Raw genomic sequence first — 117,131 nt, forward strand, 5'->3', positions numbered from 1 at the left:
CACCGAGGGCTCCAGGACTCTCTCCTCCTTTACCCCGTCTGCTCGGGTCATAGAGAACCTGCTCCGTGCCCACCTGCCATTACAGAGCCGCATGGATGCTGCAGCCAGCGCCCCAGGAGGCAGGACCGGTGAGAGCTGGCTCTGAGACCCCAGGCCGCTGTGGTGGCGCCCCAGGCACCCCCACACTGGAGGCAAGCCCAGGTGATTTTTTTAAAGATGTATTTATTTATTTATACATGCACTGGGTGGAGTCAGAAGCGCGGGAGGGTGAGAGAACTCACCAGAGCCAGAGCGGGGAGCAGAGCAGGCAGAAGGCCCGAAGGACACTGCTGAGGGGAGCAGCGGGCGGCAGGAGGGGTCTGCGCGCCAGGTGGGACCCTCGTCGGTGGCCGGGGAGCAGCCGGGGATCGAACCGGCGCTGCAGAGGCTACGGGCAGCTTCGCAGCCCAGTGCTCAACCGCTGCGCCACCAGGGGAGGCCCAAGCCCAGGTGATTTTATGCCAATAAATGTGAGAACTAAGACAAAAGAGAGCACACCTCGAAAAACACACCGTCCTGGCTGCCATGCAAGGAGAGCCCCCCGCCCCCAGGGATGGGTGGGGACCCCGACTCTTCACTGAGCAAGGAGCTGAGAGCAACGCACAGCTGGGGCCGGCCTCTCCCTCCGCCAGCCCTCTCTGGCCATGGCTGCCTTGGGTGACATGTGACCGGCTGACCAGGCCGTCCTTTCGTGGGGAATGGCTGAGGAAGGCTGGTCTGGGCTCTCATGGATGCCCTGAGGCCCAGGGCTGAGCTCCCTGGTGGCTGGATAGAGAAGTCTCCTGAGGTCTTTCAGGGACTCTCTGGAGAACCCCAAAGTTTGGGATCAAAGAGCGTCCATGAACATTTCCATGGGGATGCCCGTGAAGACGCCAGTGGGGAGGCTCAGCTGGGCCCGGACGGGGTGTGGACATGCCCCACGAGGGATCACACGGGACTCCACGGCCTCGGGGCAGTGTCTGCTCTGGCCACCCTGGGCACCGGACAATTAGGGGGTGTCCCCAGCCAGCTCCAGGGGGGCCAGATGCTACAGTGACGCAGGCCTGTCTCGCCGCCCCCAGCTGAGCAGCCCTCGCTGCTGCGCGTGACATGCTCGTCCCTCGCCGTCTAAGGACAGGGACGGACGCCCCTCAGAGGATGGTGAGGACGGCGGGTGCCCACCGGGCAAGCGGGCCCCCCCGGGCCTCCTACGCCCCCGTCACAGGCCATGCCCGCCCTGCCCGCCTCCCCTCTGCAGACCCCCCCCCCCCCGCCGCCGTTCTCCTGCTGTGTGTGAACACCCCCCCCCCCTCCGCCCAGGAGCAGGACGGGCCTTTGAGACGTGAGCCTGCGCCCTTTGTTTGTTGACAAATCAAGCGTCTTCCCTTCTCCTCAAACTGTTTGCTTTTGTTGGCGGAGGGAAACTGAGGCCACGATCCCTGTCAGCTGGGCCCCCGCCTGGGAGCTGGGCGCCACCCCTGCCCCAGCCCCAACCCTGACCCCCAGCAGCTGGAGCCGCCACAGCCGGGCCAGGGCCTACCAGCCAGGCTATCAGAGCGGCGGGCACCGGCGGCCTGACCCTCATGAGGGCTGGAGGGGGGGACGCCCTCTGTCCAGGGGGTGGAGGGGGAGTCCGGCAGCTGCTGGGGCTTCTCCGGGAACTCCCAGGTCCTCCTCGGGAGAGGCTCCGCTCCCCGCTGCCTCCACCTCCCAGGAGAGGGAAATGCATGGAAGCTGCAGCCATGGCGTCAGGGGTGAGCCCGGCCTGGCCCCAGGCCCGCGCCTTCGCCTTCCCCGTTGGCAAGGGAGCATCCAGGCCCGCCCCCCCGACACTTGGGAGAGGGCCCATGAGTCTCTCTCCCTTTGGGGCGCCCTTGGCGTGGAGGCACGGCGAGTGGGAACGGGGAGACGCGTGGTGTTCTGCTTGGGGCTTGCAGTTTGCTGTTTGTTTCTGGAAGCGGGGGTTTGGGAGGCCCCTCGGGGAACACGAGCTGGGGTCGACCTGTATCTATGAACCGAACCGTGTCTAGGAAGCAGCCCCCATGCTGCGTCCCTGCAGGAGCCCGGGGCCACTGCTGTGGGGCTGCAGAAAGCCAGCACCGCCCCACGCTGTCCCGTCGCTGTCCTTCCCGGAAGGCTGACCCTGAAGTCCAGTGTGTCCAGGAGCCTGGCTGAGGCGCCCCAGGGTCACCCTGACTGTCGGGCGGCGGCTGGACGGCTGGAGGCCTCGGCTGCTGCAGGGACAGGGCGGGCCAGGCCTCTCCTCCCCGGGCGCACGGTCCCTTTCTCTCCTCACTTGCCACAAATGTCTTTTCGGGTCTGACCTTTGTGCCCGTCCAAGGAATTCAGGCAAGTATCTGGACTCAGGTCTTGGAGGATTTGAAAATTTGGTATTTTCTGCTTTTTGTGTGTTTAGTCAGACAACGAACTCAGTATCCACCCGTCACTGTGAAGGTTGGCCGTGCGGTGACTGAAGAGAGCGTTCTCCACTTGAGGGGGGCCTGTTTCGCCCCCTCGCCGTCCGCTGGCCTCTTCTCCTGATCACACTCTGCACTTGAGACTTCTGGGATCAGGCTCGTTGGTTTTGCCAAAATTACTTTGGATTTTCGAGTCAGCTGTGAAGGGAGCTTGATGGTTGGTTGGAAAAAATTTCTAAGCTGCTGATTGGCCAGAAAAAATAGAGGTTTCTTTAAAAATCTAAGTTTTTCATTAAAAGTAATCAATGTAGTAAGCAAAAGTCTGTATGGCAGGCTTCCGTGAACAACATTCCGAACCTCTCCTCGCGGCCCGGAGGCGGCGTCTCTGCTTTCCCGGGACCAGGCCTCAGCTGTGAGGTCAAACAGAAACCAGGCCTTTGGGGGCAGTTTGAATTTTCCATGCTTCTCTTGAAAATTATTCCAGTCTTGGGCGCTGGAGGTTTTAAAATTACTAAAATGGGATATTTATCCAGCATGGAAGGGTATTAGCTTCCACCTCGTACTGGCATCCTCCTTGATGGAAAAGTGTGTGGGAGGGAAACTTGGGTGGGTTTATCAAACTTAGAAAACTTAAGTTGTTTGAGGAATTGGTCCATTTCTGTCTTGAAAAGGGATATAGTTCTGGTGAAACCGCCCACCCGCTCAAAATCTCTTCTAGGAATTAAAGGGAAAATGTGGTCTTAGAAAACTGATAGGGAATTTTCTGCCCTACGTTCTTTAGAAACTGAGGGGTGTTCTTAGAAATATAAACTTGAAAAACGGTTCCTTCCCTGAAGGAGTCAGTTAAAAAGGAGTCATTAAAAATTGAATAATTGTTCTCAGTGTTGTCACAGATATTGGTAAAATAACAATTTCTCAAAATTAGTGCAAATGACAAAATGCTAAATGAAAGTGACCTCTGTGTCTGTGTCTTTGCCTTTGTGTCTTTTGTCTCTGGAGGGTTGCTGTGTTAGAATTATTATGAATGGCACCTATATAAATTCTAATAGAGGAAAACCAAATTTTGAGATCATGATCTAGAATTTTTGGTAAACAAATCTAGTTCAGAATGTAAAGATTTAATTAAAGCATGCATGCCTTCAATTTATAATGTTGGGTGTTAGCATTTTTATTGTATGTTTAAATGTGTTTCATTTGGAAAAGAAGCTCCGGGTAGTCAGGAAGAGCAACTGATATGGTCTGTGTTAAGAGATAAATGTGATTTTGTTTATACCTAAATTTCTTTTGATAAAGTTCTTTTCTCAAGATCTTTTTAAAATTTATTTATACAAGCACTGGGTACAGTGAGAAGCACAGGAGGGTGAGAGGATTCACCAGAGCCAGAGCGGGGAGCAGAGCAGGCAGACTGACGAAATACACTGCTGAGGGGAGCAGCGGGCGGCAGGAGAGGTCTGTGCGCCATGTGGGACCCTCACCCGGTGGCTGGGGATCAAACCGGCACTGCAGAGGCTGCGGGCAGCTTTGCAGGCCAGCGCTCAACCGCTGCGCCACCAGGAGAGGCCTGATAAAGTTCTTTTCTAAAAAGACTAATCCACTATCTCTTTCCTTAGAGAAGTAACTTTGTTCCCCAGGTAATCACCTTAATTGGCTTTTTCCTTCCCTGTACCTGCCCAAAAATTCAATGGCATTAAAGCCATGTGGAGGGGTGACTTGAGGCTCTCACATGCATACAGGAAATGTGTATGGTGTAGTTTGCCTAAAAAGAACCCTGGTGTATGAAATTGTTTCATGTGTAACTCTGTAATTTGAATTTCCAATCCTAAGAAAAGTGAAAGGTATAGTTGGTATCTCTATCTTAAATCTGTTCTTTTTATCATTATTTAAATGGTCGTGTATTTGTCCTATAACACTAAGCAGCTACTGAGTTTAATAATGAAAATTTGTTGATTGCTTAATGAGCTTTTGGGCTTACTTTTTTGCTTCTTATTGTAAGAAAACAAAAACTTAGTACCATCTCACCTGAAAAAATTACAGTGTGTGCTTATGTGTGGGTTATCCAGCACAGAGGAATGCTAGCATAATAGCTCTTACGGTGTCTAACAATCTAAAAATTAAAAGCTAGGATGTCATAGCTGAATGCAAATAAAGTGAGGTGTGTTAAGGAGTGTATTTGAAATGGATATGCTGAAGGTCTTGGGGAAAATTTTGCATCAAAATAAAATAAATGGTATAAAAATAGGAAGGCAAAAGAAATTGTTGAAGGTCTGAGAAAACATGTTCTCGAGTGACTTGCTGTAGAAATATTTAAGTTTAATAGCAGTCGTGTTCTTCTGTAAAACCAAACTTTAATTTTTTTTTCATCCGCAGTAAAAACTCAAGTATTCTTAAACTGCTTTCACTCGTTTTTGATGACAAATTAAGGACTGTTTAGGTAATCTAAAATCTTGGTTCTCTTTTACCCTCAGGCTTGATTAACAGAAAAAAATTCAGCCCTGTCAGCATTGTTGAGCACTGTAAACATAGATCCACCTTTAAAAACCTTTAGTTGTCACTCTGGGTAATTTTGTGTTGTGTTATAGAAATCTGTATATTTTTATTAACCCTGTAACAAAACTTTCTTGAACTCAAATTTCAGAAATAGTAGTGTTTGATCAGTAAAAACATATGAGATGTCTTAAAAGAACTCTTAATAGGGCCCCCCTGGTGGCTCAGCGGTTGAGCGCTGGGCTGCGAAGCTGCCCGCAGCCTCTGCAGCGCCGGTTCGATCCCCGGCTGCTCCCCGGCCACCGGAGGAGGGTCCCGCATGGCGCGCAGACCTCTCCTGCCGCCCGCTGCTCCCCTCAGCAGTGTGCTTCGGTCCTTCTGCCTGCTCTGCTCCCCGCTCTGGCTCTGGTGAATCCTCTCACCCTCCCGCGCTTCTGACTGTACCCAGTGCATGTATAAATAAATAAATAAATCTTAAAAAAAAAAAAAGAACTCTAAATAAAGAGTTTTCCTTGTAGAAAATGTTAAAACACAATCTAGACCAATCTAGAGATGTTAAACTTCATAGAAAAAGTATTGTCATTGAGGAAAAGAAAGGCAGAGCTTTTCAACATATATATAAATTGATAAAAAGTGTTTTAAAATATATGAGATTTTTAAAACCTAGTATATGCTGGTATAATACTATTGGTCAATTCCAATTATTCTCAAATATGTGTGTGTGTGTCACAAAATTGAGCAAACATCCTTGTCTTTTGCTTTATACTATCATTTCAGGTATGGACATTTTCAAGTTTTTGTTATTTCTAAAGGTTACCTGCTGAACCTTGTCTTCAAAAAAAAAATCACAAAAAGTGACTGATAGTGTAGATGTGTTTTGAAACTAAAAAGGACTATCAGCCTATAGAAAAATTGGCTTTATAAAAATTACCAACAGAAGATCAAGACTTACTACATGGGACAAGTACACTGAGGAGAACTTGTTATAATATTGAAAAACTTTTTAAAAAATTGGTTTTTAATGTTTTGTTTTTTAATCTCCGGAAAATTTGTCTTTAAACTGGGCTGTGATCTTAGCAGTGAATTTGCATCTTTTCATGAGCAAACTGGAACATTGGCTTTTTCTCCTTTCTCATCCCAAGATATTTGTAGGCAGTATTGGTACTTCTCCGGACATGTCTATCTCGGCCTAATCTCCACGGGGAATTTTATTTATTTCTCCTTGAACTAGAAAATTGGAAGCTTGTTTTGTTACAAGGCTTTATTGAAATTCTTTAGCTTGATCTGAGCCAAGACGAGCCAAGCCGAGATGGGCCGTCACCTTGCTCAGCGGGTTCCGAAGGCCTCCACGGAAGGGGAGGCCGCTTGTCCCTGCTGGCAGGGCTGGAACAGCCCTGGGGAGAGCCTGGGGACCTCAAGAAGACGAAATCTCAGGTGCAGTCAGGTCAGACCGTGGCCTGGATTCTGGCGCCCGCGGCCTGGGCGTGGACACGCTTCCAGGCCTGTGGAGCTTTCAGCAAAGCCGACCTTCTGCTTGGTCATTCTGACCTGGGAGTTTGTGCGAATATCGGTAAAGTTGCTTAAAAGTAGGGTTAGTTCACTATTTTACAGAATTAGGATGAGGGGAGAGAAAAATTAGGTCTCGGAAACTTTTATGTTAGCCCCGGGCCTCCTCGGGGAGGGCGGCTCCCCAGCGCCGCCATCCGAGGAAGGGCAAGTCGTGTGCACCCGCGGCTGCCACCCCACCCCAGGGCCTCGACATCGTGCTGGGAACCGTGGCGCCAGCAAGCGCAGGCCATCCACAGGGGCCCCCCGACCGCCCCTCCTCGGGAAGAGCCCGAAGGCGGCCCCGCGCTCCCGCAGAGACGGAGGTCGCAGCCGCGCGGGCGTGGACGCGGTGACACGGCCGGTCTCGCCGCCCCAGCTGAGCAGCCCTCGCTGCTGCGCGTGACACGCTCGTCCCTCGCCGTCTAGGGACAGGGACGGACGCCCCTCAGAGGACGGTCAGGACGGCGGGTGCCCACCGGGCAAGTGGGCCCCCCCGGGCCTCCTACGCCCCGTCACAGGCCATGCCCGCCCTGCCCGCCTCCCCTCTGCAGACCCCCCCCCCTGCCGTTCTCCTGCTGTGTGTGAACCCCCTGCCCCAGCCCCTGTCCAGGAGCAGGACGGGCCATTCAGACGCGAGCCCGCGCCCTCCTGTTTGCCGGCAAATCAAAGCACCTTCCTCCTCCTCAGACTGCTCCCCTGGGCAAGGGAAGCTGAGGCCGGTTCCGTAGCACAAGGACCCCCTCTCCGAGCCCAACACCTCCAAAAATGACGTGGACCTCACCTGGAGGACAGCTGAAGCGCGTGTTTCGGGAAAGCAGCTTCAGGGGGCCGCGCAGCAGCTCCGCAAGGTTTTCCCGCCCAGAAGCCCCAGCCAGGGGTCAGCGCTGCCCCGCCAGGCAAGGGAGTGTTTGTGAAAGGCAGGAAGGTGGGGGGTGGGTATCTTGAAGGTCTCCGGAGGCTTTAGGAGCTGGGAACGCGTGGGAGGGGGTACGGGCCTGGGAGGGGGTACGGGCCTGGGAGGGGGTCCGGGCCTGGGAGGGGGTACGGGCCTGGGCGAGCCTACAAGGAAAAGCTCTGTGCAGTCCCTGGACTTGCTGTGAGAGTTTACGCTGGTTTCCCGGGTGTTGAAGTGTGGCTTTTAGTCTACAGAAAGGATGGACGTGCCCCACAGCCGCCTCTACCGGCTCGCTAGCTGGATGCTTAGGTAATCCGGGTGTCCTGGTGACCTTCTCCCCCCAGACTTGGTTAATCAAGAATCCAATCCTGTCGGCAATACTGAGCCTGTCAAAGAAATTCAGATCTACTAAAAAATCTTGTCACTCTGGGTCATTAAGTGCTTTATAGAAATCAGTAAGTTTACTGATCCTATTACGGCGTCCCTGGTGGTGTAATTCTAGACGAGCTGGGCAGTGCGGGTGTGCTCAGCCTCCCCTGGAGCACTGTGTGGGAAGACGGGGCACCTGCTCAGGCAGGTGGGGCTGGGGGGGGTGTTACAACATGGAAGATTCAGCTCCTCCTGCTGACCCCTGGGGGACAGCTATCTTGAAGCCCCCTTCACAGCAGCAGGGACCATGGAATCACCTGCCCTTCTCTCCCCCTGGACAGGGCCAGGAGGAGGCCAGTCAGGCCAACGAGGAGGACACGAAGGGAAGGCCGGGGAGGCCCAGTGATACCAGCAGCTGCCCCGGCCAACCCGGCCCCTCATGCTCACCCCAGGAGCCCTCAGGTTGCTCAAGGCTGCCTCCACAGCCAGCAGCAGGATCCCAGGGCCGACCCCTCCGGACATCGGGCACAGGCACAGGACAGGGACAGTCCCGCTCTCCAGACAGCTTGTCCTCCCGTCTGGCCAGCATAGGCCGGCCCCTCCCTGTTCTTGGGGACATTGGCCCGGCGCCCAGAGTTCCTGCTGGTCGGTCAGGCCAGGGTCCTGCAGGGCCCTTCACCAAGGGCTAAAGTTCTGGTCTGAGTGGCACACCGGGGCCCAGGGTCTGCTGAAAACAGCGGGCGGATAATGGAGGTAATGTGCTTTGACCAGGGGAACAACGGAGCCCCCAGGCAATAGCCCCTGGTCACCCCACCCCCACCCCCCTCCTCCATGCACACCCCCCATGCCCTTGCTCACCTTTGTCCCTGATGCTAAAAGCACAACCAGCCTGTGGACTGTGATGTCTCCCACTCCCACCCACTGGCCAGGCTGCCGCCCCCATGTGACACCCACAGGTGTGAGATCGGGGGTGAGCATACAGAGAAAGGGACGCGGAGTGTGTTCACGCAGGGAGCAAGGGGAAGGGGGAGGTGAGAGAACAGGAGATTCATCCACGGAGCAGAGACCAGGCCCCAGCGAAGCCACACCTGGCGGGGGAGACTGGGCCGCCTGGCAGAGGGCGGCTGGGAGCTGGGGCTGCACACGTGGAGGACAAGGGGGTGGAGAGACCCGAGCACTGGGGCCGGAGCGGCACATGTGGCCAGGAGCTAGAGGCCGCTGCAGCCCACACCCTGGCCTTCAAGTCCCTCTGCGCTACCCTCAGTCCCGGGGCAGCCCCTGCTCAGGATGCCAGGGGTGCGCCTGGGGTCTTCTGGCCCAGTGCTGTGGGAGTCCACGGTGCAGGGTGGGGGCCTGGCTGTCAGGGGCACTGCCCAGCCCGCAAGCCCCCCCACTCCACTGCGGCCTGGGGGTGTCCTCCAGCAGCTCGTCCTCACCCACTAACACTCGGTTCCTCTCAATAAGCTGGTTGGCGGTTCCCCCGGGTGACACTTCACGGGGGAGCGCGGCTTGATGGGCCTTTCTGCCCTGTGAACCCTCGTGCCCGCCTGCCAGGAGGCAGCAGAACTGAGGGGGAAGGGGCCTCTCCCTCCCCCACGTCTGCAGGCCCAGAGCCTGCCTCTCAGCTCAGCCTGGCACCCCGGCCCCTCCAAAACAGAAGGCTGTCGGTCCCCGGGGCCTTTTTTGGGGTTCCAGGACTGTGCATGTCCCTGGCCCCCAGCCCTGTCCCCCAGTCCAGGGGCCGCCTCGCCCTGGCCTCCCACTGAGCGGGCGCGGTGGGGGCGCGGGGCGCAGGAGCAGCCCCCAGAAGAGGAGCCGCTGCTTGGGACAGAGGAGAAGAGGCAGCCCCGGGGCAGCGAGGCAGGGTCGGGGCCTCGCCCACCCTCAGGAACACTTGGGGCGAGGCCCAGGCGGGCACAGAGGAAGGTTTCCGAGACGGGCGGAGAGACCAGCGCCTTCCCGCAGCACCCCTGAGGCCGGGGAGTCGGGGTCAGGCAGGGCCACGCCACGGGCCGTGGGCGCTGCGGTCGTCCCGCCCGGAGGGGTGGCCCACAGAGCAGCGGAGCCTGGGGTTCTTCAGGACGCGCCTCCCAGGCAGCCCCTCCAGAACCCGGGGGCTAGGAAGACGCGCACACCTGCTGAGCCCCTTTGCGCCCCAGGCCCCCTCCCTCCCCCTTCCCCCCCCTCCCCTCCATCCCCCCTGCCCCTCTCCCTCCCCCTGTCCCTCTCCCTCCCCCTTCCCCTTCCTCTCCCTTCCCCTCCCTCCCCCTTCCCAGCCCCCAGAGCCCCTCAGACCGACCCCCCAGTTCCCAGGCCCCCCCTGGGCCTGCTTCCCAGGCCGCTCCTCTCTCCAGCCCCGGGGGTTTGCGGCAGCCCCCAACCTCCCTCTCTCCCTTTGGGGTTGGCGCAGCTCCTCAGGGCACCCGCAGGGCGGTCTGCGTCACCCCACCCCGGGGGGGGGGCGGCCAGCGCATCGGGCTACAGAGCGCCCCCCCAAGCGCGCCCCCCGCCCCCGCGCGCCGCCCCCGACACCCCTCCCCCAGCGGCGGGGCGGGGGCAGTGGGACCAGGCGGCCCCCCCGCCCGCTTGTAGGTCAAGCTTCGCGTCCCGCGGTCGCCAGGCAACCGGCAGCGTCCAGGCGCAGCCAACCGACCCTGGGACCCTGGGCGCCGGCAGTGAGGGCGCGGCGCACCATGGACCTGGTCATCACGCAGGAGCTGGCCCGCGCCGAGAGCCAGCACGGTGGGCCGGCGACCCCGGGGCCACCCCGCGGGCCTGGGCGCCCCCCCCCCAGACCCAGCGCCCCGTCCTGCTCCTGAAACCCGGGAGACCCCCAGCCGCACGCCCCCCCCAGGCCAGCACGGGCAGCGTCTGCCCCAGCCCCAGGCTTCTCTGTGTAGCCCCCTCAGGCCACCCTCCTGCTCCCGGGCACCTGGGGGCTGTTTCCCTGCTGACGCCCACCCCGCTGGTGCCCACAGACGAGGCCGCCCTGAGGAGGGCCTACCAGCTGATCAAGGCGGCCAACCTGGGCAAGTCGGAGCTGGACCCGGTGGAGAGCTTCAGCCCCGACCTGTTCGTCCTGTGCGCGGAGCAGGCGCTGAAGGTGCTGGGGGGCCGGTCCTGCTGGGCCCCCGGGGGGCCTGCCCGGCCTGGGGGGGGCTCATCGCTCAGGGCTCCGCCTGCAGGTGGGACAGCCCCAGGTGTGCGAGGACTGCATCCAGATGTACTTCAAGGTGAAGGGACCCGTCACCCAGTTTCTGGGCCGAGCACACTTGTGCCGGGCCCAGCTGTGCGCCCCCAAGTCCACGGATGACCTGGTGAGCAGCTCTGCCCTCCCGGGCCAGGCGCAGCCTGTCCAGCCCGGATTCCTGGGTCCTCCCCAAACCCCATTCTGGGAGGCAGGGGGGTGGCAGCGCCGCCTGGCAGGGGTGCTATTTGGCTTTGCCCCAGGAGGTGCTGGCAGCTCCACACTCAGCTGGTCCTGCGCTCTGGCGCTGCCTGCCAGGACGGCTTCTGGGCGCCGCCAGGGGAGTGGGGACCTCGCCCCTTCCCAAGGCCGGGGCAGGGCCCCTGGGCAGGGCTCCTTGACGGGTCCTTCTCAGCACCCCTGTCCGCTGTCGCAGGAGCAATTCGAGAACTGTGTGACCCAGTACATGAAGGCCATCAGCTTCGCCAAAGGAGAGCCCAGGTGGGTGGGGGGCAGGCAGGGCGGCCTCTGACCCTTACAGGCTGGCCACTGCCCGGGCCCTGCCTGCCCAGGCGGTGTCCATCTGTCGTGCCAGGAAGGGCCCAGAGCAGGTTTTCTATGATGGGAGCAGACGGGCACAGGCGAGTCCTGGAGCCCCGGTGCTTTCTCAGGCTTTTGTTGAGCTTCTGCATGTGGTGCAGCAACCAGGTCCACGGCCGGCAGGCAGGGGCAGGGGCTCCGGGAGGCTGGCAGACCCCCAAGCCCGCAGCAAGTCTTCACTCTGGGCTTCTCTGGCCTTCTCTCCCCTGCCTCTGCTTCCCTTGGCCAGTACCTCTGCACTCCAGCCAAGGCCCACCGAGGTAAAGGACGCAACTCACAGCGTGACAGCTGCAGGCCCCATCAGGCAGGCCAATCCTAATGGCCGAGGGCAAAAAAGCCCGAAAATCATTTACCCTGCACCGCCCCACTTGCGACCTCTCTGCGGTGGGTGCCGGGTTTGCAGGGGTGCGGCCCTCTGACCCTGTCTGGCCGCGGCCCCACAGTGGTGCGCCTCGGGCTGGAGGGGGGGCGGCCGAAACTCCAGGAGCGTCAAAAACCTCATCACAACGAGCCGTAGCAACGCGACCCCCGATGCAGGAGCTCACCCTTGAAGGGGGCTGGTGCAGGCCAGGCTCCCTGCTTCCCCAGCCCCCGCTTGCCATGCCCGTGTGGGCGCCCCACCCAGGCCCGTCTCAGTGGGGACAGGCGGGGGGGCCATAGTGGGATTCTGGGGAGACCGGGCCTGAAGCTGTGGAGCTGGAGAGGAGGGTGGGCCGAAGCTGGGCTCTGAGGGCACCGGCGGATGGCCTGGCAGTCAGCGCGGCGGGCGGTCAGGGAGTCTGGGCGCCAGCAGGGAGAGGAAGCCTGGGCAGCGGGGCAGGCTGGGCTCCCTGGGGCCCCGGGCCTGCCTTTTCCTGGAAGTCTGGGGTGGAGAGAGCACCGCCAGAGAGGCCGTGCCTGAGTCCTTCCCCACACCTCCTCCGGGGTACCCCCAGCTAGGGACCTGCTCCCCCTGGCCATATGGGTGCCTCGGTCAGGGCACTGGGACGGGGCCACCTGGCCTGCAGCCCCGCCCCCACCCTGCAGCCCTGCTCTCCTGCGAGGTCAGGTGAACGCCACCTCCAGGAAGCCCTCCCAGCCTCTCCCACCCGCCCCGTCTGTCTTTCTCTCAGAAGCTGGAGGCCAGGCCTGTGCCGTCCTTTCGCGGGCAGCTGACTGTTTTGGGGACAGCGCCCTCTGTGGCCGGCCAGTGGGCTGGGGCTGGGCTGGGGCCGCCAGGGACTCACAGCTGGTCCCAGTTGAGGCAGGAGCCTGCAGGCGGCCTGGGGGCCTGTCCGTGCCCAGCGGTGGCCCTGCCCGTGCCCGGCGGTGGCCCTGCCGGTGCCCAGCGGTGGCCTGCCCGCGCCCAGCGGTGGCCCTGCCGGCGCCCAGCGGTGGCCCTGCCGGTGCCCAGCGGTGCCTGCCGCGCCCAGCGGTGGCCCTGCCGGCGCCCAGCGGTGGCCCTGCCGGCGCCCAGCGGTGGCCCTGCCGGTGCCCAGCGGTGGCCCTGCCCGCGCCCAGCGGTGGCCCTGCCGGCGCCCAGCGGTGGCCCTGCCCGCGCCCAGCGGTGGCCCTGCCGGCGCCCAGCGGTGGCCCTGCCGGCGCCCAGCGGTGGCCCAGCCGGTGCCCAGCGGTGGCCCTGCCCGCGCCCAGCGGTGGCCCTGCCCGCAGGTACCACTTCCTGGTGTTCAACGCGTCGGTGCTGTACTGGGAGATGGCGCGGCCCTTCCTCAAGCCCGGGTGCCGGCACCACCTGATCCCCAGCCTGTGCCACGTGGTGGCCGCGCTGGGCCACACGGAGGAGGAGGACAGGCTGTGGCGCGCCGAGCTGATGCTGTGAGCCCCGCCGCATCTACTATCTCTTTATAAAAAACACAAAGCTAAATGGGTGACAGCAGGCCCCGGGCAGGCCCCGGGCCCCTTCCCCAGCAGCCGGGCGGGTGCACGGAGGGCGCTGGGGCTGCTGGACGCTGGGGGGCCGCCCACCTGCTGGGAGGGGGGGGAGGTGGGGTGGGGGTGGGGTGGGGGTGGGGTGGGGTGGGGTGGGGGTGGGGGTGGGGGGTCGGGTCCTCCTGCCCAGGGCCTGGGGCGGGCGGGCGGGCGGGGCGCCCGGCCAGGGCCCGGCTCAGCCCCTGCTCCGCCCAGCGAGCTGCTGGAGTGCTACCTGGAGGCCGGGCGGCGCGAGGACGCGGCCAAGCTGTGCGCCTCGGCGGCCCCGTTCATCAGGGCCAGCGCGCCGCAGAAGTTCCGGCAGCTCTTCGCCGCCATGGTGAGGCGCGGCCTGCCCTGCCCGAGGGCCGCGAGGACATGGTCGAGGACGGCCGGGCGGGCGGGCGGGCGGGCGGCGGGGCCCGGGGACGCGGACAGCGCAGACGCCGGCTGCGCCCCGGCTCCCACCCGCGGATTCAGCCCCGGGGACCCCCAGGTGCGGCACGAGCTGGCGGACGCGCAGCAGCTGGACGCGGAGCGGCGCGCGGGGCTCGGCCTGTCCGCCACCTTCCACATCAGCGCCCTCAAGGCGTAGGCGGGCCTTGGGGGGGCGGGGCCGGGCGGCGGGAGGGAGGGGCTGGGGGGCCGCGGGTGGGGGGCGGGAAGCCTGGGGCGGCCGGGCCCCTGTGCCCGCGGGGGTCCCTCCGGCGGCGAGGCGAGCGGCGCCCTGGGCAGGCGGTCAGCGGGGTGTGGCCCGTCCCCTGCGCCCTCCGGCCGCCAATGTCTGGCTTAATTCTAGAAAATTGGACAAAAATGAATGCCCGGAAGACGTGGACAGGACGCTGCAGAAAACCTACAGGCAGCTGGGCTACTACGACCACCGGCGCTTCCCCGCCATCCGGGAGGAGAAGTACGCGCCCCCCCCACCCCGCGCCCCCCGCGCCCCCCCAGCGCCCCCACCCCGCAGCGCCCGCGCCCCCCAGCGCCCAGCCCCAGCCCCTGCCTAGCGCCCTGAGGGGCCCTGGTCCTCTCCCACTGCCAGCCCTGGGGGAGCCGCAGCAGGTGGGGGACACAGCCCCCACCCCAGGGCCCCTCTGTGGGCGGCTCCCCAACCGACCCAGGACCCGGGCCGCCAACGTCCTCATGGCTGCTCCTGCCCCCAGAACGCAGCTGCTCTTTGAACTGGCCCACCTGGCGCTGGTCCTGAAGCACGGGCGGTGGCCGCCGACTGCCTCTCGGACCTGAAGCAAATGGACAGCAGCGTAGGTGGCTGGAGGAGCCGGAGGGCGGAGGGGACAGGGCCACACCCCGCTGGCTGCCTGCCGCACCAGCTGCCCACAGGCCGCGGGGACCCTCCAGCCCCGGGGCAGCCCCCGGGCAGCCCCAGGCCCAGCGCTGGCTCCCCCTCCCGCAGCCCCCCGTCCCCAGGGCCTGGCCGAGTGGGGGACACACGGGGGTGGGGCATGCTGGAGGGAGGGCAGGCGTCCGCATAGCAGGGCCCTCGTCCCTCAGACACGAGCCTGTGCCCAGCCGAGAACATCCAGCGGCCATGAGCCCACCAGGCCAGGTACCCCGGCCGGTCAGCAGGGCTGGCAAGGGCCTCTGCGCACAGTGCCCTGCGGGCCAGGCGGACCTCAGTCCCAGCATGCCACGTGTGGGCCTCTCCAGGGCCTGGGGCCCCGGGGCAGCGCCCCAAACAGGTCATAACAGAGCCCAACGCCTGGGGCTGCCCAGGGCCTCTACTGACCGGGATGGCAAAGCCGGACACCAGGGACACTTGCGAGCAGCCGCTGCGGTGGGGCCAGGAGGGTCTTTGAACATCTCGAGCACAAAACAGTGGGCACGCCACAGCGAACACTGGCCAGCGGGAGCTGACAGACCCACGGAGCAGCAGGCAGGACTGGCCCAGCTGGGGCAGACTCAGCAGATGCCCCTCAGGAGCAGGGGTGGAGGAGGCTGGAGGCCAGGCCGAGCTGAGGATACACAGGACAGCGCATGGCCGGGACAGCAGGAGCCAGGGGTCAGCGTCCCCACACAGGCCGAGGGCACCCTAAACTGCGCTCAGGAAACATGCTGTTCATGGCCGAGGTGCAGTGGCCCTCCAGGCCAGGGGACCGAGGGGTCACAAGGAGCTGGGGTGCGGGACTGGTCAGCACAGGTGCTCTGGCCGGTGCATTTCAGCCTCCTCACTCCAGGGGCCACTGACAGCCTGGCCCAGAAATCCCCTGTGGCCAGGCGCCCACTCCTGCAGTGTGACCTGCTGGCCCAGCGGCCCGCTGGGATTCACGGCAGCAGCCCAGCCTGACCACCAGGGGCCAGTGCTGCAGAGGCGGACTGGCCACGGCCAGCAGGAGCGGTGGCCACAGCGTCTGGAAGCCCCGCCGTCACCCTTTGTTCTTCAGTGTGGGGTGAAGGGACAGCCCCGTGGCGTAGTCTGCTGCCCCTCCAGAGCCTCCCCACACCAGCACCGGGAAGAGGAGGCCCCCTAGGTGGCCAGAGACCCGCGCCCACCAATGCAGCAGCTTTCCCCGCTTAAGAATACAAGCGCCCGCAGCCTGCTCGCAGAAACCCGCGGCCTCCGCAAACAGCTCCAGTTTCTCTCCTCTGCTGTCTCATCTGTGATTTCTGCCCCTTGGGTGTCCTGGGGGCGAGAGCTGCACTGCTGAGGCGGGCACCGTGTGCGAGTCCCTCTCCATGTGCCCGCAGGACCCGGGGCAGCTGATCGAGATCGAGTGCCTGGAGTGCGAGCTGGAAGCCTCCGGCCTCGAGGGCAGGATCAAGACCTACGCCCGAGGGGCGGTGGAGGTGAGCCTGGTGCCCGGGTCTGCCGTGCTTCAGGGGCGGGGCAAGGTCAGGGGGCGGGGCAAGGCCAGCTCGCTACCTGGTGCCGGCCCCACCACACCAGGGTCCTCCGCTGGCTGGCCACAGCCCCTCAGGGCAGTGTCGGTGTGGGCGGGCCTCACAGGCCAGAGACCCTGGGGGTCCGGGAAGGGCCGGTGGATGAGTATCCCCATGCGGTGCTCCCACTCTCTCCCTTGCCTGTAGCCATGGGGCTGCCTAAAGGCCAATGCCGCCTGCCAGGGCGGGGCAGCTGGCGGGGAGGAGCTGCCCGGGGCAGTGGCAGAGTCACAGCCCGGTGGGGCCTGGCCCTGAACTGGCCCCACTGCATGGAGTGACCAGCCAGGGCCCCAGATGTGGGGTGAGCTGGCCGGCGCCTTCAGCGGGGCCTGTGTCCACAGGCCCAGCTGCACATCATCCAGAGGCTGGCCGCGGCGCTGGAGCGGGCCGTGCGGCTGGGCAGCACGCGGGCACTGCACGTGGTGTGCGCCGCTCAGTGGAACCTCTGCCTGCCGCTGCTACAGCACAACCTGCGGCACCACCTGCGCAGGCCGCTCGCCAGCATCGCCGAGGTCCTGGAGAAGGTGGACAGGTGTGTCAGCCTCGGCCAGGGTCCCGAGGGCCTGGGGCATCCTCCTGAATGGGGCGCAGGCTGCGGAGCCCCTGTGCTAGGACAAGGCCACAAGCGCCCACAGGTCATGCACCTGCACCTGCATCTTTAATGGGTGGGTGTGGTGTGTGCTCAGAAGGCCGGCCCAGCAGGGGAGGGTGCTGTTGTAGGGGCTGTGAGGCCTGCAGGGTCCCCGAGAGCCCCTGAAGCTGACCTGCCACAGCCAGGCAGAGGGGGCACCTGGGTGGCAGGCTGGCCGAGGCCCTGGACACGGCTGCTGGGAGGCCTGGCCGCTGACCAGGGCAGCTCTGCTGTTCGTGAGCACAGATGGATCCAGTGAGAGGCCATGAGGGAGGCTGGTGGCGAGGCGGGCTGGAAGGGCTGGAGACAGGGCTGTCATGAGGAAGGCCCGCGGGGGCTTGATGGGCATCTAGTGGGATGTGACCGGCGGGGAGACTGAGGGCCTGGTGCCCAGTGAGTGCCCCTGCCCGTGAGAGCTGGGTCCTTCTGTTCACCGAGGGTGGGTTTACTGCGGCTAGGGCCTGGCTGGACGGGCTACTGGTGGGGAAGGTTTTGGGGCATGGCAGTCTCCACCCCCCCCCCCGCATCCAGCAGATGCAGCAGCAGAGCCAGCAGGGACCGTGGCCACGGGGTGGGGCGTGGGAAGAGCCTGGGTGGCAGACCCTGTCTTTGGGTGTCACAGGGCAGCAAGGAGGTCGGGACTGCTGGCAGCTGGGCTCTCTGGCTGAGCGCGCTGCCTGGCCTCGGGGCCGGGCCGCAGCACCCGCCTCTCACCAGGGCCCCCCTGCAGCCTCATGGTCCTGCTGCGCTGCCAAGTACACATGGAGCTGGCCGAGCTGGACGAGGACGAGGACCGCCTGGAGCCCGCCATGGTGCACCTGCAGAAGGCCCTGCGGCTGGACAGCCTGGGGCTCCACAGGGAGACGCTGCTCATGGCGCTCAACCGGCTGCACCTGTGCACCGCGCTCTACCAGACCCCCGAGCACCCCGAGGACAGGGCCGTGCTGGCCATTGAGCAGGTGGGCACCTGGCTGGGCCGGCGGGGCGGGGCTGGGCTTCTGTGTGGGGCCAGTGCCCGGCCTCACGGCGCCCGCGCAGGCCAAGAAGGCCATGCCCAAGGACAGCGTGCGGAAGAAGCGGGCCCTGCTGGTGAACGCCGGCCTGGCGCTGGCCCCCGACACCTTCCAGATCGTGCTGGACAGCGAGAACGAGGCCAAAGGTCAGCGCCCCGCCCTCCCGCCCCCATCCCGAGGCGGGTCACCCGCAGGGGCTGCCCGGGCTGGCCGGCGGCCGCTCACCCGGCTCCTCTCCGCGGGTCCTCGAGCGCGGGCGCCGTCCTGGTGGGGCCGGTGGGGGCCGCCCTCGCCTGGAGGTGACTCCGGGGAGACCCCGTCCAGGTCTGGGGTCCCTCCCTGGTGCCGTGGGGAGCACCGCGTCCCCCATGACCCTGTGCAGGGCCCAGGGACAGCCGAGGCCCGCGCCCACCCTGCCTTCCGCTGCGGGCCGCCGGGTGTCGGGGACCGCGGTGGGGCGCGCTCTGCGGGAGGGCGGAGGGCCTGGCCAGACGCTGGCCGGGATGTGGGGGTGCGGGGGGGGGCTGGGCGTGTGGCCCGGCCTGTCCTCTCGGGGGGTGCAGGATGGCGCCTCTCGCCCGCGCCCAGCAGGCCCTCGGCGCGGGGCAGCAGGGACAGGCCCTGGTGGGTGGGGAGCCGCCGGGCAGGGAGGTGAGGGCCCCCATGGCCGGGCCCCCAGGGGCACGCGGCCCCCCTACCCCGTGGAGAGGGGCGCGGACGGGCCGGGCCCTCGCAGCCAGGCAGGCGCAGCCCCCGCGCCGGAGCCCTGAGTGGGCCCCTGGCTTCCCGCGCCAGTGTCCACGGGGAAGCACGGGGGGCGGTTCAGCCACCTGTTCGCGAAGGCGCGGCACCACACCGTGTGCGTGGAGAAGGCGGCGGGCCACCTGAGGCGCCTGGGGGCCAGGAACCAGCAGGAGAGGTGGGTGGGCCCGCCGCCCTCCGGCCCCGCCCCCGGCCCCGCCCCGCCCCGCCCTCCGGCCCCGCCCCTCCGGCCCCGCCCGCCCCGCCCCTTCGGCCCCCCCCCCCCGCCCCATGCCCGCCCTGGCCCCGCCCGCCCTGGCTCCGCCCCGCCCACCCCGTGCCCTCCCTGGCCCCCGCACTCCCGGCCACGCCCCTCCCTGGCCACGTCTGCCCCTTCTGGCCGCGCCTCTCCCGCTCCGTGCCCCTCCAGGCCCCGCCCCTCCAGGCCCGCCCCTCCCGCTCCGTTCCCTCCCTGGCACCGCCCCGGCCACGCCCCTCCCCGGCCACACCCACCCCTCGCCCCGCCCCGCCCCGCCCTGGCCCCGCCCATCGTCCCGGCCCCGCCCCTCCCGCCTGCCCGGCCGCGCTCGCCCAGCGCTGGGTCTGCCGCAGGATCCAGATCTGGGCCGAGCTGGCCAAGGTGGCCCGGAAGCAGGGCGTGTGGGACGTGTGCCGCGCCGCCTGCCGCTTCTGCCTGCTGTACGACGGCGCCAAGGTGAAGAGGACGGCGCGCGGGAAGCGAGGTACGGGACGGGCCCAGGAGACTCGCAGCCGCCCCTCGCCTGCGGCTCCCGGGGCTGGGGCGCGGGGCCCCCACACTCGCCGTGGGGCCTGGGCACATCCAGGCCACAGGGACCCTGGGGCAGCCGGCCGGGGGGCAGCTGGACAGCCAGTCAGAGGCGGCCGGCTGCACTGGTGGCCCCTGGTGGGCCGCGCGGGGCGCGGAGGCGCCGACCCGCGTGCAGCGGGACGGACAGGACGACAGCAGAGGGGAGGGCGATCTCCGAGGAGCCGGCACCGGGGGGCCAAGCGGGGCCTCCATGTGGACCGCGTGGACAGGCCTGGAGGTGGCCCTGGGGACAGCCTGGGCGCCGCTGGGGCTGAGGCTGGTTTCCAGCGGGGCACCGGGCTGCAGGCCCTGCAGGCTGTGGGTGCGCTGGGGGGGCGTGTCCCGGGCGTTGGCTGGGATGAGGTGTACAGGGCCCTCAGGGAGCCCACAGCGGTCCGGCACCCTTGTCCTCAGGGAGGAAGAAGCGCGGGGGAGAGGGCTTGATGCTGGACTCCCAGGGGCAGCTGGAAGTCACCCTGCAGAAGCAGCTGCACCCCGGCCTGCTGCGCAAGCTGGCGGAGGTTGGGTTCATCAGTGCCGAGGTGCGTCTGGCTTCCGCAGGGGCTGGGTGCTGGTGCCATCCCGCAGGGCAGGGGCGGGCGCCTGGGGCGGGTGCCTGGAGTGGGCCTCCGACAGGCCGGTGAGTGAAGGGTGGGTCAGCCAGATGTGCCCACCTTGTGCCTGCCCCACGCTGCCTGCAGGCCACTGTCCAGTTGCTGCGGTCGGAGGGCGTGGAGCTGAATGACCGCCCCACACCGCCCGAGGACTCAAGCCAGCACGCGGCCGGCTACACGCCGGAGTCCCCTGAGGACAACACCGAATGGCTTCTGTACAGGTGCGCTAGGATGTGGCCGCCTGTGTGTCCAGGCCGGGGGCCCTCAGCACAAGTGTGCCCTCCTCCAGCCGGCCCCAGGTGCCCGTGCTCACTTGCACGGGGCACCAGCTAAGCATGGCATGGACACTGGAAATGGCTGCAATAGAACAGAGGGTCATGCTGTCGCCGGCCCCTCCCGTGCCTAGAGAAGGCCAGCCCCCGAGGGGCGAGCCCGGGGCGGCTGGGGCTGATGCAGGAGGGCCCTCTGATGCGGGTCGCGCCCCCAGGACCTGGATCGAGAGCCTGTCCCAGTTCGCCATGAGCAACTGGCTGCGTGCGGCCGAGATCGGCCAGGAGATCCAGGAGGCCTGGGTGGTGCAGAACGCAGTGACCTACGTCCTGAACCACAACCGCCACCTGATAGCGGCCGGGCGGCAGAGAGAGCTGGTGGACGCCCTGCACCACCTGCTGACCATCGTACAGGCCATGGGCTCCCTTGGGTGGGTGCCTGCTGGCACCTGCTGCCAGGCCAGGGCGGGGGTTCAGGGCCGGGTGCTGGCCTGGGAGTGGGGCCGTGGGGGCCAGGGGTTGTGGGGGCACCTGGGTGGGGTCCGCTCAGCACCTCCCCCACAGGGACCCGGTGTTGCTGGCCATGCTCTGCAACACACTGGCCCGAGGCTTAATCATCAGCTGGATCCCCACCCACACGCCCGAGAAGGCCAAGAGGCTGGGGCGGCCCAGCCCATCCCACCTGCCCCTGGACCCGGAGGCCATCTCGGAGGTCCATACGGCCCTGGAGGTGACATGTGTGGGCAGGAGGGCACGCTGGGCAGGGAAATGAGGGCCCCCCTGGCCTGGGGCGGCGGAGCTGGGCGGCCTGCCCGTGGTGGGATGTGGCCCCGTGTGTGGACGCCCGCCGGGGCCAGGGCGCTGGGCCTCGCCCACACTCGAGGACACTGAGGCGCAATGAGCTTGCTGGGCGAGGAGTCGGGCGCTGCTCCCCGCGCCTGTGCTGTGCCACCCACCCAGGCCACCTAGTCCCCCGGCAGCCTCCAGGGCTCACGACAAGCGGGGCTTCCAGGTTTGCGAGTTTGCGCTGAGCCTCAGTGACGGGACGGTGCCCACCCAAGCCCGGCAGCAGCTCATTGCCACCTGGGTGAAGACCAAGCAGCTGCTGCAGCAACAGATCGGGCCTCGACTGGGCGCCGAGGACCAGGTGTGGGCCCCGGCGCCCTCTCGGCCCAGCAGGCCTTGCGGGGTCAGCCCCACTCGTGGGAGGGAGTGCCCAGGGCGGGCCTCACCACTCAGGCCCATGCCACCTTGGGTGGGAGTCCTGGGGAGAGGCGGGGGCCGGGAGCCTGCACTGGATAATCCTGACTCCCGAATGACCCCACCCCCCCAGGGTGCCAGCGAGGACAGCAGCAGTGTGGCGCGGGTGCTGGTGGCCCTGGAGATGTATTCCTGCAACGGGCTGGGCCTCATGGACTTCATCGTGCCCGCCCTGCCCCAGGTGGGGGCCCCCCCGGAGCTGCCCTCACTCCGCCCTCGCGGGCCACCTTGGACCCGCCCCAGGTTGCCGGGTATCCAGGCCAGCGGGCGGGGCCCAGCACAGACACCCGACCCCAGGCTGGCTTAGAGCTTGTTGGGGGTCCAGAAGAGCCCACAACCTCTCCTGGCAGAGCCGCTGTCCTGCAGGCCCCAGAGTGTTGCACACTTGGGGTGCTCCTCTGTGGGCAGCAGGACAGTGTGGACGTGGGGACATCTGTCCCCTCGCTGCCCAGCCCACTGGCAGACCTGCTGGGTCTACAGCAAGTGTGCGGCCAGGGCTGGCATGGTGGGCACAGGCTGGGGGCCGCGGCCAGGCAGGTGGGCAGCTCCCCTCACACCTGCCCCCGCCGCTGCCCCCGCCGCTGCCCTCACAGGTGGTGAAGATGGCCACCGAGAGCAGCTGGTCAGACCCCGTGGTGGAGCTGCAGGCACTGACCAGGCTCACCCATTTTGCCTATGTGGCCCGGGACCACGAGACCACCATGGCCTGCTCGCAGAGGGCCATCCAGATGGGCATCAGGCACCTGAGGACGCTCAGCCCGTAAGTGCCACTGCTGGGCCACTGAGCGTGGGGCTCCAGCCTCCAGAGGCCACGCCACACCGGGGCAGCGCAGGGGAGCAGACGCTGGGCTCCAGAGTGGGCGTGGACACTCGGTGCCCAGGAAGGCAATGTGAGTGCTGGGCACCAGGACAGAGGTGTGGACGCCGGGTGCCCAGGACAGGGGCGTGGGCACTCAGCGCTGGGGTCATCATCCTAACTTTGGCAGAGACGCGGGCATCTTGTGGACAGCCCATTTCTGAGGAGCTCTCCTGGCACCCTGGGGCCCCAGTCTTCGCCCAGGTGCGGTGGCTACTCTGAACTGTCCCTGCATGCTCTGCCCACAGGGGGGTGGCAGGAGCGTGGAGGTGAGCAGGGGCGACAGGTGGCAGACCACCAGGACACTGCAGGGTTGGGGTGCTGTGCAGTTCCTGGGGCAGCAGGCCCAGTTGGGGGACCTCAGGGAGAGGGCCTCTGTGAACTGGGGGGATGCTGGAAGTCGGGGATCCCTTGGGAGTGGCAGATGGTTCTGCTGAGACAGCCCCGCCAGGCAGGCTGGCTGCTGAGGCGCCGGGCGCAGGGAGGAGCTCCCGAAGGCGGGGGGGCCCCCACAGCTGACCCCGCGCGGCCGAGGCTGGGTGCTGCTGCTGTCTGGCTCAGGCTGACGTTTGCCGGGGTCTCTCTGCGGCGGCTGACGCCCGAGGGCGTGTGGCGCAGAAGCACAAGCACCAGGCTGGAGCGGAGGCAGTGCTGGGCGGCCTGGCGGGCGGGCGTCTGGGGCAGTGGCCCTGCGCTCCCATGGGTCCTCGCCGACCAGGGGAGCGGGCCGAGAAGCACTGTGGGAATCGGCCTGTGTTCCCTGGGTCTGTGGGCTCCGCCGCGCAGAGCTGACGCCTCCCCCCGGGGAGCCGGGCCAGGGAACGGAGCGCAGGATCTGTGCAGGAGGAGGAAGCAGGAGGACTCCCTGAAGGAAGCGGCAGGGCTGTCCAGGCTGAGGCGGGCTGGGGAGGGGGCGGGCGCTCCAGTAAGGCACGTGCGTCTCTGGTCCTCAGAGACCTTGAGCCAAGCATCCTTGTAAGACAGCAGCTCTCACCGCGGGGGAGACAGGAGCACACCTCCCCTCCCGGGCGCGGTCCAGGCCTCCGGCTCCTGGAAAAGCATCTGTGGCGGGCGCTGCCCTCTAGTGGCGCCCGGCGTCCCTGCGGCCGGCGGGAGCCTGGGGCCTGCACCCCGCACCCCGCCTCCCTGCGGTGCCTCGAGTCCCTGCTGTACTGACCGGGGGCCGCATGCCGGCCCAGAGTGGCTTCGGGCTCCGTGAGGATGGACTTCACGGGACACTGCGGAGGCCCTGCCTGGGGAGCGGGGCCTGGGTGCCGTGGCCACCGGGCAGACCCCTCCACAGACATGCGGTCAGCAAACTCTCCTTCCGCGGCACGCGCCCTGCACGCCGGCGTGGGTCTGTCCGGTCACGGGTCATTTTCACGGCATCATGTCGCAGTAACAGTGACGGTCGCTGGGAAAACAGTGCCCCGCTGGCCAGTGCTCTCAGCTGCGTGTGTAGTCAGAACGCGCGTCCTTCCTGCTGGGAGCCCCAAGTTAGATGAGAGGGACCGGCTCCCAAGTGCTCCCCAAGTAGCCGCAGGGGGAGCGCCGCCACGGGCCCGGCCTGGACTCACCCAGCTCTGTCTCCTCGGCGCTGTGGCCCAGGTGGGCGCTGCCCGCAGCCTGTCCGGGGGCTGTAAACCCAACGGCGCCTATGCAGGGCCTCCCCTGCTCCTGGCCTCAGGGCGCCAGACCAGGCCGGGGAGTGGGGCCTGCAGGGTGCCAGTGAGCCCGAGGGGTCAGAGGGGACGCCGGTGGGGGGGACGCTGGGGGCACTGTCCCTCCCGCGGGAACGGACGCCGGCTGTTGTCTTCTGAGGGTGCGTGGGCACAGGCATCTGGGCGCCTGTGTGCACTGGGAGGCCCCCCCGGGGTGGCCTCGACTTTCCCTTGGTAGGGACGGTGCAGAGCGCGCGGGATGGGAAAGTGTGGGCCACCCAGATTCGGAAACCCCTCAACCTTCGATTCTCCGAGGCACGCTGTCCTCTTGGCAGGGTGCCCTGGGCTGCAGCCAGTGAGAAGCCCAGAGGTGCAGAGGGCCGGGGCACCACGCGGGTGGGGACAGACTCCGCCGCAGGGCAGGCGCCAGAACGCAGGCCAGGGGCAGGACTGTGAGCTGTGCGGGAGAAGAGGCCGCCCCGGGGCGCCGGCGCCGCCCCTCTGGCCCAGACTGGCGCCCACGCAGCAGGCCGGCACCCTGTCCCCCGGCCCGAGCGCACGGGCCTCTGCTCCGGGGCGGGTCCTGGCGTCGGGGCCTGGCGGCGGGAGTCCCTGTGAGGACCAGCCCGGGGTCGTGGCGCTGCGCGGGGAGCCCGCTGGCCCGGGAGTGTCTGCGGAGCGCAGGCCGGCCTTCCGGTGGCCGCGAGGGGAGCAAGGGCCGGGCCGGCCAGTCGGCAAGGGGTCTGGGCGCGCCGGGCGCCTCGCGGGGGCGGCGGCCTCGTGCGCAGAGCCCCGTGCGCTGAGCTGCCGCTGGCCGGCAGGGCCGACGCGGCCCTGGTGGCTGAGATGCTGAGCGCGGCGGCCTGCGCCCAGGGCAGGAGCATCATGGAGCACCTGAAGGGGAGGAAGCAGCTGCGCCTGGCGGCGTCCAAGGCCTTCATGGAGAGCGTGAGGTGTGTCCAGGGGGCGGGGCGTGTCCAGGGCGCGGGGCGTGTCCACGGGGTGGGGTGAGTCACGGGGGCGGGGCGTGTCCACGGGGCGGGGCGTGTCCACGGGGGCGGGGCGTCACGGGGGCGGGGCATGTCCACGGGGCGGGGCGTGTCCACGGGGCAGGGCATGTCACGGGGGAGGCGTGTGTCCACGGGGCGGGGCGTCACGGGGGCGGGGTGTGTCCACGGGGCGGGGCATGTCCACGGGGTGCGGCGTGTCCACGGGGCGGGGCGAGTCACGGGGCGGGGCGTGTCCACGGGGCGGGGCGTCACGGGGGCGGGGTGTGTCCACGGGGCATGGCATCACGGGGCGGGGCGTGTCCACGGGGCGGGGCGTCACGGGGGCGGGGCGTGTCCACGGGGAGGGGCGTGCCCACGGGGCGGGGCGTGCCCACGGGGCGCTCTTGGGCCGTCCCCGTGGGCGTTTGGGGTCTGGGTCTTGGGAACCGGGCGCCGGAGCCGCGCCCCAGCCCACGCCCGGCCCGCAGGTTCGGGGGCCTGGCGGGCAGCGGGGCGCTGGTGATGCAGGGCGCGCGCCACTACTGGAACTCGGTGCTGCCCGCGCTGGGCTCGGCGGGGGCCGCAGGCAGGTGCAGGGCGCGGTGCAGAAGGTGGTCGGCATCATCAACAGGACGGAAGCCGGAGAGCAGGTGCGGCCCGCCGGGCGGGGTGTGGGGCGTGGGGGGCTGGGGCGTGGGGACGGGGGTGCGGGGCGTGGGTGCGGGGCGTGGGTGCGGGCGTGGGTGCGGGGCGTGGCGGGCGGGGCGGGGCCCCCGCTGGGCTGGGGGCCTGGAGCACAGGGTGCCGGGCGGGAGCTTCCTCCGCGGCCCGAGGGGGGCCGTTGGGGAGGGGCTGGCACCTGCTGCAGGCTGCCTGTGCTCCAGCCACGCCCTGGCCCCCAAAGGGGCGTCTCCCACCCCAGGGAGCCCAGACTCAGGGCGGCACTCACTGCCCGCCACGGTCACCAGGGGCCGGGGCCTCGCGCAGGCCCAGCGTGGGCAGAAGGCCGAGGCCTCAAGTGGGCGCAGCGCCCCTGGGGGAGCGCAGGGTCCTCGGCCGGCCGGGGCCAGGCCCTCAGAGGCTGGGCGGGGGCGCTGGGGAGGTTTGGCCAGGGGGGACAAGACGGGCACTGGCCTCCCCGCTGAAGCCGACCTGTCCCAGGGCCTTCCCGGCCGACGCTGGAACCCGAGGGAGGGCCTGGCCGGTGCCCGCTCTGGGACTTACTGCCCTGTGAACCCGGGACTCTGCTCTGTGCTGTTTTTGTGGCACGTTTTCCTGAATTTTCAAAGTGACGCCGGCCTCACAGGACGAGAGCGGACGCGTCCCTTGTCCTCCTTCTTCCGAGGGCCGAGACGGGTCGGTGCTGGCTCTGTTTCTCATATCAGCTCGGTCTCTTATTTTTTTTTCTTTTTTTTGTTTCTTTAGATTTATTTATTTATTTATACAAGATTGATTGATTGAGGGCCTCCCCAGTGGCGCAGCGGTTGAGCACTGGGCTGCAAAGCTGTCCGCAGCCTTTGCAGCGCCGGTTCGATCCCTGGCCACCGGAGGAGGGTCCCACCAGGTGCGCAGACCTCTCCTGCCGCCCGCTGCTCCCCTCAGCAGTGTCCTTCGGTCCTTCTGCCTGCTCTGCTCCCCGCTCTGGCTCTGGTGGATTCTCTCACCCTCCCGCGCTTCTGACTGTGCCCAGTGCATGTATAAATAAATAAATAAATCTTAAAAAAAAAAAAAGATTGATTGATTGATTGCTTGATTGATCCAAGCACTGGGCACAGTCAGAAGCGCAGGAGGGTGAGAGAATTCCCCAGAGCCAGAGCGGGGAGCAGAGCAGGCAGAAGGACCGAAGGACACTGCTGAGGGGGTTAGCGGGGAGACAGGAGGGGTCTGCTGCGCCCTGTGGGTAGCTCCCTGGCTGGCCGGGATCGAACCCGCGCTGCAGAGGCTGCGGGCAGCTTCCCAGCGCTGCGCTCAACCCGCCGCGCCACAGGGGAGGCCCCCAGTCTCTTATTTTAAAGGGAGATTGTTGGGGTTTTCTGTCTCCCTGGAACCTGCTGTACGTCTCAAGGGACCTCCCGTGTGTTCCAGGCTCTGTCCGCCCACGAGGCACGAGCCTTTTTCCTCTAAAGCGAGGACACCTGCGTGCACCCCAAGGACGCCCCCTCTTTTATTTTCATGGCTCCTGCCTTCGCTCCTTCCCTGTCCAGCCCTGTGAAAGGGCGCCCAGATTTGTGGCGCTTTTCAAACAACTACTTTTGGTTCGATTTTTTCTTTGTTTTCTGGTCTCTGCTCTGTCTTTCTCCACCGGGCCTTTGTCATCCCTCCTGCTGCTGCTTGGGGGGGACGGGCCTGTCGCTTCCTCAAGGTGCGGAGTCGGGTCTCGCGGTGCCAGAGCTTGCAGTGGCTCTGGGCTCGGCCCCACCAGCCCCGCGCGCCTCTGAAGTGCTCCCGGCCGTGGTGTAAGCCCCTCAGACCAGCCGGGCGGGCGGGCGGGCGTGGCCGAGGCCAGCAGGGCCCGACCCAGTGGCAGGGCTGCTCGGGTGCTCGCCCTTGTGCTTCCTGCGAGCAGAGCCTGAGCAGACGCGCCCGCTGTTTACTTGTGTTTTTTTCAGGTAAAAGGGAAAACGCTGCAGCTGCACCAGTGGCCCGCGGCCGACTTCCAAAGCGCAGGCAGCACCGAAGGCTACTTTCTCCCGGGTGCGTGGGCACATGTCAGCCGCAGCCCAGGGCCCCGGCGGCCGGGCCTCCTCCCTGGGGAGGACGTGCCCCTCGGCCCTGGGGTGACGGGTGGCTCCGTGTGATGTGGGCGGCAGCACACCGCGGCAGCACGCTGGCTGGGGCACACGCCGGCTCGCGCTCAGCGCAGGGCCCGCAGCTCGCGGGACAGGCACCTGCACCCGTCCTGGCCAGCCGCCCCGCGAGCTGGCTGTGGCACGAGGCACCCCCGCGGCCCCCGCAGCTGGCCCGCGCCCCGTCGAGTGGTGGTGGGGGGTCCGGTGGCCCCGGCTCCCGGTGCGCGCGTTGACAGGACCGATGGCAGCAGCTGGAGAGGGGCCGGGGGTCTGCACACCAGGAACAAGGAGGAGCCGGCCCCGGGCGCCCTGCCCGCTGCCCGACAGGCTGCCCCGCCCTCCGCCCGCAGGCACCGAGGATGACCTGTCCCTGCGCGTGGCCCTGTACGGGCTGCTCTTCCACAGCCTGGCCGACCGTGAGGACTGGGAGGGCGGCCTCAAGCTGCTGGAGGAGGCCGCCCAGGTGCTGCCGCGCTCGGCCCACCGCCTGTGAGTGCCACCTTGGGGTGCGCCGCACCTGCGAGCGGCCACATCCGCCCCGTTCCACCCCCACCCCTCACCCCGGTCCCACACCCCTGTCCTGTACCCCCATCCCGCTTCTGAGGACCTAGCCCAGGGAGGGTAGGTGCAAAGCGCGTCCCCCACCCCTGGAGTCTGCCCGGGGCCGCGCAGACTCCCGGGCACCCCACTGTCGCCCCACGGCCCCTCTCTGCTGCAGCTTGATCTTCAAACACATGGTCATCGTGAAAGCCAAGCTGGGCCAGAGCTTCCTAATGGAGATGCAGAAGTTCAAGGACCAGAGCGAGGACTACTTGGCGCGTATGTGGCACCGCCTGGCGCTGAGCTCCAGGACCATCGCAGGGACGCTGTCCTGCTACCACAAGGCCATCCACGCCCTGCAGGTCCAGGGGCTGCTGGGCCGGGGCAGGGGCCGCTTGGGGCCAGGGCCTGGGAGGCAGATCCCCCCACCCCCAGGAGCAAGAGGACCGTCCTGGGTGCCCTCGCCTGGGCCGGAGCTCGTGGAACTTAGCCTGGGCCTGAGGACACTTCTCCTGGCTCAAAAGACACGCAGGCTGGGCACGGGCCTCACGCGTCTGCTGAGTGGAGGGCCCGGTCCTGCTGCCCTTCTGGGCGTGCTGCCAGTGTCCAGGGGGACGCGGGGGGCTCAGGCCTCGCTCCTGTGGCCCTGGGCATGCCAGCCAGGGCGTGGTGAGGAGCGGGGCCGGGCCTGTGGGTACTGGCCCAGACTGCCCCGCCACCCCCCTTGCCGCCAGGCCCCAGGAGTCTGGACAGTGCGCTGACCCGCCCGCTCTGCCCCAGAAACCCGAGAGCGCGTGGCAGAAGGTGGACTACATCGTGGAGTTCAGCCAGTGGCTGTACACACAGCAGTTCCCCATGGAGGACCTGCTCTTCCACCTGAAGTGGGCTGTGGACATCCTGCTGGGCATGCCAGCCCCACCAGGCCCACCAGGTGAGCCTCGGCCCCGCCCTGCCCCTGACCCCACCCCCAGGCCAGCCCCCGCCCCCCGGCCCACCAGGTGCGCTCCGGCCCCGCCCCAGGCCCCACCCCCAGGTGAGCCCCACTCAGGCCCCTGCCCAGCCCGCCAGGAGAGCCCATGGGCACCTGCTCCTCTGGGAAGGGCTCGGCCCAGGGCTTGGTAGAGGATACTCAGCGGGTCACCGGGTGGGCGGCCGTCTGGCCTGCGTCTGGCCTGCGTGCTCACGCTGCGTCTGCCCTGCAGAGGAGGCGGCCCCGGAGAGGCCGGCGTCCCAGGGCGGGGCCCCACCGTTCCTGGGGAGGCTGCGGAGCGTGCGGCAGCTGGAGGCCCTGGCCCGCACCCACACCCTGCTGGCCCTGACCGTGTCGCCCAGCTCGGCGCTCCACCGGGACTGCTGCCTCCTGGCCTGCGCCTTCCTCCAGCGCGTCTGGCAGGTGGGTGCTCCCAGCGGCCCCCCCGGCGCCTGCTCCGGCTCCTGCCCACTCGGGGGCTCCATCAGGGGGGTCCTCTGGGCCCCCGCAGCCGAAGGGCCGAGTGCCCCTGGTGAGCACCCCCCATCGAGGCCCCCGAGGGCATCTGTCGTGTGCTGGGGGCTCAGGAAGCGGGGGGCCCACTCCACTCGGCGGCCGCCCACCCGCCCGGGCAGCAGCTGCAGCTCCCTGTGCAGGTGTCTCTGTCGGCCGCGAGGAAGTCCCTTTCGGAGAGCAGGACTTTGGCGGCGGGCGGTTCAAACGCGGCCTTGCCCAAGAAAGAGAAGGAGAGGAAGGAGGCCAAGGAGAAGGGCAAGGACCCCGCGCAGGTCGCGCACCGGGCGTCCCGGCCGAGCCCCTGCCCATCCCTGCGGGTCGCGCCCTGGCCGGGGTGGCCCCACCCGGGGTGGCGGGGGTGGGGGCTGTCCGACCCTCGTGCCGGTGTCCGGGGCCCCCGCGGCTGCCCGGGGTACGGGCGCTGCCCTCAGCCCCCAGTGCCGGCCGGCCCCTCGTGCAGCCTCCGGGCGGGCGCCCGGGCCGCGGGCCCTCGGGGAGTGGGGGGCTGCGGGCGGGGCCGGAGGGCGTGGGTGCGGGCGCCTGGGCTGGAGGCGGCTTCTCCGCCCGCCGGGGCCTGCGGGGCCAAGCGCGGCCTGCCTGCCCGCTCCACAGCCTCAGAGCCCGGCTCCCGGCAAGCAACTGGAGGACCTGCCGGCCAGCACGCAAGAGTGGGCCCTCTACTCCTGCCCGGAGGACGTGCTGTCCGTGTTCAGGCAGGACAAGAGCAGCTGCACCGTCAACCCCCTCACCATCCAGAAGCCGGTGAGTCCAGCCCCCGGAGGAGCAGGGCACCCGGCCCCCGCGGCTCGAGGCCCCGGCCCAGGAAGGATTTCTCAGAAGCACGCCAGGGCCTTAGTTTGGGGGTCTCATCAAGGCATTGCTCCCCAGCCCCCACGGGCACCCCAGCCCCCAGGACAGCACAGCTTTCGGGGGACCCTCAACTTAGTTTTTCGTCTCTACCCCGCAAAATGCCCACAAGAGCCTGCCCAGCTGCCTCTCCCGTCAGCAGACACTAGGCCTGCGCCCGGGCCGCCCGCCGTGGGCTGTGTGTGCCGGGCCAGCGCGGGCCCTGCGACAGCCGGGCGGCACTGACCCGGGCCGCCTCCCGCAGGCCTGCACCCTGTACTATCTGGACCGCCTGGCCAGCGCCCTGCAGCGGATGAGCCTCCACGAGCTCGCGGTCCCGGTCCTGCAGCTGGCCGTGCTGGTCGCGGGCTGCGTGGTGGACAGCAGGAGCCTGGGGGACCTGTACCACCTGCGGTCAGTGTGCCGTCGGCCGCCCCCAAGCGGTGCAGAACAGGCAGCCTCGCGGGCCCGAGGCCCGGGGTGGCCTGGGCGGCCGGTGAGGTCCTGCGCTCTGCAGGCCGAGCCGCTCAAAACCCGCGGACGTGAAAGCCGTGGTTTCGCTTTAGCTTGAAGTTTCTACCCTGCCCCGAAGAGCGCGGTTGTTCCGAGGAAGCAGCTGAAGCCCAGCGTCGGGCCGTGCTGCCCAGCTTCCTCTGCGGCGGCGCGGGGAAACCCGAACAGCACATCCACATGCCTGTTCGGAGGAGGGGTGCAGGGCGGAGAGGGGGGCGGGCGGGAGAGGGGCGCGCAGGGCGGCATGTGCAGCGTCAGAAGGAAACGTGCGCCCAGGAGCGTGGGCAGCGCACGGGTCTCGCGGCCTGGACTGCCCGCCAGCCGGCTCGGGGGGACGCTGCCCGGCGGCTGTGTGAGGGTGCGGGCGGCGGGGCTGCCTGAGCCCGTGCCCACTGCCCGTCCTCTCCCGCTCCCAGACTTGCCCTGCTTTGCTCGAAATTGAAGTTGAGGGACGCGGCCGCCTACCACGAAGAGGTGGTGGGGCAGACGTACATGGGGGAGGCGGAGCAGGCCAGGTGTGTGCGGGGCAGGGCGGGATCGTCCATCTCTCAGCCGCGCCCCCCGCCCCACAGCCCGCCTGTCACCAGGGCGGGCCAGTGGGTTTGAGGGGAGCCTGGGCCGGGTCAAGTAGCCGGGCAGTGTAGCCTGGGCACCTCCGATGTGGGGGGCTGAGGGGGTTCCATGGGAGCAGGCCCTCTGGAGATGGGGGAGCCTGCAGGCCGATCTGGGGGTGAGCCCTCCCCCCACCCCCGGGAAAATCGCAGGTCTGGAGCTGGGAAGGGGCTTCTCTGCTGTCCGGTCGCGGGAATGTTTGGAAAATCTTTGTCAACACAAACCCCACCCGGCGCTGCTGGGCTTCCGACGGCCCCTCCCGCCTGCTCTGCTGACCACAGCTGCAGGAGAGACATCGCCGTGAGGAAGGAGAAGCACAAGGAGCTGCTGCTGGACGACAGCCTGACCGCGCTGCCCACGCCCGCCGCCCCAGTGCAGGACAAGGTGCGGCCGCCCGGCCTGCAGCGGCAGAGCTAGGCCTGCCCGTCCCGGACAGACAGCGGGAAGGCACAGGGGTCCTGCAGCCGGCACCCGCATGCAGGCTCCGCCAGGGAGGCCCTGCCACTGCCCTGCAACCACAGGACTCTTGGCTCCCTGGGACGGGCACCAGAGGGGTGGGTGAGGCGGACCTCTGACCTGGGGGAGCCCTGGACTCGGGGGCAGAAGCATGGATGGGCCCCAGCCCAAGGCCCAAAGGGAGTTTGGGCTGCCCCGTCCCCACCTGCCTGGCCCCGCCCCCACCCATCCAGCCCCGCCCACACCCGGCTGGCGGGGCCCGCCCTGCCACGCCCTCCCTGCCAGCCCGGCCATGCAGCTCGGGGTGTCCCGCAGATGCTGCAGCTGAACGGGGATGCTGGAAGAGGCCTGGCGGGGACGTCCCTCCCGCAGCTCTGGGTCCTCAAAGCAGAGGTTCTACTGGAGCTGGAGCTGCACCAGCCTGCGCGGCTGCTGCTGTCTGAGGCCTACCTGGCTTTCCAGGTGAGGGCCGCTGCCCCACGGAGAGGCATGGGCGGGCCCGGCTACCCGGGGACAGGGTCCTGCAGGCTGTGCCCGTCCCCCTACCCCTCACCCATGGCTGCCCTGTCCGGCCGCCTCTTGGCTGTGGCCCCCCCTTTCCCGCAGCCTCCGTGCCGCAGTCCTGCTGTTCTCCGGGGAGATCCCCGGGGAGATCCCAGGGCCTCTCGCTGCAGGCCCTGGGGCTCGTCCAGGGCGGAGGGCACGCAGGGGGCGCCGGCCCTACTTGGTCCTCACGCGGGGTTTTGCGCGGGATCGCTGAGCTCCTGGATGCCCTTGCTCAGCTGCCCGGGCAGGCCCCGCCGGCGTCCGGAGCTGCCCGGCCCCTGGTGTGCCGTGGCTCTGATCCAGGCTGGTCCCTTCAGCTCCGACCTGCGAAACTCCACCCTCTAGCCTTCTCTGCACGCCCCGCACCCCCGTTTCCTCCTGGGTCCTGTTCCCCGCAAGGATTGAAGCCCTGGGGGGAAATCCTGGCAGTACGGGGCTGCCCGCGGCGCTGTCCTCCACCTGGACCTCAGGGCCTGGGGCCCAGGAGGGTTGCTGCGTGCGTGCGTGTGTGCGAGGCGTGTGCACAGCGTGCGTGCGCGGCACTGCGTGTCACCGGCAGAGGAGCGCTGGGGGCAGCCCCGTGGGTTGTGCAGGCGAGGGCTGCGGGGTGGCCTCTCGGCCTCCACCCCCTCCCTTCCCCTCCCGCCCAAGGTGGCTGCTCGGTGCCGGCCTGTGCCCGGGCCGTGGGGCAGGTGTGGGGGGGTGTCCGTCGGTGTCTTGCCCGCCCCTGGCCCGCTGGCCCGGCCCTGCGTCTCGGGTGCGCCCGCGTCCTGGCTGTCCGCAGGGGCAGCTACGCCCGGGCTCTGTCCTAGGAGCTCGGCGACCGGTGCGCGGAGGCCGAGTGCCTGCACCTGCTGGCGCGGCTGGCCAACAAGGAGCGGCGCCACGGCCAGGCGCGGGCGCTGGTGGAGGCGGCGCAGCTGCGGGGCGGCGGCGAGGAGTTCTGGTACCGCTCCACCCTGACTCTGGCGGAGGCGCTGCTGGGCGAGCAGGGCTCGGGGTGTGCGGAGGTGCGCGGCGGGCAGGGCGGGGGCAGGGCCGGGCAGGCGTGGGGCAAGGGCGGGGCTGGACGCGGGGCCCGAGGTCTTGACGAGCCCCACTGCCCCAGGTCTGCCAGCTGTTCCAGAAGCTCATAGACGTCTTCAAGGCTCTGGAGACAGAGAGACCCAACCGGACGCCCATGCTGGAGTTCATGGCCGCGGACCTGGAGGCCAGGTGACCCAGCCCGAGGCGCTGGGCCCGGGGCGGGCGGCGCGGCCCCTCCACTCAGCTTTAAGCGAGTCTCGGCCTATGAGGGTCTGGCCACACGAGGGCAGCCCCACCCCACCAGCCCTGGACACGCCGCCCCACCCGGCTCCCTGGGCCCGGCCTCCTCCCCCTCTTCCAAAGCGAAGCTCCGAGCTACTGCCAGCCTGGCAAGGCTCCCAGGACACGCTCAGGGCCAGACCCCGGTCCCCCACCACCCGCCAGTCCCTCTGTCCCCCCCCAGCAGCCGGCCTTGAGCACGACGCACTCCCAGCTGCTGCGGCCCCCGCGGCCCCGGCCCCAGAGCGAGCAGGTGGTCATGGGCGTGCCCACAGGGGTGTGAGCCTGCGTGTCAAGGCCGCACAGGAGCAGGCGGGCAGGGCCCCCCGTGAGCACCTGCTCCTGCTGGGCGAACTGGACAGCTGCTTGGCGGCGGTGGAGCAGAAGTTCATCAGCTGCGGCCGCAGAGACAAGTGTGTGCGTGTGCGGCTGGAGCGGGCCGAGGTCAAGAGGTGCGCCCGGCGGGAGCCTGCTGGCGGCCCTCGGGGCGCCCTCCCCGGCGGGGCCTGTGCCTGGCTCCTCCCGCATCAGCTCCCCGTCCTGGCCAGGACCCCAACCGGCCCTGCCAGGCCTCCTGTGCCCACTTGCACCTCCTTAGACACCAACAGGGGGTCCGACCTACTGGAGGTCCCCAACAGTCTGCAGACACACCGCACCCCCAGCTGCCGCCCACGCCCTGAAGCGCACATACACGCACGGGGCCCCCACGACTGGCCTGTGGGCAGCGGACGCCCACACCTGGTGCCAACAGAACCTCACTGCCTACCCCTCACTGCCCACCTGCTCAGGCCCGCAGCTGCCCCTAGGCCAGGGACAGGGAAGGCTGGGGTACCAGGCTCTAGAGACCCCTGCAGGATTCCTGCACCCTGACCATCAGCACCCAGGCAGGGGGTCCCCACGGAGAGGGGCGCCCAGGAGAAGCGGAGTCCAGCACAGCAGGCCGGACGGGCATCTGCTGTCCGAGAGGCGCTGGCGCTGTGCTGGCTGCACGTTCTTGTTTCTGCTGACAGGGCGTTGGAGGCGCCTGTGCCTGGGGAGGGGCCGTGTATGGCTCCAGTGAAATGTGCAGGGGGTGGTGGGGTGGGGTGGGGTGGGGTGGGGGCTGCGGTGGGGGGCCGGCCTGGCGGAGGCACGAGCCGAGCCCGCCCTGCCGTTGGCAGGCTGTGCGCCCGGGGCGAGAAGGACAAGGAGCAGCAGGCGGTCCTCTACCTGGACGCTCACGCCCTGGCCCAGGGGGCCGTGGCCGAGGAGGAGGAGCGGCTGCACGGCCTGCGGGGCCTGCTGCCCTCGTCCCAGGAGGTGAGCTGCCTGCCCACCCGCCCACCGCGCCGAGGGTCCGCCAGACACCGAGGCACCCGGCAAGGTGGCCGCGTGGCAGAGCCCTGGGCGGAGGGTGGGGGTTCCGGGAGCAGCAGGATCCCCTTAGGACCCAGGTGCTCGGGGAGGCCTGCAGGCCCAGCCCCGCAGAGGGGAGCCCCGAGGTCCTGAGGGCTTGGACGCAGCCACGGTGGCTGGAGAGAAAGAAAAACACGTGAAAGAATGAGGACCTGAGCTGTTGAGTGTCCCTGCGGCGGTGCACACTGCCCGGGCCTGGGAGCTGGGGCTAGATCGTCTCCCGGAAGCCGGGAAGGGGCTCCTCTGGGCCGGTACGGCCCCCCGAGGCAGGAGACTGGGCCTGCGGGTCGCCAGGGCAGTGAGCCCACGTGCCGCCTGGTGGGTGGGGTCACCCGCTGAAGACAGGGTCAGCCGAGCATACGCGGTTGCTCGGGCCGCACGTCCAGCGGTCAGCCCAGGGGCAGCTGCATCCGGGCAGACACGCCTGCTACTCAGAGGGAGATGAGGGATGGGGGGCACGGAGCACGAGGCGGGGGGCAGCTGGGGGCGGCAGCAGGCCGATACCACGCCTCTGGAGAGTGGGCGCAGGTGGCTCTGGCAGCCAGCCCTGGTGCAGGGAGGCGGGCGCAGCGACACCACCCTGGAGTCCGCGGCCATCAAGTCTGTCTCTGCGGCCACCAGTTTTTCTTAAAAAATAAAGGCCAGGCGGCCGCCTCAGTCAGGGCAGGACAAGCGCGTGGCGGCTCCCGCTGCTGCTCCTGCTAGAAATGGGCATCTGGGCGCCGTCCCTGGGAGGATGCGCCCCCGTGGGATACCTTGTCTTGGAGGCCGCCGGACGCCGGCTCAGAGGCCCCAGGCCCCGAGGAGGCCAGGGCGTGCGCTCCCCGCCCGCTTCTCAGCCGCGCTCCAGTCCGCCACCCGCAGAGGCAGGAGGAGGCCAGGCCTGTCCGGGTTGGGATGCGAGGGGCCAAGCTGCGTCACAGATGACGTGGCCACCTGGGAAAGGCCAAAGGATGCCCGTACTGGGGCCCCGGACGTGAGCCGCGTGTTCCTACACACAAGGAACAATCGTCCAGGCGTTAAAAATTGAGAGCGCGCCCTCACAGCAGCAGAAACTAACGAAATGATCCGAGAAAAGGTGGAAACGGCCACGAGGGCCACAGAACGTGCCTGAGAAACACGGGGGATGCTGCTGACCGCGAGGGCTGGACGCCAGGGCCAGGCCCTGCGGATGCACATGCATCCTCACCCCCGCCACCCCCGCCCGCGCCGTTGCAGAGCGTGAGCACGCCCCTGATGAGGAAGCTGGCCGGCCTCAAGCTGCGCCTGGCCGAGAGCAGCCTGGACACGCTGCAGATGGCCTGGCAGGAGGACCAGCAGCAGCAGCTGCAGCAGAGCTCTCTGGACAATCTGCTGATCGGCTACCTGCAGAGCATGAGGGAGGACACCCCGGTCGGCCTGGTAAGCGGACTCGGCTGCCGTGGGCAGGGCAGGGCAGGGCAGGGCAGGGCAGGCTATCCAGCGGGGTTAACCCATCTGTGCCCTCAGAGGTGGCTCACGCTGAAGCGGACCCTGGCCCACACAGCGCTGGCACAGCTGGAGAGCCTGCAGCCCCTGTGTGCCGGCTGCCCCGAGATGCAGGCCCAGCGGCTGGGCCTGGCCGGGAGGGCCCTGCACCTGCTGGCCCAGGAGGCCGACCCCCTGCCCTCCGCCTTCTGCTGGGAGGAGCGCCTCCTGGTGTGTGTCCGCGCCACGGCTGGGAGCCAGGCCTGGCCTGTCAGCTACCAGGCGGCAGCCTGAGAGCGGGGCCTGGAGGCCGGGCTGGCTGGTGCCGTGACTGGCAAGGGGGCCGGAGGCTGGGTGCGCCCAGGCCAGCGCTGCTAGCACCGCTGGGGGCCAAAGGCTGGAAGGGAGGCCTGGCCCCAAGTGTGGGGTCTGGCAGGGCTTGGCATGGGGCTGTCCCACCCAGCCTCCCTGCCACTGCTCCTGGGGAGTCCCTGGGAGTCTGGGGGTGCAGCTTGGCCCACCCTCCCATCCTCCACTCACCACACAGCCCCAGGGAGTGCTATGGACCCCCCGGGGTACACCAGTCATGGAGGCTAAACACCCCTAAACATTGTGATGCCCCTCCCTCCACCTGAGAGGCACCTGCCCCTGCGTGAAGCCAGTCTCCCCCCAGACCCGCTCCCTCCTGGGGCTGAGCTCTGGGCACCTGTGGGCCAGCAGCCTCCACCCAGTCCCGCTGGGCCTGCTGCCCTGCAGGGCACCTGGCCTTGCCGGCCCCAGGGTGCACATCCTCTCGCTGCCACAGCCTGAAGCCCAGGGGTGGGTGTTGCCCGAGCAGCTGCGGGGTGCCCGCCCCGCAGGGCCTGCTGAGCAGCGGCAGGTGTCTGCAGGTATCCCGGGAGGAGCACAGCAGCGGCTCGGCACCCGCCCCACACACCCGAGGAGCAGGGCAGGAGGGGCTGGGACCTGAAGGTACTGCCCGCCCTCCCCTGCCCTGCCCCCGCCCCTGGGCACAGGGCTGCCTGCCCACCTGAGTCGCCCTCCCCTGCAGAGGAGGATGGCGCTGGCCCAGCGGTACCTGGCCCAGGCGTCCGAGGTGCTGCTGCAGGGCCTGCAGGCAGCCCTGGGTAGCGGTGCGCTGGCCGTGGCGGCGGCCGCCAGCCTGGAATTGGTGGAGTGTGTGGGCTCCCTGGACCCGGTGGCCACCTGCCAGTTCCTGGCACTGTCCCAGGTATGGCTGCCCGCCAGCTGGGGTCAGCGCAGCCCAAGGGCCCCCTGAACCCTGCCCCTCGGACCCCACTCTCGAGTTCTCACGGCTGTGAGCCGGTGAGGACACCTGTGGGCGCTGGGCCATCTGTTGCAGAGCTGCGAGGCGGCGGGCGCTATGCGGGACGTCCTGCTCAGAGCCACAGCGGACACCAGCAGCTCTCAGCTGGCTGCACTGCTGCAGCTGGAGCACAGGCTGCTGTGCCAGGGGCGCACGGGCACCCGGCTGCTGGCCAGCGTGCAGCAGAGGCTGGCTGCCACGGCCAAGGTGAGCACCTGTGCCTGAGCACCATGCCCGGCTGCGTCCAGGCCCTGTGGGCAGAGTACCCTGGGGACTGCGGGAAGGCGGGGTGGGGCCTGGGGCAAGGGCCGGGCCAGGCCAGGGGTGGGAACGGGGCCTCAGCAGCGCCCTGCAGCGGCAGCAGCTCCCAGTGTGGGACCGGCAGGTGTGAAGGCAGCGTTTGGAGCAAGCTCTGGGGAATGGTCAGGAATGGTGAGGGCAGGCCCAGGCCCTGAAGGCCCCGGCACCCACGCTTCTCTGCTGGAACCTCCTCTTTCCCCCTGCTGGGGCCTGGTGCTCTCCTTGAGGGCCCGTCCTGGGCGCCGTGGGAGGGGGAGCCCTTCTGCGCTGCCCTCCCCCCACCTAGTGGCCGGGCTACCCACCGGGGGCAGCCTGACCAGCCCTGAGCCCTGCACCCTCCCGCAGGCCTGGCAGAGCCTGGCCGTCACCGAGCAGCACCTTAACCTCCTGAGCGACATTCCTCTCTCCTTCCGGGTCCTCTTCCTGCACCACGCGCCCGACTGGTGAGGGCTGGGCCATGGGGCATCGCCCCTGCCGACCCCCGGGGAGGATGCCGGGCCGGCTGGGCTCCTGGGAGTTGAGGGATCCTGAGGTGGGGGGTGTGGCGTGTCCTCTGGGGAAGGCTGGGGACGAGGCGGGCGGCTCGTAGTGGGCAGCTGTGGGGGTATGCGGGTGGGCCCGACCCCTGCGGCGGTCTCTGACACCCCTCACCCGCCACCAGGACCCACCTGTACGGAGCTGTCTACGAGCGCCCCAAGCTGGTCCCGGCAGCCAAGGGGAAGCTGGTGCCCGTGGGAGGTGAGCTCTCCCCACGGCCCGGAGGCGACAGGCCGTCCCAGGCCTGCTGGACGCCAGGGTCCGCAGCTGGCAGCCCGGCCCCCCTCCAGCCTGGCCCTCCGGCCTGCAGCCCAGGCACTAGTCTCCCTTGCCGGCTCACATTCGAATGTTCCAGAACCGGGAGGCAACCTGGTGCCGTGTCCTGGGGCCCCGCAGGCTATTTCCATGCTTTCTCTCCTGCTTGTTCCTCTTCCGGGACCCGCCTCCGAGGGCCGTCCCTGCCTGAGGGGCTGTCCTCCTGGCGTGGGCCGGCCCAGCCCCGCCGCCCGCTCCGCTGCCCCTCAGCCACGCAGCGTGGGCCGGGGCCAGCTCTGCGCCCATGTCGCAGGCCTCTGCAAGGTGGCCCGGGTGGCCGTGAGCCCGGAGGCCTTCTCCTCCCTGTTGGCCGGCGCCCAGCAGTTCCGGGAGCGGACAGAGGCCGAAGTGTACGGGGAGGGCATGGCCCCGGGCCCAAGCTCGGTGAGCGCGGCCCCGCCCCGCCCTGCCCCGCCCGCCCCTTGCCCCCAGGAGGCTCCCCCAGCAAGCCCCCCTGCCCTGCCCAGCCCAGCTGCGCCCTCCCTCCCTCCTCCCGGCCCCCCCACCCCCGCAGCCCCCCCGCCCCGCCACCGCCTCCCCGCGAGGCCCAGTCGGCCCCTCTGAGTCCTTGGCAAGCTCACAAGCTGGCTGCCGCTCGCTGGCGCTGGGAGCCAGAGGCTTCTCAGGGCAGGCAGGGTCCTGGGGGCCTGTCCGTGGGGGTCTGGGGTCCCCAGCACCAGGCAACGGGGCGGGGCCAGGCTGGGGGTGGGCTTCAGCCCCAGCAACCCCCTCCCGCCTCCCCCTCCTCCGGGCTGCCTGTGCAGGGGCGCGCTAGGTCCTCTGCGGGAGGGCCTGGCTGCGCGGGCGTCCCCCCGCTCTGAGCTGGGAGGGACCCCGGCCCTGGACACTCTGACCCAGGCTGCTGACGAGGAGGAGACGCCGGAGCCCGGAGAGGGGCCCAGCGCGCGGGCGCTCCGGGGGCTGCTGCAGGCTCTGGAGGACTACCTGTCGCCGCTGCTCCCGCTGCTCAGCTGTGCCGAGGCCAGGTGCCCCGGAGCCCTCCGTGCAGGGGGCGCGGGCTGGACGGGGGTGCGGGCTGGATGGGGGCGCAGGCCAGGCGTGTCCAGGTGCCACGGACCCCACCATGCAGGGGGTGCAGGCTGGACGGGGTGCAGGCTGGACGGGGTGTGGGCTGGACGGGGTGTGGGCTGGATGGGGTGCGGGCTGGATGGGGGCGCAGGCCAGGCGTGTCCAGGTGCCACGGACCCCACCATGCAGGGGGTGCAGGCTGGACGGGGTGCAGGCTGGACGGGGTGTGGGCTGGATGGGGTGCGGGCTGGATGGGGGCGCAGGCCAGGCATGTCCAGGTGCAGCCCAGGAGGGCCAGTCAGCGGCGGCCGCGTCTGCTCCCAGGGTGCAGGCTCCCGCGGCGGCGGTGGACGTCGGGAAGCCCAAGGGCAAGGACAAGGAGAGGAAGCCGTCCCTGTCCCAGGGTGAGTGGCGGAGCTGCCGCCTCCGCGGGGCTCCCCCATAGCAGGCCACGCGCCCCAAGTCATGCCGGGAAGAGAACCAGAGGCCACTGTCCGGTCACCTGGGCTGGGCAGGGCCCAAGCGGCGACTCGTCCGGAGCCCTGGCGTGTCCCAGCCCCTGCAGCTGAGGCCTGGGCCACGCAGCCACTGTCTGAGGCCCGCGTCCTGCCTGCAGCTCCGCCCGAAGCCGCGGACAGCGTCATCCTGGTGGCCGACCGGCGCCTTCTGGAGCTGCCGCTCGAGGGCCTGTCCTTGTTGAGGGAGGCCGGGGTCTCCTCCGTGGCGCGGGACTTCTCCCTCCAGATGCTGTGCAGCCGCCTCCGCCGGGAGGAGCCAGGTAGGGGCCTGGGACCGCTCTCGGGAGAAGGGCGTCCATGCCGGTCACCGTCGCCAGACCCCCCGCCCCCATGGACCCCTCACTCCGGGAATTGCAGCCGAGGCCGCGGGGCTGGCCCTGCAGCTGGTGGGAAGCAGCGGGAGGGGCAGGGTGCGCTGGGCCCCGGCCCCGCCGTCCTCGGGTGCCCTCCGGATGTCCCCGGACGCGCCCCGTGCCACTACACAGCAAGCGGACGCTGCGGAGCCTGGATGTGGCTTCCGTCCAGGATGAGGCAGCAAGGACTGCGGGCGCCCTTCAGGGACACAGGGAGCGGCGAGTTCCGGGGAGCCAGGTCCCCACAGCAGGAGGCGCCTGGGAGGCCGTCTTCTGCCTGGAGGGTCTGCAGCACAGCAGGGCGGGACTGGGCAGAGACCAGCGTCCACCGAGCTGAGGTGCTGGAGCTGAGGGTGGGGACCTAGCGTCCAGCGTTTGCAGGACAGATACCTGACAGAGAGCACCTGAGGCCCCAGGTCCAGTGAGCGCTGTCCAGGCAGACGTGTGAGGAGTCCGGCCACAGGGGGCCTGACCCCCACACGGCCCAGGGCATGGGCCTTGGCGCGGTCAGGGCGGGAGCGGCCCCACCCCTGCCAGAAGGGAAGAGGGTGACTCACAGCGAGCAGAGGGCTCGGCCGGGGCATGGCGCTGGGCGCGGTGCTGGCCGCACCACCGAAACTGACCAGCCTCGGAAGGAGCAGCTACTCCGGCCCGGAGCTGCTGCCCAGAGCAGAGAAGACGTTAGGGATGGAGACCACCGGGGCCAGCTGGGGAATCCAGAACGCCAGACCCGCGGTCACGGCCGCCAGGCGGCCACACGGCAGGGAGCTGGGCTGGGGGAAACGCAGCAGCGACGGAGACAGACGCCACGGCCATGGGTGCCACCCGCCGTGACCGCCACGTCCCTGGGGGCGCCCAGCAGGGGTGCAAGGTCCAGGGGGCCGAGAGTGAGCGCGGGCTGACGAGGAAGCCTGTCTGGGGCGGGGCTCCGGGGAAGCCCCGGGTCAGATCCGGCAGAAGCATCGGAACTTGGAGAAGTGGCTGCTGAGGACCGGGACGGCCCAGGAGCAGTGGGCGAGTCCAGGCGCTGGCCCCTGGCCACTCCGGTCTGGGGCGGGGGACAGCTGAAGCAGAACTCGCCTCCCCCCGCCCAAATGTGACCAAGGCTGTAACCCCACGAATCCAGGCGGCTCACGAGACACCCCCCCCGCCCATGAGAGCTAGGAAACCCGGCCGAGGCTGTGGCCTGCCCCCGACAACGTGGCAGAGACCTGGGAAGCAGCCGAGCGGAAAGGCACGAATCGGGGCGACCAGACCCCACGAGGACAGCGCAGCGTCCTTGCTCGTCCAAGGGGAGACGGTCACGTGGACGTTCTGCAGCCAGCTTCCAAGAGTGACAGAAACTCAGAAACAGAAGGGCAAAGTCCTCGCGGGGCGGCTGCGTGTGGGTGCCGGGCAGCCTGCGGGGGCCGGGGGGCCGCGGGGGTGGGCCGTTGTCCTCTAAAGCAAAATTGGTGACAGGCCGGCTGGGCCCTGGGGGCACGGAGCCGGGGCACGGAGCCGGGGCACGGAGCCGGGGCATGGAGCAGGGGCGCGGCCGCTGCAGGGCCGAGAGGCGGACGCCCCCTGGGAGGGCAGGCGGCCTGGGCTGGCGGCTGCAGTGGACGGCGGCAAGGCCGTGCCCGGAGGCACCGCTGGCTGGGGCCACGCGCCAGGAGACGGCTGCCGGCCCGCGGGGTCCTCAGCCGCGCGCACTGACGCAGAAGGGAGGCGGCAGCCGCACGTGAGCCGGAGCGGAGGGCATCTGGGAAACTGTGACGCCAGCAGGTAATAAGCGAGTTTGAGCAAGAGCAGCGGAAAACCCCAGACGGCAGGTGAATCATGAGGGAGCCCGGGCCGGAGCAGCAGCGGGGACGGCGCTGTCATTGGGGGGAGCCGAGACAGACACGTTCCCGGGAGAACCAGCCCAAAAACTGACGTGGCAGGAACATCGGGCCGAGGCACGCGCCTCGAAGCTGCACCGGCACCAGGAGAAGAGAAACGTCCTGGGCAAATGTCCCTCCATCCCGCGCTCAGCTGCTGAGGGGAAGGCGCCTCCGGGCCTGGGAGCGCCGTGGGGAGCGGGGCGGAGGGCCGGAGGGGCCCTGGGCGCGTGGCGGCTTCCCTGACCCCCCTTTCCTGTTGGATGTTACTGGGCTCTCAAGAAACAGCCCGCGTGGGTCCAGGGACAGGGGGGCGGGGCAACCGCACAAGGAAGGACACGGCCCTCTGTGGCCCAGAGTGCCCTTAAGAAATGACCCAGGGCGCAAACTACAGGGAACAGCCTCGCAGTCTCCGGCCGCTGGGCAGCCTCTGTCCACGCCCACGTGGCGCCTCGCCGGCCGGGATCAGCAGGGGCCGTGCTCGGGCCTCCGTGTGCCCTGCCTCAGGCCCAGCCCGGTGCGCAGGAGGAAGGTGGTGCAGGAGGCAGTGGAGGCCCCGGGCTGGGCTGTGGGGGACACGCGGGGCTGCCCAGTCTGGTATGTGAATGGTCAGCTGGTGGGTGGGGGCCTCCCGCCACTGCCTGGCCTTGGGAAGTGGCCTTTTCCCTTGGGAAGTGGCCGCCATTTCACAGCCACAAAAACGAACATCTCGTGCTCACGCGGCTGCTTGGTTCTTACTGGGCTGGAGGGGCTCAGCCTTGCGTGGGGACCGACGCATGGCGCCCGGGGTGCCCACGGCCCTGCCCAGCCCCGCGTGGTCACAGGCGACCTCCACTCTGTCTGCTGCAGAAGGGGGCGTGAAAAAGGAGAACCGGGCCAAGGACCTCAGGAAGAGAAACTCGAGCAGGAAGAGCAAGAAGGTAGGAGAGCTGGCCTGGGGCTGGGGCTGGCTCTGGCCTCAGGCCCTCACCCCTGTCTGTGTGGCAGGGCACGGCGCCCCGCGTCGTCTCGCAGGACTGCTCTGTGGTGGACGCAGACGGCTTCAAGTGTATCCTTTGGCTCGCCCGCCCAGCCCAGGGCTCGCTGGGGTGCGGTGTCTCCTTAACTCAGGCCCAGATGTGGTGGACCCCTACGAGGAAGCCCAGGGCCAGGGTGAGTGGGGGGCACCCGCTGGGGCCTCCTGGACACCCTGGCGGGCCCCGCAGGAGGCTGGCCCCACCCCCCGCCCGGGCTCCTTCCTGGGCTGGCTTTTCCCTAACGGCTTCTCCACCGTGTCCACTCCCAGCCCTGGCCCCGCAGACCCCAGGCTGGGCGCCTGCCACCCCAAGGCTGCAGGGGACTCATGAGGCCACACCGAGGGGCGGGGATCCCCCGTGTCCATGGCTTTGTCACCATCTGACTCTCCCTGCAGAAATGCTGGCCCCTGTCTCCATAACCCGGAACATTCTGGAAAAATTCCGAGACACCTTCACTGCGAGGTGGACTGGACATCTGGGAAAAAAGCACTTCCCAAGGTCCATCTGGGGTCCCCAAGTGACAGCTCTGCAGAGGGTGGGGGTGGGGGCGCGGCGGGGCTGACATGGTGGAGCAGACACCCGGGGCGGGGCCCACGCCCAGGGGCCGAGGGGCTGCGGTCCTCACTCTGGCCTGGGGCCCGCTCCTGCCCCTCCTGCTCTTTCGCCTCCCCTCTGTCCCTATGCCTGTGCCCCCCCTTTCCTGGGCCGCCTCCTGCCCTGGCCCACTGCGTCTCAGCCCCTGCCCACTGCGGCTGCTGGGCCCTCCCCGCACTCGGGATGCCGCCTGGCCCCCACTTCACGATGAGCCCCTTCCTGGTGGCCTGGGCGCGGGGTCGTGGCCCCCGGGCCCTCCCCCAACCTGCCTCCTCTCCCTGCTCAGCGCTGGCCCGGCTCCGCCCACCCACTCCCTGCAGTCCGGCTCCTCTCCCTGCGCCCCGTCCTCCGCTGTCCATCCCGAGGGCATGGGGGGAGGTGACCGGAGACTGCACGGGCCGGGGTGGTGCTCTGGGGAGGGGCAGGGTGGGGGCGGGGGCAGAGGACAGTCACCTGTGGGGCCCGGGAGCTGAGTGCTGTCGGGGAAGCGCCCTCCTAGCCCTTTCCAGAGCTGTTGTCCCTGGAGAGGCTTCATTTCAGGGGCCTCCATACTCGGGGCTGGGGCCCGCAGGAAGCCCCCTGAGCTCTAGGCCCCCCTGCAGCCAGGCCGAGTGGGAGCAGCTCCTGGGCAGCTGCGAAGGCTTCCTCTTCTACGGGATGGAGAGCTTCCTGTCCCACCTGCGGGTGGAGAGGCTGGCGGCCATGAACCTGCAAGGTGAGGGCCACGACCCTGGGCTGCAGCTTTGCCGTTGGGGGCCTGGGGCCGCGTTAGGCGTGGGCAGCCCTGGCCACGGGTGGACTCCTCTGACGGTAGGTCCCTGCGGGGCCCTGGGGTGCCGGCAGCCACTGGGGGCCTCAGCAGTCCCCTCCTCCACGTCCCAGAGACCACATTCCCAGGCCCGAGGGCAGCTGAGTGGCTGGCTGCCCCCGCCCTTTCCCGGGACCTCCTGCAGACACCCCCCCAGAGGTGTGTGCCCCACTGGTGGACAGGGCACCTGAGCCCGCGGCTCACCTGGCGCCCCCAGCCCCCACGGAGCCCCGCAGAGCTGTGGGCGCACCTGGTGGGGCCTGACACTGCGCTCAGGGAGCTGGAAGCTGGGCCCGAGGGGCTTCCCGGAGCTTCCCCAAAGACATGCACTGCATGGCCACCCCTGGGCCCGCTGCTCCCACCCCGGCCTGTCACCCCTGTGCCCTGGGGACGGCCTTGGGCAGGTCACCTCGGGAAGGGTCGCTGCACACCCCAGGACACTTCAGACACTGGCCTGTCGCCGGGCACACCAGGCTGGGTGGCCGACTGGCCATCGGGTGCCTGCACCTGCCCTGGGCAAGCCGGGCCCTCTGCTGAGCAGGGCGCTGGGGCAGGCCCCGGGGGCGCCTGTCCGGTGGCGGTAGCGGAGGAAAGGGGCCCTGCCGCAGGTCGGGGGGTGCTGTGCGCCTGCAGGCCAAGCCTGGGCGCCGCTCGCAGCCTGCCCTCCCTGCCCGCGGCAGGGCCAGCCCCTGCACAGGCCTCTGAGCCGCCCTCTGTGTCCCAGAGTGCCAGCTGATGGTCCTGCTGGACCTCGCCCGGTCCCCGCAGAGCATGTGGAGGCACACGGCGTCCTCAGAGAGCAAGAGGTAGCCAGAGCCTGGCTGGGGGCGGAGCCTGGCTGGGGGGGTGGGGGCCTGGGGGGCATAGGTGCACGCAGGGGTGTCCCTGCACCCTGGGGGCGGACCCCACAGGGGAGCTGGCGCCCAGGACCTGTGCCCTTGCCCCAGCCCCTTCCGTGGGGAAGGCCCTAGTGACAGGAGCGGGGAAGCTCCTGCAGTGACCCAGACCGGCTAGGACTGGCCGGGGACACGGACCAGACCCCGGGCGCTCCCACAGCTTCCCCTGCGGCGGGGGCCTCCGAGCCAGGCGCACTCCTGCCACCGGCAGCCTCTGCAAGGCGCCGCCTGTGGGTGCGGCCGACCCTGCTGCACCCGGCCCTCGGCCCTCGAAGCCGCGAGGACCAGGGGTCCAGGCACCAGGCCCACGGCCCTGCTCGGTCCCCAGCGCCGTCCAGCTGTCCTTGGAGGAGCCCATGGAGGCGGCCATCCTCCTCAGCCTGGTCGGGGTCCGCAGCATCGTGGGGAACCAGTGGCCCACACTCCTGCAGCACAACGCTCTGCGCGCCACCCTCCTGTGGGAGAGTGAGCCCCGCCCGCGCCCCCACCCCGCCCAAGGGCCCCCCACTCTCCACCTTGCACCCCGCCCCTGCCCCCCACCCAACCTGTGTGCCCCCCCACCCTCCACCCCCCACCCCGCCCGCGCCCCCACCCCACCCAAGGGCCCCCCACTCTCCACCCTGCACCCTGCCTGCGGCCCCCCCACTCTCCACCCCCACCCCGCCCACGGCCCCCACCCACCCGCCTGCGCACCGCCCCCGTGCACACCCCCCCATCCTTCCACCCCCTTCAGCCCTCTGACCCTGCTCGCTCCTTCCCCAGGCCTGCTGGCCGCAGGCAGGCCCATCGGGAAAGCCGTCCGCCTCCTGCAGACCCTGGGAGCTGGCGATGTGGCCCAAAAAGGTGAGGGGAGACCCAGGCTTCAGCCCAGGCTGAACTGGGGGGCCCTTGGGGCAGGGCGCCGCCTACCCCCAGGGCAGCGATGTCCGCCTGGGAAGCTGGGCGCAGGGCCCGACGGGCTGAGCTAGAGGGGTGTCTGCCCTGCCCAAGAGCTGGGCGGGGTGGGGGTGCTTAAAGTAGCGAATCTCCGAAGAAGGGGCACAGCAAACACCGGTGCCCAGGGCCGGGGCGGTGCCCAGGGCGGGGGGGGGGGGGGGCGGAGAGCGGGGGGGGGGGGGGTTGAAGGGCAGGAGCGGGAGGGGCAGGGAGGGAGGCCGGAGGGGCGCCGGAGGGCGGGGGTGGTGATGGAGCACAGGGGTGCGGGGGCTGGGGGGGTGCGGGGACAGGCTCGGGACGCGCAGCCCAGCCCCCCCACCTGGCCTCCTCCACCCTCCGGCCCCCCCGCTGCAGCCGGCTCGGGCCCTGGTTCTGCGCTGGGCGGGAGGGACGAGCCGGGCCGAGTCCAGCCCTTGACCGGGATGTTTGTCAGGACGGGCCCTGGCGGCGGCCTGGCTGCCGGGCGCCGGGTCGGAGGGAGCGGGCGCAGCTCCAGCGGCCCCCTCTGCCTCTGCTCCCCTCCCGACCCGCCCTCGGGGGTCTCTGCCCTGACGCCTCTCCCCAGAGGAGACTCTCCAGACCTCCAAGGACCGGGCGGCACCCCTGCAGCCCCAGCTCGGCAGCTCCGCCCGGCTCCCCGCCGCCCTCAACCTGGTGCTGTACGGGCTGCCCAACGAGGTCGTCGGCTGACGGCAGGGGGCGCCCTCCCGCCCCCCCAGCGCCACCAGCCCCTCCTCAGACCCCGGCGGCGCCTGCCTCCTGCGCCCGCCCTCCCGCCACCCATTCCCGCAGGACCCTGGGGGCGGGCAGTGCCTCGGGGCTGGGCGGGGTGTGTGGGGCTTGCCCCCCCAGAGCCCTCCAGGCCCCCAAAGCATCCCGCCCCCCGCCCCCACCCCCGTGCCTTTCAGGCTGGGTCCTCGGTCCTGGAGCTGAGACAGCGGCTGGTGGTTTGGGAAGGCAGTGTCCGGGGACCCCCCTCATGCCCCGGTTCTCAGGAAACCTGGGCTCCTTGCTTCAGTAAACAGCCGGCGCAGAGCGAGCGGTGTGGCGTCTGACTCCGCGGGGGCGGGCGACCCCTGGCGCCGGGGCAGCCGGCACCCCTCCCGCAGCTCTCCGGGCCTGGGGGCCACCCCACCTTCGCAGAGCTGCCAGGGCCTCGGGTCGGGCTCCAGCGAGCTTTCTGAATTCGCTGCTGCCAACCTGGCTCCCACGGGTGGTCCAGTCGCCCTGGACTCTGAGGGCCGCGAGCCCTGCCCGCAGGGCCTCAGCCAGAGGGGAGGGCGGGGTGGGGGGTGGGGGGGGAGCTCTCAGTTCCTTGGGGCCGCTCTCCCCGGCCTTCTCAGCTCCGCGGGCGGGGCCCGTGTCCAGGCTGGGGCCTCACCCCCAAGACAGGGCCTCGCAGGCGTGAGCTCGCGCCCAGGGAGCTCAGGGCTCGGCCATGGGGGCTGGGGCGCGGCCATGTGGGTGCGAGGGGCCTCTTCTCCATCAGCCTCGGATGGGATGCGGGGAAATGACCCTGTAAGGGTCGGGGACAGGAAGGGGCCACTGGGCCGGATGCTCTGTCCTCCAAGAAGCCGCCACACACCCCTGCCCCCGGAGAGTGTCTCCACGGCCGCAGCGGCTGGGGTCCCAGCTCCATGCCCAGCTTTGACGGCCGGGCTGGCACTGAGGGCTGTCCCCACCTGACCCTCGGCACGCAGTTGTCCTCTGGGCACCACAAGTCGTCAGGACCTGAGGGTTTGATGGGGCTGCCCATGGCCCAGGGTGGCCGGGCCGGGCCCTCGAGATGGCCTCTGTTTGTCCCCCCGCTCGGGCTGGGGCTGCGAATGGATGGGTGGGGTCCAGCGCCCAGCACCCGTGGGTGTAGGTGGGCCAACCCCAGGGGCTGGCAGGAGTGCAGACCTGCCCACAGCCCCACTTGAAGGCGGGAGGCCGGGTCTGCGGGTCTAGACGCTCCCTCCCCGCCCCCAGGGCCTGGGCAGGCCAGGGCAGGGCCCCCCTCCAGTGCCGGCCCCCAGTGGTGGTCACACTGGACCGGCCAAGTCCCCAGAGGTGGGTGCTCAGCCAGACCTGAGCGTGGCTGTGGGAAGGGCAGACCCCACACGAGGGAAGGGCCTCCCAGGGCACAGGCCAGCCTGGCGTCCATGGAGGTCAGGCCAAGAGGCGGGTGGACAGGCCCTGTGCTCCTGAGTCTAACAGGTCAGCTGGCTCCGAGTCTCCCTGGGGTTTAGCCGGCCCTGGGTGGGGTGGGGTGAGAGCCTGGTCCCTCTGGACCCGGCCCTGGGTCCTGCGAGCAGCCCCTCGGACATGCAAGACTGGGGTCCTGGGGAGCAGGGAGCAACGGCCGGGACCCCAGGACAGGCGAGGTGTCCGCACAGAAGCCACATCCTCAGGCTGGCTGTCCCCAGGTGACCCTTGGGCCGTGGGCAGAGAGATGGCACATGGGTCCCGCGCCTGGGAGGCGGGTGGGGCAGCGTCTCACGCTGGCTGGGCCCTGGACACCACTGGCCAGGCCAGGCGCTCGGGGACCCCTGAGACGCGGGGTCAGCTCAAAGCCAGGGAAGAGTGCACACCACGGTCTTGCCCCGATGGTCGGTCACCAAGACGGCTCCACCCAGCGCAGAGGCCACACCAGGCGCAGAGGGCTGCGGAGAAGCTGGGAAGGAAGAAGCCGCAGACACCACCCGGGGCCCGGCCCCGGGGACACGCAGGATCATGCCAGAGGTGGCCACGTTCACAACCCTGCGCGTACAACAGCGTCCTCCCTTCCGGCAAGACCGGCGCGGCCCAGTGTCCCTCAGCCCTGGCGTCAGGCTCGAGTCGTCCAGGAGCCTCGCTGGGGGTGAACCATGTGTGCACAACGGGGTGGGGGGCATGGGGGGCCGGCTCAGGCAGGCCGGAGCGGCTGGGGTGGGGCACAGGCAGCGCTGGCCCACTCGGGCTCCACTGTGGCGGAGGCTGGAACCTCTGTGGGCGACGCTGCCGGCCCCCGCAGCCCTGGCGCCCGCTCGCCTGCCCGCGCCCGCTCGCCTGCCCGCGCCCGCTCACCTGCCTGCACCGCCCTGCAGCCCTGGCGCCCGCTTGCCTGCCCGCGCCGCCCTGCAGCCCTGGCGCCCGCTCGCCTGCCTGCGCCCGCTCACCTGCCCGCACCGCCCTGCAGCCCCGCCCGCTCACCTGCCCGCGCCCGCTCGCCTGCCTGCGCCCGCTCACCTGCCCGCACCGCCCTGCAGCCCCGCCCGCTCACCTGCCCGCGCCCGCTCGCCTGCCTGCGCCCGCTCACCTGCCCGCACCGCCCTGCAGCCCCGCCCGCTCACCTGCCCGCGCCCGCTCGCCTGCCTGCGCCCGCTCACCTGCCCGTGCCTGCTCGCCTGCCCACCTGCACACGGGGAGCCGCGGCCAGCCCAGCTCTCCCCACGGGCAGACACGGGGCGCTGGGGGCCCCTCACGTCGCTGCGGGCAGCTGGCCGAGGTGAGGCTTCCCGAGAGCCCGTGATGAGGTCCAGATCGGAGCTTCGAATCCCCCCCCCCGCGGGAGGGGAGCCCCGGCCCCCCCTGCCCGGTCGCCTCCCTGCAGGCGCGCGGACTCCGCCGCTTCATTTAAAAAAAAGCCCGCGCGGTGACCCGGGGTCGCGCCGCCCGGCCTGGAAACACGGGCCTTCCTGGAGGAGGCCCTGGCGCGCGCCCAAGCCCGCGTGAAAGCTTCTGGAAATATTTCACCGGGGCGCATCTGCTCCGCGGGCTCGGCCGGCCTTACAGGAACTTTCTGAGTTATGTCCCGGCAACATAACAAATCACCTTATCCATTAGCTCCCGCGGCCGGCGCGGCGATCCGCGATCCATCCCGGCGCGGACGAGCGGCCCGCGGGAAATTTATGTCACCCTAAAACAGCGGGCGGGGGCGGCGCACGGGGGGGAGCGCGAGGCCGGGGGGACGCAGGTGCCGCCTGCAGCCCGGGGGCGGGGGGGGGGGGGTGGGGGCGCCCCGGCCTCTGCTCCAGGCTCTGCTCCCGCCGGCCAGTCACACCCCTGGAAAGTGGGGGGCACCCCTGCAGGGGGGCGGGGGTGCGGCTGGGAGGGCGCTGGGCCCTCGGCTGCGGGCGCCCGGGGACCCGGCCGGGCCGGGGTGCTGGCAGCCTGCCCCCTACGGTCTCACCCCAGTGGGACGCCCGCGTCCACTGTTGTCCCTTTTGTAAAAGTTCTATTTATTTTCTTCATTTACTTCCTGAAAGGGGTGATTTTTAAAACAAGGAGTTTTATTTATTGATGAAAATCCATGTTTATTGTAGGAAACTTTAAAAATGAAAACGTAAAGGGAACCGTGCGCGCTGGGGTGCCCAAGCTCGGGAGGGGCTGCGGGGCGGGGGCTCCCCATTTCCAGGCCTTTAAAGCCTGTTGAAGCCCCGGTGGCTGCGAACAAGGAGGGCCAGTGAGCCCCGCCCGGGGCCAGGCAGGAGTGTCCGCCCCAGGGGCCGCAGCCCGTGCTCATCGCCCCAGGACAGCCCAGGCCCTCCTGGCCCCCGACCGTGGTCCTGGGCTCAGCCCCCCCACCCTGCGGGGGCCCGGCGTGGAGAGAGCAGGCCCAGGGCCGCCTCGGGGAGAGAAATTGGGCGGGTTAATAAAACGAAACCGTTCACGGACGCTTGTATATAAATTTCTATTAAGTCGCCTGGTCCAACGCTGGTCTCCACTAGTTTAATCTCTGTATTAAATAATTAAAGCTCTATTTTCAATTGCTGTGAACAATTGTTTTCCTTAATGATCTTCCTCGAGGAGCCAGTAATTTTATATCTTGTAAAAATGATTAACTGGCATCATTATCCAATCGCTTTGAAATATCACCCGGCAACTTCCAGCCAGGCCATTTCTGTTCAATTAAAGCTCCCTCACGAAGACACACAATGTCACTCCGCTCCTCGCCGCGCCGTCCTGGATTTTATGATGACGATGATGAAGATAGAAACAACCAGTTTAATTATCCCACTTCCCACGGAGAAATCAATTTTCATCGTCTCCACCTGCAGGGGGGCGGGGGTGCGGCTGGGAGGGCGCTGGGCGCTCGGCTGCGGGCGCCCGGGGACCCGGCCGGGCCGGGGTGCTGGCAGCCTGCCCCCTACGGTCTGGTCTCCCCGTGGCCAGGCCCCCCGCGGCCCCGTGAGGCCACCCCAGCACTCAGGGCAGTTGCACTGCAGCCCGAGAGGCCGGAGGGGGTTCCTGGCAGCCAGCAGGCGGCCCCCTCTGCCAGGGTGACTCAGGGGACGCACCCGGCCTGGCCACTCAATCACAAGGCGTGTTGGCCGACAGTGTCTAATTGTTTGACGTTTTTATCACAGTCCTTCAGAGCGGAGGGGGCAGGAGCCGCGCACGGGGCAGCAGCTGGGCGGGGACGGGGCTGCGGCCGACAGGGCTCTCAGATCCTCGCCTTCTAGATCTTAATTCTTTGTGAAGAGGCGAGAGGTGGAGTGGAGATAACGAGACGAGATGTGGTGGCCATTTCCTGCTGGTGCCCAGCACCCCACAGCCTCCCTGCTTCTCTGGGCACCCGCCCGGAACCAGGCCTGGGCTCGGAACCCCGAGAGCCAGACACGGGTGGTGAGACAGCCCTGGCTCGGTGGCGGGACCTGCTGGTGGAGAGGACCCGGGCTGCAGCCTCCTGGGCCGCAAGATGGCCACGGTGAGGGCCACAGGTGACGGCCAGTGATGGCCACGGGTGACGGGCCGTGGGTGATGGCCACAGGTGTTGGCCCAGGTGACAGCCTGGGTGATGGGCCCAGGTGAGTGTGCACAGGTGTCCGGCACCGGTGTGTCCCTCCTCTCTCACAGGCCCTGGCCTGGAGTGCCTCCCTCGGCCCTGAGGGAGCCGCTGAGCTGGTTCTGGGTGCAGGCCAAGCCCTCCCCTTGCGTAGGCCGTGGAGGGAAGCACCACTGGACAGCCGGCTGCGGGCGACCGGGGTGGGCTCAGGGGCAGGGTCCTGCGCAGGGTCCCCAGGCGGAGGCCTGGGCTGTCATCACGACTGTGACCCACGCCTCAGGGGAGAGTCAGCGCCCGGGGGCGACGACGGGCCAGGAGGGCCCAGTGGGCAGTACTGCAGCCCCTTGGCCACTGGGCCCTCCCCGGGTGGGCCAGCCACTTCCCTCCTGAGGACTCGGCCGCGCCTCCTGCGTCCTCCAGCGCCCTGACCCCGCGCCACCCCAGGTCCAGCTGCAGCCCCGCGCCGCGGTGCCCACAGCCCACTGCTCCACACTCAGAACCGTCACCCCCTTTCGCAGTCAGCCCCCCACCGCAGGGACGCACCCTGGGCCCCTGCGGCCACAACCGGCCTCTTACGAAGACCTGGATGAGGAACAAAGTCCAAGCAGAGTCGAGGCCGGCCAGGCCCAGGCCCCGCCCCGGCCCCCACAGACCGCCCCGGCCCCCATAGCCCGGGCTGCCGAGGCGGCAGAGGCCTGGGGCCCAGACGCCCGCGACCTCATCGGGTCTGGACACCCACTGGGCTCCTCCAGGGACCGCCCAGCTCCCGGGGGACCCTGCCCGAAGCCCCCCAGAGGCCCAGCCATCCTGGGAGCCCTTGTCATCTGGGGAACTGCCCCACCCTGTCCGGCCCCCTTTTCAGGGGCGCAGGTGTGCTCGCCAGCAGGGGTGGGGTGCGGCCGCCCGAGCAAGGGGGGGGCGGGGGCGCTGAGGGGGCTGGGGAGGCCAGGTGGGGTGGAGACCTGGCTGGCCACGCTGGCCACTGCCCCGCGATGACCCAGGGCGCATGAGGGCCCCCCCAGGAACGCAGGGGGTGCCGGCCCAGGCGCCCCGCCCCTCCCACCGCCCCTGGCTGGCCGCCTCCCCCCGGCACCCCTGGGGCCCGCGGCGCTTGGCCCTGGGGCCCTGCGGGGAGCGCGGCCAGGAGAGGGCGCGGCGGGCCGGGCCTGCGCTTTCCCGAGACCCCCTGCCCCGGGGCTTTGCCGGGCGGTGTTTGCTGCAGGCCGCTTCCTTCCCTGTCGCCCTTCGGAGGCCCCGCAGCAGCGGGCGGCCCGCCCGGCCCCAGCCCGCCCGGCCCTGGGCTGGGAAGCGGCGGCCCCTGGGCTCCGGCCCGCTGACCCGCCTCTCCCCCTCCGGCCGGCCCGGGCAGCCGAGTTCAAGGGGTCCCCTCGGGGGCGCTTTCCGCAGTTTAGATCCCCGGCCGCTGCTGGGCGCCGCCCTCCCCAGGGACCACCTGGGCGGGATCCCGCCCCCCCCCCCCCCGCCCCGCCCCGCCGCAGGCGCCTGTCCTGTCCTAGCGCTGGTTCGGAGCCCGCGGGGCTCGCGGCGAGGGAGGGCGCCTGCAGGCGAGGGGCGCTGGGCCACTCGCCCGAGCGCGCCTCCCCAGGTGCTCGCGGCCTCCCCAGTTGCCCGCGGCCTCCCCAGGTGCCCGCAGCCTCCCCAGGTGCTCGCGGCCTCCCCAGGTGCTCGCGGCCTCCTTCGTGGCATCGGGGCTGGCGGAGCCTTGGGCGGCGGGCCCCCGAGGCCTCCCCTCCCGGCAGGAGGGCGGCGCCTGGGGTCTCAGGAGAGGGGTGCGGGGCAGCCTGGTCAGGGGAGCGCGGGTTAGAGGCACCGGAGGAGTTGAGAGGCTTTAGGCCCCCCGGGGCACTTGGGAGGGGCGGGCCTCCTGCAGGCCGGGAGCCCAGCGCCAGGCAGGACGGAATCCCCCGAAGCACCCCACATTCAGAACGGCCCAACTCACCCCCGGCACCCCAAACCACCTCTGGCGCTGGGGCCAGTGGGCAGCCCCATGAGGGACTCGTGCAGGGCCGGGGAGCGGAGAGAGACCCCCACGAGCCTTTCCCTGGAGCTAAAACAGGGCTGGGGCGCCAGGGTGTGCCTGGAGCCGAGCGCCTCGGACGCGGACAAGCGAGAGGCCGCGGCGGGCTCCGCAGGGCGCGGGCCGACCCCGGCCCCCGCCCCGCCAGGGCCGCCGCCCCCCGCCGGGAGCCCCGGGGGGGGGGGGGGCAAGGCCGCGCGGGACCGTCCCCGGGGGCGGGTCTCCGGGGCTCACGCTGCGGCCCCTCCCTGGACGGCGCCAACCTCCGCGCCCAGAGACCCGCGCCGGCTCCGCTGGGGGGGAAGCCTCGGGGCAGCGACGCCCGCACCCCGCGACGGCCCGGCCAGCAGGCAGCAGCGGACCCGCCCGCCAGGCGCGTGCACACAGCGGCGGGGGGGCCCGACCGCGGCGCGTGGCTCTCCCACTCGCTCGGGGGACCCTGCGCTTTGCGCCCCAAACGAAAATGGCGCCCCAAGGGTCGTGTGCGAGCGCACCCTGGGTCCTCGCGCAGAGCCGCGGGGGCCGCCCCGCTCCCAGCCCGCGGGACCCCGGCGGCACGCGCGAAGCGGGAAAGTCGTTGCTGCCGGGCGCACCGCGTCGGGAGCGTCCCGCCCGGCGCGCCTTCCCGCCCGCCCGCCCCGCCACGAGCCGGCCCCCTCCGCACGCGCCGCGCCCCTGGGGCAGCGGGCGGGCCCGCGGAGCCGCTACCCACCTTGCGCGCCGCGCGCGGGCCGGGCACCGCGCCGCGCCCTCCTGCCCTGCTCCCCGCGCGGGAGTCCTCGGCGACCTATGGGAACTGGGTGGGGGCCTCTTTGTCCAGAGACGACACACGGGCTCCCGCGCCCGAGCGCGGTTGGGGCTCCGGGCCTGCGCTTCGGACACCGACCCACTCAGGACGCTGAACGTGCCCCCCGGCCCGCCCCGGCCCGCGGGCCTCCAGGCGGGGAGCGGCCGCGCGTCCGCAGGGAGCCGCTGGGCCCCGGGCCTGGGCGCCGGTGGGGCCGCCGCTCCGCCGGGGTTGCCTCCCGGGAACCGAGCTGTGACTTCGCCGCTGGGAAGCACCCGGCGCGGGCTCAGAACCGCAGGCCTCGCGTCCCGGCAAGGGACGGCTCCCAGGGCTGGGCGAGGCCAGGGCGCCCTCCAGCCGGCAGCGCGAGGGGGCGGCCTGTCGTGCGGCCCCGCGCCAGCCGTCGCCGGTGGCCCCGGGACAGGTCGGCGCGCCTGGAGTGGGCGCGGACTCCCGGGTCCCGCGTGCGAGCCGGCCGGCCGCCCGAGCGCTCTCCGGAGGCATCCGCGGCCCTGCTCCCTCCCCGCCGCCCCAGCCCACGCCCGCGCGGCGGGGAATCGATGGCGGGGCGCGGGCTGCACCCTGCACGGTGCGCGCCGGCTCCCCGCGCCCGGCCTCCCGCGGCTCTTCGCCCAATGGGGCGCCCGGAGCCGCCGCGCGGGTCCTCAAATCTGCATGCCTTCAGGCCATAAAATATGTTCTCGTATTTTTTCCTGATTTCCCATTAAAACCTTTGCCTAACTAAACTCCCATCCAGCCGGATTTATTTCGTCCCTGGGGAGATAAATCAGGGGGCGAATTTACAGCCCGCGAGCGCCCGCCGCGCTAATGGGCCCTTCATGGAGTGCGCGGCCGGCGGGGCGCGCGGGCGGGCGGGGCGCGGGCCAATGGCCGGGCCGCGGGCGCCCGCGGCCAATCAGCGCGCGCGCCGCGCGGGGGCCCCGCGGTTATCTGCGCGCCCGGCCCGCGCCGCGCGCTCCGACCGGCCCCGGAGCCGCCCGCGCCCGCCGCCCGCCGCCCGGACCGCCCGCGCCCGCCGAGCCGCCCGCGCCGCCCGCGCCCGCCGCGCCCCGGGCCGTCGGCGCCCGCGCCCCCTGCAGCCGGGCCGCCCGGCCGCGCCAAGCCCTCGGGCCGGCGGCGGGCGGCGCGGCGGGGCCCGGATGGGCGCCCGGGCCGGCGGCGGCGGCGCCCATGGACGCTAACCGCCCGGGCGCGTTCGTGCTGGGCAGCGCGCCGCTGGCCGCGCTGCACAACATGGCCGAGATGAAGACGTCGCTGTTCCCCTACGCGCTGCAGGGCCCCGCCGGCTTCAAGGCGCCCGCGCTGGGCGGCCTGGGCGCGCCGCTGCCGCTCGGGACCCCGCACGGCATCAGCGACATCCTGGGCCGGCCCGTGGGCGCGGCGGGCGGCGGCCTCCTGGGCGGGCTGCCCCGTCTCGGCGGGCTCGCCTCGTCGGCCGGCGTCTACTTCGGGCCCGCGGCCGCCGTGGCGCGCGGCTACCCCAAGCCGCTGGCCGAGCTGCCCGGGCGCGCGCCCATCTTCTGGCCCGGCGTGGTGCAGGGCTCGCCCTGGAGGGACCCGCGCCTGGCCGGCCCGGGTAGGTGGCCCGCGGGGGGCGGGCGGGGGGCGCGGGGGGCGGGCGGGCGGGGGGCGGGCGGGGGCGGCCGGCCGCGCTCACCGGCCCCCTCTCAGCCCAGGCCGGCGCGGCGCTGGACAAGGACGGCAAGAAGAAGCACTCGCGGCCGACCTTCTCGGGCCAGCAGATCTTCGCGCTGGAGAAGACCTTCGAGCAGACCAAGTACCTGGCGGGGCCCGAGCGCGCGCGGCTCGCCTACTCGCTGGGCATGACGGAGAGCCAGGTCAAGGTGAGGGGCCGCCGGGGCAAGGTGAGCGGGCCGCCGGGCGCGGCCGGGGCGGGCCGGGGCGGGCCGGGGCGGGGCGGGGCGCGCCTCACGCCCCCGCGCCCGCAGGTGTGGTTCCAGAACCGCCGCACCAAGTGGCGCAAGCGGCACGCCGCGGAGATGGCGTCGGCCAAGAGGCGGCAGGACTCGGACGCCGAGCGGCTGAAGGGCGGCGGCTCGGACGCCGAGGACGACGAGTACACGCGCCCGCTGGACCCCGACTCGGACGCCGAGAAGGTGGCGCGGCTGCTCCGGCGGCACAAGCCCGCGCGCCCCGCGCTCGCCAGCGCGGGCGGCCCCGGCGCGGGGGGCGCGTCGTGAGCGGGGGCGCGGGCCGCGCGTGTATATATTTTTACAGAGTAAGTTATAGCGCGGCCCGGCCCGCGCGCCCGGCCGCCCCTCCCTGGTCAATAAACACTGAGCCCGTCCGGCCGCCCCGGCGCCCGCGCTGCTCCGCGTGTCCTTTCCTCGCCCGGCCCGGCCCGCCCGGCCCGCCCGCGCCGCCCGCCGCCCGGACCCCGCGCCGCCGGCGCCCCGGACCCCGCGAAGGCCGGGGAGGGCCCCGGGCCGGGCGCAGGCGCCGCCCGCGCTCAGCCTCCCGGCGCCGCCCGCGCCCCGACACCCTCTGGACCGCGGGCCCGCGGCGGGGTCGGGCAGACGGTGGGGTTCGGGCCAGATTTCAGCGCCCCGAGCGCCCGGAAGGGGCGGCCCCCCCGCAACCGCCCTGCCGGGCCTCCCCGTCCCGGAGGCGAGGGGCGCCCCGCCCTGCTCCCGGGCCGCCTCCCGGGCCTCCCTGTTAAAGCGCCGGCGCGCACCTGGGCCCCGCCGGGCCGCGCGGTCCCGAGAAGGGGGCTCGACGCGGGGCCAGGGGCCAGGGCGGCTGCACCCGGCTCGGCCCGCCCCTCCCTGGGCCCCGCCCACGCCGGGCAGCCGGACAGCCGCGACAAGGACGCCCCGCGCCCGCTGCTGGCGCGGGCACCCCGGCCTGGGCCGCCCTGACAAAGGCGCAGGTGCGTGTCCCGGCTGCTCCCACCCCGTCGCGGCGCGAGGGGACCCGTCGGCTCCCACCAGGGTGACCCGGGCGCGCGGCGGGAGGGGCAGGCGGGGCGAAGGAACACCCCAGGCAGAGCTGTTTCTCCATGGTCAATTTTATTGCTTAGGAACCAAAACGGTCATTTCTAAAGGCCTCCGAAGTGACCACAGCTGAGACCCGTGACCAGGACGGCGGCGGGGCTGCGGCAGGGCGGGGCAGCTGGGGCTGGACGCCCACCGCGGCCCTCGCCGCCGGCCCTCGCCGCCGGGTCTGTAGTGTCTGGGGGGGCGGGGAGCAGGCGCCCTCGGGGTGGGCCACAGCCGCGGCCGCGCGGGCAGCAGGCCGCCGTCTCTCTCCTCCCGGGTATTACTGTTTTAATGCAGGACACTCGGCACCATAGAACATGACGCAGACAGACAGACGGTTCGCAAGTCCTGGGGGCACCGCTCGCTGCGCGCCCGCCGGCCGGCGCCCGGGCTGGGCGGGCTGGGCAGGGCGGGCGGCCGGGGCGGGCTGGACGGTGTACTTAGCATACGTTTTGGTAAGATTTATAAATTATCTTTAAAAAGTATATATCTATATATATTTATATATAAAAATGGAAAGCGGCTGCAGCGTGATGCGGACACGGGCCCTGGCAGTGGTGCCGCCGGCGGCGCGGCGGGCGAGGTATGTGCGGCGTCCGCGTCCGGTGGAAGCGCAGCGTGGCCGGCGCGGCGGCTGGGGCTACGGGGGCGGCGGCGGCCGGGGTGTGCGCCGGGGGCTCGCGGGGGCCGCTCGGGCCGCGGGCTCCGCCTCCCTGCGGGGAAGGGGCGGCTCGTCACGGGCCCACGCGCGCGGGGGGCTCGCGGGGGGCGGGGGGGGGCATATTTACCGCCGTCACTGCACCACACAGCACGTGTGCACGCGCGCGCGCGCTTTACCTGCCCCGGGCGCGAGTCGGAAGGCCAGGAACACGGGCTGCGGGGGACAGCGCGTCAGCTCCGGGCGGCGGCCGGGGCCCCCCCACCGCGGCCCGCCCCGCGGCCGGCCCGCCCGGGCCCGTGGGCTGCGGCCGCGGCAGTCCTCACCGAGAGTCCAATCGTGCGCTTCATTCTGCCCGCCTTCCGCCCCCGCCCGCCCCGCGCCTCGCCCAGCAGCGGGTGGACAGCCCGGCCGCCCGGCGGTGAGGCCACCTGGGCACGAGGGGCCGCCCGCGCGTCACCTTGTGGTCCCCCATGCAGACGTCCGGCCCGATGTGGTCGTAGGTGACGACCTTCTCCTCGCTCTCCGACTGGGAAAGCAAACAGAGGGGAGGCCGTGGGGAGCCCGCCGGTGCCTGTCCTGACAGCCCCGCCCCTGGCCTGGCGAGGGGGCCATGCTCTCCGGCCCACCCCAGCGGACGCGCCCGCCCGCCAGGGCCCACTAGCCCGGACTAGCAGGGCCAGCTCAGCCTGCCCCAGGCCAGGCCTGGGCTCCCTGCAGCTGCCCTCGCCGCGGCTCTGGCGGCAGGGAGCCCCGTGCAGACGTCCGGCCCGATGTGGTCGCAGGTGACGACCTCCCTGCGCAGAGCCCCGGGGGCTCGGGGCGGATCTGCCTCCGCGCCAGGCATGGGGGGCTGCGGGGAGCAGGAGGCGAGCGTCAGCATCAGCGCGGTAATCGAGGCAGGCGGCGCGGAACGGGCTGGAGACAGGCGCAGACGGCAGGGCGGGCACACCTCAGCGAGCGCCCCGCCTTGGCTGAGGCGGGGGCGACCAGGCGTGGCTGATGGATGAGGCTGTGCGGGCGGGCGGGGCTGCAGCGGAGCCTTTACCTGCTCGCTGGCCGGGGCCGCGGCGGAAGCAGCTCGGGCTGGGCCCCAGAGGCTGCCCGGGGGCCCTGGGCAGGAGATGCTGGCTCCCACCTGCCGCCTCCATGCGGCGAGGCCCCGGGGACGGCCGTGGCCCCCAGCGGGGCGCAGGCTCCGGGCGGGGCAGGGCTCCGGGGGAAACCGGACCCCACACTCACCCGCAGAAGCAGCTCCTTGGCCGCGGGGGACATGAGCACACGGTCGCACCAGGCAGGGCAGCGGGTGTTCATGTACTGCCGGCCCTGGCGGGCATCCTCGCTGTAGGGGTAGCTGTGGAGACACGGGAGGGTTACGGGACATTTCTGGGACCCCGGGCAAGCCCGCGGCGTCTGCGCTCACCGAATCCCGGCTGCAGCGTCTCCGGGGAGGACATTCCCCGAGCAGGCGGCTCCACCCACCCCCTCTGCCTTCACACCTGGCTCCCTGCCGCGCGGGCAAGGTCCCTGCTGGGCACAGGCCAGGGGGAGGGTCCCGGGCCCCTGTGGAGGGGACATTCGCCTGGGAAATAGGTGGCCAGCCCAGGCGTCTGGAGGAGACGGGTCCACAGGGCTGGGGGCTGTGTGTCCGGCCATGGCAGGTCTGGACACGACCCTGTTGTCCAGGGTGGGCCTGCAGGGGAGCGCGCTGCCTGCATTCCGCACAGCACCAACCTCGGGGCCACCGCAGGGCCCTGGCTGAGGCGAGCGTGGACGCTGCGCCTGTGTGGCCTTGGTGCCAGGCAGACCGCAGGGTCCAAGGTGATTCAGGAGGACAGAGAAGCCAGTCCTGAAGCCATGGTGGGGGCGCTGCCCTTGGCCCGTCGCCCAGGGCACCTGTGACCCCGACACCAGTATGGGGTGAGGAGTCCGTGGCCAGCCCAGCTGGGGCCTTCCTCCGCAGGCAGGCGCGTGTCTAGGCCGCTCTGCCGAGGGGGCCAGAGTCAGGGTGCCTGACAACCACGGCTCTTGGGGGCCTGAGATCCCAGTGCCGAAGGTGACCGTCAGGCGCCTTCAGGTAGCCCAGCCGCCGCCATCACATCACCAACACGCTTGGGAAAGACTGTCTGGGCCCCGTGCCCCTCCCCCCCAGGCTATGGCTGGGGCCCTGAGCTGGCTGGGGGACCCGGAGCCACTTTGCACCCCACAGGGGCGGGTGGCGGCCGCCCCCCCACCCCCGGCCTGGCCAGGTGCCCACTGCTGGGGGTGACCCAGACCCCTGGGGGTCGGGGGGAAGGGCCATCCGGTCCCCGAGGAAAAGCCTGTGCCTACGGCCCCACAGCAGCCTCCACATGCGTCTCAGGAACACGCTATCCCTGACCTCCCGGGAAGGGGCAGGCCGGGGAGGAGGTGGTGACCGCCCGGCGAGGGGTGGGGGTGGAGTCAGGGCCCTGTCCCAGCCAGAGTCCAGTGGCATGCGGGGGGCAGCGGCCACTTGCTGGGCAGTCAGTGGCTGACGGCCACATGCCACCAGGGCCCCTGGGGATGTCCCTGGGCCCTGGAGACAGTGTGCCCTGGGCCTTGCTGGACCGTGAGGCCTCCAGCTGTGGGCACCCCTGGCGGTTGCCACATCCCTAGGACCAGGGGCCGGGGTGCTGCGGGCTCTGGGGGAGCCGGGTTCCCCGAACCCTGTTGACAACTGAGAGCGCCCACGTGGCCAACGACTGTCCCCCAGCCGCTCCCTGGAGAGGCCGCTCACTCCTCTGCTGGGGAAGGCCAGGGAGCTGCCAGGCCCCAGCCGCAGACCTTCCCGCGGGGCCGGAGCTCGGGGCGGCCACTCACGGCGGCCACTCATGGCCAGCGCGGAGCCTTCCCGCAAGGACGGTCTTCAGAGAACAGTCGCTTTCCCTGAAAACGTCCGCACGCCCAGGAGCAGGTTTGCTGTTGTCACTTTAAGACGGACCATTTTCCTGACTTCACAGCGGCTCGACGCTGATGGCCACAAAGGGTGCTCGGGGCCAGGGGCCGGCACCCACCTGGTGCCCAAGTGGCCGGCTGACCCGACTCCCGACAGTGTGGCCCCGGGAGGCCGACAGGCTGGGCAGGTCAGCAGGGCCTCTGCCGGCCCCCACCCCTGCGTGGCCGGAACGTGGCCTCACTGGCCCTTGTCAGATCCAGGTGCTGGGGCGGCCTCTGGGCCAGCTCCTGCCTAAGGCTCAGAGCCTCCCCCGAGAGGCTATTGGGGGCCTGCGGCTGCCCAGGGCAGAGCCCAACCGCGGGCCAGGAGAGCCGCCCTGGGGTCTGCGCAGGGGCCCAGCCAGGTGAGGGGCCCAGCCGGGGCTGGGGGCACGCTCAGGCACCAAGCAGGGAGTGGGGTCCCAATGCCCCTTCCTGTGAGGACGCACGGTGCCTCCCCCTGTGCAGGTCACCCCCTCACCCCCCGGGTCATCCTGAAGAGGGGCGCCCAACCGCCACCTTCCGGAGGCCCCTGAGCCACGGCCCTGGCTGTGGTCAAGTCTCTGGCATGGGTGGGCACTGCCCCGAGTCCTGGACTCAAGACTGGCAGCTGTCAGGGGCCTCACAGCAAGTCCGTGTCGGCCCCAAGTACGGTTTCCAAGTCGAAGGGAGCCCTGGTGCGGGGCCAAGTAGGGTGCGGGGGCCGGCTGAAAGGGGAGTCCCTCCCAGCATGGGGCGCTGGGGTTGGAGCTTGGCCCTGCCCGCCCACTGCGGTGCCAACGTGGCAGCCAGCAGGGACAGTGAGGGCCAGCCTGCTGGGGTGTGCCCACGGTCTGTGCCCACAGCGGCTCCGGGCCAGCTGCTAGACCCCGTGGCCACGGGAGCCTGCCTGTCCCTGCGCTGATGGGCCTGACCCTTACTCACTCCGACGCTGCCCACCAGGCCTGGGCGCTTGGCCCAGGTCTGTCCTGCTGCCTGCGTGGCTGGGGAGAAATGCGCAGCCACACGCTGCTGGGGCCAGGGGCCCACAGGGCGGCGTGGGCCTCCTGCACAGCCCAGCCTGGCCAGCACGGCGGGCGCGGACGCCCTGCCCGCTCAGCACCTGCTCCGGGCGAGCGAGAGCCCGAGGGAGCCAGACGGGAACCAAGCCCGGCCCCGTGCCCCGCCAGCGGCCCCCAGACCTCCCGGGGCACGTCCGCAGGGCGGGAGTCTCCACCTGGGGTCTGGAAAAGGAGCAAGTGGGGGGCCCGGGGGGCCTTTTCTTCCCTCCCCGGCCCCGGGTCACCGGTCAGGAGGGAAACGGGGGAGCAGCTCCCAGGCCTGGGGTGGGCGCGACGCGGCAGGCATGGGGCCACCTGCACCGGCGGTTTCCTTACCTGGGCGGGAAGCAGATGTCCAGTTCACACAGCCTGTCCTTGAAGACAGACAGCTCCTTGTCAAACTCCAGGAGCTGGAGAAACAGGAGACGGTCACTTCCGGGGACCCCAGCCCGGGGCGCGCCCGGGGGCCTGGCGTCTGCCGGTGTGCAGGCTGCCCGCAGGTGGCCGGGAAGAAGGGGCGGCCTCGGCTGGGCCAAGCTCACCGGCCAGCACGCCCGCCCCGCCACCCACTGCCTCTGGGGTGCCGACCCACAGCTGCCGCGGCCCAGGACGCGGGACACGGTGGCCGGTCGCCCGCCCCGCTGGGCTGGCTTCCCTCCGCCCGGGGCCCGCTGGGGTCTGCTGGCGGCGACGTGCACACAGACCGGGGGCCCTCGCGCGGCGGCCCGGGCCGGCGCCCCAGCCAGGCAGCGCGGGATCCTGCTCAGGTAACCATGAGACACGGCACGTGCGCGAGACCAAAGCCACACGGACCTCGGCGTCTCCCGGCACAGCGACGTGGCCCTGGGGACGGTGACAGGGCGGCCCGCCCCACACGGAGGCCGGGTCGATGGCCGCCGGGCACGCTGAGCAGACGGCCTCTACTGGCAGCCGCGCGGCAGCCGGCCTGGGACGGGCCGGGGAATTTAATCTCTCCAAATCCTCGCCAGAGCACTCCATCCTGAGCCCTGACAGCCGCACTTATAATTAATTATACAGCTTCGATGAGAATATCGACTCAACAACGCCATAAATCACGCGGCAGTCAATAGGCCCGGCGCACTCCATCACGCCCGGCCATCACCGCTCTTAAAACACAATGATTATTTTCAGGAGCCAGCTCGAATTAAATTTCTGTCAGGCGGGTACAAGACGGTGGGTGATGGAGGATGCCACGGGCCCGGCCGCCACATCCATCTGCGGGCGTCTCCGCGTGGTCCGAGCCGACCGTGGGGTGGCCGGCGAGGCCGGGGGCGGGACGACGTTCCCCGGGCAGAGGTGGCCAGTGGGGGCGACCCGGAGCCCAGCCCGCAGGCTGCTCCTCCCCAGGGGACAGCGCAGTCCTCTCTGCAGGCCGCTGACCCGCTCGCGAGTCCTAACGTTCAGACTGACGTTGCCCCCTTCAGGGGACCCGATTTCAGGGGTGAGCGAGCCCAGGGAGTGCGGGACGTTTCTCCACGGCAAGGCACCTGTGACTCCCCGTGCCCTCAGAGGGTGCCCCGAGGTCCTCGCCGAGCCCCTGGACACCTGGTGGCAGGGGCCAGGCTCTCCTTGAGCCTGTGGGCGCTGCCCTGGGGGCAGAGGGTGGCACCGTGCCCCTGAGGTGGCGCTGCCCCACCCCCATGCTCCTGGAGGGCAGGACCCCTGTGCTCCCCCAGGCCGAGGTGTGCGCCAGGAGCTGGGGTCACACAGGGAAGGCTGTGGGGTCCCCCGGCTGGGCACGCGATGCAGGCGTGACCCCGCTCGTTGGCCGCACTCGCTGACACAAAGCCAGTCTGGTACCGGCGAGCGCGGCCAGTCAGCCCACCTGCCCCAGAGACCCCAAGGGCAAGGGAGCAGCTGGCAGGGGGCGCAGGCCGGCCTCTGGGTGCAGGGTGCTGACCAGAGGCCCGCCCTTCCCTGCCCTGTGGCCTCCGGCCCGGTGTCCCCTCCACCTGTCCCTCGGCCCTCCGGGGTCAGCCACACCCTGGCGCAGAGGCAGAGCCTACCTGGGCCCACCCCAGGCCCGCAGCTGAGCTCACCGCGGCGCCGTGGTCGTCCCGGAAGACGTCCTGGTCAAAGTAGTCGAAGAGCTTCTTCTCCAGCTGCAGCATCACCTGTGGGGCAGGGGGGTCAGCCGCGGGGGCGGGGGGGCGTGGGAGGGGGTGCCCCCAGGCCAGGCTCAGCGCCCACTGCCGCCACACACCTTCCTGTCGTTGTCCGACTCCCGGAATATCAGCTTCACCACCTCGTTGGTGTCGGCGGCCCGGACGGTCTGCATGGTGGCCTTGGCGCACAGCGTCTGCGGACAGGGGTGCCTCAGCCGCGGCCCTCCACCGCACCCCTTTTCCCTGCGGGGGCGGGAGGGGCCAGCAGCCCGCCTGGCACTGGGCAGCGGGTCAGAAGGAGGGTTGGCAGAGCCGGCGCCCTCACCCCGGGGCCTGGGGGAGGCCATCTGAGGGCGTAAAAGCTAAACCACCCCCAGGCTCAGTCCCAAGGGCTGGGTCCTCAGGCTGAGGCAGGGGGTACCCGGGCAGGCAGGGGCGGCGGGAGACCCACCCTGGAGGCGGACCCCGGCCGCCAGCCCCCCCCACCCCGCCCGCGGGCAGACCTCTCTTGGGGCAGCGGGGGCGCAGCCTGGAGCACGCAAGTGCGGCGGCTTGTCTGGGAATCACCGCAATGACTCGCTTGCGTTTGTCGCGCAACCAAAAGAATCGGAGGGGCCAGCGCCCCGAAGGGCGGGACCGGCTGCGGGGGTGCCCGTGGGGCGGGCCACAGACCAGGGCGCAGAGACCAGGGCGCACAGCCGCGGTCAGGCCGGCCCGCGTGGCGCCGGCTCCGGTGTCGCAGGGGGCAGCTGGCGGCCCCAGCGGTGCTGATGCGCGAGGGGCTGGGGCTGCCCGGGGGAGGGGAGGGGGGCGCTGCTGCCTGTGTCGGGGCCGGGCACAGTCCAGAAGTTCCGGCCCCTCCCGAGGCTGGTAACTGGAGAAAAGGCTTTACCTCGGCGCTTGGGGGTGGCCCGGGGCTCCGCACCCCCAGGTGCAGCAAGCGCGAGCCCAGCCCGGCCTCCTGGCCTTGGCGCTTCTGGTTGGAAGGGAGGGAAGCGCCAGACGTGATGTTTGGAAGAGACCGAGGTTACCTCACCGTGCGCGGCCACGCCGGGGGCACTTTGTCCCATCGCTGCCCGGGAGCCTCAGGGGTCCCCGCGCGCCTGCCCCGGCCTGGAAGCAGGTGCTGCTACCCCAGGAGCCAGGTCCCCGCCGCCGCCCCGTCTCAGGCCCACGCAAGGCAGGTCCCAGCCCGCAGAACAGCTCTGCCCGCTGCTGCAGGCGGGACTGCCGGGGGAGCCCAGGCTGAAACCCGCCCCGCACAGCCCCAGGCCCCGCCACCCCAGCCCAGCACCCCCCGGCACAGCACCCCCAGAAGAGTGCTGCTTTGTAAGGGGAGTCTGTGGGTTCCATGCACCCAGCTCCAGTCTGCCACGCTCAGGGGCAGGTTAAAGCAGAGAAGGGGGTCTAGACACTTCTGGGGAGCAGGGGCTGGGGAGCAGCTTCACCCTAACTGCACCTCCTCCACTACCCAGGCTCAGCCGGCCACAGCCGCGGCCAGGCCACCTGCGTGTCCAGGGCTCACAGGTGGTTTCAGGTGGTGCCCTCTGGGCCTGGCCAGGGCGCAGAGGAGGGGCCCCGGACAGGTCCTTTGGGGGGGTGTCAGGCCCCACCCAGCAGGGGCAGGGGCCACGGGCAGGGCCCAGAGGACGCCTTGCTAGGGAGGGCGCCGGCCGCGTCCTGGAGCTGAGGGGACACCGCGCGGGCCGGAGGCAGGCGGTGGGGCCCAGGGCGGCCGGCCCGGAGGAGGGCGGGGCTGGGCAGGCGCGGGGAGCAGCGTCCTGGCAGGGTGAGCGGGGTCCCCCTCTCGGGCCTCTGTCTCCATGGGGCAAGGGCAACCCTGACGTTCTGGGGGCACAGATGTCTGCAGACAGTCCAAGGCCGGGGAGCCCGACCCTGCCAGGGCCGAGCGGGTGGAGGCTCAGAGTGAATCTCAGGCCCTGGCCCTGCACAGCCCTCCACGGTGTGAGGGAGGCCTGGGGCATTCTCAGGACTGAGTCGTGTTCACACTTCTGCCTCCTGAAGACACCAGGCCTGGGCCTGAGAGGGGACCCGCGGGGGGGCGGGGTGTGTGAGAGCAGGGGTGGGGTCCAGAGAGCAGGGAGGGGCCCCGAGAAAGCGCCTTTCCCCCCGGGCAGGCCCTGCATAGTGACACCCTCTGCTCCTGAGTGAGGCCTCAGGGCGGCAGCGGCGGGAGCAAAGCAGCCTGAATGGACCGGGACGGAAGGGCCTCTTGCGGCCACAAGCCGAGGGCCCTGCGAGGTGTAGGGTCCATCCCCAGGTCCCCAGGAGCCTGCGCTGTCCCCAGACACAACCGGTGCCCATACGCCTCTGTCCTCACGGGAAGGGGGAGCAGGCCCCTCACGCGCTCCTGAGCGGCCAGACCCCAGGGGCTCCGTCCACCCGAACTGGCGGGTGCTGACTGGCCCCGGCTGGGTCCACAGGCCTGTCCTCGTCTCACCCGCCCTCGGCTCCGGGCAGCCGGGCAGTGGGAGGGTTCAGACACACTGGCCAGCCCTCTACTCTGAGCCTGCCTGGGTGTCAGCCCCGACAGTCTCACCAGGGAAGACGCGAACCCTGGAGCGCGTGGACAGGCGAGGACGCAGGCCCGTCCCCAGCCAGCCAAGGAAGGCCGTGGAGAAACGGCCTTCAGCACTGGGTCTGGCCCACGGTCACCCAGCTCGAGCCGCAGAGGCCACGGTGAGTCCTGAGGCCGCCCGGGACCAGCAGCAGTGAGGCTGTGGGACCTGGCTGGGCGGCCGAGGGGGGCAGCTGCCCAGCCTTGCCCTGGGGATCCCGCTACCACGTGAATGCCGGGCAGCGGGCTCGGGGCCGCCCCCGCCCTGTGGAGTTGCTGTGGGTGGACACACGCTCCCCACGAGGCCGTGCCCATGACCCCACAGCCTGGCTGTGGCAGGTGGTGAGCACCAGGTGGAGAGCACCAGGTGGAGGGGCCTGGTCACACCCAGCAATGACACAACAGTGACCCCTACATGGGACCTGAGTGACCCTGGCCAACCCCCTCATGAACCCGTACACACTGCCCCTTGTGGTGGGCAGCAGGGAGGCTGCCGCGTCAGTGTCCAAGGTGGGCCCCGGGCCTCCGGCCTCCTCAAAGTGCCCACGGCAGGTCCAGGAGCTGCCCTCTGGCTCCTGAGCCCTGAACCCACATGGTGGCCTGGCTGGGTGGCGGCAGCAGGGCGGGCAGGACCCGGGCGTCAGCCCTGTGGGGAAGCCCGGCTTCATGGCCTGCCATCCTCTCGGGAAGCAGCGGCACACCCCATCCCTTTATGGCCCCAAAGAAGACTGCTCTTAACAGAGCTGCTTCGGGGCGCTCCGGCCACCCCGTGGGGTGGGGTGCTGATGCTAGTGGCGGGCACCACAGTCCATGAAAAGCCCGGTTATGGGCCCAGCCCTCCCCGCCGCCTTTGTCCGACACTGTCAGCTGCTTGCCCAGCACAACAACACGCCATAAAGACCCTTTCATCCCCTCAGGGCTGGCCCTGGAGCCCAGGGCGGCCAGAGCACTGGCACCAGGGGGGCGCTGGACACCAGCAGCCGGTCCAGGGACACTGCCCGGCTGGGTGCTGCCGGCGGAGGGGGCTATGCTCTGGGCGTGGCCTGGTCAGACCCCAGCACTGCCCAGCGGGGTCAGCCCTGCAGCCAGGGGCTGGGGCTTCCCCTCCTTCCTGCGCTGGCCAGGCTGTCCGGATGGCGCCTGGGCCAAGCTCTGGAGGCTGGGCAGCTGAGGGCAGAAGCCGGGGAGAACTGCCAGGCGAGGCGGGGAAGGTGCCGAGGGAGGGGCCGGCTTCTGCCCTCTTTCTGCGGTTATGGGGACAGTTAATTTCACATCAACTCCCAACTGGAAACTCCTGCTGACGTTTGTCAACTTTCCTTTTCCGGGAGGGAGAATTCCCCAAACACAAGCCCCAAGCCGCGCCGCGCCGCGGACGAGCTACTCGCAGCCCGCAGGCCCTCGGCCAGCAGGCCAGCACGAGCTGCTCGCTGAAGACCTGCACATTTAACAATCTGAATTTAAAACTCTGTTGTTTCAAATAAGGGTCTTTCAAACCACACAAACGAGCCCAGCTGTGCGCTGGCTCGGCCCGCACAGTCCCGTAGCCCCGAGCCTGCCAGCACCGCCAGCCACACAGACTTGGCACCACGGCCAGCAGGAAGAGGCTGCTAGGCCCGGGTGCCCGCGCAAGGAGAGGCTGTGCGGGCAGGGTGAGGCCGTGTGTGCAGGCCGTGTGCTCAGAAGGAGACCCGCCCCTGCCTGTGGCGGTGAAGAGCGGCCGATGCCCACAACACAGCCTTTAGCGGCCCCACAAAGCCCCAGCCCTGTGCTCCCGGGCAGTGGGGCAGCTCCCCGGCCTGGCTCGTGGTGTCCTGCCCCCACAGTCCCCGGCTTCTGACCCTGCAGACTTGCCTGAGGCTTCTGGAGGGTAAGGAAGACCAGGGCAGGGGCACCTGAGTGGATGGTGTGGTGCCCGCCCAGGCCCGCACGCCCCGCTAGAGGTGACGACACCCAGCCTGGACTGGCCTGCAGGCGTGGCGCCCACCTGGGGTCCTGGGCCTGGAGGCTGGCGGGGAACAGAGACTGGACAAGCCCTGTCACCTGGCTGCCCGGCGGGTGGCCTTCCTGGAGGGCCCGTGTGGCTGTGCCTGCTGGGCTGCGACCACCAGGGCGGCCTGGGACCGGCTCCTCAGGGCAGCCTGGCCACGCTGACGGACAGCCTCTGTGCCGACAGGGGCGGCTCCAGACCGCGTCCCTGGGGAGCCCTGTGGACCCAGCCCTGCGCCCCTGTGGCTGCGTCCGTTCCTCTGGGGAAGGCTCCCAGCTGGCCTTCGAGACCGGCCGCCAGCCCCTACTGGCCCCCGGGACGCGTCCGTCACCGGCTGTCGGCTGTCAGTGGGGAGGGTGGCAGGTGGGCGGGCGCCGGGCCGCATGGAGACGGGAGCGCCTGGCACTGCTGTCACCGCTGTCACCGCGCCAGCTGAGCGCCCAGCTGCCAGTTCCACGCGCAGGCAGAAAGCACGCCCGCACCCCCGCACCCCCGCAGCAGGCCCCGCAGGGGGCACTTGATGAGCGCAATGCGGCCCGGACGGTGCCTGGCGTGAGCCTCAATCACCACTCGGGCGGCTTAGCGCCCGCGGGAAGAGCCTGCAACCCTGGCGGTCAATGGAGAAGCCGGCTCAGCCTCTGCGCAGACGTTCACCCCTCTCCGGCGCAGGCCCCCCGGAGGATGGACACCCAGGGTGGACAGGGGCAGGGGGAGAGCCGCTAGTGGGAGTCGGGTGGGGCCCATGGCAGCCCCTGCCCCCCCTCACTGGCCTCCCAGGGAGGCCCAGCCAAGGCTGCCCCGCGGGTCTCAGCAGCATGGTTGCACAGGCGCCCGGGAGGCTGGGCACCCCAGGGGGGCGCTCACCAGCAGCGTGAGGTGGCCAGGGGCGTGGGCACGGGCCGCCCTGGACAGGACGTCTGGGACTCACACACCCCAGCCCAGCTCCAGCAATGCCCCCTTTGGTAAAACCTCCCTGGTTGCTGCAGTGGGCGCCTGCAGTGAGTGCCGCTCTCCTCTGCGGCCGGCAGACCTACCTCCACCACCGACCTGGAGTCCAGCCGGAAGTTGAAGTCGCCGAAGACAAAGTAGGAGACGTTCTCAGATCGCTGGTCGAGGATTCTGGGGCAGAGAAGAAGCTGGTCACCGGGGGCTGGGAGGCAGCCGGGCCTCAGCCTCGGCTGGCAGCTGCTGGGCGGCTCGGCCCTGTGCTGGCGAGTGGCTGCTTTTGGGGTGGACGTAGCCACTGGCCTGGGCCACACATGTCGCTGCCTCCCCAGCGCGTCCTCCATCCCCAGCACGCGGGGGACACGTCGGTGCACACACAGACACACGCCCCGTGATTCCTATTTCTTGAGCCAAGCACGCTGACGCTCACCCCAGGTGTAGGAAGGAGCTCTCCAGGCAGGACCTCTGGGCCCGTTCTCCAGCGCCCAGCCCTCATTTCTGGAGGGTCAGTGAACACTACCTGGCCAGGGAGCTCGTGGCCAGTTGGTGCCCGGGAGGCCAGGTCCCTGGCCACTCACCCAGCCAGGGCCCATTCCCAGTGGGCAGGAAGTGGAGACCAGAGAGGAGAGTGGACAGAGGCCGCCCAGAGGGCCAGGAGGCAAACAGCTGTCAGCCCTGCCAGGCAGCAGGACCAAACCAAGGGGACGCCTGAGAACGTCAGATTGAGCTGAGCACTCGGGGGAGCGCAGCTGTCCAGCCTGACCCCGCATGGAGTTGCCCCGGCAGGGCCTGCTGACCAGCGGCGGCTCCATCCCATGCAGTCATGTAACACGGTCATCAAGACACAGGCCCGCCCCCTGCCCTTCCCTGGCCGAGCGGGCGGGGCCATTAATAAGGCCGGTGGAGGGAGGGCGGCCGTGGGGAGGGGGAGGGTCCCCGCACGCTCACTTTTAATTTCAATATAGCGCCGTTTGGACCAGGAGGAAAAAGCCGTTCTGAAATTAACGGCCTTGTCAGCAGGGATTATGATGGACGAGCAGGACGTCAATACCCGCTCCGACTCGGGAGAGCCACGGGAAGAGCCGTGAAGATCGATGTTCCAGGCCTTGCAAACAGCCTGTTGTGATGGGTGACGGGCACTGACCGTGCCCCGGAGCCTGGCCGCGGCGGTGGAGAGCAAGGGCTGGACCTTGGAGGCAGAGCTGGTGCCCCGGGCCGGTGCCCCGCTGGAGGCCACGCTCCTGGGGAGCACGGCCACGCCCCACAGAGACGCAGCCTGCGCCCTCCGCCTGGGCCAGCGCGCACAGAGGGCGCCGCGGCCAAGCCCCACAGGCCGGGAGCGGGCGGGCGGCAGGGCCTGCGGCGTTGGGCAGGCAGCGCGGAGAGGCCCCGCGGGTGGCAGGCGGGGGTGGGGGCCGGGGAGGCGGCAGGCCCCACGGCAGGTGGGGGTCCCGGTTTCATTCCTCAACAAAGGCACCGACAGCAGACGCCGCGGCGGCCAGTGGGGTGGCTGGTCTCACAGCCGCCAGGTCTTCAGGACAGTCGAGCGAAAGGGGCCCAGGGCCCCCGCGAGCAGACGTGGCCCCACACATCGTGCGGGGACGCCGGTGGACGTCACGCGTCCTCAGGCTCCAGGAGCCCCCGGCCGAGAAGCATGGACACCGGGTGGCCCATCCGGCTCGGGTCCCGGGTCTGGCTGCCAGGGCCATGCAGCACCCGGGGCCCCGAGGCGTCCATGCTCAGTGCGGATGTGGGGCGCCATGGGGGGCGGGCCGGGCCTGGCCTAGGGCCTCAGCGCCTGGGAGGGCCGCGGGGAAAGGGGCCGAGAGGAGGGGGGCCGCCTCTGCTGGGGACCCTGAGCTTTCCCGAGCTTCAGGGGCCGCCCAGCAAGTTCTGGGAACGGGCGGAGAGCGGCGTTCAGGGCGCGGGGCTTTGAGGGCTGACAGCTGACGGATGGCCGCCCGGCGACAAAGGCCCGCGGCTCCTCGCAGCGCCGCTCCCTGGGAAACTAATTGCTCCCGATTGTCCCCAGCAACATTATTTTTCTGGCAATCATTTCCTTTGAATGCCCAAAATGAGCATGAAACAACTCTTTTGACCGGACATAAAAGTTAAATGTCCCAATGTTGATCAAATTAACTTCAGCGTGGTGACAATGGACTGTATTTGTGAGAAAAGAAAGGGGGGGACAAAGGGGCGCTTTATGTCCAGATTTCACAGTTCTGATGTAAAAATGTTCCTGCTGAACTCGACCAGGACGCGCTGGGCGGGACGGAGGACACGGCCGGCCGTGGGAGGAAGTGCCCTGCAGGGCGGGACGGCCGCCCGGCTCGCCACAGTGGCGCAGGCAGGGCAGGGCCGGGGCTGCGCCCACGAGCTGCGTCCCTTTTGAGTTGTTTGTGACAGGACGAGAGGTTGAAATGACCAGCAAATGGCACAAGAGAGCGCACGGGCTGCCCCGGCGGCAGGAAGCGGGGACCACGCTCCCGCGGAGGCGCAGGGGTCGGCACTGGGAGGCGGGCGCCCACCGCTGTCCCTCCCTGGGCCACGCAGGTGCATCCACGCGCGTTCCTGCCCCTGGGCCCACGTGGCTCTGGCTGGGGGCGGACGCCACGCGCTGGCCCCGCAGGAATTGGGCGGGAAGCCGCCCCCTCCCTGAGCGGTGCACAAAGCCCCAGAGGTTCCCAACGCGGTGAATGGCGCTGTTGGTGGCAGTGTCCATTCAAGGGCCAGCGGGCATTGTCCCCGGCCGGCAGAGCAGAATGCGGCCTGCTGGTGGCTGCCAAAAGGTTAGCAGCCCCCGTGAAGGGGCGCCCGTCACTCACAGCTGGACAGAGCCGCCTTTGTGCCCAGCCGGCCGCCCCGGAGGTCCGGATCTGCGGCTGGCTGAGCGCGCCACAAGGCGGTCCTGGGAAAGCCCGGCCCAGCCCAGCCCAGCCCAGGCGGAGGCCAGGAGGCGGCCATGTGGGGCCAGGACACGTTCTGATGCCACACGGCAGGGCCACCGTGACGCTGCCCCCAGGGGCTGGCCTCGGCCGGCTGAGAGGGAGGTCCCGGGAGAGGCCCCGGCTCCCACCTCCCCTGGACCCCACCTTCTGCCCAAGGAGTCGTCCCTTCAGCGCCGCCCAGGGTTTGGAGGCCCCTGGGGGGGACATGCAAGTGGGCGGGTGTGTGCGGGGAGGGCGGGGCGTGCAGGGTGGGCGGGGCGTGTGCGGGGAGGGCGGGGCAGGCGCGGGGGGCGGGTCGTGTGCGGGGAGGGCGGGGCAGGCGCGGGGGCGGGGCGTGTGCGGGGAGGGCGGGGCAGGCGCGGGGGCGGGGCGGCAGGGTGGGCGGGGCAGGCGCGGGGGCGGGGCGGCAGGGTGGGCGGGGCAGGCGCGGGGGCGGGGCGTGTGCGGGGAGGGCGGGGCAGGCGCGGGGGCGGGGCGTGTGCGGGGAGGGCGGGGCAGGCGCGGGGGCGGGGCGGCAGGGTGGGCGGGGCAGGCGCGGGGGCGGGGCGTGTGCGAGGAGGGCGGGGCAGGCGCGGGGGCGGGGCAGGCGCGGGGGCGGGGCGTGTGCAGAAAGGGGGAGGGGTGCGGAGCGGCGGCGGGGGGCGCACAGCGCGGGCGGGGGGCGCACAGAGCCGGGTCATGGGCGCGCCCAGGGCTGGCCGGAGGACCCGCTGCCCGGGGCCCCGCAGTGGCCGTCGCCGCGGCAGCGGCTAGGGCGCGGGCGGGGTCGCCGGGTCCCCCACCCAGCGGCTCCGCCTCCCACCCGCCGCCCCCTCCGTGGCCCGGCGGGGCAGAGCCCGCCCCCCCCCCCCAGCGGCCGCAGAGGGGCGCGGGCCGGGGTCGGGGGGGGGGGGTCCAGCCCGCGCACCTGTCGAGCACGTAGCGCAGCGCCTTGCGCCGCACGCCCGAGTACACCGAGGGGCTCGTCTCCCAGGCCACCAGGTTGGACGCGTCGTGGAACAGGTGGATGTTCACCAGGTCGAAGGCGCTGCGGGGGGACGGGCCGGCGTCACCCGCGGCCGCTGCCCGCCGGCCGGGCCAGACGGGGCCACCGGGGCGCCGTCCTCGCAGGGAGGGCGGAGGCCCCGGGGCCGCCCCGCCCCGCCCCGCCCCGCCCCAGGGAGCCGCCCCGCCCGGCCCCCCCCGCGCCTGGACGCCCACGTCCCCCCGGCCGGGCCGGCCCGTGGGCCGCGGCCCCTCCCGCCGCCGCCGCCTGGAGGCCGCGGCTCCCGGGCTCCGCCCCGCTCCGGGCCGCGGGGCTGGGCGGGCTGCGGGCCGTGGGCGTCCGGGATGGGCCTCGGGGCGCCGGGCGCCGCCCCCTGGACAGAGGCCCAGGAGGGCACGTGGGTGGCCAGGGCCCGGGCAGCGGGCGGCCGGCGGGGGCACCTACCAGTCGGCGAGGCACCAGCGCGTCCGCAGGAAGCCCTTCCGCGACCATTTGCACTGAAAGAGGAAAGTCGCCGTGAGCGGCAAGCGGGCCCCGCGCCGGGCCCGGCGGGGCTTCTCGGCTGCACCTGGCGGGAACGGGGCGCGGGCACAGGCGCCGGGGCCTGCCCGCCGCAGGGAGAAGGCTGCCCCGGGTCACCCTGCTGGAGAAGCCGAGGGGGCGCGGCCTGGGGGCGCGATGGGGACAGGAGTCTCCCTCTGCGTAGCTGCTGACCACGGCAACAGACGGCCTGGCTGCCACCTCCCTGTCCCGTGGCAGCGGCTGCCTCCGGGCACGGGCTCCTGCTGGCCACCTCGCCACAGGCGTGTGCCAGCCAGGGGAGGCTGGCGCCAAAGCCCTCTGCGTAGCTGTCCAGCCCTCCTTGCGGTCCAGGCACACACTGTCCCCCAGACACTCTCACTTGCCCCCTGAGCCCAGGCTTCTCTGGAGCTTTCTCATCACCAGGCGCCCCCACTGCGCCCCGCTTCCTCACGACTGAGCTGCAAGCTGGCTTCCAGGTCCCGGGGTCTTAGCCGGGCGGGGTGGACAGGGCTAGGGGGGCACACAGGACAGCAGACCCGGCCCCGTGTCTCCCAGTGGCAGCCCAGCCGGAGGCCGTGGCTCTCCGCTGGAGTTTATCAGCCTCCATTGTGTGTTTCTGCACCAAAAGCTAATCACGATTCTCCTCAGTCGGCTGCCGGGCTAGGATGCGTCCACATGTCTGTCCTGCGTGTAGCGCATGTGTCTGTCTCGTTACTTGGGCCTGAAGACTTCGTGTGACACAGAGCGCTGCCGAGACGCCCGCAGCTGAGCATAGGCCCTGTCGCCTCCGACCGGGGCCCAGAGGAGGCCGTGGTACTGTCGGGTGCCCAGGAACCAGACATGTCCCCATGCGTGCCCCACTGGCCCGAAGCCGCAGGGATGGAGCTGCCCGGGGCCTCCAGGCCAGGGGCCTCCCTCAGTGCAGGGGCTGCCGAGAAGGGGGGCGGGGTTTGCCTGGTCGGCGCCACCCGTCCACGTGCCGAGACCTGCCTCTGGCAGGCAGGGCCTCTGCCAGGGCTCCGGGTGGCCAGGAGGGACGCAGGGTGCACCCCTGGGCGCCCATCGTCTCCGAGGCTGTCCAGGTCACGCCGGAAGGAGCCGCCTCACTCCGCACACGCACGAGGCCCTGTGCAGACACCCGCAACAGGACCCCAAGCCGCAGACGGATGGGCGCGCGGCTCATCTGCTAAGAGGCGGCATCCATCACCCGCGAGGGCGGCCGCGCGAAGGTTACCCGCACAGCCCGGGGAGGCCGGCCGCACGCATTAGCGGGATTAATCCATCTTTCATAACAGCCGGCGGCCCGGTGATCTATGGTAACAACCAATTTCTCACTACGGCCGAGAGGAAGAAAATGCCTCAGTCCTGATCGACTACACACACCTGCTTTTTAAAAATAGTCTCGCATCATCCAGAGGCCGCCCCAGCGGCCGGCAAGGCGCGCGCCCGCGGATCAGCAGGGAAGGCTGTCCGCTCTCCCTGTGCCAGGGCGGCCCTGGGCTCCGGGTGATGGCACTCAATGGGCCCTTACGGGGCAAGCGTGCCCAGATTAGGCGCCCACTGCCCCCCAAGTGAGTGCCGCCCTGCCCCCAGGCCCCGGGGGCCTCAGCCTCTGCCTGACGGGGCTGGGGGCGTCCTCCCCCATGGCTGCACTTGGGGGCCACATGGTGCCCCCCATCCCAGGCACACAGCTCGGCCTGCCCCTGTGGCTGGGGGCTGAGGGAGGGGGCAGTGGCAAGGGGCAGGGAGCGCCAGGGCCAGCGGCCGTCCTTGGCTCTGGGACAACGGAGGAGGCGTGACAGCCATCCCTTGGGACAGGGCTTTCCTCCGGGCCTGGGTCACAAAGTGAGTTAATAAAGTGGTGGACAGCCGGCTCCGGACAGCAGCGGCCTCGGGAAGGGCCTCTGGAGCCTCCTTGGTCCTGGCGCTGGCCGGCGGCAGCGGCGAACAAGCACACTGCTTCCGGGCCAGGCTCCTTTCAGCAGCCAGCGCCTGCCCCCCCGCCCGCCCTGAGAAACAGGCCACGTGTGGGTCAGGCCGGCAGCTCTGGGTCAGCACGTGGGTCACAAAGAATCATCAGACTCCACGTCGGCTGTAACGTCCGCCAGGAAAAACCAGAGCCTGAAACTATGCACAGGACACAGGCTGCATGAAACCACCACCCTGAACAGAGGCACACCGACCTGCAGGCGGGCCCCAGCCCAGGGGAGCCCCCGCGTGCAGGCCCCCAGCCCAGGGGAGCCAAATGCTTCTCTGCAGGAGAATGTTTTTCATGGAAGTGGTGATGATAAGGTTCACCCACTACCGTAACGGTAACTAGCCGTGACAAGGGCCCATGCAGCTTTCAGAACCTTCCAGAAAGAAGCTGGCTATAGACAGTAGCCAGTGTGGTCACCTATGTGAAAGACGAGCTCCTATGTCCTCAGCTGCACTCTGTGCCTGCTCTGGTCGGTGGGCAAGCGGCAGAGGCATGCTCCCACCTCGGGGAGGTGCTCCCGCCTGAGGACGTGCTGGGGAAGTGCTCCTGTCTGGGGAAGATGGTCCCTGAGGGGTGCTCCCACCTGGGGGGTGCTCCCACCTCGGGGAAGTAGTCCTGCGGGAACTTCTCCTTTTCAAGCATGGGCGTGCTCTCCAGCGTGTCTGAGTAGATCTCTTTGCCGGTGACTTTTTTATACTTTTTAGCTGGAAAAGACCAGAAAGAGAACGTGAACAGCTTTATCCGACACCCCACACACAAGCCCAGTGCCCTGCAGGGCCCCGTAGGCATCGAGGGGCCCCAGGAGGAAGCCCGTGACAGGGGGTGCTGACCCTGGGGCACCTGCGGCTCGTAAATCCTGGGGTGCACTGGGATCTGGCTCCCTGCATCAGGCCCTGACTCCCAGGGCCACTGGCAGGTGTGGAAGCTGGGACAGCTCTGACCGCTGCAGGCCACGCTTAGTCCCTTGACGTGGACGCATCAGTAACTTCAACTGCTTCCTGGCATCCAGGACACCTCCCAGTCCCGCTGCCTGCCGGTCCCCAAAGGGCTCCTCGGAGCCAGTCCCCGAGCTGAGCCCCCCAGGGCAGACACCCCACACACGGGGTCGACTTGGGTCCCTCTCACTCCAGGCCTGGGTGCCCCCCACATGGGCTGCTGGCCTCCAGCCCGAGGGCCTCCGGTCCAGCCGCGCGGCGGTAGGTGGCATCCCTGGTGTTCAGGCAGCCCGGCCCACGCCCAGCCCCCGGCCCACGAGGACAGGGCAGGGCACAGGGTGCCAGAAGGACCCCAGCTGCACAGACGACTCGTGGAGGTGACCTAGGGCCCCTGGTCCCGAGGCCTCGCCAATCAGGGCATCCCCCAGGCCCATCAGAGAGATGAGGAACCCAGCTGACCAGTGGGGAGGCCAGGCGGGGCACAGGCTGGCGTGAACCATGCCGTCCCCTCCACACAAGCCCAGCCCCACCGTCTGCTCGGGAACTGGCATGGAAGTACTCCAGGCCCACCCTCCTTCATCAAACACCAGCCCTTGGGACCCACGGAGGGCTGGAGGCCACCCCAGAGCAGGCACTGTTGGCTGGCCTTGCCCCAGCATCCCCGGCCTGGCCCATCTGCCTGGGCGCTGACACAAACGTGGGGCTGACAAGAGCCCCATGGCCGCAGGGCCTCTGCCTGTCACAGCGGGCGGAGGGACGCAGCCTCGCTGGTCACTGCGCTTGTTTGTCCCCCTCTGTGCCGGACACAGGACTCAGATGTCGATGACCATAACCTCCTGGGAAGTGCGGCCTCGGCCCGGCTGCCCAGGCCCTGGCTGTGCCCGCAGGGTCCAGGGGCAACGCCCGACGCTGGTGTCTGGAGAGGTGAGGGCCCCAGCGAGGTGTCACCTGAGGGCTGGGCTCAAATCGGGGCGGCCGCTCAGCTTCTGCAAGACCGTCCGCCTCCTGAGCGCACAGACAGTGACTCTGAACCAATAGCTCGTGGCTCCCCACGGTCGTTACAGCTTCGATAACATTTCAGATGGACGCGGTCTGCTCAGCCACGCGGCCGGAGGAGCCAGAGACCGTCCTCACCGAGGGCCTGCACCGCCCTAGCCCCGAGACAAGGCGCAGGGCAGACCCTGCTGGGTCAGAGGTGCCCCCTCTGCCCCCGTACCCCCCCAAGGGGCTGCCCACCCCCCAGCACCACCTGGGGCCCCACGGGGGCCTTGGTCCAGAAACACCGAAAGCGAGTGGTGCCCGCGTGGCCCTGGTGCAGACCAGGGACCACAGACCAGGGGCCGCCAGCCGGCTGGGAGCAGGGGCGCCTCACCTTTAAAGTCGAACTGGGAAATGCTTTTCAAGGATTCGTGAAGAAAATAGAAGCTTCCTAGGGCCTGTGGAGCGAAAGGAGAAACCTGTGAGCCCGTGGACTCCAAGGAGAGGTGGACGCGGGGCCACTGAGCCGCCCCGTGACCCAGCCGCCACTGCCCCGCGCCCGCCCCCCCAGTCCCAAACAGGCGCTGCCCGCCCAGGGTAAGGAAAGCCGCGGGAGAGGAGTCGGAGCTGCTGGTGGGAGGCGGCCCTGCAGGGAGGCCGGGGTGGGGACCAGCCCCGCAGACAGGCCAGGGCACCTTCCCCGTCTCCTCCCGGCTCCACTGGGGACCCCTCAAGGGCCAGGTGATGGGGTGAGGGGTCAACGGAGGCCCAGAGCTCGGCTTGCTCCCACAAAGTGGGACTCTGCTGCCTGGCCGACGGGCTCAGGCCCTGAGGGGATGGCAGGCCCAGTGGGGACAGCTGGGGTGGCCAGGGAGCAGCAGGCCGCCTGTCCCGGCTGCCCGCGTGCCTGTGCACAGGGCCAGGCGAAGCGGCTGGGCCAGGACTCCCATTCCCCAGCGCCCCTGCCCATGGAGCCCAGGGCCTGGGCTGCCGTGAGCACCTGTATCCCGGTGCAAGAGGCCTCAGGGCGGAGGCGGGCTGACCTGTGACACCCGGCCAGTGGGTGGTGGGTCCTGCCGGCACGTGGGGGCCACAAGGGGCCAGGCCACCAGCACCCCCCTACCCCAGGACTGAGGACCTGGGAGGCCCGCTCGGCCCCATCCCACAGCCACACCCGGCCCCACCTGTGGGCACCGAGGGCTGGGAAGCCCTGCGGCGTGGCGGTCACCCGCAGCGACACGAGCGCTGCACGCGGGCGGGAAGCGGGGGTCAGCGCAGAAACCGGCTTCCGGGCCAGAAAGCCCACAGCCCGCTCTGATGGGCATTTACAGCTGAAGCTCCGGTTTAAGCCATCGACAGCTCAGGGCCCCTCCCATAGGGGCAGCGCTGCCCGCGAGGCCTCGGGGCCACCAGCCACCGTCACGGCATCCCTGGCCAAGGGGCAGCTCCTGGTCTTTGCTGAAACAGTGAAGACACTTCCTCTTGGCGACGCGCGGGCGGCGGGGCACTCGTGGGCGGCGGGGCGCTGGGCGGGGGCACCCGAGTGCGGGGCACGCAGCCCCTGGGGGAAGCCGCTGGCCAAGTGGGTCGGGGCTGGCGGGAGGCCGCCCGCTCTCGGGAGGGGCTGGGACAGCACAGGCCGGCCGCGCTCTGCCCCCCTGGCGCGGCATGCGAGCAGACCCCGCCGTCCCACGGCTGCTGTCCGCCCAGGGCGCCTCCTGATGTGCAAACACTGGATGCCCGTCAGCCAGCACCCCACACTGGGGGTCCGCGGGGGCACCAGTCTCACCTCAAAGCCAGGAGCGGAGGGCCCAGAGCCGCCCCTCCCTCGCCCCGGGACGGGAGACGCGCAGGCCAGGGGGCGCTCTCTGGCGGACGGCGTGCTGGGCTCTGTCCACGGACAAAGCATTTCAAGTGGTTTCCTTTCAAATAAAGCAACTGGACCCGCCAACAGGCTCGAAGCAGCCCACCGGTGACAGGCCCGGGACCTGGCCGGCTCCCAGGTGCGGGAGCCTCTCCCTCGGGAGCAGAAGTCACGTGGGGGCCCTCCAGACCCCTCAGTGCTCTCCAGCGCCCTGGTTCCAGGACGCCCCCTCCCTCCAGCGGCCCTGCGGCCTCTCCCCCCGAGGTCAGGGGGTCTGCTCTGCGGTGGCTGCAGCCCTCACACCCCGACCCCTAAGCTAGGCCAAGTCCTGCTCTTGCCGGCACTTCCCCTGCCCCCCTTTGGGTCTCCCATGAACCCTGGCCACTGCCGCCTCTGTGGGAATGCTGCCCTCTCCAGGCAGCCCACCAGGACTGCTCTGCGTGGCCCGTGGCAGCCCCGTCCTTCCGGTGCTCAGCCGCTCGGGGGCTCCCGGACAGAGTGAGGCAGAGAGACGGGCGTCTGCAGGGGCGGAGGCAGGTGCGGCGTCCACTCAGCTCAGAGTGCCCGGCCGCTTCTGAGTGGCCTCTAGAGTGCGCTCCGGACACGTGCCAGCTGGGGCGCAGCCACCTCACAACCCAAGCCCGACTTCTGGCTTTGACGCAACCCTGTGGCGGGAAGCACCCGAGGAAGCAAGGCCAGAGGCAGCGGCAGGGGAATGGGCTTGTCCGCCCCCCAGCCTCTGCGTGACCAGCCCAGACAGCCACCAACGGGAGGCTCGTGACCGCCCTGCGTTGCCCAGAGGGGCCGCCCCCATCTCCAGGGAGAGCCGGCCTGCCCAGCCCGCTCCGGGGGCACAGCTGACGGCTGCGCCCCGCGGCGCCCCTGCCGCAGCACGTAATCTCGTTTGGCCTCCAGCCCCACGGCCGACATCACAGTTAATTAAATTGGCTGTCCACTGCCTCATCCACTTAAACAGGCCCGATGGCCGTGGCACGGAGGCGTGCTGCCTGGCCTGGCGGGGGCGGGGGGGGAGCGTGGGGGCAGCTCCAGGGCCGCCGCCCCACGTGCCCAGCCCCATCACCCCGTTGGGCAGTGCCCTGGGCCCCGGGCAGCCCACGGAGGAGGACGGCCACCGGTGCGTGCGGGCAGCTCGGGCAGCTTGGGGGGAGAGACGCCTCCCGCGGCTGGGAGGGCAGCCAGGGCCGGCACCACCGGGAAGGGTGTCTCCACAGAGACGCGGAGCAGGGACCGGTCAGCGTGGTGCAGACACGGGCTCCAGGGGGGCGGGTGGGGGCTGGGCTGTCAACCTGCGAAGAGCCGTGGCGGCAGCGAATCCTCCGTGGGCGTGCTGGGCGCAGCTGGGCGGGCGGGGCTGCTGCGGGGCAACCAGGCAGCACGGGGGCAGCTGGGAGAGCAGCGGGGCCGGCGGCTCCCTCCCCCAGGGCACCCAGACCCTCTCCAAAGTCACTGGTCCAGGCAGCACCGAGCTCCGCCCTGGCCCCCGAATCCCCGGCCCGGCCCCCTCGCACCCCCAGGGCGACCCCCACCCCCGCATGCCTGGGCCCCTGCACCCTCAGCCCCGCCCGGCTCCCCTCGCAGGGCGCTCCCTCCTGGCGATGCACATTTTGTAAATTGCAAGTTTTGATAACGGTCGAAGGAAAAGGCGAGTCTTACAGCTGTGACCCTGCCCCAGCGCAGCTGGCCCCGGCCAGCAGGACAGCAGGTCAGCGCACACAAGCCACGCATGACCCTCGGCGGGAAGCCCCGGCCCGCAGGACGCTCTGAGGGCTGATGCCAGAGTCCCCAGGCCGGGGCAGCTCCGGGCCTGAGCGGGACCGGCCCTCAGCGGCCCGGGGCGCCCCCACGTGGCGGCTCTGAGCCCCGCTCTGGGGAGACAGCGGCAAGGGGGGGTTCCGCTTCCCACAGCAGGCGCAGCGGGGCCCCTCCACGAGGAGCCTCCAGGGCCCGGGCTAAGGCACCCTCCTTCCTTCTTGAAGCTGCCTCTGTGCCGGGCTTGGGGCTGGACGGCAGCCCCCAGAGACCGGCCATCTTCCCGCAGCACCACGGGTGCCGCCCCTGCGGGATGCGCCCGTCCAGCCTCCCTCCTGCAGCCAGCTCTGTCCTCCGCGCACCCTGACTGGAGGCACGAGAAGCCTGCCCCCTCGGCAGGGCCCCCCGCCCCGCCACCCCATGGGGACCGTCCCGCTGGCCTGCCCCAGATGCCGTCAAGGCGCTGACCCCTCAGGGCTGCTGGACGGGGCTGCCCTGCGCCGAGGGGTGGCCTGTGGGCGGGAGCTGCGGCAGCCCCTAGCACCCTGGGCCTCTATGGCCAGCAGCTGGAGGAAGCACCCACTGCCCGGGCAGAGGCCATGGAGGCGCCGTGCCCACCATTAGGTCTCTGCTGGCCACCTGGACCGAAGAGAATGCTCCTCCCTGCTGCCGAGGCAGTGTCCCCTAGGGTACCCCCACCCCGCCTGCCCACGCCCACCACCACCGCCCCTGGAGGAGCAGGGGCCCGGGCCGGGAGCATGGACGGCAGTGCTGGGCCTTGCTGCTCCCACGGGAGGGGCAGACGGTGGGCGCCAGCCGGGGATGCCGGGGGCAGCAACAAGAACAAGATGCCCAGAGCCGGGAGGGCTGGGTGGGGCAGAGCCCCGATGGCCAGCCTGCGCTGATGCAGCGATGCAGAGCCCCTGCCAGGGGTCGCCCAGGGGTGCCCAGGGCGGGGGACAGAACAGAGCACAGAGCTACTACTCCCCACACTGCGTCGCCTGTCCTCCTGGCCACCGCTGGCCCCTGTGGTCCGCAGTGGCCACACAGAGCTCCCTGGCGGGCCTGGGTCTGTGGAGGGCCCGGCTCTCGTGGAGACGCGGGTAGTGGGGGTGCCCACCGGCGGTGCCCAGCCAGCCTCACTCCCGTCTGGTTTTCTGGCTACCAGGGGATGGGCGGGTGCCTCGTGAAGGAGGGGGGACGTGTCCCCGGGCGGCGCTGGCGAAGGCCACGAGGTCAGCAGGCCCGTGCTGGGACGAGGCCGGGCAGCGGAGGACAGCAGGGTGGTCCCCGCGGCCTCCCACGCAAACTCCGGGCCGGCGGTGTTTTCATTTCCCTGATGATGCTTTCATTAAATCTCCAGGCTGCCGCTTAAAATAAAGCCATTATGGACAGTGATCAAGAATGTCCTCATTCTCCGCTGAGCTATAAAATCAATCACCTGCGTTGTTACTCCGTAACCTCTGACGAGGGAGACGGCCGAGGCTGCCCTTAGGCCTGGTTCCCCCAGAAGGGGCCGAGGCCCCCCACGCAGGGGCTGGGGGGACCCCCGCGGGGAGGGGCGCGGGCTCTCGGGGCGCTGCCCAGGGGGCGGTGGGCCCTGGGCCCGCGTCCCCGCGCGAGGCGGCCCTCACCCCCCGCGGCGCAGGCCGGCTCCAGGGCGGCGGGGAACTGCCGACTTTGTTTGATGTCACCTGGACACGGGAGAACATAACAAACGCGCGCCAGAGCTCCCCCGCAGACACCCCGCCCCGCGCACTCCATGTACTTAGCAGAAAGGTCAAAGCCGCGGAATTTGCTGGATAAATAAATGTTGGTGAGGCGCACGGACCACGGGAGAATCGGTGCATGGCGGCGAATGAATGACCTGCAAACACTTCCCAAACCCCATTATTTCCCCTTTTCCAGGAGCCCAAGATTCATGTCCCCGCATGCCGCCAGTTCATTACCGCCGAGCGCCATCCCTCTTCCGCCCCGGCCGGGCGGCACGCGGCCCCCGAGGACCCTTTAATGTTTGATCCCCCATCACCTGCTCGGCTGAACAGCTTAATCTCTGCTTGTGGGATCAATACTATATCAGTGTAAATTAAAGTGACAATTTTAAAGTAATTAAGCCTGTTAATGCTCGATTCAAATGTCATTATTTGCACAAGGGATTGAGCAGAAATTACACGGTGTCCAGGGTGACAGAGGAGGGTCCGGCCTCCCGGGCCTGTGGCCGCCACCGGAGGCTGCGGCAAAGCAGATTAACTTCAGCCTCGCCCACCGGTTCCCATCCCGTCTCTGACGAGGATAACGCAATTTGATAAATTCAATTCCAGCTACAAACTCAATTATCGCGATAATAGATGAAAACTAGGAGGAGACGCCACATTTTTAAAAATACACTTAACTCCAGAATGAGACACAACAGTTATGGTTTGATTTAATTTGTTCTCTCCTTTGAAAACCCTTCAAATAATTACGAGGGTCGGAAGAACAGCCGACATTTATTTGCCAGCCGGGCTCTGACCCAAGGGGAGGGCGGGGGCCGCCCCCGCCTCGCACACGCCGGGGCGCTGGCCGCCGCTTCTGCCCGCGGGCGGCCGTGAGATTAATAGGAAGGAAATTAAAGGGGCCCCTCGCAGGCCGGGGCGCCGGCCGGCAGCGCGCGGCCACGTGGGGCGGGGGCAGCAATCCCGGACTTCATCCATTAGCCCCGCGATAAAAATTGACAAGCGGACATTAATTTCAAGATGAAGAGCAAAGTGTAACAATTTCCATTTGACACATGTTTGCACGCGGTCTGGCCAATCCTTCAGGGCTTCCGCGGACAATGGAGGACGCCGGCCCGCCACCCAGCCGGGCTGGACAGAACGGGGCCGCCCGCCGGCCGGCCAGCCACCTCCACAGGGCGCCCAGACGTGCTGTGCCGCAGCCCCCACCCCTGCGGAGAGGGGGCAGGAGGGTCGCCTCGACCCCGCGGGGCGAAGGACCCCATCTGTCCCTGGCATGGCCCTCAAGGCCCCAGGAGGGCGGAGGTGGCACTGGCCAGAGCCCAGAAGTGGGAACTGTTTCTGCGGTCGGCTGTGCTGGGGGGCTGGCCCAGCAGCAGCCCGAGGGCGAGGCCGCCCCTCCTGCCCCTCCAGACGCCGGGGCTGGGCACATTGGCTAGGAACAGGGTCCCCACGGGCCCGGCCAGCGCGGAGCTGGGCCAGGAGGCGGCAGGAGTGGCCGGGCTCGGCCGAGGACTCGCCCCGGAGTGGACACCCCCGGCCGCACGGGTGGCGCCTCGCAGATGGAGGGCGGAGGACACTGGCTGGGCCTCTGGCCGCGCGGACCGTGGGTGCCCGGAGCGGGGCGGGGATGGGCACCGGGAGGGCTGGACTGAGCGGCCGGCCGGGAGGCGGCGACGCTGGAGCCACAGCCGCGCGGGGCCAGCTGCGTTGACGCTGGCTGCTCCAGTGATTTTCTGTCAGAAGACGCTAACGAGCAGGAGTCCCCGGCGCCTCGATCTTTCAGCACGAGTGCTCGCTCCGGCCGCGCAGGACCTGCCGGCTGACGAACGGCGGCCATGCGGGCCCGGCTCGGGGCAGCGGCCGGGGGCGGGCCCGGGCTCACGGGCGGCAGCTCTGCGCCCACCGGGCCCTCAGAGGCACCGCAGAGGCACGGCCGACCCTGCCCCGCGCCCCCACCCCGGGGCCGCGCGTCCAGGCCCGAGGCCCGGTGCCTCCCCAGCCCGGGGCGGGGGTCCGCCCGAGCAGCGGGTGCGGCAGCGGGGCCGGGCCGGCACTTTTGGGCGTAAATAATGACCAATCAGTCCGCGGGGAGACAGAGGCGGGCGGCCGCGCCGACACGTTTATGGCCCGGCCGGTCCTCCCTGACCCGAAAACTTGGCAAACGCTTATTTACTTTCAGCACCTTCCCGGGATCAATATTTTTAATTTGGACCCGAGTTATTATTTTTCGCGCCACAGCAGCGGGGAACGGAGTAAAGTGGCTCATATTTCAGGGCTAAAAAGATCGATATGACAGTTTCACCTTCACCGCGCCGCCCGCGTCCCGGGGGTGCAGGTGCCACCGCCCTGCGCGACAGCGTGATTTAGCTCCGCGCCGGCCCGCACCTCGGAAACCAATCTCGCCTCCCCACTTCATCAGGCTGTCGGGCCGCGGCCTCCCCGCCGCCCTGCCTGGGCCGGAGCCGCAGTAAACCCCATCAACTTTCCATAAATCCCCTAAAATCTACGCGGAGGAGCACAGACGGGCAGGCAGCGGGGGAGGGCCGCCTCCGACACCCCCACGCAGGGGACACTCAGCGGGGGACCCAGACCCCTAGGGTGTAAGTATCCCCTGGCCTGGGCCCAGGACGCCCGGGGTCCTGAGGGGGGGGTGGGGGGGGAAGGCGGGGGCCCCCAGGGCTTGTCCACTGCGTGGAGGCAGCAGCCACAGCCTGGTCTCTGGAGCAAGAGCTGGCGTCACCCGCGCCGCCCAGGGGGCACACAGGCTGGGCAGTGGCACCATGGACACTGTCATCCTCCTGCCCAGACGCAAGGCCCAAGGCATGGCCCGGGGCACTGTGCCCACCCCACTCCCTCCCTCCCGCCCCGCCAGGCGTCCTTCCTGCAGCCCTTCCTGAGGCCCCTCCCGCTACCCAGGCGTCCAGCATGCGCCGACCCAATGACTGGGTGGACACCCCCACTCTGAGTGCCAGCCTGGGGCTCGGACAGGGTGCCCGGAGCTGGGGCCTCGCCTCCCTGGTTCCTGATGCGCCAGGGCACAAGGCTCCCCACCACGCGGCGTCGTGGCCAGGGGCCGCTGAGGAAGCCGAGGGGCCTCCTTGTGTCCATGTTGGGCCCAGGCCCTGCCCTCCACTGGCTCGGCAGGCCCACAGGGCCCCTAACCCAGGTTCACGACCCCCTCCCCACCCCAGGCTCTCCCCAACAGCCAGCGGGGCCACCTGTGCTCAGGCGGACAGGACAGGACAGGCCGGGGCGGCCCTCTCCCAGGGCGCGCCGCTCTGGCGCCACCTCCTGGCGGAGACGGGCACTGCAGGCTCCCGCCGCCCCAGCCCCTCCCAGACTGCAGCCCCCCAGATCCAGCCCCCCAGATCACAGCCCCCAGCCCACCATCAACCCTGGGCGCAAGCCACAGTCCCCAGGGAGCACCCCCAGCCCACGATCCCCCCAGACCGCAGCCCCCAGGCCCCCACTTGCACAGCAGCCCCCACCCGTGCTGACACCTCGGGGGCAGCTCCGGGTTCCAGTTCCTTCTGGGAACAGGCCACTATTTTCTGATCCCTATTAATGCCCATGACAGCATTTATGTACAAGATAAATTCATTTCAATTTCCCTTTTCAATTAATGGCCTATTATTTGAACCACACTCAGCTGAAAATATTGCTCCAATCCCATTAATCTTGTAAAAGTTAAATTCTCCTGCCCCTGATAGGCAGAGGGAGGGGCCACGAGGTGCCCAGCCCTGCCCGGAGGTGGGCACAGGCTCCCAGGACTCTTGAGGGCTCTGGGCCAAGGCCAAACTCACCTTCTAAGCCCGAGAGGCAGGCACACCCACTGCACCCGCTGGGTGCCAGGCAGAGCCGCCCCGGACCCTATGGGAGGGCTGCCGGGAGGCGGCGTGGGAGAAGACAGGCCAGGGCGCTGCACCCTCCGAGGGCCCCTCCCTTGGACACTGTCCAGCTCTGCGGACACTGAAACAAAGCCTCAGGGGCTCAGGCAGGGCACGTGGCCCAGGCTGCCCACACCACCCAGACCTGACCCCGCCCGAATGCCAGCCGGCCGTCCACCTGCGTCCTGCCTGTGCCCCGGGGAAGAGAGTCCCAGCGCCCCATCTCTGCGCCCCATGTCTGCGGCTGAGGGGGCACAGCCCACCCCCTGCATGTGACCCCGCAGAGAGGGGGCTCGGGCAACTGGCCCGGCCTCACGCCGCCAGCTGCGGACCGGCCGCTCCTCAAAGAACCACCGAGTCGCGGGACGAGCTCTTCTCTCGGCCTCTGATGCTCCCTGCGACGGTGACACAGTGTCTCCAGCAGAGCTCCAGGGGCGAGGCGGATCATAAAGGCCCCGGCCAGCCACCTGCGGCGGGCACTTCAGAGGACACGGAACCCCCATGGGCGTGGGCGGGCGGGGTGGCCCCTGGGCAGCCCCAGACCCCTCTGCCGAGGACGGACGGCGCCCCCAGCTGTTTGGGGCGCCCCGTCAGCCATCTCTGCCTTCGCTCCACGCCCCGCGCAGGGTCACTCTGCTCTCACGGCTGAAGCGGCCGCGCCGGGCCCCGCCCCGCCCCCGCCACGGGGTCCACTGCAGCTCCCGGCTCCCGCTGTTCACGCCCACGTCTGGGAACGCTCCAGGTTATGCTTATTTTGCTTCTAATTAAACCCCCTTTTGGTCTCAGCACGTGTTTTATACGGTGTCGCCTCAGACGCCAGCGTGAGACCCAGGCCCAGGTTTCCACCTCAGGCGGCTTCCTCAGCAGCAGCCACCAGCAGGGCCCTGGGAGCCAAGCCCCTCCAAGGCCCCTCGTGGGGGACCCCAGCCTCGGGGCGGGGACACTCAGCCCTTCTGGGGGAGCCCTGCAGCCAGCTCCAAGCCCACTGAGGCTGGCTGAGCCCCAGGCGGTCAGCCCCAGCGCTCAGCCAGGGCTGGTGCCCCCTCCTCGGGCCGTGGGCCGGGCCACCCCCCGGCTCCCGCGTGGCTCGGGCCTCCAAGGCCCCCGGTGCAGGACACCGCTGTTCGGCAGCGGGGGACCTGGAGTGACTAGGCCACAGGGAAGGTCACCTGCTGCTGGGCGGCCGAGGCCTTACCGTGAAGAGCTCCTGCGACCGGTAGTTCTCGTCCAGGTAGACGCGGGCCCGGCTGTACTCCTTCATGGCCTCGCTGGACAGCAGCTCCCTGCGGGCAAAGAGCAGGGCTCAGCCAGGCCTCCGGCTGCGGCTCAGGGCTCGGTGCTGGTGCAGCTCCCGCGGAGAGAGGGGGTGGGGAGGAGACCTGGCTCTCCAGAGGGCACCCGGAGGCGGAGACGCCCATCCAAGGCCCCATGTCTGCAGCTGGCTGGCCCTCAGCCCCAGTCCCCGTGGAGGGGCACTCTCTGCTGGCCAGTCCCTGGCCAGGGCGCCACAGCACCTGCCCTCACAGCACGGAGGGTGCCCAAGGCCTCGGGGACCAAAGGGAGGAGGGCCGGGCCGCTGACCACTGCCCCAACCCCGGCCCTGCGGTCACCGTGTCCCTGAGCGCCTCCCCTCGCCTGCCTGGCAGGGCCTCCGCGCTGACCTCCCATCGGCCACAGGTGCAGCCCTCCCTGCCCGCTGGGCCGGGCCCTCCGGATCCCTCCAGGCCAGGACGCCGGGAGCCCCAGGCCCAGCACGGGCTGTCCTTGCGCAGACACCCAGGGGGTCGGGCCCGCCAGGTGGTGAAGGAAGCGCTGGCCTCGCAGTTGTCCCGACATGAAGATGATTTGGGAAAACCCACCGCCCGGGTCTGCCCAGGAGACGCTCCCTGGAGGCCGAGCCCCGCACAGGCCTGGCGCCCAGACACCCGGGGGCCCAGCCAGGACTTACTTGACGAACTTGTCCACATGGGACATGGAGGCTTCATAGTTCTTCCCTCCGAACTCCTGGCAGTGCAGGGCCACGAAGTGGGGCTTGTGCGTGTGGACCACCTGGGGGCAGCTCAGTGTCAGGGTGCGGCCACCCAGGGCCAGCTCCAGAGCGTCCACGCCCACGCCCACGCCCGCAACCCGCGAGGGCCCCGCCCCAGAGCATCCCTGGAGCATGGGGTTGCCACTCTCGAGCCCAGCCCTGCTGGAGAGACCTGAGGAGGCCGAGACAGCCACCACCAGACACGCAGCCGGGGCCGCCCGTCCCTCAGAGGGAGCAGTGTGTGCATGTGCCTGGGCGTGTGCCTGTGTGTGCCTGGGTGTGTGCATGCACCTGTGTGTGTGCCTGTGAGTGCACGTGGGTGTGTGCCTGTGTGTGTGCCCACGTGCACCTGTGTGTGCGTGGCCCGCTCTGTCGCTGGGTGTGAGGCTGGGTCTGTGGCAGAGGCGGGGCCCCGGGACATCGCTGGGAGGCCGTGGGCCGGGCGTTAACCGAGGTCCCGTAAACTGGCTGCGCCGCCACTTAAACGCTTCCCTCCTGTCTGGACCCCCACCCAGCGCTCCCGGCTCGTGGGGTCGGACTCAGGAGGTGGACGGGCCTCCTCCTCCACTTTGGTGGCTAATGAGGTGCTCCCCAACTTCTGCAGAGTGGCACCCCCTGGTCTGGGGCTGGGACAGGCCCAGCCCCATCCCAGGGAGCGCTGCCAGAGACAATGCAGGTGCCACCTCCAACCTGGGCTCCCTGAGCTCCAGGTAATGCTCCCCGATAGGAAGGCGATTCGCAGAGGGGCCCTGGGGCCCCCCTAAAGCCATAAACAAATGAACAAATTCGTGTAAACCAACCCGGTGGTCCGCTTCGGCTGTGGGAGCTGAAGCTGTCTTATGGCGCCCGCTTCAACACCGAAACCCACCAAACTCCTTGAACATTTGCTGCTGCCCCCACAGAACCCCTCGAGCACAAAGAGATCCAAACAGCCACCCCACGGAGTCACCGAGGCTGCAGAGGGGCAACCACAGCTGAAGTGGCACCCCCACACCCACACCTGGGGAGCCAGGAGGGCACCCTGAACCAAAACAGTACCCCAATCTTGGAGGGCACCCCAACCTGGAGGAGTACCCCAAACCCAGGGGCAGGTGAGCAGCGCTGTCCCAGGCTGTATTGCGGGGAAGTGGGGCCCAAAGAGTGGGGGGCCCTGGGGTGAGGAAGCAAGGGCAGCCCCCGCCTGCTGCCCGCCACCCCCCACCGCCTGCTTGGGCCGGAGTGGCCTGGACCCGCCGAGCGTGTCCTCCTGGCCGAGGGCAGCTGCGCGTGAGAGACGCGACTCTGGGCAGAAACAGGGGAGCCAGGTCCCCCGGTGGGGGCCCCAGAGGCCTGTCCACAGGGAGCCCCAGGGCCACGTGGCCGCCTTTCAGGGACGGACATGGACGGAGCCAACAGCAGGGGACAGCCGGGAAGGGCCCCGGGAAGGGGAAGGACCCGGGAGGGGGAAGGGCCAGGGCGGGGGAGGGACCCGGGAGGGGGAGGGCCCGGGAGGGGGAGGGGCCGGGAGGGGGAGGGGCCCGGGCAGGGGAGGGGCCCGGGCGGGGGAGGGGCCCTGGAGGGGGAGGGGCCCGGAGGGGGAGGGGCGGGCCTCTCAGGCTCAAAGGTCTGGCCTGCACCGGGCAGGGCTCTGCCCACCCCCTGGGCTCTGGGCTCTGGGCTCTGGGCGGGCCGGGCCGGGCCGGCCTCTGAGGGGGAGGGGCGGGCGCCCCACGGGCCAGGCCCGGGGCAGAGGATGGGCCCCCACGGCCCCCGACACTGGAGGGCGCCCCCACGCCCGCAGGCGGGGTCCGGCCCGGCGCCCGCGGTGCGGGGAGAGGGGCCGGCGCGGGGCGCCCCGCGGCGTCCAGGCCAGGTGGGCGGCGGGGCGCGGGGGCCTGGAGAGGAGGGGGCGCGGCCAGCTTCGGGGCGCTGTGCGGACGGCCGAGGGCGACCGCGGGCAGCCGGGGCACCTTCATGGCTGACGCCCGGAGGCCTCGCCCCCTCTCCCGGCCCCAGCGTCTCCCCCGCTTCGGCCCCCTCCCCAGCCCTCCCCATCTCCCCCCCGCCCCCCCCCAGCGGGGCCCCCTCGCCTCGAGCCCGCCGCGCCCGGCCGGGGCCTGCACCGCGCGGCGGCCGCCAGCAGAGGGCGCGCGGGGCGCGCGGGCCGGAGGCGCGGGGCGCGGGGGGCGGCGGGGGCGCGAGGCCACTGCGGCCGTGGCCGCAAAGGAACACCCCACGGTGACGCCCCGCAACACCCGCCGCGGGCAGGGGGCCGCGGGAGGGGCTGGGCAGCCCCTCGGGAAGGAGCCTCCGGCCGCGGGGCGCTGCGGGGGGGGGGGGGCCGGGGGCCGACACGCCCACAGCACCCCGTGGGCAGCGCCCAGCTGCCCTCCCCGCCGAGGCCCTGGACCCCAGGGCGCCGCCCCGGCCGTGGCGAGGGGCAGGGCCAGCCCCCCGCCTTGGGGAGTCCCCACTGCGCCCCACCGCGAGGGCCGGAGCCCCGCGCCTCAGGCGCCGGCGGGACCTCAGCGCCCCGGAGGACGCGGCCCACGGGCAGAGGCCCGGCCCCGAAGCTGGCCGCGCCCCCTGGACACACCCCGGGGGCGCAGCGGGGCCCTCCTGGGCGCTGCCGGGGCTCCACCGCCCACCAAAAGCGAGGCCGGTTCCGACTCGGCGGGACGCAGGCGCGGGCCACGGCGCGGGCCGAAGCCCGGGGGCACGTGTGGGAAAAGAATGAATTGGAAAGGCCGGCAGAAGGGCAGAAGTCCACGCCCGCGGAGCGCCCGGCCTGCAGGTGGCCACGGAGGCCCCGGCCCCCAGGAAGCAGCCGCCGCGGAGCGCAGCCAAGTCAGCCTCAAAAATAGCAACAGCCGGGCGCTTCATGCAGCCCAGTGACCTAAAAAGGAGGCAGCCACACAGCCGCGAGCCTGGCGGCCGAGATAAGGCCAGGCCACGAGGGATCCTGGGGAGGGGGATGGCCGCCGCTCACCCCGCGGGCTCTGGACACGCCCCGGCCAGCCGCTGGCCCGGAGGGAGCCGCCGGACGACAGGCTGGGTGGGGCCTGGAAGCCCAGCCCCAGGCTCTGAGGGCCGTAGGCTCAGCTCTCGCTGCCCAGCACGCTGGCCGCCGCAGCGCACGGCCTCCCGGCAGCAGCGGGCCGGCTGATCCACGTGCAGGCTGTCCACACCCAGCGCGGCTGCCGGCCAGGCTATGCCCAGGGGCCACAGTGCAGCCAGCGCAGGCGCCCGCAGGGTCTGGCAGCCGGAGGAGGCGCGGACAGCGGGGCTGTTTCTAACTCTCACCGACCCTTTGCTTCGGTGCTGAGCCCGGCACGGACGGGTGGGCTTTCGCTTGAAAAGCCCCTCCCTCTGAGCACGGTGGGGGCAGGATCAAGCTGGACCCCAGCTGCCCTGTCTCCTTGCTGACCGCAGAGCCATGGGCGGCCGCAGCCTCGGGGTCACAAGGAAAGACGCCAGGACCCGCTCCTGGGGACCGCCCCCCCAGGCCAGCGCCTGGCTTCCTGGGCCCCTCTGCTGCAGGGACTGGCCACATCTGGAGGCCGCCGGGCCTGGCTGCCCCAGCCCAGCTCTCCGCTGCCTCCACCCTCCTGGCCGCCCGAGGGCCTGCCCAGGCCGAGTCCTGGAGCGCGACCACCCTCCGCCAGGCTGCGTCTACGGCCTTCAGAACCAGCCCAGACCAGCAGGTTCATCAGAGGAGCCAAAATCAAGGAGGGAAGAACTCAGCAAGGAAAGAAAACCACACTGAAGAAAGCAGGTGGCTCCCCGGCCACCCTCCCCACCCCGTCCCTCTGGGGCGGCGCCCCCTTTTCTTCGCAAACTGCCCTCTGGGAATGCGCCGGTGCCACTGGGAGGGAAAACGTTTCCCAGAGGGAGCCCAAGGGCCACTGGCAGAGCTCCGCACCCCTGCAACCCCACCGGCCTCCTGGATGACTGCAGGCCCCCAACACCCAACAGCAATGCCCCACACTGGCCACCACAGCCCTCACAGTGAGGAGCACTGCCTGCCTGTGCTCAGCCCCGAGGGGATCCCACTCTGCTGCCTCTTATTCACACAGCAGAGAGCAGAAGATGGGGAGACGGGGCAGAGGGGCGAGGGTGTGGGGACAGGACACAGGTGAGGCAGGTGGGGGCAGCAGGCAGTGAGGTGGGGCCAGGGGACAGGAGGACGTGGGGGACAGGAGGATGCGGGGCACAGGGAAGAAGCAGGGGGTCACGGGGAGGATGTGGGGTTGGGGCGCAGGTGGAGGGGACGCCCACCAGGTGTGAGGCATGTGTCCCCCTGAGTGGCCTTCCAGCACCCAAAGGGCACCCCCCTGCTGCCCGCTGGCTCACCTGGTAGAACTCCCGCAGCCAGTTCTTCTGCAGGTTGTCGGGCTGTGGAGAAAGGAGAGAGCGTCAGACTGGCCGGGGACGGGGGGGGGGGGGTATGGGGAGAAGACGCAGGGATGCCCACCGCAGCCTACGCCCACCCCCAGCCGGACCCATCAAGGACGCCCCACACTGCATGGGGTGCCAACCACAGCCGGAGCACCCCCTTCACGAGACCTGCTGGAGGGACGTCCATGGAGAGCGCCTGGGGTTGGGCCCACAGCGGCCAGCCTGCACCTCTGGGGGTGCCCCGAGACCACCACCGTCGCCTGGGCCTCCCTAAGAGGGACCCTGGGCCCAGGGACAGCCTCAGGCTCCAGAGGCGGCTGCTACCAGACCCAGCCTGGGAGGCTGCCCTCTGAGGCCACACCTGGCTGGCCTGTCCCCCATGCTGGGACCCTGCCAGCACCACCTCGCACTGGGCTGCACACGCTCCGCACACCCGCGCTCCACACCACGGTTCACTAGCGCCCCACTTCCCGTCCCAGGCCTGGACCCTCATCCCGTCAAAGCCCGCAGGGCGCCCCTGCTCTGGCGCCCGCCCCACAGCAACCCACACAGTCCCTGCTCAGGCTGGGGGACACAGGCCACAGCCCAGGGCCCAACTCATACCCCACAACCCCCCACACGCCCCCCACACCCATGTGACCAAGGAGCTGCCTGTTACACGCACTTTTAATGAATGAAACGGTCACCCACAGGCACTGACTGTGCTAACGTGCAGCTCCGCCCCGAACCGCTCCAATCCCCACGTGATGGAGACACGTTCACAGGGAGCAAGAACACCACTGTCCCTCATGGTGTGGGAGACAAATGCCCAAAATCCAAGGACATGGCAGCGAAAACCCACAGACTCATGACTAAGAGCACCAGTCCCATAGCTGGGATGTCGCTGCACAGCTGGGAGGTCAAGACGTTGGCTGGGAGGTTGAGGGGTCGTGCGCCGTTTTCCAAACGTTGGTGGGGACTCCCCACTGCAGCCCCCAACAGCAAAGAACCCTCAGGGGCTCTTCTGGGCTTACATAGCCATCCTGGACCCATTTGAGAACTGAATGGCTGCAGCCACTCCATGAAAGCTGGACAGCCAGTGCCCGAGAGGCCCAGCAGGGGTGGCATGGCCACTCTGACGAATCCCTAGAAGCTGGTGTAGACCTGCATGAGACAGTGGACTCCTGGGGGTCACGGTGTTAAGGAACTGTACATACACAGGTTCCACTTCCAGGGATCCCAGCGGCACTCACGGTGAAATCAGAGAAAGAGCCCCTCTTGGCTGCCTGCCCCCCTCCCCCGGGGAGTACCATAGAGAATTCTCCAGAACAGAAGCCTACTCTGCAAGAGGGAAGACTTTACCGGAGCCAATCCCTCTAGGCCACCGTTTCCCCAACTGGTCTCACCTAGGGGCTGGGGTTGGGGTAAGAGATGCAGGGCAGGCCACCACCCTGGGGCACAGGCCCACCAACAGGCAGATTTACTGACGACGGGGGGCACTCCCTGTCCTGCTGAAGGAGGGGAGGACACGGACTCTCCTCGCACCTCAGAAGAGGACCCCACCATACCTCGTCGGAGGGCTAGACCTCGGTGCCTGTCACCAATACTGCAGCTTTCAACGAGCAAAAGCACCACAAGGGCAAGGAAGTGCATCCTGGTGCCACACAGGGGCATCGGATGACCAGAAAGGGAATCTAAGGTGACCGAGTAGTATGTCAAGGGCTCTCATGAAAAAGTGGACAGCATGCGGGGATAGGTGGTGACAGACGCAGAGTGACGGGAACTCTAAGAAAGAATCTAGAGGTGGCCCCAGAAATCAAATCTCTGTAAGGAAGCGAAGAAGCCTTTGGAGGCTCACAAGCTACGGAACAGCAAGGACACTAAGTGAGCTGGAGTCACGTCAGCAGAAGCGTCCAAGACTGAAAGGGGGAGAAAAAAATCACAGAGCTCTGGGACAATCTCAAAAGATGTATATAAGCCACACACCATGGGAACGCCCACCAAGGAAGAGAGCGGGTAGAAAACTCAGGGAATGGCAGAGTTTTTGAGATAAACGACATACACCAAACCAAAGATCCAAAAGCTTCCAGAAGCCAAGTAGGGTAAATACCTCAAAACATACTCCTGGGCGTGCGATGCCTAGTGAACTGCTGAAAACCAGAGGGAAGAAGAAAATGTTACAAGTGGGAAGAAAGAGCACAGCTAATCTGTATCAAAACAAAGACCAAACCACACAAGTGAGAGGATAAAATGGAGTGGGACGTTTCCAGCAGTGAAGGCAAAAATCACCAACCTAGACTTTTGTATCCAGCACCCTCATTTTTCCAACTTGGAGGAGGAAAAAGTTCTTCCTCAGACAAACGGAGGAAACCCACTGCTGGCTGACCTGCCTTGAAGGTGATGGTTCAGAAAGTTCTTCAGAGAGGGGGAAAACGTCACAGGTCAAAATTCTGGACTGCCGTGAAGAGGTGTAACGAGAAGAGAACCCACAAAGGCCTACGGCGCGCAGAGCGGAGTTCTTCCACACGATCCACGCCCGCAGCGAGAAAGTTCTCAAGCGCAGGACTCGAGAGGTCCGCGCTGCAGGAGGCGCCGTCCAGCCTCCGGCCCCGTTGAGCACATCAGGGAAGCCCCCCAGTGCGGGAGACTGGAGACCGTGGGGAGACACCCCTCCCAGCACTGGATGCCACCGTGGGCAACGGTGAAGGGATGCTGCAGATATTATTAAATCCCAAACTTAGTTCATCTTACAAACAAAAGGTGCGTTATCCTGGGCACGTCTGACCTTACCAGGTATCAGGTGAGCCATTGAAAGATCTAAAGGTCAGAGGCCTCTCCCCCACTGGCCCCAAGTCCCACAGCCACAGGAGAGGATTCTGGCCACAGGCACCAGAAGCAGCCGACAGACCCTCCCCAGGCAGGTCCCGGATGAGAACACGTGCTGGGGCCCCTGCCCCCGAGAGCGGAGCGGGTGCATGAGGGCTCTTGTGAGCCACGAAGTTTCTGCTGATTTGTTCCACGGCACAGAAGACGAATCTGCCCTCGGGACTGTGAGTGGGTGTGCCACAGGAAGAAACAGCTGCACGCATTTCGCCCCGTTCAGCTTTCCCCTGCGGCGCTGTCCCCGGGAAGACCGGATCTAAAGCCCGGCAGGCGGCCAAGGGGGCGCTTCCCGTCCTGTCCTAGGGCTGCCCGAGCCTCCGCCTCCAGCCTCCGCCTCCAGCCTCTGCCTCCAGCCCGCTCTCAAATAAGCAGCGCCCTCAAGCACTCGTTTGCTAGTGTTCACGCAACTCGCAGCACTTCTGCAACTCAGTTCTTCTGGATTTCCTCCCTTCTCGTCCCTACGGCACGGCTCTGCGTTCGCTTTTCGAGTTAAATGCTTCTCTTACTTTTATTACCTCTTGTTCAACAGCAAAAACACCGAATGTCCCAGAACACGTGTGGGGGTTCAGGCGGTGAGCTCGGCGTGTGGGGTCCTTGGGTCCCTCTGAGTGGCCGGCGCCTCGAGGTCTGCCTGTTTCCCACACGTCTGAGTCTGGCACCCCAGCCCCCGCGGCGGGTGTCGCACAAGCCGAGGGACGAAGCCGCTCCTTGCCCGGCAGCGAGCTCGGGGAAGAAGGGGAGCAGCGGGGCTGCCCCGGGCTGCAGACTCGGCCGGGGGAGCCAGAGACCCGTCTGCCTGGGCCCCCGAGGCCCGGCGCTGGGCCGAGCCTGCCTGCAGGCTTGCACCCCGCCCTCCAGACGCAGCTGGGGCCCCCGCCCGCATCCCAGTTTGCCGCCCCCACAGCCCGCGCCCATGGCACTCCCACTGCACTGGGCGCCGGGCAGCAGCGGAGGACGGCTGGACAGCAGGGGACACAGGAAGGGGACGGGGATGGGGGCTCTGGGGGCCCCTCACAGCCTGCCGTGCACCCTGAGCCAGCCCTGATGCCCCGTTGCCGCCAAGCGAGGGAAGACCCCCCAACTCAGAGGGAAACCGGAGGTGACACCCCTCGGGGACCCGCCCCGTCCCCATGAGAGGCGTGGCGTTCACTCCTGGGCACGGCGCCCACCCCCACTCGGCTTCCCCCACACCCATGGGGCCAGCCTGGGTGCAGGCCTCTGGGGCGAGTCCCTGTGCCGTGTGCCTGCATGGCCAGGGCGCCTGAACCCCATCCCCCGGCAGGGCCGCTGGAGGAGCAGGGGCCGAGGCCAGCGGCCTTGTCACCTGCCCCCTGCAGCCAGCGGGGTCACGGTGGGTGCCCAAGTCCACTGTGGACTCCAGGCGGGCAGCCAGCAGCGGAGAGACCCCTGGGAGGGGCCTTTCTGAGGCCCCTGATGGCCAGCTGAGAGCCGCGGCAGGGACAGGAGGTGGCGGAGCAGGGTGGGGAGCACAGGGCAGGTCCAGCAAGGGGGCTGGTGGCACCACACAGAGAGGGTCACCCAGGCCTCCTGCACCCCTGTGGTGTCGGGGTGGGGATGCAGGCCCCGCGCTCTGACCTGACCTGCCTAAGGGACAGGAGGGGGCAGGTGGGCCCCACAGAGTGGGGGCCTGGCTGACCGCTGGCCCAGCCACCTATGCCCAGGTAAACAGTCCGCTGAGGACACAGCCCCAGGACACCGCTGCTCCCAGGGGTGCGGATGCCTGGCCGCACCCCACCCCGCGGAAGGCCCTTTCCCCTCGTGAGAAAGGAAGCCCCGTCGGCGGCGCTCACACCCGCCTATAAATAGTACGAGAGGAAGCTGGACTGCAGGGCGGGAAGAGGCCACTGGGGCCAGGCCCCTCCTTCCTGCTGGCCAGTCCTGCAGAGCAGTGGGGCTGAGGCCAGGCCCGAGACGCCCCCAAGGAGCCCCGCCCAGGCCGTGGCCGGTCAGTGAACCCCAGGGGCCCAGACGGCACGTCTCCATGGCGACGCACCAGCGACAGGGCCACCGGGACGCACGCAGGCTGAGCCCTGCCGGCCACGCAGAGGGGTGACCACGCAGGCCCATGGAGGGACCCTGGAGAGGAGAGGCTGGCACAGCCGCTCCCCAGAGGCCCAGCGCAGATCCCGCCCAATGCACAGCCACGCGAGAGGCGGCCCGCACCGCCTGCCCCTCCCCCAGAGCCAGGGCACAGGACCAGGAGCCCGGTGGAGCTTTGGGGTCCTGGGGTGAGGGCCGTGCTCTTTGTTTGATGACGGTTCAGGTTAGCAAAACTCAGCCAGCGCATGTTCACACGCGTGCCCTTCCCTGGATGTAGACGCTACATCAAAGAGATCACTGAGCCAGCGAGGCCCCAGACGCAGCCTTCCTGGGAGCTAAGGGCGCAGCTGTGGGCCGGGGGGCAGGTGGGGGCTGGCGACAAGACACCTGCAGCTTCGGGCCGAAGGGTCCCGATGGGATGCTGGGGGTTTGCCGCAGACCCAAAGCTGGCGATGGCTCTGGCCCTGCTCGCACGGGTGGCCTCGGCCCCAGGCAGCTGTGGGGACGCCGAGGGCCCTAAAGCAGCACCCCCCCCCCCCCAAAAACGAGCAAACACAGATTCTGAGTGAGGGAGATTCTTTTAAAAATAAAACCTCAAGTCCAAAATAGCTTCAGTTTAAAAATAGCCCTTAGCACAAACACAGACCCTTCCAGCTTCTCCCTCCTCCGCCGGGGTCACCCAGAGCTGCCCCCCAGGCCACGTCGCCACGGGTCACCTGGCCTCCCCAATGGGGACAGAGGGGCGGCTGCGGGGGATGCCGGGCCTTAGTGGGGGGCCCCACTGTGCTGGCCCTGCAGAGGCAGCCCTGAGCCCCGGCCCCCCACGTCAGGCCCACCCCTCCCACCACAGGGGAGCAGGCGCCTCACACCCCCCCTTCAGCCCCGGTCAGAGCTGGGACCACCCAGGCAGCTCAGGGGTCGCCGGCGAGCCAGGGAGGAGGTGCGGTGGGCGCTCTCACCACAGCCCAGGCCTGGGGGCTGGAGAGCCCCGGAGGCTGCGCGGAAGGCAGAGAAGGCGGCAGAGGCCAGCGTGGGCGCGGGGCGAGACGGGAGGGGGCGCAGCGCAGGGCGCTCCGAAGAGGCGCAGCCAGACTGGACCCCGCGGGCGTCACACGGCCGCACAGGACCACGGGGGCCGCGCGTCTCAGCTCAGGCCGGCCGTATGCTCAGGCGGCCTGGGGCAGGGAGCGGCCGCCAGACGATCGTGGACATGGTCAGCCAGCTCCGGTGACTAATTCTGCTATGTCCAGCCCAACTCGGGGCAGCGGGCGGGTGGCAGGCACCCCCGCGGGTGCGCAGCTGCAGGACCCGGCCTGAGCTCTGGGCCGTCCAGAGCCCGTGCTCCTGGGAAGGCCGCACCACAGTGGACAGCCTTGCTCGAGCGTCGCTGGCACCAGGCCAGGCGGGGCCCCGTGCGTGACTTGCTGTCCCCACCGGGGGTCCCGGCCCTCAGAGAGGAGGGTCTGGGGGGCATCTCGGTTCTGCACGCCGCTGGAGGGGCCCTGAGTGCTGCCAGGCGGTGGAGCACCAGACGCAAGCCTGTGGCGAGGGCACCTGCTGCCCACACAGCCAAGGGCCAGGCCCTTCCCAGTGCCCCCCGTATGGTCACCGCGTCCCTGTTTTCTCGTGGGCGCCCAGGAATTCTTGCAATAGATAAAAGCACGGGAGTCGGCGCCCAGAAACGCGAGGGTGGCCGCGGGCCCAGTGGCCCAGTTTGAGGCTCTATGCGGGGAGACCCTCCCCGTCCCCCAGAGGCCGCACTGGCCGCCGCAGCGTATTCTCTTGATGTGGGGATGCAGGACCCACTTGCAGCGGGCAGGTTTGGGGCCCGGGATACCCCTCCTTCCGCCTGCTAATGGGGGGCCCATGCCCACAGCCCACCAGGCCAACAGGAGCCGGGTGGCCTTCGGGCGGGGGCCTAGTGGGGAGGGGTCAAGGGTACTTCCTGGTAGCGGTGGCCACTCCCCCGTGGTGCAGGCTGGTCTGCGGGGGGAGGGGGGCAGCGGAGGGGAACCCAGCAGGGGCAGTGGGGTGTCCTTGGCAGGCCTGGTGGGCACGACTGTCCAGAAGGGCCATGTGTGGCTCTGCGGGCAGCGGCAGAGCAGACGACGACAGCGAGGCTGCCCCAAGAAGACCCATATGTGAGGGACCCGAGCCAGGCTGGGGGGGCGGCGCGCCCCGAGTTGGAGTCGGGTGGGTGGGCAGCAGGCGCACAGGGTCAGGGCCACGCCCACCCCAGCTCCGAGGAGCGCTGGCCCCACCTGGGGGTAGAGCCGGGCCCCAGGACAAGGGAGCAGGGGCGCAGGGTGGGCCGCCCCCCACACCCCGGCCGCCGCTGCAGAAGCTGAGAAGTCACCCCCGGGAGCCTGTGGAAGTGGGGGAGCCGAGAGCGGCCTGCAGTGCCCTGAGGAAGAGGGGAGCTCCCCCAGCGATGCAAGGGTCGAGGAGCAGGGCCACGGCAGGGGGCTGCGCGGTGGGGGGCTGAGCCATGGGGCGCAGGCCCGTGACCCCGGGCCGGGCCGTGGTGGGTTCTCAGGCACAAGCGACCGGGAAAGGACGGCTGGCTGCAGGGAGCGGCCTGCGCTCATTAGCAGCCGGTGATCACACGTCAGGAAGACGCTCCAGCCTGGGGACGCGGAGAAAGAGCCAAGTCTGTGTAGCTTAGAGACGGGCCGGGGACCGTGTGTCCACAGTGGACACGCAGACGCCCGTGGCTTGCCGTCCTCGGTGGCTGCTGCAGTCAGGAGCACAGATTGAGGCCGCCGGGCACCCGGACCGAGGTCCCCAGGGCAGGGCGGGGCGTTCCTGGACAGGCGGCCCCACGCCCGGGGTGAAAGCTGGTCCCCATGCTGTCTAGTCCGCCAGGGGTCAGCCCCCAGGCCCTTCGCCATGTGTGCCGGGGCCCCAGCTGCAAGGCCTTGGTGGCCGCGATTCCAGGCAGCTGCCCCCCCACCCCCGCCCCGCCTCAGCTGTCACCACGGGCAGCACAGGCCCCAGGGGCTACCGGCAGGCCAAGACCGCAAGCGGCCAGCTGCCCCTTCAGTGCCTGGGGACAATGGGCAGTGCCGGGCGGGGCAGGAGGCCCATCCCACTGCCCTTGGCGTCTAGCAGGAATGGGGTCCCACCCGCCCAAGCCCCTGCGGCCCTCACGACCCTGCCTCAGCACCGCCGCTGCACGCCGAGGGTGCCCCACGACCCCTGCTCAGCCGCGCCGCTCAGGACGCGCCGGGCACCCGGTCGCCGCGCAGTCCGGGCCAGGTCACTCCCACCGCGGCAGGCAGACGGACGCCGTGCCAGGGATGCCGCGGCGGAGCCAGCGCTGCCCGTCCGAGTGGCTGTGGCGCGTGGGGGACGGACGACACGGAGGGCGGCAAGACGAGGACTGAGGAGAGGCACGCGGGGTCCCGGCACAGACCCTTGCACACGCGTGAGCAAAGCCCGAGGACTCAGCCGCAGTCGGCTCACCCAGGCCAGCGGGAAACGCAAACCGAGGACGAGGAGGCCACGTGCCGCCCGCCCGACAGGGACACGACTGGTGGGGGGACGTGCACGCAGATGCGGGGCACACACATGGGGCACACACACGGAAGTGTCTGGGTGCACCTGCAGGTGATGGGAGGCCGCGGCCCAGCTCAGGGGCCGAGGCAGCGGTGTCCATGCACAGGGCCGGCTGGAGGCCAGCAGGAAGTGTCCACCCCCCCCCAGGCTGCACCAGGCCCAGGACTGGGCAGGGCAGGGGGTTGTGGGGGCCCTCAGGCCTCCTCTTGGGCCTGACGCCGCTCCCCAGGGCGGGCGGCCGCGCTCCCTCCCAGCCGTGAGCAGGGATGGGCACGGGTTCCCCTGGCCTGGGTGTTTCGGGTCACTCTGGGGCCCCGAGCACACCCCGCCCCCAGCAGCCCTGCGGCCCCACCCCCGCCCGCCGAGCCCCTTCTGCTTCTTCCGGACCCGGCCCTTATCAGCCCTTACGACAGGCGGGGGCGGGCCGGGGTGGGTGTCCACACGCAAGGCCTGTGTCCGGGCGCCCGAGGCCCACACCTCGGCTCCTTTCCACTGGCCGCAGAGGCGGGCCACCGGCCTCACCCCCAGGCCCGTTTCCTACAGTTGCCACCCACACAGCCCTGCCAGGCTCCGCCGCCCCAGGCCCCCAGGAGGTCGTCCACAGTCCATGTTAGGGCCCTCGGGGTGTCCATTCCGACCTGGTAGCCAGGGCACGGGGAACCAGAGTGCGAGCCCTGGCCAGGCTGACTGGGCCAGGCCCCTGCCCCGAGCAGAGGACCCCTCCTGGCCGCCCCCTCTGTCCCCCCTCCAGGGGCCACCAGCCTGGTCCTCTCCCCCAGCTCCTGGCAGCCCCGGGAAAGCAGGTGGGGGCAGCATGGGAGGGGCCATCGGGACCCAGTGGAGGCTCTAGGGGTGCTCTGGCCACAGTCCCCCATGGACGTTCCCTAGCCCTTGGCTCCCTGAGGCTGGGCCTGGCCCTGGTGCCTGCAGGGGGCGCCCCTGAGACGCCCCATCAGCGCCCAGGCCTGGCAGCCTCTGGGGGACAGAGCCCCAGGTGCAGGAGCACCCGGCCCCGGGGACACTGTGTCAGCCACAGGGCACTGCTGGCCTCCCGGCTGGCCCGCCCTGCCAGGGAGCCGTGCACGCAGTGCCCACACGGGGGGCCGCCGTCTCCCCTGTGCTGGGGGCCAAGACCGGCTTCAAGGCAAGGCAGGAAGTTGCCACAGACCCAAAAAACCGACCAGTGGTGGAGGATGAGGCAGCCTGTCCCCACAGGTGCCACACGCACGCCCCCCGATGGCTCCTGACCGCCCAGGGCTGGCCAGCCTGGGCGTCGGCGGTGGTGGGATCGGCTGTGGGCCGGGTGTGGCCTGCGCTCTGGCTCCCAAGGTGCTGCAGGGGTGGCTGGGCCTGAACCACCCTCCGTGGCCTGAGGGCCGGGGGCGCGAGAGGGGCTGGCACTGGGGCGGGGGCCGAAGTCCCAGAGACACCCCCTGAGCCACACCTGCGGGCGGGGGGCCCCAGCAGGACGGGGGGGTCTGAGGACGGGGGGGGGCCTATTGACAGGAGGCCTGAGGACGGGGGCTGGTGGCCTGGTAGCCCGCGTGCCCCTCAGCTGGGCCTCGCCAGACCAGGCAGAGGCTGTGCCCCGCAGAGCCTCAGCAGGAGGGCACAAGACCTGTGTGGCGGAAGGTGGCGACACCCACGGCCTCGAGGAGCCGAGGGGAACCCTGCTGGCCCCAGCAACCCCAGCTATACCGGCGAGGAAAGGAGGCCTGGACACCGGGCCCACGTGGAGACTGGCCCCGGGACCGCTGGGCAGAAGCCACAGCCACAGGACGAGGCCACGGGGCTCCGAGGCGAGGGGAGCGGGGTGGGGGTGCTGCGGGGAGCCAGGTAGGCCTCCACATCACCCCAAGGCCCACGTTTCTGGTCACCTGATGAAGCCAAGGCCTCTGCCGGAGCAACGAGCCGTCGGCCCTCCCCGCGGGCGAGGCTAGACCTGCTGTCCGGACCGTGCAGGGCGCATCTGCCCGAGGCCAGGGCTGCTGGGGTGCAGGGGTCAGCATCTGCCCGCGGGTCAGGCTGAGCACAGGGACCACCACTGGGGCGGGCGGGGGGCCGCCTGGCCACCTCATCGCCAGTCCCTGTTCCCACAGAGGGGCCCCGTGAGCTTCCCAGAGTCCCAGCTAAGGCCCCGCACAGGCCAAGGGCAGCGGCGCCAGAGGGAAGAGGCACTGAGGCCCCCGAGAGCTGCCGCGCCCCCCCCCACAGGCAGCTCAGGCCTACGGTCTCTGCAGGGCTCCCCTGCAGGCTTGTGCCTCCGGGCGGCCCCTCAGCAGGCTTCCTTGGGGGCTAAAAGGTGGGTCCCGTGAGACACGAAACCCTGGCGGTGCTCGCCCCATGAAAGCCCGCAGAAGCGCCTGCAGACGGGCCCCAGTGGCCGCAGGCATGGGGAGGGCTGCGGGCCGGGGCCCTATCCACAGGGTCGCTGGCCCCCCGGGAGGGCTCAGCCCGGGTGGTGAGAGGTGAGGCTGCTGGTGCTGTCCACAGGGAGGGCCGCAGGCAGATCCCAGGGGTGGCCACTCCCCTGGGACTCACTAACGGCTTGTGGGGCCACCCTCCGCTCAGGCCCACCAGACCTGTGGCCGGGCGCCGCACAAAGGGCCGGCCTGGGCAGTCGGCACTCGGAGCAGCGCGGCTCGGGCCCCGGGTCACGCCAACTGACAGAGCCAAGCACCAAGCTGGGCGCTCCAAGGGGGAGGGGTGGTGGGCGGGGGCCACAGGGGGTTGGGGCTCCACCAGGCCTGGCCAGAGGTCCTTGGCAGGTGTCAGGGGTGCCTGGTGACCCACACCCGCTCCTGCGGCGGGGGAGCAGGGGACGCTCCGGAGGAGGAGGCTGCGGGCCCTCAGGGACTCGCCTGCAGCAGAGTCTTGCAGGCAGTGAGGGCCTGACCCCCACCTGCACCCAAGGGCCTCTGTGAACTTTAGGTGCGGCAGATGTGTGGAGAGCTGACCTGCGGCCCAGCCAGTTCAGAGGACCCGGGACACCCTGGGGCCGGCAGCAGCGATCACTCGGTCACCCAGATCTGTGTGCGGAGGGGACGGCCCCACGGGCTGTGGGACTCGGTGCCCCGCTCCACCCACGGGACCCGTGGAAGAGCCGAGGCCTGGCCAGCACACACGGGCTCCGGTGACGACCGAGGAGGAAAGAGCTGCCGTGGCGTGTGGTCAGCGGCCGGTGCGAGCGAGGCTGGGGCTGTCGGACTCTCATGGACTCTCACCACCTGCCGTGAGCCCCGGCCTGAGGGTCCTTCCCCCAGCGCTGGCCTCCCCAGGCTCCACCCCACAAGTCTCAGCGCAGAGGGCAGGCCCCGGAGCAAGAGTGGGACCTCTCCTGGCCCTGCCCACCACCCCAGCCCACCTGCTGGCCAGAGCCAGAGGCCACCAGCACTCAGGCCACCTCCACCCCTGCGCCTTCCCCAAACAAACATCCCTTCAGAGGTAAACTCCGTGCAAAACCCCGGGGGGCTCAAGGAATCGCTGGGGCGCGTGGACCCTCCAGCGTGCAGGGGAGATGCCCGGGCCGGAGCCCGGGGCCAGGCCGCCGCAGCGGGGTCTCCTGCCCAGGTGCCGCCCCGCCAGTCTTCTGACCTGACGGCCTGAGGCTTGGGGCCAGCGGCGGGTCTGCGGGTGGCGATGCGGGGGGCTGGGAGGGCCTGGCCGGCCGGGAGCCCCCACGGCCGGGCGGCCCGCGCCGGGGGCAGCTGGGGGCAGGGGCACTCACCTTCCAGGGCGGCCGGGCCTGGCCCGGGGCACGGCCCTCGGACACCCCGCCTGGGGGGCCGGGCCCGCGGGGCGCCCGGCCTGTGGGCGGCACGGGGCGCCGGGGAGGGGGCGCCCGGGCACCCCGCTCTGGGCGGGTCGGGCTGGCCGTCCGAGCCCCGCGGCGGCGGGGGCGCCACGGCCGAAACCCCAAAGTAGGTCAGCCCGGCCCGCGGGCGCCGAGGTGCCGCCGCCCGCTCCGCCGGCCGCGCCGGGCCGGGCCGGGCCGGGCCTGGAGGGCGAGGCCGCGGCTGCCGCTGCCCGGCCGAGGTCCCGCGGGGGGCGGGCGGGCGGGCGGGCCGGGCGGGTCCCGGCGGGCCGGGCGGGCCGGGCGGGCCGGGCCGGGCGGGCCGGGCGGGCCGGGCGCGCACTTACGTCGTCGAAGAGCGAGCCCACGTTGGCCGTGACCAGCAGCACCGCGGCGCCCGGGGCGGCCGCCTTCCCCGCCATGGCGCGGTCGGCCGCGTCAGCCGCGCCGGGGGGCGGCCCCGGGGCGCATCGCGGGCGGGCGGGTCGGGCCGGGCCGGGCGGGTCCGGCCGCGCGCTCGTCGTCGTCGCTCGCTCTCGCCCTCCGCGGCCCCGCGCCGCCGCCGCCCGCGCTCACCGCGGCCCGCGCGCAGCCATTACCCGCCGGAAAGTTCCCGCAGCGCCGCGGCCGCCCCGCCCGGCCGGGGGCGGGGCCGGGGGCGGGGCCGGGGGCGGGGGCGGGGGCGGGGGCGGGGCGCGCGGGCCGGGCCGGGCGGGAGAGCGCGCGGGGCCGGGGCGGGGCCTCGGGAGGGCCGGGGCGGGGCCGAGGGCCGGGGCGGGGCGGGGCGCGGCCGACGCCTCCCGTCCGTCAGCGCCCCCCGCTGAGCGCCCCGCCCCGCGCCGCCGCGTCCCCGCTCCGCCCCCCGCACTGTGACGACACGGCCCGCGCGGGGGCGACTCTTAAAGGGGCCGCGCGCCGCCCCGCGGCTCCGACGGCCCCGGGCCTGGCACCCCCGGCGGCCCCGCGCGCGGTCGGGGTCCGGGTCCGCGCCCGGCCGTGCTCTTCCCACTCGGGCGGGGCGAGGGGCGGCGGGTTGGCAGCGAGCCGGGGCGCGGGGGGCGCGGGGGGCGCGGGCGGGGCGCGGGCCGGGGCCTGTGCTGGGGGCGCGGGGGGCGCGGGCGGGCTTCGCGCCAGCGAGGCAGGAGCCCAAGGGGCGATGCTCGAGACCCCCGAGGTGTGGCCGCGCCTGCCCCGCGGGGTCGGGGCGCCCGGCTGGCCCCGCGGACCGTCCAGCAGTGCGGGGAGACACCGGCAGGCCCCCCTCGAGGGGTGTTTTGTTCGGCCCGGTGGATACAAACGGCCCCCCAACCCCCGCCCGCGGGCTCCGCTGCCGTCCAGGCCCGCGCTGGCCGGAGGTCCTGGAGGAGGCGGGGCCCCGCCGAGGGGCTGGCTGGCCGCACGCCTGCAGCCACCCCTGGCCTGACCACTGAAGCCCTTTGCCCTGGGAGCCACTCTGGTTGACTCAGGGGCCCCCACATGCACAGCGGCCGCCCCCCCAGACCCCGGTGTGTGAGTGGGGGGCCCTGGGGGGGGGACGATGGGGCAGGTGGGGCAGGAGGCTGCCCCCTGGCTCCCCTGTCTTAGCGGAGACCCAGCTCCCCCCCCCCCCCCCCGGAGAAAACAGAAGAGGCCAGGTGAGCGCTGCAGGCCCCAAGATAGGTCTCCCCGAAACCCAGCCCAGGGCCCCTCAGCCTCAGACCCAAGCAGCACGGCACACACCAGCCCGCAGCAAACTCACCTGGCCAGATGCCCAGCACAGGGGAAGCCGACAAGGCCGCCCACCTGCTGAGCCGCCCACCATCCTGCTGCCCCTCCTGTGCCCTCCCCTGCACCTGGGCCACACCTAGGACGTGCCTGGGGCCTGTCTCCAGGGGGGCTCTGCCCGCCACTCGCCCACTCACTGTACAGCACCCCCCGCACTCAGCCCTCCTGCCTCGGCCACCCACTGCCCCCAGGTGACCTGCGGGGCAGCCCTCAGGCAGGGCCCTGCTCTCCCACCCCCTGCGGAGGCCGGGCTGGCGTGCCCTGGAGCCCACCCCAAGCCCCCTGCCGCCCCCCCCCCCCCCCCCGGTCAGGCGGGTCCTGGAATGGCGCGGTCAGGCCCCCAGCTGCCCCCTGATGGAGCGGCTCTGGCCCAGGAATACAAGTGTCCAGTAATAACTAAACCATCACGCCCCCGTCATCAGGTGCGGCAAAGTGTGTGCGCGCACGACGGGCCCCAAGGAGGCGCTGGACGGAAGGTGATACCCTTTCGTGGAAAAAAAAAAAAGCCCCACAAGCGAAGAGCAGTCGAGCCAGGTAAGTAACACGCACGGGCGGAAGCCAACAGCTCGCACCCTCCGCGCGGCCAGACGCACCCCTGCCCGGAGCCACGGATGCCTGGGATGGACGCCGGGGACGGATGCCTGGGATGGAAGGTGGAGCCCTGTGGGTGAAGGCAGCGTCCACTCGGCCCGAGACCCCCCGGGCAGGGCAGGGGAGGGCAGAGTCTTGTGCGGGAGTCTCGCCCCGGCCAGCGGCGCCGAGAGCTGGAGAAGGGAAAGGGGCCCCGACGGAGCATCCACCATGCCCCCCGGCCGCCCTGGGCTCTCTGGAGGGCGGCACGCGTGGGCTCGGGCAGGCAAGCCTTGGATGGGGCTCCCGGGCTACTGGAGCCACTGCCCATGGCCGGGCCAGAGCGCTGCCCCTTCCTGGTGCGGGCAGTGGGGACGCGCCGACATGCGGCCTGCGTGCAGTCCAGCGGTTCAGACTGGATGTGGGCGCCTTGGTGGGGGTGCTGGGCACGCTCGGGCCTGCACATCTGGCGCCCCAGAGGGGCCCTAGTGGCCAGAGCCCACCGCCCTCCCCGCCGCCGCCCTCCCCACTGGCCCTGCACCAAAGCCCAGACCCTCCCCGCACAGGCACAGGCCGCTGACACCTCGCCCCCCACCCCGGGCACCCAGGGCACCCCGCTGCGAGGCCTGGGCGCGGGGCCCCTCTGTGGGGCACACCCCGGGGACTCCCTGCACGCTGTGCTCGGCCCGCGGCCGCCGTGGCAGGACACATTTCCCGTTCTGTCTCATGGGGCCACATTTCCTCTTTTTGGTTGGTTCTTAGTCAAACCCACACCATTCATTGCCCACGATTGCTCCCAGCAGGTTTGCGGCAGAGCCGACCGCTGAGCCGGAGCACAGGCCCTGGCGCCCGGGCCACCTCTGCTGACCGTCCACGGCCCGGCCTGGTCAGCGCTGTTTCATTCCCCTGGACTTCGAAGGAGACGCAGCGTGGCCCCAGGTCTTGTGGCAAAGCTCTGGCTGCCTGTCCAGGGGAGGCCTGGGGACACCCTCATGGCTGCTCCCGGGGTCCCGCAGACCCCCCCAGACCTGCTGGCCACGTGCAGACCCGCAGCTGTGTAACTCGGGGCTGCGCTCACCACCAGGGCCGCTTCCCGCCAGTCCTTTGTGGCCAAAGGGGCCAGTGGGGTCCAGAGTCACCCAGAGCCCGGGGACAGGCGGGCAGAGCCAGGGCGCCCTGGGGAGCTGCCTCTGTGGGTGGGGCCGGCCCTGTGCCCCGGGGCCCAGCCAGTGCCAGCCACCCCCTCCTTTTCCAGGGTCCTTGACTCACTTCTCTTGCCATAGCTTGTGGCGAGTCACCCCATGTCCCTCGTTCAGAACATCAGGAGACCCGTGGCATCCTGACCTCGTTTCCAAGAGAGGCCGCTCGAGTCGGGGCCTGTGGGCACTGCCCGCATCTCCACGGGGGGCCAGGGCCACCAGAGCTGGCTGCTGGCCGCAGTCGACAGCACCAAGGGCCGTGCCAGGTGACCGCAGGCAAAGGAACACCTTTCCATCTGGGGGGCAGTTCCCGCGGGCGCCGTGGGCCCTGGGCCGCCCCTGGCCGAATTTGATTCTGGAAGGCAGGGAAGGGGAGGTGGGCTGGGGCTGGGCTGGGGGCCCGGCTGGGGCTGGGGCTGGGGGCAGCTGAGGGCAGGTAGGGGCTGGGTCGCGGGGGCAGGTCCAGGCAGAGTCTTTTCTGGCCTTGAGAAAACCGGTTCAGCCGGGACGGCAAATTTGTCCACACACCGGGTCGGCCGTTCCCTCCGAGATCCACGCAGGTCCTGCGCTGGCAGCTGGGGGACGCTTGAAGGTGCGTCTGGCTCAAGGGTCCTGGGGTGTGGACGCAGGCGGGTGTCCTGCCCCTGCTCACCCTGCCTCTCAGGACAAGTCATTCGGAGTGGGGGGGTAAGGGGGTGGCCCCTGGACCTCTGGACAGGCCTTCTCACACTGAAGGCCCCCTCGGAGGCTCGCTGCAGCCCCGCCCCCACTGGCCCCCGTGCGGGCTGCTGGGGGCCAGACCCGCCACCCTGGCACAGACCCGGCCCGCTCAGCCCTCCCCCCAGCGCAAGCACTGGCTCCTTCCCGGCCACCAGGCCTTCCGGGAGCAGGTCCACTCTAAAAATAGGCGCGTCCCGGGTGCAGCCCTAGTTAGCCAGGGCCGCCTGCCCGCACCGGCCGCCCCAGTTCTGGCCGCGTGGGTCTGGGAGGACTCAAGCCTGGTGAGAAAAACCAGCAAAAATCAGAGCTTTCATGTCCTCTTCCCTGCCCTGCACCGGCGGGAGAGCGCGGAGGGGCGGGGTAGCCCCTGGTCTCCCTCCCGGGACGAGACTCGCGGCCTCGTCTCCCTGTCTCCCTCCCGCAGGACCCCACTGTCCCGACCCCGTCCCGCCAGCGGCTCCTGGCCCAGCCAGCCGGCCGCAGCCTCCCTGTGGCTTCTTGGACCTTCTCTTGCACTCTCGGGCCGCAGTCAAGGGGGCGGCTCCAAGCGAGGCTTTAGGGCCGAGTCAGGCTGAGTCCAGGCAGGCCGAGGCGGAGAATACCCGGCGGGCGTTTTGTATTCAAGCCACAGCAGAGTCCCTCAGACCGTGGACTGTGAGGAAGCAAGTCAAGGCACACGCTGACTCCACAGCACGGCCGTTGCCGCTCAGGACGCTGCCCGCGGGGCGAGCCGTCCACCTCCTCGCGCCCCTCCCGGCCCCCGCCTGGCCCCGCACCCTCGGCTAAACTCCCGGTGGGAGCAAAGCGCCCCCAGTGCCGCTGCGGAGCCGCAGATGGCGCCGGCCCACTCAGCAGCGGCCTCGCCCTCGGCTCGGAGGAGGCTGCGTCGGCAGGCGGGCGAGCAGTCGTGTCAGCGCGGAGGTTTGCTGGGCGCTCAGGCTGCTGACAGGCGACGGCTCTGCCTTCCCCAGCCACAGCCCGGAAAGCCCGACGGGAGGCCGAGGTTCCGGGGCCACCGTCCCCTGCTGGGGCCAGCGTTGCTCCGCAGCCCCTCGGGGACGGGTGCTGGCCCTGCACGTGGGGGCGAGGCCCAGCACCACCCCCCCCCCCGGCCCCCGGGCCCGCCTGCGAGGGGGAAGAGGCAGGCTCTGGCTGGGCTGGCCGCTGGGCCCTCCTGGAGCCGGAGACAAGCCCCTGTGGCCTCCAACACACACAGCAAAGGAAGAGGCTCCAGCCTAGGACGGCAGAGCGGCCACTGAGGCCTCCCAGGGCCTAGTTCCTCAGGGAAGCCATGGGAGGGGGGCAACGCCCAGCCCACAGGGAGCACCAGCCCCAGGGCACACAGCAGCCACCCTGAGAGGGCCGCGCCTCCTCCAGCGGCAGCCCCGGCCCCTCTCAGCGTGGCTGGGCGCCTTTCCAGGGAGGCCCAGGCCATCCGGCCCTGGCTGGGCACTGAGCCCGGGGCCCTGACCAGCCGCTGCCTCCTCCGGGCCGGGGGCCACCGCGGTGATGGCAGCTCCAGCTCCTGTGCAGGGGGAAAGACCAGAGTGTCCCTTGAGTGACACCGTGACCTGCCCAGAGCCGGGGGGTCGACGCAGCTCTCTCTGGACAGGAGCGGGGGACGGATGCTAAGTGTGGCACGAGATTTTCATAGACCAGAAATAAACCTTCATGCGAGTGACTGTGAGTCGGAGGAGGCCGCTCAGGGGCCACACTGTGCCCACACCCCTGCAGGGGGAGTGCAGGGGTGCAGCCAGCTTGGCTCCTTCCAGGCTGGCCTGGCCCAGGTTGGGGGACTGCACCAGGAGGGCCTGCCCGACGGGTCAAGAACACGCAGCCCAGAGAGGGCGGAGAGGTCCCTCCCGGCCTGGACCCAAGCAGAGGGCAGGGCTCAGCCTCGGGGCCGGGGAGGAGGACCTCCCACCTGGGGGACCCCCCACCCGACTCCCGGGCACGACCCCCTCACTGGCGCTGGCCAGGCAGGCGACTGGGCCGTGGGCCCCACGGGGTGCCTGTCTCCTGGCCTCCCCGCGCCCAGGCCCCCTCCCCCTGCCCTGGGACGCAGGCGCCCGCCTGAGCAGCGACTGAGCGTGTTTGCCTCCTGCAAGCCCTCGCAGGCGGGCGTGGGGCTGCCTGGCCTGGGCACTCGGCTCCTGTCCAGCGCGGGGGCCTTGCTCACTGCCCCGCAGGGCCAGGCCCACCCAGACAGGGCTCCTCGAGGCGCTCGGCAGCCCAGGTGGACACGGCCAAGGGGTCAGGCCGGGTGTCCCGGTGCCGTCCCCGGGAGCAGGCAGGGCGGGAAGGGGAGGTGGAAGGCTCCTGGCTCGAGCTGCCTCGGCCGTGGCTCTGGGAAAGCTGGGTCTGTGGCAGGAAGGAGGCCAGGGAGGACGCCAGGTCAGGACCCTGGGCCCTGTGAGCTACTGATCTGCAGACACTCGGCCGCCTCGGCGAGACCAGCTGACACAACGGTCCGAGGGCAGGACCCTCCCGGCCCCCCCCACCCCAAGCTGGCCTGACCCCTCCAGCAGCTTGGCTGGGCCTCAGCCTCACCCGCTTCCCAGGGGCCTGGCAAGGGCCCTTGGCCGGGGCTGCTTGTGCCCAGCATGGCTAGGGCCCGAGGGGATGCTGCAGGGAGCCCCAGAGGGAGCCAGGCGGGGACCTGCTACCTCCTGAGACACGAGGGCAGGCTGGCCTGGACCCGCCGCAGGAGCAGCTCTGGGCTCGGGGTCATAAGAGCGGGCGCTGCTAGACACCTGCCCAGGCCGCAGGCTGGCCCGGGGGTGCGGGCTTGGGGGCCCCCCAGGGCGGTAGTGATGGCACCTCCTGCCTCAGTTTCCCCATCTGGGGTGACAGGTGTGGCAGCATCGGCCAGGACGGGGCCACGTGTGGGTCACAGCCCAGCAGGGTCACTCCACGGTACGGCTCCCAGGAGGCCAGTGTTGGCACGTCCCCCATGCCCTCCCCGTCCACATGGGGAGTCCCGAGTCTTGACCCACAAAATGGGGGCGTTGATGCCCAAGTGACATTGCGAGGAGATGCCCCAGTGCCCCCGCCCATGCGTGGGCTGCCATGGCTCCCCTTCGGCCCCCTGGCCCCGGGGCGAAGCTGTGGGGTTTGGGAACCCACCCAGCTGAGGCCCAGCCCCCACTGGTAGCCGCGCCCCCAGGCCAAGCGGCCAGATTCCAGGGCTGGTGACCCCTGGGGGTGGGGGGAGGGGCTGGGCTGGCTGCAGGCCTCTCTGGGGGGCCTCTCAGGCCCCGGGGTCCCTGCCACTCCTGTAGCCGAGCCCGCTGGCCAGGTGTGGCCCCCAGGTGGGAGAGCGGGGGTGACGGGCACGTGGGGGTGCCGACGCCTCGGCCTGCGGCTCCCCCAGGGACAGGGGCATGGAGGAACTTGGGAGGGACTTGGGTGAGGGCCCTGGGGCGGCGGCGTGGCGGCCGATCCCCTGTCTGTACTTGGACTTCGCGCCTGTTCCCTGGCCCGGCCCCTCCCGTGGGGCTGGGGCCTGCCCTCGGGCCAGCCCCCACTGGGCGGCCTTTGCCAAGGGGACTTGTGGGGGTGCCCTTTAGGAAGGCTAAGGTTTGGGAGGAGGGAGTAGACAAGGGAATTGATAAGGTTGCTATGGGAACCAGCCCATTAAGCTGATCACTTTGACCCTGAGCGGGGAGGCAGGGCTGGGACAACTCCTGCCTCAAAGGTCAACGCCCAGGACCAGACACCCCAGATGAACCGGCCCAAACTGCCTCCCCTCCTGACCAGCCCCAAGCACAGGTCCCAGGAGGCCCCAAGTGCCCCACCCCCGGCTCGGGCTCCCCACAGCCTCAGCCCTGCAGCCCCGGCACCCTGCAGCCCCCACAGCCCCGGCCCCACGGGCGTCTGCGCTGCCCAGTTCCCTCCACCTCTGCGTCTCTGGTGGGCTCTGTCACCCCACGCCTGGGCCTCACCCTGACATTCTCCCCACAGTGGGGTGGGTGACCCTGGGTGTTCTGTTGGAAACGATTCTCCTCCCTCTGTGCCCACTTTCCACTGAAGGTCCTCCACACGGAGAAACCGTTTTGTCCTCAGGAGGCGATGGCGGAACCATCTAGAGGCCGGCGTGGGCCGGGCTCCCTCCGCCGGCTGCTGACGGGGGGTGGGGCAGCCTACCTGGCCGGGGGCTGGGCTGGGCCTGCGGGGTTGGCCCCTGCCATTTGCGGGCCCCAGGCCGGGACGGCCTCACCTCCTCTGCATGCCCCACCTGCAGGGCCCCGGCCTTGTCCAGCGCTGATGGGTGCCATCGTGTCCCCCACCCAGAGCCTCGTCAGGAGTGTGGGGGTGCACAGGGGCCTTCTGAGGGGGTCCCAGGCCTGGCCGAACCGCCCTCCACCGCACTGCCGGTCCCCGGAGGGGTGTCCAGGGACCTGGGCCTCGTGGGACCATTCTCGCAGGCGGCCTCCGGGTCCATCACCTTGCTGAGGCAGGGACAGCGGCTCCTGCCCTGGCCAGGCGCCCCGGCCTCCAGGCTGGGCCTGCTGCTCTGGGGCAGCGACTCGGAGCCCCGCCCCCGCCGGGTCTTCTGACTCAGCCTCTCTGGCCCACCCAGGCCCTTTGGACTCTATCTGTGCCCTGGAGGCCTGGGGTGGGAGGGGGGAGGGCGAGGACAGGACTGGAAGGAAGAGGAGGCAGCGAGGGGATTTCAGGAAACCCCAAGCCCCAGCGAGGGCCATCTGTGGGAGCGGGCGGCTGGCTCAGCGGGGAGCAGCGGGGCCTCGGGGGCCGCCTGTCCCGGGGACTCTGGGTAGGCAGGGCCAGCACGAAGACAGCGCGGCAGGTGCTCCCCATGGCTGGTGCTCCCTCCCTGTGCGACTGGGCAGCTCGCTGGCACCCCGCTTCCCGGCTCTCCCTGCCAGTCCTCTGGAAGCCATGGGGTCCCTCCCGCCCCCCGAGGCAGGGCCCTCCAGCCCGGACTTCCTGCTTCCCTGGGGCTTCCTGAGGAGCGCGGGCAGGCTGGAGCCGGCTGCGGCGGGTGGCGCGGCCTCCTCCGACCTCTTCCTGCCCGGCGCTCTGCCCAGGAGGCCTGCCCACCTGCCCTGGGGTCCGGCACGGCTCCGCCCCGCGGCGCAGGCCTCGTCGGAGGGC

General features: G+C 69.9%; 4 protein-coding genes across 7 annotated transcripts; 3 read left to right on the top strand and 1 right to left on the bottom strand.

Annotated features, from left to right (window-relative positions):
* Positions 1–10,391: 10,391 nt before the first annotated feature.
* CFAP46 (cilia and flagella associated protein 46) lies at positions 10,392–48,592 on the top strand. Its single transcript, XM_054690196.1, is given in 63 exon segments — positions 10,392–10,473; positions 10,710–10,834; positions 10,917–11,048; positions 11,355–11,419; positions 13,169–13,333; positions 13,643–13,766; positions 13,923–14,017; positions 14,226–14,336; positions 14,590–14,633; positions 14,636–14,688; positions 16,133–16,231; positions 16,666–16,856; positions 17,686–17,914; positions 17,994–18,114; positions 18,764–18,887; positions 19,322–19,452; positions 19,953–20,080; positions 20,240–20,373; positions 20,640–20,852; positions 20,986–21,151; positions 21,434–21,568; positions 21,755–21,862; positions 22,275–22,441; positions 25,020–25,151; positions 25,676–25,761; positions 25,764–25,837; positions 27,797–27,881; positions 28,327–28,465; positions 28,695–28,878; positions 29,297–29,447; positions 29,719–29,909; positions 30,143–30,274; positions 30,615–30,764; positions 31,114–31,262; positions 31,778–31,876; positions 32,255–32,357; positions 32,745–32,891; positions 33,788–33,985; positions 34,084–34,190; positions 34,556–34,732; positions 35,441–35,579; positions 36,894–37,076; positions 37,164–37,352; positions 38,002–38,016; positions 38,019–38,093; positions 38,173–38,352; positions 38,485–38,655; positions 39,094–39,191; positions 39,410–39,486; positions 39,854–39,984; positions 40,459–40,586; positions 40,954–41,033; positions 41,246–41,407; positions 44,212–44,282; positions 44,350–44,410; positions 44,479–44,514; positions 44,774–44,876; positions 45,575–45,687; positions 46,505–46,586; positions 47,005–47,141; positions 47,439–47,519; positions 48,178–48,271; positions 48,521–48,592. Coding segments are annotated over 63 exon segments (7,644 nt in total). The 5' UTR covers positions 10,392–10,424; the 3' UTR covers positions 48,546–48,592.
* Positions 48,593–57,306: 8,714 nt separating this feature from the next.
* On the top strand, positions 57,307–58,446 carry NKX6-2 (NK6 homeobox 2). The gene is made up of 3 exons (XM_037497394.1): positions 57,307–57,783; positions 57,879–58,051; positions 58,157–58,446. The coding sequence occupies exons 1-3, from the start codon at positions 57,378–57,380 to the stop codon at positions 58,406–58,408; spliced, it is 831 nt and encodes a 276-aa protein (XP_037353291.1). The 5' UTR covers positions 57,307–57,377; the 3' UTR covers positions 58,409–58,446.
* A 1,447-nt stretch (positions 58,447–59,893) lies between these two features.
* On the bottom strand, positions 59,894–108,182 carry INPP5A (inositol polyphosphate-5-phosphatase A). The gene is made up of 16 exons (XM_037495883.2): positions 108,108–108,182; positions 95,442–95,483; positions 91,029–91,129; positions 90,276–90,363; positions 80,236–80,299; positions 78,529–78,632; positions 75,873–75,925; positions 75,351–75,470; positions 71,585–71,669; positions 66,084–66,179; positions 65,920–65,994; positions 64,196–64,269; positions 61,107–61,218; positions 60,325–60,393; positions 59,995–60,080; positions 59,894–59,919 (listed from the first exon to the last, which is right to left on the bottom strand). The coding sequence occupies exons 1-15, from the start codon at positions 108,180–108,182 to the stop codon at positions 60,000–60,002; spliced, it is 1,239 nt and encodes a 412-aa protein (XP_037351780.1). The 3' UTR covers positions 59,894–59,919; positions 59,995–59,999.
* A 944-nt stretch (positions 108,183–109,126) lies between these two features.
* On the top strand, positions 109,127–112,077 carry LOC119233617 (uncharacterized). 4 transcript variants are annotated; one of them, XR_005122426.2, is made up of 5 exons: positions 109,127–109,265; positions 109,947–110,058; positions 110,898–111,033; positions 111,350–111,559; positions 111,783–112,077. XR_005122426.2 is itself a non-coding variant. In XM_037496117.2 (5 exons), exons 1-5 carry the CDS (start codon positions 109,237–109,239, stop codon positions 111,881–111,883), a joined length of 567 nt encoding a protein of 188 aa, XP_037352014.1. In that variant the 5' UTR covers positions 109,127–109,236; the 3' UTR covers positions 111,884–112,077. The 4 variants fall into 4 exon arrangements, 3 of the variants coding, with proteins under 3 accessions (XP_037352014.1, XP_037352012.1, XP_037352013.1); XM_037496117.2 differs by having other exon boundaries at positions 109,127–109,269; positions 110,895–111,033; positions 111,378–111,559; XM_037496115.1 differs by lacking the exon at positions 109,127–109,265 and having other exon boundaries at positions 109,841–110,058; positions 110,895–111,033; positions 111,378–111,559.
* Positions 112,078–117,131: the final 5,054 nt, after the last annotated feature.

Source organism: Talpa occidentalis, unplaced genomic scaffold, assembly GCF_014898055.3.
Source record: "Talpa occidentalis isolate TD23 unplaced genomic scaffold, MPIMG_talOcc4v2.1 talOcc4.8, whole genome shotgun sequence".
Taxonomy (NCBI): domain Eukaryota; kingdom Metazoa; phylum Chordata; class Mammalia; order Eulipotyphla; family Talpidae; genus Talpa; species Talpa occidentalis.

Excerpts from the sequence above, each read along its gene's own strand:
- LOC119233617 (XM_037496115.1), top strand. The coding sequence starts at position 109,848 with ATGGCGCGGTCAGGCCCCCAGCTGCCCCCTGATGGAGCGGCTCTGGCC. Across the intron at positions 110,059-110,894 it reads GCGAAGAGCAGTCGAGCCAG|CAGGTTTGCGGCAGAGCCGA; the intron begins GTAAGTAACACG and ends GATTGCTCCCAG. Across the intron at positions 111,560-111,782 it reads AGCACCAAGGGCCGTGCCAG|AAAACCGGTTCAGCCGGGAC; the intron begins GTGACCGCAGGC and ends TCTGGCCTTGAG.
- INPP5A (XM_037495883.2), bottom strand. The coding sequence starts at position 108,182 with ATGGCGGGGAAGGCGGCCGCCCCGGGCGCCGCGGTGCTGCTGGTCACG. Across the intron at positions 75,926-78,528 it reads CGCAGGACTACTTCCCCGAG|TGCAAATGGTCGCGGAAGGG; the intron begins GTGGGAGCACCC and ends TTCCTCTTTCAG. Across the intron at positions 60,394-61,106 it reads CCAAGGAGCTGCTTCTGCGG|TCGGAGAGCGAGGAGAAGGT; the intron begins GTGAGTGTGGGG and ends TTGCTTTCCCAG.
- NKX6-2 (XM_037497394.1), top strand. The coding sequence starts at position 57,378 with ATGGACGCTAACCGCCCGGGCGCGTTCGTGCTGGGCAGCGCGCCGCTG. Across the intron at positions 57,784-57,878 it reads CCCGCGCCTGGCCGGCCCGG|CCCAGGCCGGCGCGGCGCTG; the intron begins GTAGGTGGCCCG and ends GCCCCCTCTCAG. Across the intron at positions 58,052-58,156 it reads TGACGGAGAGCCAGGTCAAG|GTGTGGTTCCAGAACCGCCG; the intron begins GTGAGGGGCCGC and ends CCGCGCCCGCAG.